The sequence below is a fragment of the Canis aureus genome, chromosome 23 (assembly GCF_053574225.1).
Source record: "Canis aureus isolate CA01 chromosome 23, VMU_Caureus_v.1.0, whole genome shotgun sequence".
Classification (NCBI taxonomy): domain Eukaryota; kingdom Metazoa; phylum Chordata; class Mammalia; order Carnivora; family Canidae; genus Canis; species Canis aureus.
The window spans coordinates 28205287-28345975 of NC_135633.1; the positions used below are offsets into that span (position 1 = coordinate 28205287).

At 51.1% G+C, this 140689-nt stretch overlaps 3 protein-coding genes, 1 long non-coding RNA gene and 1 pseudogene across 14 annotated transcripts in view; 3 read left to right on the forward strand and 2 right to left on the reverse strand.

The window, feature by feature from the left end:
- Positions 1-2572: 2572 nt before the first annotated feature.
- Positions 2573-47945, forward strand: SLCO2B1 (solute carrier organic anion transporter family member 2B1). Of its 4 annotated transcripts, none has more exons than XM_077867054.1 (14): positions 2573-2919; positions 15201-15331; positions 16451-16588; positions 17987-18149; positions 20826-21065; positions 21308-21406; positions 23663-23853; positions 31096-31198; positions 34718-35075; positions 38272-38437; positions 42748-42911; positions 44497-44561; positions 44896-45016; positions 46085-47945. In XM_077867054.1, the coding sequence occupies exons 1-14, from the start codon at positions 2904-2906 to the stop codon at positions 46263-46265; spliced, it is 2136 nt and encodes a 711-aa protein (XP_077723180.1). In that variant the 5' UTR covers positions 2573-2903; the 3' UTR covers positions 46266-47945. The 4 variants fall into 4 exon arrangements, with proteins under 4 accessions (XP_077723180.1, XP_077723179.1, XP_077723181.1 ...); XM_077867053.1 differs by lacking the exon at positions 2573-2919 and adding an exon at positions 10816-11074 and having other exon boundaries at positions 20829-21065; XM_077867055.1 differs by lacking the exon at positions 2573-2919 and adding an exon at positions 10817-11079.
- On the reverse strand, positions 23171-75294 carry LOC144294910 (uncharacterized). The gene is made up of 3 exons (XR_013362267.1): positions 71318-75294; positions 28627-28735; positions 23171-26116 (listed from the first exon to the last, which is right to left on the reverse strand). It is a non-coding gene; the product is annotated as an uncharacterized LOC144294910 (long non-coding RNA).
- A 764-nt stretch (positions 75295-76058) lies between these two features.
- Positions 76059-77133, forward strand: LOC144295182 (nucleoside diphosphate kinase, mitochondrial pseudogene; annotated as a pseudogene).
- A 2526-nt stretch (positions 77134-79659) lies between these two features.
- TPBGL (trophoblast glycoprotein like) lies at positions 79660-82978 on the forward strand. Its single transcript, XM_077867056.1, has one exon. It carries the CDS (start codon positions 80151-80153, stop codon positions 81357-81359), a length of 1209 nt encoding a protein of 402 aa, XP_077723182.1. The 5' UTR covers positions 79660-80150; the 3' UTR covers positions 81360-82978.
- Positions 82979-92800: 9822 nt separating this feature from the next.
- ARRB1 (arrestin beta 1) overlaps positions 92801-140689 on the reverse strand; it is a 76775-nt gene continuing 28886 nt past the window's right edge. Inside the window, exons 2-17 of one of the 8 annotated variants that reach the window (XM_077867058.1) lie at positions 136449-136540; positions 119647-119677; positions 117798-117858; positions 114741-114785; positions 113777-113973; positions 112217-112276; positions 111326-111393; positions 109050-109185; positions 108078-108162; positions 107552-107624; positions 106585-106722; positions 105332-105415; positions 104056-104079; positions 101224-101294; positions 100320-100371; positions 92801-98982 (exon numbers count right to left, since the gene is read on the reverse strand). In XM_077867058.1, the coding sequence (XP_077723184.1) occupies positions 98871-98982; positions 100320-100371; positions 101224-101294; positions 104056-104079; positions 105332-105415; positions 106585-106722; positions 107552-107624; positions 108078-108162; positions 109050-109185; positions 111326-111393; positions 112217-112276; positions 113777-113973; positions 114741-114785; positions 117798-117858; positions 119647-119677; positions 136449-136477 (1266 nt within the window). In that variant the 5' untranslated portion in view covers positions 136478-136540 and the 3' untranslated portion in view covers positions 92801-98870. Of the gene's footprint in view, positions 98983-99696; positions 100162-100319; positions 100372-101223; positions 101295-104055; positions 104080-105331; positions 105416-106584; positions 106723-107551; positions 107625-108077; positions 108163-109049; positions 109186-111325; positions 111394-112216; positions 112277-113776; positions 113974-114740; positions 114786-117797; positions 117859-119646; positions 119678-132763; positions 132796-133233; positions 133384-136448; positions 136541-140689 lie in introns of those variants that run through there. The other 7 variants (XM_077867062.1, XM_077867060.1, XM_077867063.1 and 4 more) reach the window with 7 other exon arrangements.

Here is a 140689-nt window from a genome sequence, read left to right on the forward strand (position 1 = left end):
GAGCCATGCATGGGAGCGTGTCTATGTAGCTTGGGTTCTGACCCCAGCAGTGGCTGGGGGTGGGGAAGGCTGAAACTCCGACTGAGGTCCTCACTTGTCTGCCCAGCCCAGGGCTCATTTATAGACATCCGCACCCTGGCTGCCAGGCTGAGGGGAAGTGGGAGTAGAGGTGCTGAGATGGCAGTTTGGAGCCTTTATCAGGAAAGAGCTTCTGACTACTCTTCCCCTTCCCACCCCATCCTCCCCATCTTCTGGGCATTCTCACAGTGATACTCATGACAGTCCCGAAGGTGGGTGGTTTGATGTCACAATCTCCATTTAATAGATGAGAAGACTGAGACCTAGAGAGGAGAAAGGACTTGCTGCAAATCCCATAGCTAGTTAGTGACAGACTGGGACCAGAACTGAGGTCTCTAGTCCTGAGCTCAGCACTATTCCGTTCCACCCAAATTCAGATAGTTCTATAAAATGAAGAGTGTCCTATTTTTCTTGGCTTGCAAACCCCCTACATGGGTTGACTTAAAGAAGAGAAGGCCTCGGGTTCTGCAAATAGCCCAGGGTTTTATGGACAGCATCAGACTTGACATGAGACACGGGACTGTGCACATGTCATGGGGCCTCAGAAACTCTGCAAACCATGCTGGGCTTTGCCAGCAGCGTGGGACTCAAAAAAAAGGCATCAAGTTTTGCAAACTGTGGGAATCCGCAGATGGTGTTGCAATCTACACACACGGTGGGGCTCTGTAAAATGCACAGGACTCGGCAAATGCCATGCTGCCAAGTGGTGAAGCTGGGGTGCAAACCAGGTTGGTTGAACAAGCTGGGGCTACCCACATTGGGACCTCACGGCAGCATTAGCCCAAGAGCCCCCACCCAAAGGCCTTGTTAGCCTAACTCCCAGAAGCTCCTGGGTAGCTGCCCCTGTTCCAATTCTATAGCTGGAGTTCCGGAATATTCTTGCACTGGGCTATCTCAGCCTAGGGAGGCTGAGGTGATAAATGAAGAGCATGTATATCTGAGATTATTGTATGTTCCATGCTTTGTGGGGTGTTAGGCATTGTTTCTCCCAAAGATTGATGAGATCAACTTAGCCAGCCAGGCTGGGCCCAGCGTATACTCAGGCCAATCCATGTATAGAATTTTTTAAGCCTCTGAACCCAAGATGGAGGCAACCGAGCTTCCAGAAAGCCTATAGGGACCTTCTCTCTCTTAACCATGCATCTACACTTAAGAGTCTGAAGGTTGCATCTCTGCCAGTCTCTATGAAGACTCACAGTGCTGACTTTAGTCTGAAGGATTTAGAGAAATAGAACCAATTTGGTTTTCTCAAGCAGGAATAGGACCTGGTCTTTATATCAATCGGAGCCAACTATTGACCTTTCCTAGTAGAGTGGCCATGCATTCACTTTTCTGGTTTCTCAAAGACAGGTCATGCAACAAGTATTTATTGAGTGCTACTATGTGCCAGGCTGCACATTGATTATTTCAAATGCTCCCCGCTTCCCACCAACATCCTCATATGGCCCCTGGGAGCCAAGTGGGGTCGATGTGTATTCCTCTTATCATTGAACCTTAAAAGTTGGATTCCAAACCCACAGCCCCATTTCAGCAAAGACCCTGTTCCTAGAATTGGGTCAAGTTTACTTCTGGATCCATTTTGGATTTGGGGAAACCCAAAGATCTTCCTCAGAAAGTACAGCCTGGGTAGAGGAAAAAGCCTGGTTCTAGCACCAGAGGTTCAAGGCATGGCCCCACCACCTACTAGCTGGGTGATCTCTGGGTGGTTACTGAGATTCAAGACCTCATCCGTAAAATAGAGGAATAAATACCTGGACTACAGGGCTGATAGGAAGACACAGTGGGGCCATACGTGTGAGAGAGCTGAGGCAAGCTGGCAAAGGCAAGCTGATAGGTTTCCTCTTGCTGCTCTGTTCTGAGCCCTGCCACAGTGGCTCCCTTCTCTGAGCTCCAGGCATTCAGGCTTGGCCTTTTGCTTGCTGAACCTGCACAGCAGCCCTACAAGTGAGGGGCCCTCTGTCCCTTCTTTATGGATGAGAGAAATGACACTGAGAGGTGCAGAAACCTGTTTGAAACCACGTGGCCAGTGAATGACAAGGCTGAGATGAGTCCCTCAAGGGGGCCGGCCATCGTGCTTCCTGGTGAATGGACTGACTCCTTGCTCCAGATCCTCAGTGCTCAGAGAGGAGATGGGGGTTTAGTGAGAGGGGGTGAGATCTTGAGAGGACCTGGGTTCTGGGAAGGGGCACACTGGGGGAACAGAGGCTCTCTGCAGGGCTCATGGAGGGCGACAACATTTCTGTGATGGGGGACGAGAGGGTGGTGGGAGACAGATTGAGATCAAGAGCGCAAGAGGAAACTGGAGAATCCAGACTCACTGAGATGAGAGCTTGGAAACCATCAACATTCCCTCTGCCCACCAGCCCTCTACTGCTAACAGAGGAACAGAAAGTATCCAGGGGAATGCTGAGGCCAGAGGATGTGAAGGAACAGCTGAGGGGAGGTGACACAGCAGCCTCCTCCCAGCAGCGGGGCTGGATCGAAACAAACCCAGCCTCCTGCACCAGTCTGGCCCTGGGCTGTCCCAGCCAAAGATCAGAGGAATTCAGAGAGAAAGAGAAGGGACAAGTGTCAGGCTGAGGCAGGCCCTTGGGGAGTGGGGTCAAGTTTTTGGGAATTCCTAACTCCTCTCAGAAGAGGTGGCTGCTGTCCAGTGTGGCCTGAGCAGCATCGGCTAAGTGCCTGGAGTCTCCACATTGCTGCCTCCCTTCTGTGGCTTGCAGCTGCTGTCTCCAGGGGCCCCGGACAAGGTCTCACTCCTTCTCCAGCTCAGCCCCACTCCTGAAATTGAAATCGGGGGTGGAACTCACTGCACCCCAAAAACCATGGGACCCAGGATAGGTAAGTGCGGATGAAATTAAAAAGGGGCACTGGGAGAGGGTCTGGGGGCTACCTTTCCAGTGCAGAGGGTGAGGAGCCAATATGGGTGCACTGGGTGGGGTGGGGGCCTTGAAGTTCCCCACACGGAGCCCGCCAGAAGACCAGACCTAGCGAAAGTGTGCTGAATGAATGAGTGAATGACTGAAGGGGCAGGAAGGGACGCTGTTTACTCAGCTGGAGGCAGGGAACCCAGCCTATCTGCCCTGAGGAGACAGAGACCCGGAGAGGACAATGGAAATTCAGGCCAATCGAGCTCCTCCTCACCGAGCCCTGTTCCCTCTTTGAATCGAGCAGAGATAAAGACAGACAAAGCCGAGAAATATGGGGATACAAGCGTAGTCAGAGACACAGCAAGTCTAGAGATACGCAATCAGACAAAGGCTGGGACAGAGGAGAAGGCAAAGACCAACAGGTGTCTGCAGGAGCGTGCAGGGACAGGCGAGGAGGTCAGCCCCAGAGAGAGAAAGCCGCAAGAAGACCCCGGGAGAAAGGGGAGAAGCAAAGGAGCGCGTGCGAGAGAACCAGACAGAGACAGACAGGCACACCTGCCTCAGAGAATTGGAAAGATCGGCACAGAAGAGACGCGGATTCAGAGAGAGACTTGCAGAGCCCGGCCTGGAGTGTGACAAGCGCCACGTGGAGAGGGTGGAGAGGGCGGCTGCGGTGGCTCTGGGAACGGAGCGCCCCGCTGGGCATTTCTTGTGCTGGCGGGCGGCAGGCGAGGGAGGTAGAGGAAACAAAAGATCTTCAGACCGGGTGCCCTGTGGGGTGCCCTGCGGTGATCACCTCTGGCCTCCTTCCAGCTGCCTGTGTGAGCCTCACACCCACTCAGGCAGGACTGAACCTGCTCCCTGGCTCGTGTGTGCGGCAGTGAGGACTTTGCGGGCAGGGCTGGGGACCATGGCACAGCAGGAAGGGTGGGGTGGATGCATCCTCTGGGGGCCTCACCGGAGAGATGACAATGAGGTCAGATTTGGGTGGGTTGGTTTAGAGATGGGCCACTGACAAAACAAATTCCCCATCAGCTCTGGCTTGCTACAGGATGGGAGGGTTGGTGACCCTACAGGTATGGGAAGAAACTAGAGACTGGCTGTTTTGTGCAGAATAACAGCCCACTGTTATTCTGACCCCTGTAGGGCTCTGGAATATTCTCTAGCTGTCCTCACTTCCTGCACAGACAGCAGGAGGCTGACCCCACTGCCCACATGGCCACCAGAAGCCACCTCTGGCCTTGCTTCCTAAGCCCCACCCTGAGCTGAGGCCAGGCTTCCCCCATGCTCTTTCTGGTCTGAGGGCACTCTGAGGGATGTGGTGATGCAGGTGGGGCAGGGTATAGAGATTGGAGCCTGGGAAGAGCAGGGGCCAGCTCACCTGAGGGAGCGGGGTCAGCTGTCCTGGCCAGGGGTAGACACCAGAGAGAGGAGTCAGGCTCAGATCTGGCTCTCAGCCCAGCCCTACCACCAGCTCACCACGTGCCCTTAGGCAAGAGGCACAGCTTTCCCTGTCTGTGGGGGAGGAGTTGGAGAAAATGATCTCCCAAGGCCATTCCCCTTTTATGATTTCAGAGAGGCCCCTTTCCTACCTCTGCCTCTTTGCTCGAAGCTTTTACCTCTACCAGAAAGGTATCTGTCTACGTTTCTTCAGCCATTCTGGTGAAATTTGTCATTTGCCAACTCCTCCAAACATCAAGTCCTCCAGGAAGCCTTCCAGACTGATTCTCCCAACTAGAAGTAACCTCTCTCACATATGCTGCTTGACTTCCCTTTTTTGAGGTTCATCTTTTCTTGTTCCTCATATCATTTCTGTTGCTCTCCAGCTGTCCTGGGTTCAAAGTATGTCACTCCAGCGCAGATAAGTAGGGGAAAGGAAAGAACCAGCAGCCCTGGGTTAAAATTTGAGGTCTGCGTCACTGGCTTTATGAGAATGCAGTGACATACTCTCACCCTTTTTAATAGTTGAGGAAACAAATGCTCAGGGAGGGCAAGTGGCTTACCAAGGTCACCCAGCAAGGAAGCAGCAGAGTGGGGGCCAGAACCCAGATTGTCCTGATGTCAGAGCTCTTTCCTCTCTCTACCATTACCCTTGGGGATCCCTCCTGTTTTCCATAGACCCCACACTAGTGAGATTCTACCCACTTGGGCACTTCACTGGTTCCAGACAAAGTAAACTATTCTCTAGGTGCTAGTGACTGGGGAGTGAGCAGGGTTGGGGATAGTTATTTCCTCCTAGGCTAGGCCTTGCCTACTGGGCCAGATATCGGGCAGCTGTGAACCAGATGGCAAGCTTGCCTAGACCCTACAGTCAGGGGCCAGGCATTCAACACCCAGTCTGCTTTTGTCCCTTTCTGGGACTCACTTTATCTGGGCAGTAGATGGAGGGGGTTGTCCAAGGTGGTCATCTGGTCTCTTCCTGCACTGAGAAGCTCAGTCTTCTGTCTCTGGAAGGAGCAGTGCAGCAGAAGCCTCTGTAGGGAAGGGTCAGGTCTCCCCATCGGTGTTAGAGGGGCTTGGCTATCCCCAGGGTGCCAGCCTGAACTTCAGCTGCACCCTGGGGTCAGGAAGAAGTAAAGAAGTAAACTTTGTCCCTGCCATCCCTCATGGGCTGCAGACCAGAGCCCTAAGCACCAATGCTTGAAATGATGGAGAACAATGCCTGCCTCACCAGAAAGGGAGCTCCATGGGGGTGGGGCCAGATTCGATCCATCCTTGGGGCCCCAGATCTCAGCAAAGGCTGGGCAGACACGAGGCATTGGGAAAGTCTCAGTACCTAAGCTGTCCTCCCTCCACTTCATGCCTCCCCCCAAGACATTCCTTCCTTCCCTCCAACCTGTTTTGAAAACCTGCCCTAGTTGAGGACAGGAGACTCATGATGTGGATGGAGTGCAGCTGGGTATAATAGGGCCCTAGGGAGGACATGTAAGCACATAGAGAGATGAGCCGGGACTCATGGTTGGGAGGCAGCATGGCCAAAGCCAATGGCCATCTCTCTCTGAACCTCAATCTCCATGTTTTAGGCCAAAGGAGACTGGCCTGAATTCCCTATGGGCTCAGGGCTCACCCTCCCCCCAGACTTTCTTCACTGTTTTTAAGATCATCATGGGTCTAGATGGGATAGCCAGGGCTGGAACTGGGAACAGAAAGTCCCAGTACAGGGTGCCTGACCCAGCTTGGAAACCACCAGAAAGTGCTTGGCCTCCTCCCCCACCCTGCATGGATCTTCCTCAAGAAGCAACAGCTGGGACGCCTGCAAGAGCTAGACCTCAAGCATGCTAATATCCTCCCAACAGACCCCCCAAAGTCCTGCCAGGAGGAATTTCTCAAAGATGACAACCAAGCTTTTCGTGCTTCTGAGTCTCCCTCTCCAGAAGCTCACTCGGCCACACTGGGAACCGGAGCACCCCCACCCAACCTGGGCCCCTCCTCTCACATTCCCATGCTCCAGCCCTGTCTTCTCCCTCACTCAGCTTAGCTCAATTCAACAGTCATGTTTTTAAGCTGAACCAGGCCTTGAAAGATGAGAAGTGGTCCGCTGGGGAGGAAGGACACTCCAGGCTGAGAGTACAGTGCGTGCAAAGGCAGAGGGGTGAAAGGAATAGGATGATTTTGAGGAATGGCAATCATCTACGGGGCCAAAGAATAATGTTCGCTAGGGGTGGATGAGACAGGAGCTGTTCCTAGGGGCCTTGACCTTTTCTTTTCTTTTTTTTTTAAGATTTTATTTATTTATTCATGAGAGACACAGAGAGAGAAGCAGAGACATAGGCAGAGGGAGAAGCAGGCTCCCTGCAGAGAACCGATGCCTCACTGGATCCCAGAACTCTGGGATCACACCCAGAGCCGAAGGCAGATGCTCAACCACTGAGCCACCCAGGTGCCCCAAGCCTTGACCTTTAGAGGCTTGGTGGCTGAACTCACATGTTGCAGATGAGGTGGGAAAGGAGGGGGCCAACTGTTGTTGAGGACTACACTGTACCGGGCATGGCATTTTCTTTCAATTCCACAAAACCCCATGAGATGGGGCCTCTTCTCTCACTTCCAGGGAAGGAAACTGAAACTTACGTTGACTGACTAAGCTGCCCAAGGTCACATAATCTGATGTGGCAAAGCAAATATTTGAATCCAAAGTCTTCTGACCCAGAGGGTTTCAGTGGGACTGGATATGGTCCATTAGGACACAGGATGGGACAGGTTCTGCGCTGGGGAGTTGACTGCTTCATCGGGGGACATAAGCAATACAGGAGACTGACGAGCACTGCAACTCGGAGGAGAGTCTGAGGGAACTGGCCAGGAAAGGGTTTTACAGAAGGAAAGACAGCTGGCATGGGCCGCAGGAGCTAGGCAGGAGAGAGCAGCAAGCCGAGGACATACAGAGCCATCTAGGAGGTAGGAAGAGCTCAAGGAGCAGGTTGGCCATGCTGGCCTCCTTCTACTCCAACACTTCTGGAGAGGTATCTGTAGAGGTATGTCATTGTTATGAGGAACAGATTGCCCAATATCTGCTTCTGGGAGTATTTCCCTTCCCAGGCTCGGGCTGTGGGTGTGTCAGTGCTGGAAGCTATTAGGTTTTCCAAAAACATCTTGGCGCCTTTGTGACTCTGTCCCCCACCCCCCACCTTGGCACCTGAACACAATTCCAGTGTAGGTTTCTCTTTTCGCTCTGTTCTCTTCAGATGGGGCACATGGCGGAGGCGTCTCACTCTCACTGGGCAAGTTGCCCACTTGTGGCTACTGTTACCTTCTTTCCACTCTTGTGTCCAGACAGCCAGGGAGCTGACGCTAGCCCATATTCTTGCATGAGCTCTCCTGGAGCCCACAGCCTCCTAGACATCTCTCCCTTGGTGCCCCCTTGCCACCCCAAACTCAACCATGGCCATGGCCAAGGCTGAACTCACCACCCCCTTGCAATCCTGACCCTCAATGGTGACAAACCCAGATGCAGAGCTACGCTCCTCCCCACTCCACCCTTGCCCCTAGGACTCCTCGGCCTCCTGCCCCCTCTCCCCACAGCTGATCTTCCATCACGTCCTGCCCATCCTCCCTCCCCACTGTGGTACCTCAGCTCATTATTCTCCTTTTCCACTGCCATGACCTAGCCCAGGTCCCATGGTCACTCGCAGCCCTGGACCCCACTCCTGCCCTCTCCCTTGTCCCTGCCTATCACCTGACTCTTCCACTCTTCCCACACAGGCATGGAGGTCTTCCTAGGTGGCCAAATCAGACCTCATCTCTGCCTGGGATCAGAACAAAGTCCAGCCCTTCGACCTGTTATTCAGGCTCATCATAGCCTGGCTCCTCCAACCACTCCAGCCTCACCCATCTACCCCCACCTTGGCCCCAGTGCTCCAACCTCGCCAGACCATTTGTTCCCTGAACATTCTTTGTACTTTGATACTTCTGCTGTTTTATCTGATGTTTCTTCCTTTAGGAAGCCTTCCAAAACCTCATAATCTAGGCTAGGGCCTCTGCTGGGTTTCCATAGTCTTGAAACTCCTTGTATTACATCAGTGAATGCATATCCCTGGGATTCTGCATTAGATGTCTGCCTCTCACCCCCACCATGTACACTGGGAGCTCCCTGGGGGCAAGGACTGGAGCTGCTGGCCTCTGAGACCCCAGCAGGTGCAGAATGAATCTTCACTGTCACTTCTAGAACCAGCAGAGACCAGTTCTTTCTGTGTGGTGACCCTGGGCAAGTCATGGTCTTCTCTGGCCCTGTTTATTCACCCCGCAAAGGGTTAACCCAGCCCTGGCTTCCTGTCCAATGGACTCCTCAGGCCCAATGTTGCTGTGGAGTCACAGTCAGAAGAAGTGGGTCCCTGAAAACACGCCAAGCAGGCACCCCTCACCTCCACCACCACCACCACCACAAAGAAACCCTAACAGGGCAAATTGTCACGTGCAGGCCCAGCATCTCAGATCAGCTGAATGTTGCCATATGAGAATGTGGGCCTAGTATTGCCAGATCTGTGACTATTTCAGGAAAAAAGCAAAAATCTGAAGTTTTATGTGAAATTTCCTGTTTTTAAATTCTGGCAATTAACTTAAAAAACACTCAGAGAGCAAGCATTGTGCAAGCCCCCCAAAACATCTAGAAGCCAGATGTGCCACCAGGCAGGACTGCCTGTGCGCTGCACGACTCCAGATAGCACCCTTCACTTTGTGGTGCACAGCCCACACCACTGCACATGGGGCTTTTGGCCAGGGCCTCCCTGTTGTAACCTCTACCTTATAGTCTATCTCTGCTAGTTCTTTTAATGGCCTTGGCAAAGGGTGTGGGGGAGAGGCCTTTCGTTTTCTTGTACAGGGAAGTTATTGGGAGGGGGGAGAGACCTTGGAATGCAGCTGGTGGGATAGGGTAGGGGTGGGAAGAGGACAAGAAGTGGCAGAGGGAGGCATCCATGGGTGTCTGTGTTGCTTCAGGAATCAGGAAGAGGTGAGTGAGTGATGCCAGGGCTGAGTCTCCACAGGTAGGAATATAGTTTTTCTGGGGCCCAGACATGGAAATAGATTCCTTGGTGAGTTTGGAGCAAAGGCTGACAAAATTGCACCTTGCAGGATATCCTGGTGTTGACAACGGACATTATCTTGTGTGACCCTCACACAGGCTTGAGAGGCAAGTCTTAATATTCCTATCTCACAGAGATTCAGAGAAGTCTCACTGCTGGCCCAAGGCCATACTGGGTCTAAATGATCTTTGATTTTGCTCTCTCTGCTGAAGACAGGCTGGAATGTTCTGGAGAGAAAGTGCCACTGTCTTGTCCCTCCTTGGTCCTCAGGATGTGAGAACCCTCACAGGCTTTCTTGGCATTTCCCAGCAAGTCTCTCCTGAAAGCTCAAATCTGGGTCTTGTCTATGAGTCCTCAACTCCCACCATACTCCAGTCCCCGGGGTATGGGACTCATGTTGCCACATATCTTTCTTGCCTTATTTCCCTCTCCAGCCTTGCCCTGACAGCACTCTCTGAGGCCATTAGAAGAGGCTGTTGACTTACCAGCGAATGATTGGCTCTCCAAAGCATTAGCTGGTGGAATGGCCAACTCTTCCCCTATAAAACTACCTTTGACAATGCACAGAAGGGAAGCCAGGCTGGAACAAGAAATGGCTATGTGGGGATTATTTTTCATTTGTTCTAAGGCCATCTTTGCAACCAACCTTCTCGTGGTTGTTCCCGGGGGCCCAGGAGTCAGACAGACCTGGGTTCCAGTCCAGGCTTTGCCATTTATCGGCCCCAGGACCCCGGGTAAGTTGCTTTCCCTCTCTCTATGCCTGTTTTCTTCTCTGCATCATGGAATCACAGCAGCTATTTCTACGGGTTGCTAGGAGGTTGGGTGACGAAGTTCAGCCCAGCCCAGCCTAGCATGTAGTATTGTTTGGTCTATGGTAGCCCCTCAGATGATCACCTAGGACAAGCTCCCCCATGACACTTCCTGTAGGGGATTAGGGTGAGCCAGAGAGCTGGGTCTCCCAACCTCCCACCTTGCAGCCCTCTTGGGTTGAAGTTCCTCTGGATTCTCAAATACAAGATGTGGCAATGCTCTTTGCAGTCATAAAGCAAGTATGGAAGCCAGTGGGGGAGTTTGCAGCAGAATAGACAGCTGACAGAAAGACTGGCTGCCTGATGGGGAATAAACAACATTTACTGCACACCTGCTGTGCATGATGTCTGCACTGGCTCCCCACATATGACCAACAGAACCCACTGATAAGACAAAGCCCATTGTTTACTGTGATGAGGGATAATACGGCTCTCAAAGCTCTGGCAGTGGTTCAGAGTGGGGAGGTAAGGTCAATATTTGTCGAGAACTGAAAGTTTGTTTGAAGGCTAGTCCGTAAGCGTGGGGAGGAAGGCAGGGGAGGGAGGCTCGACTGAGATTGGGTAAGAATCATGATACAACAGTTTGTTGGTAGAAATAACAAGGTAAGGATTTTTGTGGGGAGACATTCAAAGAATCAGAGGCGCACACTCTGTGGATGATTTCCCGTGAAGAGTTGATGGGTCTTTAAGAAGGTAACGAGCAATGAAGCCGTTTGTTTGAGCTGGTCAGTCTGGGAAGAAAGAGGAAGAAGAAAAATGCTAATGAAGACAGTGGACCTGCAAGGCCAAGTTAATACAGACGGTAAGGTATGATTTCAGGCTTTTAGTGTTCAGGCTGAATGTTGGGTGGAAGGATCTGGTTCTCAGTGGGCGCTTTCTGTCCTGGGATGTGGGGATTACAATCCCTGCACTGCAGATGAGGAAGCAAAGGGGCCACTGGTCTCAGGCCACACAGCAAGATTGTAGCCGGCGGGGATCCAAACCTGGGCAATTGCTTCTAAAGATAGGGAGTGTGCATGGAGGGCAGGTGTCCCAGGTCCCCAAGTCTGGTGGTAAATTGGGGCTTGGATGAGAAGCAGAGAAAATCTAGGGCTGGAAGAATGATGCTCTTAGAAGAAGGCGTTAACCTGGAGAGGCTAAGGACCTGCGGAAGGGAGTGGGTTCGGTTGGGCCCTGTGGCCTTGGAGGCACTTGAAAGCTATCAGGAGAGGGGAGGGTAATTATCTTCAGTGGGGCCTACTGTGTCTCAGGGCTGGGCAGGTGCTAGATGGCTCACCTCCTTGAGGTAGATGCTATCTTTTCATCTTTCAGATGAAGCAATGGCTTAGAAAATGAAAGGGCATGTCCAGATTCACACAGCTTCTGGCAGAGTTGGGGTTCAGACCCAGGTGTGAGGACTTTGAAACCCAATGCTCAGTCCCACATCCGCCTGGATTTTCTGTTTGCAGCTGGGAGGTAGCTGGAGGAGGTAGGACTTTTGAGACTTTCCAGCAAAGAACAGGCAGAGAAATCTAGCCTTCCCCGTCAGGCTGCTCTCAGAAACCTTGGTCCTCATCACCCTGGATTCAGCTGGTATGAGGAATGCTGATTCTTGCTTCTGGAGGGGGCAGCTAGAGGCAGAGCCTCTGCCTTACAGACATTCAGAGTCTTTGAGTGAACTGAAGATCTCAGGCTGACAGACGTTCAGGGTAACTGTCTGACTGGTCAGCTAGTTAGTTCAGCCTGCCTGAACAGACAAGTTTCCTAAGAGACAGCCAGACCAATGACTTACCAGCTGATGGACATGAGTGGGCCTGAGTGAAAAGCCAGCCATGTCCCCAACTGATAGGCACACAGACCCCTTGCCTCCCAGCTCTGGGAATACAGGCTCCAGCCCTAGGATACACCTGGCCTACCTGGAGCCTCCAAACCTGGTTGCCCACCTGGGAGAGAAACAAGCTGGGATTTTTTTTCCTAGGGTCTAGCTCCCTGCCTCTCCCCTCATGCCCACCTGCCCCCTCATCTGTGAGGGGGTGACCCCTGACAAAATCTTCACAGGATGGGAGGGTCCTCAGAGATGTCACAGGAGGAGAATGTACCTTCCTGAACTCAAGATTCTCCTTCTGAGGGGCGCTTTGTTCTTATTCAGAGCCAGACTATTTGTTGCTGGTCTACTCAGAGGCCTCAGCCCACAAGAAGAGCTTGAAGAGGCCTGGCTACCTGCCTGACCAACCCCATTCTGTGACCACCTGACCACCCAATGGCTGCTCTCAGCTCCCAGGGGCCATGGCTTCCCTCCTTCATCAGGAGGCTCAAGCTAAAGACTAGCCCACAGGAAGGCAGAAGATTCTATGTTGGTCCACCGATCTTCTGTCCCCCTGTCTTATCTATATCCTGGACTTCTTTCAGAGCTGGGCCTCCTGGCCCATGACTTCTGCCCTCCCAGATTCAGCCTCATCATCTGGTTGACCTGGCCCCCTGGTGGGTTGGCACTGTCACCTTTCAGGTGGCCTGGTTAGGTTTGGTTAGGCCACAATAGAGAAGAGTGCTGTGCTTCTTCCCCTCATCAAACCTGTGCAAGGAGCATGGCGTGATGTTGAGGCTAACACCTGGGCTTGAGTCCCTACACTGGCGCTAACCGGCAGAGCTTGTTACCTCTGGGCCTCAGTGTCCTCCTCAGGTGCAAGAGATAATGAAAGTGCTAAGGCCCAGAGGTGTGGAGAGCCTTCAGGAACACGGAGAGCCTGCACATGAAGGCGTAGCTGTATGTCAAGCAGGTAACACAGCCTCCGTGCTATAGTAGGGGATTCGTTTATGCCGGTGAGAGAAACCAGGGCTTGGAAATGGGCCTACCAATCTCCTCTGGGCAAGTTCGCTTGGGACCCTCCCCCCCACACCTCCTTTTCTCCTTCTAAGTGACCTCCACAGAGCCTGTCCCTTCGCTATGCCAACCCCTTATCTCCTCCCTGTCAGGTGGATTTTGTTTCAATATCTCCTTGTTTTCCCTACATACTAATGTCCCCCAAAGACACTCTTCCCCAGCCACACACACTTCCATTTCTAAGCTTTTTGAATAGACATTTCTCCAAAGAAGGTACACAAACGGCCAATAAGTACACGAAAAACGCTCAACATCATTAGTCATTAGGAAAATGCTAATCAAAACTGCATGAGATACCACTTCACACCCACTAGGGTGGCTATAATCAAAAAAGACACGATACTAAGTATCAGCAAGGATGTGGAGAGATTAGAACCATCATACACTGCCGGCAGGAGTATAAAACAGCACAGCCACTTTGGAAAACAGTTTGGCAGTTTCTTAAAAAGTTGAACAGAGTTGCCATATGACCCAGGAATTCCACTCCTGGCTGTATACCCAAGCGAACTGAGAACATATGTCAACACAAAAATGTGTACAACATGTGAACATTCACAATCCCCAAAACAAACAAAACGTGATTTATGTCCGTACCGTGGAATATCATCCAGCCATAAAAAGGAATGACATACTGATGTGCTCTGTAACACTGGGCTACGTGAAAGCAGCGAGACAAAAACTTACGTATTTTACTATTTCGTTTGTATGAATTTATGTTAAATATCCAGAATAGGCAAACCCAGAAAATAGATCCACGGTTACCAGGAACTGGGAGGAGGAGGGAGGATTGCTACCAGGTGTGGGGTTCCTTATTGAGACGATGGAAATGTTCTGGAATTAGCAGTGATGATGTATGCCTTTTATAATATAACAAAACCACTTAATTGTGTCCTTTAAAAGGATGGAGTTTATGATGAATTAACCTCAACTGAAAACAATTCCTCAGGCTCCCAGTTATCTTGTGTGAGGAATGCAAACCCTTCGCTGGGTGGTTCCAGGCCTCTATGGCTCCTTTCTGAGTTTGCCTTCAGGATCTGGAGATGGAGAATCCCCACATTCCTGCCTGGGTCAAGGGTGGCCTTGAGTCGGTTTCCAGACCCCAGAAGGAGCTTGTTGAATGAAGGGAAACTCCTGCCAGGTTAAGAAGCATATGAAACAATGGGGAAGGCTTCCTCGGGAAGTGGACCGGAGGAAGGCTAAGGGGGCCCGGTTTCCATTTAGGTGGAAGGGTGGAGCCTCCCAAGGCTGGACTTCCGAGCTCCTCACTGAGATCAAATGTCAGGAGACTCTAGGAGATGCCCCTGAGGGAGTTCAGCTTTCCTCTCACTGCAGTGAGTGGGATACTGGCATGGTTACCATGGTTACCAGGGAGCAACCCAGACATGCCTAATGGGGCCAAGGATCCAGGTTCTAACCACACCTCTGCCTCCTGAGTCATCTCCACCCTTGGGGAGTTCATTTTGTCCAGGGTGAGGGAGGTGGTTACATGGGATGATCTTTCTGCACGCATCAGCAACATGGTTTGATGTACGAGTTGGAACTGGGCTAGGTAGCTCTGGGTTCCGGGGAGGGTGCTGGTGTCTGCCCTGAACTACGCCCAGGAAAAGCCGTTATGCCCTGACTAGGGACTGAGCCTTGACCCTGTACCTGATCCTAAAGCTGTGAACCTATACTGAGCCAGACAGACCTACAGCCAGACTCAGCCTCCAGGAGCACCGGTGTCTCACAACTACAGGCCCAAGTGGGGCTAAGCCTGCGTGTTCTTACTGCCGGAGTCCCTGCTTGAAGGCTACACAGTGTGGCCAGCAGCTTCTCCCTAGAAGGAAGGTTATGCTGGGATTGGAATGAAGATGTGAGGCAGGTGGTCCCAGCTGGGATCCGGCTAGTGTGGCTACATGGGCCACATACCCTCTTAGGAAGGATCCTCCCATCGCTGGGCCTCAGGAAGCCTGAAGGTGCTCAGACTCTCAGATTGTCGCCAACCCGCGGAACACCTTGGGTGACCTGGGTCAGGGCCATTCTCTGAGACCCCATCTCCACTCTCCCCTCCTTGCTGTCTGTCCCACAGGGCCAGTGGGTGAGGAGGCCCAGATGCCAGACAAGGACACCAAGGCCATGATGAGTGTGGAAGACACACCTGGAGGCAAAGCCTGCCCAAACCCTCAGGACTTGCGGCCAAGTGTGTTCTACAGCATCAAGGTATCACTCGGGGCCTGCCGGGAGTGGGGCCATCTGAACCCCGTAGGGAAGGCTGTGTAACTCCAAGCAAGCTGCTGCCTTTCTCCGAGCCTCAGTTTTCTCATCTGCAGAATGGGCGGCTGTGAGAACCACAGGGATAATCTACCAAAGCATTTAGCTTGATGTGGGGCACCTGTTCCCTCCTTCCAGCGAAGAAAGAAGGGCTGCTCTGTGTCAGTGGAGGACCAGGCTCCTTGCCTCCCATTGCCTCAGAGGGAAAGAAAAGGACCTCAGGAGTCCTGAGTCCGTATGACTGCTGGGGAGCTCTGTCCTCCCGGGGCAGCCCTGAACATCCAAGCATCCCTGGGTGCCCGGGTCTGTGCCACGTGCTGTCTTACTCAGTTCTCACAGTAGCCCTGAGTGGTGCGGATGTGGTCCTTGCTCTATCCAAGAGGAAACCAAGACTCAGAAAAACAGTGAATATTTTTAAGCTCCGGCACCAGCCCCCTTCTTTGAAGCTAGGGTTTCTTCTCCTGGGAATTTTGCCAGCTTGCCGGGAGGCAGGCAGGGATGTTCGGGGCAGGGCTAGGTGGGGTGGGAAACTTGAGGATTCTGTGTCTGCAAGTGCTCTCCCAGGGGAGCGCTGGGGGAGGAATGGGTGGGCTGGGGTGGAGGGGAGCTTCCCAGGGAGAGGGGCGGGTGGCGAAATAGGGAGGGGGTCCAGTCCAGCCCAGGGGAGCTCTGAGGGTCAGAGTAGCTCCCATCATTCTTGGCCTCAGGAAGACCCAACTCCCCATCATGTGGGAATCAGGTGGCGCCGTGACCCCCTGGATATACCTAGGACAGCTTGTATCATTTTTAGGCCTGTAGGAGAAGCCATGGGCTACTCCAATAACACTGTGTGTGTGTGTGTGTGTCTGTGTGTCTGTGTCTCTGTCTCTTGTCTCTCTCCACCTCTTATTCTTACCTCTCCCTCTCTTTCTCTCCTGTGTGTCTGTCTCCTCTGACTCTGTTTCCCCATCTCTGTTCCTTGCTCCTCCTTTTCCCCAACTCTGTCTCCTAACCCCCACTCCCTCTGGCTGAACCCCCACCCATCTCCCTGCTCCCCTGCCGGCTGCCACCGCCCTGGCCCCCCGGCAGTTCTTCGTCCTGTGCCACAGCCTGCTGCAGCTCGCACAGCTCATGATCTCCGGCTACCTCAAGAGCTCCATCTCCACGGTGGAGAAGCGCTTCGGTCTCTCCAGTCAGACCTCAGGGCTGCTGGCTGCCTTCAATGAGGTACTGGCCCTGGTGCAGCCACAGGGGTGGGTGTTGAGGGAGACCCTCACCCCCAGCTCCTCACCCTCCTCTCTCACTACCCTGACATGAACCCTTCCCTTCCTAGTGCCCACAGGCAACCCCATCACAGCTTCCTCCCCAAATCTCCTTAGCCAGCTCCTCTTCATCCTGGTAGAGAAACTGACCTCTGCCTCCTTGTAATGTCAGAGTACTGGCGGTGGTCCTGCCCTTGGGGGCATGCGAATGGTTGGGCTGTGGGAATTCCCCTACCACCCACTCTCCCTTTGGAGCCTTTACCTGGCTATTGCCTGTCCCAGGAAGAAATCAGAGGAAGTCACTTCAATAGCAGTAAGATTTAAGTTAGATCAAAGGCAGGACTCTGGGACCACTGGTGGTGCGGGGAGGGAGCAATACCATGGCATGAGTGTCTCCTCAGAGTTGCCCAGAGATCCCTAAGTCTGGGGCCAACAGCCAAGCAGGGAGGAGTGGACAAGCTGCTTTGGGGGGCTTTAGAGATCAGGATCCAGCTATGGCCCCTACCTCCTCCACCAGATGTTTTCCATCTCAGAGAAGGCCACTGTCCAGAGAAGTCTCTTCCTCCCTACTCCACACCAGATTTCTGTGTGAGTCTCTCCCCTTGGGATGATATGTCACATTTCTTCCAAGCCAAGGCCTGAAAACTACACAGCATCCCCAGATATTCCTCAGACCTCACCCCCAGATGTCAGAGGTGGGAAGGAAACGTCATTACCTAGCTATGGGACCTGGGGGAAGTCATCCCCCACCTCTGGGCCTCAGTGTTCCCCTATAAAATGGAGAGTGGCCACCCTTCTCAGAGTTGGCCCTCCTACCAACTGTCTTGTGAATACTGCCCCCCTCCAGTAGTAAGGAGCCTGGGGCTGGGAGTGAGTATAACAGCCAAGAAGCAGTGGTGTGGGCAGCACCCCCCAGCTTCTGGCGATAGAGCCTGCCCCTGCCCTGCAAGTTCTCAAGGCCCCTCCAGTGCCCACATCCTCAGTTTTTTATTCTAAGGCTTGAAATTCCAAGCCTTAGTCCTCTGGCTTCGGATCTTACTTATTTGTCTCAGTCATGATACCCCAGAAATTTAAAAACCCTTTCCTTGACTCTTCCTTGTTCCAACATGGGCTCTAGCCTGTTTTCCAGCATGAAATCGAACTTCTAGCCTTGTCCACCCTGCCCTCATTTCTCTCCCCTAATGGGACATTGGGGCCCCTCCTAGGAGAACCCAGAATCCATATAAGAGGTGCCCAAATGATTCTCATTCAGCTAGCTAGTCCTTTATACTGATGGGAACACCAGACTGGTGACAGAAGCTGGGGTGGTCCTGGCCTCTGGTGGCTCTGCTCCACTTGAATGGGTCCCCTCATCCCTTGGCAGGTGGGGAACACAGCCTTGATTGTGTTTGTGAGCTACTTTGGCAGCCGGGTACACCGGCCCCGACTGATCGGCTATGGGGCTGTCGTTGTGGCCCTGGCAGGCCTGCTCATGAGTCTCCCACACTTCATCTCGGAGCCATACCGCTACGACCATACTAGCCCCGGTAAGAGCAGGAAGGGCTGGGCTGGAGATGGACGTGAGGAGCCTGGTACTATGCACCAGGGCCCATTGGTCAGGATGGGCCCAGCTTCCTGGGGCACTTGCTGGTCCTCCCCACTCCCTCGGTCCCATTCTGGGTGGGTCCCTCTGGAAGTCCTGGGAGTGGGGTTGTTCTGGGGCAAACGAGTGAAACCCTCCGGGTCCCTCTTAGTAAGGGCCTGCTTGTGTGTCACTGTGTTTTTGAGGTGGGGTAAACTTACAACACAGCCTACCTTAGGACCTGGCATGCAGTAGATCCTCAGGAAATGTGTGTGGAATAATAATAGTATCACATACCACTCATGCTGTACCAGACACTGTTCTTCCAAGTACTTTATGTGTATTAGTGTATTTAATCCTCACAAGTAGCCAAGACATTAATGTGAAAGAATGAATGAGTGCATAAACAAATTTAAAAAATGAAAGAATTTTAGATAGGAAGCCCAGTGAGATTTTGTTGAGGGTCAACTGGACAGGTAGATGCCTGTCTCTTGGAGAATAACCCAAGCAGCCCGAGCTTCATTCCTTCAATATTCCATCCACCCAATCCAGCTACCCACCCATCTATCCACCCTTCCATCCATCCATCCATCCATCCATCCATCCATCCATCCATCCATCTAGTGGTCCACCTAACAAACCCTCAGTATAGCCTACTTTGTGTCAGACCCCCTCAAGGAACTCAGTCTTGCTTCCAGAGAGCTCCCAGAAGAGGAGATAGAGGCAAAAAAAAAAAAAAAAAAAAAGCCTGCAGTGTGTCACTTGTGTGAGGAAGGAAGCACAGGGACTGGCCTAGCGTGGAAGCCTTCCCAGGGGAAGAGGGCTGTCTGAGAGTATGGCCTCCTTTGCCTTCCCATCAGTTCACACGCCAGAGCTCTCACTCTGTGCCAGGCCCAGGAGTGGTAATGTGGAGTATTATGACCAGCCCCAAGAAGCTCCCAGGGAGGCACAGGTCAGAGGCATGGGCAGCTCTGCTTTGGGGTGGAGACAGAGCTAGCAGAGTCCTGAGTGTAAGGAGAAGGTGGGTGTTTCAAGTGCAGGAAGCCACAAGAGCAATGGCCATGAAGTGGGAAAGTAGAGAGTGTACGTGAGCAATTCAGAGTGGTCCTCAAGGCCTGAGTGGAGAGCTGTCAAAGCCCTGATTGGAATGCTGGGGAAAAATCCCCACATTTCTGGGTTCAGAATTTTCACTTTGACAGAGTTTTCACTTTGGCAGAATTTTCACTTTAACAGAGCTTTTCCTGTGCAGGGTCATGCACTTCTTCACCCTCCCCATCACACAACATCCCTCTGCCCTGAGCACCCTGTGAAAGCCTGAGCCTGTCTCAGGTGAGCAGGTGAGGCTCGGTAACGTCCAAGCACCCAGCCTGCTCTGGCATCCCAGACTATTTCATTCATTCATTCTTCATCCAATAATGGATTCGTGTCTTTATCGCTAATACTTCTGCACCAGGCCACCTGCGAGGTACTTCACAGGGGTGCAAAAAGAAGCCAGAGCCCCATAACAATCATGACCTCTAACGTCTAGTAGGTGCTGTGCATGGGTGGCACTCGGCACTCTTCATGTTTACGGCCCTGCAGCCGTAGGTGTTATCAGCATCCTATTTTACAGGTGAGGAAACCGCTGTTCACAGAGAGGGGGATCCCCTCAAGGCCCACAGCTAGTGATGCCATGACATGTCCAGGTAGCTTGGCCCCCGAGGTCCCACTCCGGATCACTGAATTATTCTGTTTCTGAATTCTGGATTTCCGTAGAACTTCTTATTCTAGGAAACTTTTGAAAGATGATGAAACTGAGGCCCAGATGGGCTCAGGGCCTCTGTCAAAGTCTCCCAGTCTTCAACTCACACACCTTGTTTGAAGGTCCAGGTCCTTGACCCTGGTTCATGTGGCTTTTTCTCAGAGTCCTGGCTGCCAGAAAAGGCGGGGCAGGCCACAGAGAGAAGGCCACCCATATTTGGAATAATAATAGCACGAGGGTCTCTTTAAGTTTGCTCACCAAATATTGGTGAGCTCCAGGGAGCAACTGTCTGCTACTAAATTAAGAAATTCTCCTTTACTGAACTCTGCATCTGTGTCCTGAGCTGACACTGAGCCCACCCAAAATGAAGGCCAAGCACACTAGAGCCTTCCACCGTCCAGCCCCAGCATCCCTCCCCGGCCTGGCTGTGCCTTCGGTCCTGTTGCTCACATTCTGTGAGTCAGCCATGCTTAACTTCTCAAGCCCCTGGGTTTCACTGTGCTGTGACCTCTCCCTGGAACACCCCTCCCACCTTCTCTCTCTTGAAAAATCTGTTTGTTCTTGGTCCCATTCAAACCCAATCTCCTTTGACAGCCCCACCCCACCCAAAATCCACAGTTGCCATGGGACTTCCCCATATCTCTGCTCAGAGAGGTGGCATGAGGTAGTTTAAGAGTATGGACTTGAAGCTGAGCTGCCTGGGTTCCGATCCTGGCTCTGCCTTTCCTAGCATCAGTTTCCTCATCTGTGCAATGGGGTAATGAGAGCATCAATCCCCTAAGTTTGTCAGGAGGGAGGGAGTCAAATGGTTTGTGTACATAGCACCTAAAATGGTACCTTGCATCCAGTGCATGCTGTATAAGGGTCTTAGCTATCGTTATATTTTTTATCATCTCTTAGTAGACATGCCACAGGATTATGAGGCTTCTCTGTGCCAGCCCACAACCTTGGTCCCAGCCCCAACCCCAGCCCCCTCCAACAGCAGCTGCTCAAGCAACACGGAGGCCCAGCATCTGGCTGTGGTGGGGATCATGTTCATGGCACAGACCCTGCTTGGTGTGGGCAGTGTGCCCATTCAGCCCTTTGGCATCTCCTACATCGATGACTTTGCCCACAACAGCAACTCGCCTCTCTACCTTGGTAAGAACCGGGCTCGGAGGGAGGTCCAGGCTCGGGAATAGGAGGATGCGAGGACCAGGTAGGGGCTGGGCATGAGTTCCTGACCTCTGCCTTGTCTGGTCAGTAAAGCCTGGAGAAGCCCTGGAGCTTCCTGGGCCTGACCAGGGAAGATGGGCTGCTCTTGCCTATTGGAGACTGGGCAGGCACTGATCTGCTGAGGGAAGCCAGGGCCAGAGGGGCCTAATGCAGGCTTCGTGTTGCAGGGATCCTATTTGCAATAACCATGATGGGCCCAGGCATGGCCTATGGACTGGGCGGCCTCATGCTGCGCCTTTATGTAGACATCGACCGGATGCCAGAAGGTGAGCCTCAAAGAGCACACAGTTGTTCCCAGGGGCACACAGATGCTAGCTCACTGAGCACTGGCCTCATAGGAGACACTGAGCCAGGGGGCTCATGTTCAAATCCCAGCAATCCCACTGACCTTGGACATGCCTCTTAACCTCTGAGCCTCAGCTTCTTCATTTTTTAAAAAATATTTTATTTATTTATTTGAGAGAGGCAGAGACATAAGCTCCCTGTGGGAAGCCCACTGTGGGACTTGATCCCAGGACCCCGGGATCACATCCTGAGCCGAAGCAGATGCTCAACCACTGAGCCCCCCAGGCGTCCTGCAGCTTCCTCATTTTTGAGACACTCTCCCTCCTGTCCCCCTCCCAAAGCTGTGATCAGAATCCAGTAAGAGATGAAGAGAGGCTGTAGAACACCATCAGATGGGCAGTCGTGTTATCACTATTATTACACCTCTTCACCTAGTCCCATCCCTGAGCTCCCCCAGACCCCAGCCCATGCTCAGATACACTGCAGGGCAGACAGGGGCACATACTTTCTTGGGCTGTAGGGAGCTCCCATCTTTAGGGGGAACAAGACCCAGGTGAAACAGAGAAGCCTGCAGGAGAGAACGTCTGGAGCAGGATTTGGTGAGCTTGGGCCTACCTCAACTGGGAAATTTACTGGGTGACCTCGAAGGACCCTTCCAGTCCTGACCACGTCAGAGTCTGGGAACCTGTGCCGAGGGCACCACTTAAGGAACAGCAGTCCCTGATCCAGGCAGTGGTTGGGGTGGTCCAAGGAGTGGGACTGAAGCTTGGTGTGAAGGCAACCAGGAGTGGGAGGGGGAAGGGTCCCCAAGCTCTGGCGCCCTGCAAGGAGTAGGAGAGGATTCCTCTCACCTGGAGATTTTCAGCAAGCCCTAGAAACCTCAGGGGACACACATATGAATGGATGGACACGCAGATTCAGCTTCTTGCTCTCTAGCTTTTGCACAAGGGTGCCTCCTGGGCAGCTCTGAACAAGATACACTAAGCATAGCCCTGTCCCACCCTCCTTCCTTCTAGAAAACTGGTACCATGAGCCAAGTGTGAGTTCTGGTTGTCTTCCTTGGTTTTCCCAGACATGCCCCACCCAGCTTCAGGGAAGGTGGGGTATTTTCTGGCTCTGTTGACATCATCTGGCAGATGGGGCTCCTCCACTGGCAGATGTGGTATTCCTGTAGATTGATCTCCCTACCCTTTCCCTATGGGGGATTTCATGGGGTGGGCAGATCACAGGCACAGATGGGTGTGTAAGAAGCAGAGGAGTCAGGGAGATGCCTGTGTTCGTACTCACCAGGCTGGCAGGGGGAATAATAGGTGGAGGAGGAATTAGTGCAAAAGCCAACTTCATCCCCAGCTTTACAGATTCATTTTCTGGGTGCCAATTGTGTACTCTGGACCCTGGCCAGGAGAGCTCAGGACCAAGCACCTGGGAACCAGCCCTACTCATGGAGTTGGTGTCATTATGCACTGGTGCTGCTATAAAGTTGTTTGCGGATGCTATGGCAATTGAGGGAGGAGGTATCTAACTCAGCCTTGATTGAGCTCAAGGGCTTGGGTGGGAGATGTGGGCACTCCAGCCAGGAGACACATCTGGAATAATTTAGTCCCAATTACACCTGGGGAACCTGTTAAAGGTCAGACTCCTCGGTCACCTTCCCAATCCACCCCATGGTAGTTTTAAGTTGGTCTTGGATATTTTTGACAAGCACCCTGGTGATCTTAATGATGCAGGTCTGAGATGCACAAGAATAGTCCTAAGCATCAATTTAATAATAATAATAATAATCACAACAGTAATGGTAAGATGAGGAAGAAGAATGAATATCTATATCGCACATACCATGTGCTTTACATGCATTGGTTTCTATGATTCTCACACGATCCTGTGATGTAGGTACTCCTATTGTCTGTATTTTACAGAGGAAGAAACTGAGACAAAAAGAGGTTAAATGATTTGCCCAAGGTTATGTTAGTAATGGAATTCAGACTCAGCAGTCCATTTCCAAAGTCCATAACCTTGACCACTAAACACAATGCCTCAGTAGTTGAAAAGCTGAGGTCCAGGAAGGATCAAAGCCTTGTCTAAGGTCACACAGGACGTAACTGGCAAAAGCCACAACTGGAGCCTCGGTCTCCTGACTCCTGGCCCAGGCCACCCCATGTCTCCAAAGGCCAGTCCCAGGGTGGTGGCCAAGAAATGACGGCCCATCCTGACCCTAACACCATGGTCTTCTCTTCCAGGTGGTATCAGGCTGACCTCAAAGGACCCCCGATGGGTGGGTGCCTGGTGGCTGGGCTTCCTCATCTCTGCTGCTGCAGTGGCCCTGGCCGCCATCCCCTACTTCTTCTTCCCCAAGGAGATGCCCAAGGAGAAGCATGAGCTCCGCTTTCGGCGAAGGGTCTTGGCAGCCTCAGCCTCAACGGTCAGCAAGGTAAGCCCCCTCCAAGTCCTCACCCTGGTCCCAGCTCCAGCCCCCACCCACTTGTCCTCCCTTGTGACTTTAAACATCATCCTTCCTGGGCACTACAATTCATGGCTTACAAAGTCATTCTGTCCAAGCTCCACAGCATCCCCCAACAGCCCCACACGTGAATACGGCCTGCCCCTTCCACAGCTGACATCAGGGGCCAGAGGAGGAAGTGACCTAGCCAAGATCACAGGCCAGCAAGGACAGCACTGGGATGAGAATCCCAGCCGGGCTGAGCCCATGCCCTCTGTCTAGCCATCACACCGTCCGCCTCTCTGCTCGTCACTTCACGGTTTTTGTGAGTTCTAAACATGTCATGCTGGAGCAATATTGAGAAGTAGGAGGAGGTGAGAATGTAGTGGGGGGGGAGATTGGTCTGACAAGACTTCTCTGAAGGGGCAGGATTTGAGCTGGACTTTGAAGGATGGTAGAAGCCTGGGGAGGGGGCATTCTAGGTGCAGACACAGCATGGACAGAGGAGTCAGCTGTAGAAATGAATCCAACCTTTTCAGAAGCAGTTAGGGGACAAATGCATATTGAGTGCAAGCTCTGGGCCAGGTGCCAGGCCGACACTGGAGCTCAGCACATGGTCTCTACCCTTAAGACAGGTGCGGCCTAGGCAGCCTAGTGGGGACCAAGATTCATTGATAAGGAGCAAACCGTGCAGTGCTCGAGGGTATCTTGCTGAAACCTTCCCATTCGGCTGAGGGCCAGGTGTCCTTTCCTCAGAGGAGATCCACTGGGCAGGAGAGATGATTTGGGGGTTTTCCAGAGGCTCACCAGAACATGCGGCCTTAAAAACAATCAATTGGCTCCAAAGTACAAAAAAAAATGACAAAACAGAAAGGTTGGATAAAAGTTCAATGTGTCATTAATGTTGACCGTGTCAGGTTTTCTTGAGCACTTACACACATTTTATTACATTCTGAAACTTTGCACGTTCGATATTCTCTTTTCCCAAGTACTCATCCACAACATTTCTGTGACCAAGCGTGTGGGGTGATCTTATTTCACAGGGAAATAATGGTTGAGAAACCACCATCATAAATTATTTGCTGCTAAGTAATTCTAATTTCAAAGGGACGATTTGTAAAAAGCCTGTCGAATATTTTGCAGCAAGAATAATTCTATTTAATGAGGCATGTTGGTGCATTTGAATATGCTTGCTGTGATGTGAGACAGGACTTCCAACTTAGAGCAAGAAAGTTTGGGCCTGGGAGAGAGGGCTAAAAATGTCTTTGTCTAGAAAAGCTAGAATTTGAGCCCCAGTCTGTCCAACCCCAAACCTGGCTGCTCTATGAACCTCACTACCCATCCCCCACCTCTGCTGGAGCATAAGTTTTATATGTGGGAGACTAATGAAAATTGATGTTAGAACAGCCAATAAGGGCCAGAATAGGAAAGGTCTTGCCTGCCAGCTTCAAGAGCAGCTGGTAGCCCTGGAAGGAGGAGAAATGGGAGTCCCATGGCTCTATCACCAGGTTCTAAGCAGAGAAAGGGACCAAGGGGGTATGTGGGGAGCAGTGGAGGCAGGGAGGCTGATGCAGGAGCTCTGGCTGTGGTCTAGGTAGGAAGCAGTGCGCTGGCAGTGAGCAGGGACAAAGAGATGAGTCCAAGAGCCACCCAGGAGGGAGAATGCTCAGGCCCGGGTACTGCTCTGCTATGGGACATCCCTGGACAGCACAGGGCTGGGCTGGTGCCCGGCTCAGAGGCAAAGGGAGGCAGGCCCTGCAGAGGGACCATTTTCAGGGGAAGAAGACAGCTTGAAACCACAGATGGCCCTTACTGGTTCTGCCTAGCTCAGGCCAGAATTTGAATGAAGTAAGAATTCCTAGAACTTGAGGGAAGAGTTCTTAGAAGTCAGGGTGGTGATAGAGGAAGCAAGGAGTTTCTGGTTATGGGCAATCTCCAGGTTGGGCCTTAGATCTGAACAGAGAACATCCAGTTGAGCCATGGGGTGAAGAAGCAAGGCTGAGGCATGTCCGGGCTGAGTCATGTGCCAGTTGTGTGACCTTGAGCGAGACACTTCCCCACTTGGTTCTGTCTCGGAAGATGCCAAGGGTCGATTCCTGGAGCAATATTCTGTGTGCCTTGAAGTCTAAGAAAGCACAGTTTCTGGAGGTGACGCTGCTGTGGTGCAGGCTCCGGGTTTGAAGAGCTGCCGCTCTGTGATGCTTGGAAACCCTGGCTCCCCGGCTGTGAACCTGTCTGGCTGTCTGGATTCATTCTGTCAGCACATTGGGGATGGGGAGTGAGGAAGGAAGGGGGTGAGAGGTTCTTAAAAAAGAATCGAAGGCTGAGAACATGATGATCTGCTTCCAGCAGCTCTCAGGCAATAAATATTGATGTGGGAGGACTTGTTCTCCCGCCTCCCCGAGGCAGCCTTGGCCAGCTCTGCTTGCAGTTACTCGGGCTGGCCCAGCCCACTCAGGCCACAGGCCATGGAAGGGGAGGTAGATGGACCAGGAGGAAGGGCCCAGTTAGGCAGAACTGGCAGCCAGGAAGCCCAGGCCCATGGACATGGGAGGTGTAGCTTCTGTAAAGAGTGGGAAGAGGCGGGGCGGGGGGGGGGGGGTGTGGAGAGTGAAGGGGAGAATGTTTCTGAAATCCCTTTGAGTAGCTTCTCCCAGGCTCAGGGGTCTCCTAAATACCCTCCTATAGGGAAATGCAGTTTTTAATGGTGGTGTGTAATATAAGGGTTTTATGACCCAGCGAAGCTCTCTGACCTCAGTCTCCTGATCTGTACGATGGGCAGAGGTTTGGAGCAGGGTCTACCCGCTCTGACAGGTTCAATGATGTCTTCTCCAAATGGAGCAGTACATAAAGCCCTTTCACTGTGGGAGAAAAGGGTGCAGCCCACAGCCTCGGTCCCAAGAAGCTCTCAGGCAGCAAAGGAGGCCAGAAGCCGAGAGAGGGATGACTGATGGACAGCTCAGGTTTCTCCCACCACCCGTGCTTGGAGTTCTCTGCCTGGGGGGAAGGGAGCCTGAATGGTCTCCACAGGGAAGATTATGAGATGGTAGATGGGGGAGGCCATACAGGACAGGGAAGGCCAGGAGCTCTGCTTTCCTGCCTTTGATTCCGCCCATGTATCTGTGACCTCATGGTGGCTACTTGACAGCCTTCTAGGAGGGAACCAGGGCAGGCCTTGGCTCTCTGGAAGCCTCAGTCTCCCTCTCTATGATTGGCCAGTCTTTAAGGTCCTGTCAGGCCCCAGGACTCCTGGCACATGGCTCTGTCGAGCCTGTGGAGTAGAGATGGCCTCTTCGGGGCTCCCCAGCTGGTCATCCGGCCCTGTCTGTCCTTGTGGTTGCAGGATGCCACTCAGTCAGCGGCCCTCCTGTGTCCTCCATACCCGCAGGTCCCTCTGAGTGGCCGTCCTTGGGGCTGGGCCAGGGACTAAGAAAGGCCTCATCCATCGAGAGCCCCCATCCCCACCCAGCCTCTGAGCACTACTGGCCTCTGTCACCTCTCTTGGTTCCTATCACCCAGGAGTCTCCATGTCTGTTATTCTAGGCCATCTCCCAGAGTCTGGGATCCTAACATACAGTTTTAAAGTTCTGTGTTTCTGGTCAAGATTCTCAAGTGCCTGTGTTCTACTATTCTATGATTCTGTGCAAAGTCTGTCTTGGGGGTTTGCCTCCCCAAATTCATGTTTCTATGTGGCTGTAATTTTGGCCTATGAGTCTAGGAGTTTATGAAATCTGTTTTCTCCCAATCATGAACCTGATGTGCTTCTGTGGAAGAATGGTCAAGGACAGGGACAGGAATGGGCAGTGGCAGCAACGTTGAGAACTCAGGCCTTAGGGCCAGCTGAGAGGTTTCGGTTCCCATGGGATTCTGTGCTCCTTCTGCAGCCCCTGAGAGGTCCAAGGTGACTCGGGTTTCCCTTGTGCCTGGGTACCTCTCCCCCCACAGGCACTGCCTCCAGATCCCGCCCAACCAGCCTGGGAGCCCTGTCATGTGTCCTTCCGTATCCCCGGCAACCCAGGCCTTGTGACTCCACTCCTTGTGGTCGGCCTATGAAGTAGGTTCATTTATTCCCATTTTACACCTGAGAAGGTGGAGTTACAGAGAGATCAGATAACCTGACTGCAGGGCTAGTGAATGGTGGAGCTGAGATTCAGACCCGGGAAGAGCATCACGGGACCTCACTCAAGACCAAGAGGCAGGAAAATAGAAACAGCAGCAAAAGGGTATCAGAGAGGGAGGAACATAGGAGCATGGACCACACAGATGAACTCAGTTGATATAACCGCTTATTTGGTTCTGAGCCGTGCTGCTCTTCTGAGAAGAGCAGCACGGCCAGTTGCACAGACTCAATGTGAGAAACCCGAGCATGTCGCAATCCTCAGTGAAGCTCTGATCACTCCGATCTCCAGGCACACTGCTAGAAACAGTCTCCCTCCCTCCCACAGCGGGTGGGAAGTCTAGCAGCTAACCCCACTCCCGGGGCTGCTTGCCGTGGCCACGTGTGAGGGAAGCTGAGGGCTGGCAGAGAGCACCCTATCACCTGCCAGGGTCAGCGTGGCTCTGTGGGGCTGGGGTCACAGCCTCACAGCTTTCTAGGGACACAGCTTCCCCTGAGGGCAGCTCCTGGGGCCCCCGAGGCAGACCGAGGGCCCTTGCATGCACCAGACCACACACAGCATCCTGCATCCCACAGGCCTGCAGCAGTCAGCACATGGCCCCGAGAGGGGAAGTTCTAACCAGTCCCCTCAGCACAGGCCTGCTGACCTGGGCAAACCGCAGCCAGATGCGTCTGACTCCAAGCCCTGCTCGGAGCAGAGCCACAATGCTTCTGGTTCCTGGAGCCGGCTCTTGGTCAGGAGTCCTCAAAACAGATCTGGGGAGAGAGGCACAAACCTGTAAAGAGCACAGGACAGGAGCGCCCAGTGCCCACCTGAAAAAGCTCGAGTCCCTTTGCACGGCCCTCCAAACTGCCCAGCTGCTACCCCTGCTCCCACCCCAGCCCCTGCTCCCACGGTGGCTTCCCGGTCATCTCCCGCACACAGGCCTTTCCCCCGACCGTGCTTCCGCTCTAGCATGCCTCACCCTTCCTGTCCACCCAAATCCCAAACCTCACTTCTCCTGGAGGCCTTCCCTGAGCACCCCACAGCTCTGGAAGATCCACCCCACCCCTGCTATCTCCAAACCCCGTGCTCTTTTTCCCAGCATGAGATAGGGGTGAGACGGTGGTACTGGAGGACCTACATTCGAGAACCTCCTCTGCTTATTGCTCCTGGGGCCTCTTCTAAGGCCTCAGTTTCCTCTTCTGTGAAAGAGGTGCCATAATGACCTCTTCACCAGGCTGCTGTAGGAATCAGCTGACACGGTGGATGTGAAGGTACTGGGTAGACCACAGGGGACTGGACGTGCAGACCCTGTGGTTGTCTTCACTGTTTACATGAGAACAAGGAACTCAACAAGATCTTGCCTGTCCAAAGGCAGAGCCTGATTGTCGGTCCTGATAAGAACACTGGGAGGGGGACGCCTGCGTGGCTCAGTGCTCAGTGGTTGAGCATCTGCCTTTGGCTCAGGCTGTGGTCCTGGGGTCCTGGGATCGAGTCCTGCATCAGGATTCCCACAGGGAGCCTGCTTCTCTCTCTGCCTATGTCTCTGCCTCTCTCTCTCTCTCTCTGTGTCTCTCATGAATAAATAAAATCTTAAAAAAAAAAAAAAAGCCACACACTGGGAGATTCTTAGTTTACCTCAGTACCTCCTGCCTCCATTCCTGGGCCGTACCCCAGCTCTAGCACCCCTCCCTTGGGTCCCAGGGCCCTTCCCCCACCACTCTCCGTGCCTTGGCTAGGACAGAGAAAGGTACGAGCAGATTCTGATTCTCTTGAAGGCAACATGTCCCAAAGAAATATTACGTGAGCCACATATGTAATTCTAATATTAACTGGTAGCACATTTCAAAAGTAAAAGACATTAATTTTAATAATATGTTTAAATTAACCCACCATATCTAAAATACTCTCATTTCAGCCTATCATAAATTTCAAAAATTAAGAATGAGGTATTTTCCTTTTTTTAAAGATTTTATTTATCTTTTATCAAGCCGGTGCTTGATACTCAATGGCACGATCTCAGTGTGGACTGGCTATATTTCCAGTGCTCAGCCCCCACATGTGCCTGGTGGCTGCTGCATCAGACAGCACAAATCTAAGGAGTAAATGAATAACAGAGCCACAGCGCCTCACCCAGTGACTTAGACTGTGGGCTTTCAGGCCCCTTCAGAGTACTCCACAAAGGTGCCTCCATGTCTGCCTGTTTTGCACCACGGGCCTCTGACTCACAGGGCGTCGTGGGTAAAGGTCTCCACTCAGGCAGGCTTGAGCTCAGATCACAGTTCTGGGCAATGTTGAGCAAGCTACCCAAACTCACAGCTACTTTGCTCCTGTGTGGAGTGTACGTCTCCTTCCTTTGCAGGTCCCTGTGAGGAGGAGAAATGTGCATCCGGAGCCACCAGGCCACATACCGGTGGCCTGGCATACCTGGAATCTCCATTCTGCTAGGCCCCTGGGGTACTCGGTGCAGACCCTCTGCTCCATTCTGAACCAGAAGCAGTGTAGGAGCTTGCTTGCATTGCAATAGTCTCTCTTGTTGATCTCATTTTTCTTCAAGAGCCTGACATTGGCCACACCCATTGCCTATCTCAGCCATCTCTTGCATTCCTTCTGTTCATAGATATTTATCAGATACCCACTATTCCACCCCAGGCCCCTACGCTAGGCACCAGAGTTTCAACAGAGAATAAGATAAACACGATCCCTGCTCTTGCAAAGCTCGGAGCCCAGTGGGTGAGAGACACTGAGCAAGGTTTGACTCAGACCTAAGTGGGTATGTAAGATAGTAATTTTTCCTGAAAATCAACTTTTCTACTCTGAATGCCCATCCTGCTGGTTTAACATGACACTCAACCTCAGCCTTTCTCAGGGATCTCCCACCAAGGTGAAGCAAAGGTCCTTCTAGGGTGTTCAGGCACCAGAGAGGTCTCACCCCCACCCAGCAGGCATCAGGATCAATCCATCCACACCCATTCGGGACCAAGAACAAATGGAACACACTGACCCTACTGCTTCTGATGAGGTGATAGCCCCGTACCCTCTTCTTTCCCAAAGTATTTCCCCAGCCCAGGGGCATCTTGGGGCAGAACTGTCTGGCCATCTAGCTGACTGCCTTGGTTGTGTGTCTTCCCAGGGTGAAGATTCTCCCTCTGAGAAGAGCCCGGGGGCATCCCAAGAGAAGCACGATGGCCTTGCCCAGATTGCACCAGACCTCACAGTGATCCAATTCATCAAAGGTAAGTGAGCTCAGGCCAGGATATAGAGAAGTGGGAGCAGAGGTGTATTGGAGGCTGTACAGGGTCCAGCCCCTTCATCCCCTTCTTTATTTATCTTTCACACCTATGGACCCCTCAGGAGCACCATATACTCCTATAAGTCTTTGCTTATATGATCCCCTCTGCCTGGAACATGAGTTTTTATTGCTATCTAGCAAAATCTTTCTTGTCCCTGTAGGTCAAGCTCAAGTGCTATTCCTCTGCTTCCCCTAACAAGCCTGGCTCTCCCTCCTCTCAGCTCTCTAAACTCTCAGGGCCAATAATCTTTGCTCTGCTTCTCTCAAGGACTATTAGGGGAATCAAATGGAGTGATGAATGGAAAGCCTTTTGTACACTATTAAAAAAAATTTTACTTATATAAAGTACAATTATTTTTTTTTTTCAATGATCACCCCTGCCCTATTGCTATTATTCTGACAATGTCCTGGGACAGTAAGTTGTGCTGCCTGTGGTTTAGGAGGGTAATGAACATGGGGTTTGCTTCAGCACCCACCCCTACCCCCACTGAGGACTTTTGAAACAGGAAGTTAGGCTCAATTCTTGGAAGTGTGATGTTGGGATACCAGTAATCCAGCCCCCAGTTCTTTAGCCTCCCCAGGGTAAGGGGGGTGGGTGGGTGCTGGACTACATGGGGGCTGGGCTTAGGGGCAGGAAGGGCTTAGATTCCCTAACCTTAGATCACCCCCAGCTGCTGGAAGGCCCCAGCAGGCTGCTTCATGGGAGAGTTTATTAATCACTGCTTTGGCTTCTGCCCAGAGGGAAGCTGGGGCCAATCACTGAAATTGGATCCTGCAGTGGGTGTCCTGGGCAGATTGTCTCTGGTTGTTTCAGCTTCTCCGTGAGCCTAGAGGAGACTGAGGCAGGGCTAGCCATCGGTCTTTTAGTTGGTCAGCAAGCCTGGCTTCAGGGCTTTCTGCTGAGTTCCAGAGGGATCAGCATGACCTGAGGCTTGGCCTTGACCACATGCGACCACGGGGGGAATCCAAAGGGAGGAGGAACAATGGCCCTGCAGCTAGAAGAGGCCTAAATTCTTGGGAGAAGACAGTCCCTGAGTTAGAGAAGGCCCCTGTCTGATAGAGGAGACAACATCCTTGAGTTAAGGGAGGCCCCTGACACAGGGAAGAAACATTATTCCCAAAGTGAGGGAGGACCTAGTCCCTGAGCTGTGGGAGGCTCCGATCTGATAGAGAAGACATAGTCTCTGAATGGAGAGAAGTCCTAGCCTGCCTGATGGAGGAGGCACTGCTAAGCTAAGGGAAACAGCTATCTAAAGGAGGTGCCCCTGGAGTTCCCCTTCAGGTATTCCTATCTAAGTGAAAGGCATAGCCCCACCCTCCAGGAATTTTCCAGCTGTTCTAGGGATAGGCTGCAGATGCTGAAGAGCCAGAGGATGGGTATGAAGTGCACCTGAGATGATTAACACAGGAGAAGAGGAGAGAAACAAGTAACGAGCTAGAGCCCTCCCACAGCCAGAGGCACAGGAAGTGGGTGGGGTGGGGTATCCTAGGCCGAATGGCCTTTACACTAGGACTCAGGAAACCCCTGGCAACTGCTGGCCTTGCCCCAGCCTCTCCAGATGAATTTGGATAGGTCCCTGCCCCGCTACGAGCCCCCCTGTACCATGAGGGCACCAATACAGCCTGGGCAAGTCCTGGCCAGGGCAGCTCAAGGATGGAGGGAGGCTGGCACAGGTACCTGGAGTGAAGGCCACCTGTCATACCTTCTCACTCCACCGGCTGGCTGAATGTGCTGTGTGTAGGCCAAGGGACTCAGGACAGGAGGCAGGCCTGGGACACAGAGGAAGGGGAATTCCATGGCCCCAGCTCTTACCCACCCATCCTAGACTATTTGTCTTTATTTTTTGGCCTCTAAGGAAACAGTTCCTGGCCTGGCCCAGGGGGCTAGGGAACTAGCTGACAGGGCTCTGGTCATGGTCTGAGGACAGACAGAGATTTCCAGCAACAGAGAAATCCTGCTACTGCAGGAACAGAAGGGACCTCCCACTTGGTGCAGAGGAGCCCCAGGACCAACTTTCCGCACAAGTCCCGACTGCCAAGAGGTTTGCTCCTCCAATGTGTCTTCTTAGAAGGGCAGAGAGAAGAAATGGGTAGGAAATATCAGAAAGGGAGACAGAACATGGAAGACTCCTAACTCTGGGAAACGAACTAGGGGTGGTGGAAGGGGAGGAGGGCGGGGGGCGGGGGTGAATGGGTGATGGGCACGAAGCGGGGCACTTGACGGGATGAGCACTGGGTGTTATTCTGTATGTTGGCAAATTGAACACCAATTAAAAATAAATTTATTATTTAACAAAAAAAAGCAGGGCCTTTTCTTCTCCCTCCCCCACACCTCACGTTAGCTTCCATCTCGCCTCCGGCAGGCAGAAACACGTCTTTCTCTTTTGCTGTTAGTGGAGGGAGAATTGCATGTGTCAGAAGAGAAAGCATTCTTGGTCATCACACTGGCCACCCAGGGCGCAGATGAACGCTTTGGAAGCTTTTTCGAAACTTACCCCATGTTACGTGCCTTTCAGGGTAGCAGATTTGCCCGCACGCAAAGCACCGGTTTAGGAGCTAACGGGAGTGGGGAGGTTGTCAAAGCCAGACCTATCGCTTCCAGGCCTCTCTCTGTGCTGCTGTCCCTGCTGTGTCCCTAACTCTACAGGAATTCCTTTTCCAAAAGATCCATTCTTCGGGCCCTACTGAAGAGAAGCCACCCAGCACCTGTTCAGGTTTCACCTTCTCTAGAGATCGTACTTCTGCCCCAACATTTTGATACTTGATCATGTATTGGCCTGCATGTCCATTCATTCATTCCCTCATTTATTCCATAAATATTTACTGAGTGCCCTGCTATACCCCAGGCTCTGCAGATTTAGCAATGAACAGAGCAAACAAAAAGCCCTGCTCTAAATGAAGCTGATATGCTGGTGGGGTGACAGTAAAATAGCTAAGTAAGCAAAACATGTGGGTAAAGCACCGTGGAGAGGAGAAATTAGGGATGGAAGATCAGACGAGGGGCTGCTGTCCTATGCTGGGGACAACGGAGGGAAGACAAAAGCCTGGGTTGGCTTGGAAAGAGCGAGAGCAGGACAGGATGAAAAGGACGTGGGCGGTGGGGGGGGGGGATAAGATGAGTAAGTGGAACAGAAGACATGGAACGAGGTGGGATGAGATGAATAGAATCTGATAGGAGGTATGGAAAAGAAATAGATGGAATCAAATTTTGGATAGAATCAAAGGGAAAGAGGCACAATCGAATAGCGTGCAATCTCACTCAATGGAATAGAATGAAACTGAGCTTCAAGAGCAGAGGAGAATTAAATGGGAACGAGTCAAACGCAATGGGATAGAATTGGGTGCAGTAGAATTAAATGAGACAGGATGGAAGGAGTGGACCAGTTTGAACAGGGTGAGACAGGACAGAAACGAAAACATGCCTGGCCTGCCCACCTGACCTCCTCCCTGCTCACCCCAACAGTGTTCCCCAGGGTGCTGCTGCGGACCCTGCGCCACCCCATCTTCCTGCTGGTGGTCCTGTCCCAGGTGTGCACGTCGTCCATGGTGGCAGGCATGGCCACTTTCCTGCCCAAGTTCCTGGAGCGCCAGTTTTCCGTCACAGCGTCCTACGCCAACCTGCTCATAGGCTCCCTCACCATCCCTTCGGCCATCATGGGCATCGTGCTGGGGGGCGTCCTGGTCAAGCGCCTCCACCTGGGCCCCATGCGGTGTGGCATCCTTTGCCTGCTGGGGGCGCTGTCCTGCCTACTTCTCAGCCTGCCCCTCTTCTTCATGGGCTGCCCTACCCACCAGATCGCAGGCATCACCCGGCAGCCTGGGTGAGTGTGTGCTCAGAGCATGTAAGAAGCAGGTGGGGAAGGTGTCGGGGAGGGGGTGCAGACAGGGCCAGGGGAGTGGGGTACCCACCCACCTCAAATCTCACCTTCTATCAGCACCTTCGCCTCCCCTCTCCTCCTGGCTGCAGAGCCATGGGACTGCTCCCTCCAAGCCTCCAGGGAAAGGGTCAGGCATCACTAAGAGGGGCGAGGAGGGGATTTCACAGACAGGACAGCTCAGGCCTGGGGAGAGGTGGAAGCCAAGGCGCGGCAAAGCCACTGGTGTGGACGGCATCTCCCGAGGGGCCCCACCCCGTGGGCCAAGCGGAGGTAAGGCACGTCGAGAGCAGGACCCCGCTCAGCGTGACGGAGGCTCCACTCCTGGGCAGGGGAGAGGCCTGCCTGGGAGCCTGCAGGCCTCCATCCCTGGAGGGTGGGGATGTGGAGAGAAGGGGCGAGCAGGGGCTGGAAGGCATCTGTCATGGACAAGGCAGAAAGGACTGAAGCCCTAGGGAGGAGTTGGCCTAGAGGCTTTAAAGACTAGGGGTTCTGAGAGCTCGGCAGCTAAAATTCTGTTGTCCCATGACCCTAAAACTCCTCTTTTCCTCCATCGGAAGCAGCACCGGGAGGAAAGCCTCGAAGCCTATCTCCCTTCTCCGTCTCTCTGTCCTCCCACCCTGCCTCAGACATACACCCTCTCCCACTGGGGACCGTCTTCCAGACAGTGTTGGAACTTACATTGCTGCCTCTTCTCCAGAATGATTTCACTTCTCCTGGGAGCTGTTCCAGGCTTAGGCTGGCCCAAGACCCAGCTAGAATTCCCCAACTGCCTCTGCTCCCACCTTTCCTGGGCGTCTCCTCCCTCTACCACAGGCTGGCTCTCCCCACCTGAGGGAGGCACGGCCCTTCTCTCTGGCCCAGGCCCCACAGCACACCCTCTCCCTCATCATCCTTTCCCTTCCCCTCCTTCCTTGTCCCTTCTTCTCCCAGACAGTAAGGCAATTCTGCTGCCTCCTGGCTGCAGAGTCCGTGTTCTAGGCACAGCAGGTGGAGCTTTAGCCAGGCCCTCTGAAGTCCCTGGTCTGAGAAGTGAGCCACGGCCTTTACTATTTTTGTTGTTGTTAATATTTTTAAAGATTTATTTATTTATTTTAGAGCAGAGGTGGGGGGGTGGGTGGGGAGAGAAAACATGTGCCTGGCGGTGAGGGGCAGAGGGACATAGAGAATCTCTAGCCAACTCCCCACTGAACACGGAGCCTGGCATGGGGCTCAATCCCAGGACCCCGAGATCATGACCTGAGCTGAAATCAAGAGTTGGCTGCTTCACTGACTGAGCCACCTGGGCGTCCCAAGCCAGGGCCTTTAAATGACTTTTTTTTTTTTTCATAAAGTAAATGGAAAAAAAGTCAGCCTAGCACACATGCCTATTTCCCTTTCCTTTTGCCTCTCACCTTGACCCTGACATCTCATCTCATTGTGTTCTCATCTTTGTTCTTGCTATTTACTCCCTGAGATTTGGGTTCTAATTCATTGAAGAAGCTTTTTAGGACCAACTGAGCAAATTCAGGAGACTTCTTTCATATTCTAGCCCAACTAGTGATACTGACAGCTGCCAAGAACTGAGGGTCTCCCATGTACCCAGCGTCCTGCCCAGCTCTTCCCATAGTCTGTGTCATTGAACCTTCACAACATCTCTGAGATGGGTCCTACCGTTATCCCCATTTCACAGATGAGGATGGTGAGGCTCCAAGAGGTGAAGTCGCCCAGCCAGGGCTATCCGGCTGGGAGGGACAGAGCCTGAAGGCAGGGGTCTCCCCACGGGAGCAAGGGGCTGAGGAAGAGCCCCCAGCTCTCATCCAGTCACCTTCCTGCTGCCTGCAGGGGCAACCTGAGGAGTGCCTGCCCCTGGGCAGAAACCCCTGGTGCAGCCTCAGCTCAGGCAGTGCCTTGCCCGTTCCCCCTCCTGCCTGCCAGAGAAGCAGGAAGAGATGACCCCCCACCACTGTGAGAAGGAGACCCCTACCTGAGGGAAGGAGTGAAACTCCCCACTTGCTCCATGCCCCCTCCTCACTCTGGTTACCTCTGGCTGACTCAGCAGTTATCCTACCCACATCCCCAGCCCCCTGTGGAGCTGAGCCTCTTCTCCAGGAAACTGAGATCTCACTAAGCTAGCCAGGCCTGCCCCTCTGCCTGTGCCTCTGCCCATACCCACCCTAAGCCCACAGGACCCTCAGCCACCCACTCCAGCCTCCTCCTCCTCTGTAGCCTGGCCGTAGGCTCCCTGGCAGGTTTTATCCCTCCTAGCCATGAAGTCAGGTCATACTCTGAGCCCCAGGGGCCACCTGCAAATGGCACCCCCCCAGGGTGACCTACGCTCTTGGACTCAGCCTCTCTCCTGATCTCCTGCCCCTATCTACCCCATCCTGCCCCAGCTGACTAGAATGGGGGTATTCCTGGGACTTGGGGGCAGGCCCTCCAAAGGGAGTTACTGGGACTAAGTCATGCGGTGGCCACTGGGAACAGTGTTGTGACAGTGAGCTGAGAGGTCATGAGGCTGCATGATGGTGACGGGAGGGGATCCCCAGCTGCGCTGACAGGCAGGGATGCTGAGGTCCAGAGAGAGGCAGGGATAGGTCAGTGATCCCACAGCTAGTCAGGTATCCTGACTGGTCCAACATACACAACTCAAATTTTCTAAGAAAAGAAAGCAAATCCAGCCCATCAAGAAAAAGGCACTTTTCATCTAAGACTAAATCCCAGGATGAGTTTATCTTGTGTTTCCTAAAGAGAGGCCATTAAGGGATGGAGATATTTGCCAAAGTTCAAAGGCTCATAGGATCCCAGGGCTGGAAGGGGTCTCGGAGGCCTCCATCAGACTCTACTTCCACTCTGCCCATCGGGAGGCTTCCTGCAGCTTCTAGCCCATCTCCCTGCTTGCTCACCTCCATGACAAGGAGCTCCTCATGGCACCATCACAGGGCAGCCTTGATAGTAAAAAAAAAAAAACAAAAAAAAAACAAAAAAAAACCCAAACAAACAAAAACAAAAACAAAAAAAAACAAAAACACCTCTGTGTGGAGCTAAATCTCTGGCCACTGTTCTCAGGGTGGAGAGCTGGGCTGCAGGGTGGAGGTGGCCCCGGTTCATGGTCTGGGAGGGGGAAAGCCAGGCTAACCCTGCCCACCTTCTCTCCCACCAGCAACCTGCCTGGACCGGAGCTGTTTCCAGCCTGCTCAGAGCCTTGCTCCTGCCCATTGGATGACTTTAATCCTGTCTGTGACCCTAGAGCCCATGTGGAATACCTCACACCCTGCCAGGCAGGCTGCACAAGTCCGGTGGCCCAGGAAACTCTGGACAAAAGCCAGGTTGGTCAGGCCTCTGACTGCTTCCTCTGCCCCCGCCCCGGGCTCCACCCTCCCTGTCTCTGTAGGCCTTTCATGCTCCCCCATCTTTGAAAATTCTCATTCAGTGGCTCTTTGTCTGTCTGTCTATCTATCTGTTGGCCAGTCTGTCTCCTTCTGTTGGCCGGTGTAGAATATGATTCTCACAATAAATGTTATTGCCCATCTGGGCCCAGCCACGTGCCAGGCCTCAGAGCACAGGCGTGCACCAGATCTGGCTCCAGCTGTCTGTGCAGTGGAGAGGCAGAAGGAAACAAGTCAGGAATTCTGGGGGTGGTGATAGGCAGGAGACATGGTCCCCACAGCTACAGACAAAGATGAAAGAAGATGCATCCTGCCTAGTAGGCTTCCTGGGATGTGGCATCTGTGCTGGATCCTCCAGGATAAGTGAGCAAACTAGAAAAGGGCCTTCCAGGCAGGGGAAAGAGCAGAAGCAGAGTCTGGAAGCAAGCACATGCACGTGGCATGTGCACACATGCACGCAGTGTTTCAAAAAACTGCAAAGAATCTGTTGGAGCAGAAGCCTAAGGTTTCAAAAAGGGAAAGTGAGGCTCAGGCAAAGAAGGGCCTTGAATGCCGGGCCACCATCAGGGATTTTATTAAGGGAGTGATGGGAAGCATTGGCTAGGCTATGATAGGGTCAGAGCCATGTTGGATCATACCTGAGGCCACAGTATGGAGGAAGATGAGCAGAGGGCAGGCTAGGAGATGGGGAGACAGCAGGGAGCCTGGCACAGTGAGCCCCATCAGTTATTCATTCAGTCAACAAACCTTCACAGAGCCCTCCTCTGGGCCAGGCCCTGGATTGGGGACAGAGGACCCAGAGCCAAGGGGTCCTACCCTCAAGGAACTCCCAGAGGGGAAGAGAGTGGAATAAGTAGCAGCAGCTACTCCTCTTCCCCTTTTTCCTCAGTGCCCCAGATGACAAATGAGGATAACACCTGCCTTCCTCAGACCCCCAGGCTGTAGAAGAGCATGCGTGGGGCTGTGTGGTATCAGGCTGGCCATCATGACAGCACGTCCCTCTCTCCAGAGGTCCCCACCTTTGTCATGTGGAACTCCTGCCTTTGCATCCTGCTGGGCATCAGTGTCCAAGCCCAAGGCTCCTCCAGGTAGAGACCTAAGCCCCAGGGGCTGGTGCAGAGGGAACCACCTGATTTATGGGGCTTCAAGCCAACAGGTGCCACCTGGGCTGTGCAAACTGTTTGCATTTGCAATAATCGCAATCCCAGCCTTTGGGCCTCCTTAGCACTCACTGTCTTTGCCTGGTTTCATCTCCCTGAGACCCTTCCAGAGAACCCCAGATCTTGTCAGCTGGGGCAAGATCCCCAAGGGAATAGTCAACTTTTTGTGGATATGGGCCCCTGAGCCCGAGGCCAGGCCCTCAGTTCGAATCCCTGTTCTACTTGTAATTGGCTCTGTTACGTCAGGCAAATTATTTAATCTGTGCCTCAGTTTCCTAGTCTATAAAACAGAGGTGATTGTACTGAGTACCTACTGTATACCAGCTACTGTGCTAAATGCTTTCCTCAGGTGAATTGATTGGAGAGAAAGGAGCCACGTGACAAAATCCATGAAAAGCACTTAGCACAGTGGCTGGGAAATTTCAAGCACTTGGTAGTACACACTCCTGTTAGTCCACATACACATGAGAAATTGAGGCTCGGGAAAGGACCGGGCATTGCCCAAAGTCTTAATGCCAGAGCTGGGACTATAACCCAGGGTTCTGGCCTCCCAGCCCAGCCACCTCCCCAGAGCATCCTCAGAGGTTGTGTCTGGACATAGTATTTGGAGGAGGGTGCAGCTGGGTCTCGGCCAGCCCTCAGGAACTGTCCCTCTGGCCTGGAGTAGTCTTGCAGCAAGCCAGCCTCCTCAGGTGGACTGTGAGCGAGCTGTCGGGCCCAGGGCTGGGTGGCTTATTGCCCAGGGTGGCTCAGAGGCCAGGGTGGCTGTGCTCAGTAACTGTGAATGAGTAAATGACCAGGGGGATGATGGGGAGGGGTGGGCAGCTGGTGGGATCTGAGGCTCAGAGGGTGAGGCTGAACCCCCTGGGGAGTGAGAATCAGAGGCAGCTGGAGAGACTGAAGTCATCCATAGGAAGCACTTCCTGCCGAAATTAGACGAATGTGAACGAGAGCTGGGAAAACTCTAAGAGCAGGGCCTCTAGCTTTGTGTCCACCCCAAATCTTCTGCTACTCTGAAAGGGCGTGCGGGCAGGGTATTTCTCTGCTAGCAACCTTGCCTGGAATGTTTCTCCCCTTACCTGTCCCTCCATTGTATCTCCAAGCCAGTAGGTTGTCAGCCTGCAGGCAACGCTCCAAATGGCATATGCTCAGCAAGCTGCACACATGTGGCACCTTAGCCATGCATAGGCACCCTGCAGCCACAGAAGAGCACCCAGTTACCCAAGCCTGAATCCCAGGTCTCTCTCTCTCTCTCACCTTGCCCTAATTCTACCTCCAAAGTATCTCTCAAATCAAAACCTTTTCTCCATCCTCCTTCGCCTCTGACCACTCTTTCTATGTTGGGCCTCTTGGCCTGCCTCCACTGTCTGGCCCGTCCTCTTGCAGGGGCCAGAGTGGCTTTTGTACTGTCAGCCTCATCCCTCCCATGCTTAAATTCTTCCCAAGGCTCCCAGACTCCACCTCAGGGACTCCTAACCCTTTTCACAATGGGAAGTATCTGAGGCTGCCATGGCTAGAGGTGAGAGGCTGCCCCAGGCCGACCAGGCCACCTCAAGGGCTGATGGCACCCATCCCTGCACACCCATGTCCCAGCAGAGGCTGAGGCTCCCTGGGACACACTGGTGAGAAACTGTTGTACGGAAAAGAAAAGCCTGTGCTTCCTGGCTTGCTTTGCTCCTGCAAGACACCCGAAGGCACTGGCAATCGAGACCATTTCTGAAAGAATCCGAAGCTGGAAGGTGTCTAGGCCACATGGGGGTGGGAATGCGGGTGCAATCAAACACGCCCCTGGACCAGCCTGGGGGCCATTCCCTGCAGTTTGAAAAGGGGTCAGCTTTTACACATTCTTCAGCCTTTGGAGGGGTCCCAGTTTGTGAAGGGGGAGGAGCCTCCTATTAGACTTCACCATGGCACCATGGGAGGGCTAGGATTTGTCCTCGGGCCCTCGAGTCCCCAGGCCTCAAAGAGCTCTAAGTCCCTGTCTAGTACAGGTTCTGTAAACATGCTGTGTTTCAGGACTCTGCTCACCAATCTGGGTGCCAGCCTCTCTCAGTACTAACCCTGAACATCTTTCAGTTTCTGCCAGCTTGTGGATGCACTCAGGACACTGTTTCCAATACTTGACCCAGCATTTTGTGTCAGTGGGATGACTGGCAGGGTCCCCAGTCCACTGTGTTTCTGGACACAGAAGTCCAGGTTTCTCTTTCCAGTCCCAAGCTCTTCACAATGCCCTCCCAGCACAGCCCTCGAGCGCCTCCCCTCTGCCCATCCCTGCCTGCACTCTCCACACCAGGCAGACAGAAAGATTTTGTTGGGTTCTTTCCTGCCACTTTTATGTGATTTTACATTTGTCCTTCCCTCTACTCATTTCAGTTTTCCTCTTGGCAAACTCCTATTCATTCCTCAAGACCCAAATCCAACAGCCCTCTCTGGTGAAACCTTCCTTGCCCTCATCTGCTGCAGCAGGGTTCCCACTATGCTGTCTGCCTGTCTCTCCTGGGCTTGATTCTCTCCTGGGGAGTCTCCTCTGCAACCGGGTGCCCCAAAAGACGTCAGTAGAGTAGAAAGGGGCGGGGGAACACTGAGCTGGAACATCAGAGTTCCTTCCCCAAAACACTCTCGGTTACTTTGATTTCTGGCACAGTCAGGAATTTGGAACATTCTGACATCTCTAGGTGAACGAATGAGAGAGTTTGTGTGCACGTGTGTGTGTGTGTGTGTGTGTGTGTGTAGGTGTGTGGGTGTGTGCTGTGGGACTGTGGCGTGTGTGTGTGAATGCCAGACGTATGTGAGCATGTGTGAATGTGCATGTGTGTGGGTGTGGTGTGATGAGGGGTGATGCTCTCCCAGCCCCTCTTCCTTTCCTGTTCTCCGCTTGCCTCTCCCCACGGCCTCAGCCCACGTGTGCATGAAGCAGGGGTTCGGGCACCTGCCTGGCTGCAGGGGTCAGAAACGCCAGCTTCCGGCCGGCTCTACCCCAGCTGGTTAGTGCCCACGGGTCTCGCAAGCCTTCTGGGACCTCGGGCGCTTGGCCAGCTGCTGGCCCTTGGGGGCTCCTGAAGGCTTTTCTCCACCCCCTTCCCACTCCAGGTTTTCTACACCAATTGCAGCTGCGTAGCGGGGGGCGGACCCGTGTCAGCGGGCTCCTGTGACTCAGCCTGCAGCCACCTGGTGCTGCCCTTCATGTTCCTGGTCAGCCTGGGTGCCGCCCTGGCCAGTCTCACCCACACACCTTCCTTCATGCTTATCCTAAGGTGAAAGCAGGCGTGGGCCCTACCTGGTGGAGATCAAGAAGTCCTTAACCCCAGACGGAATAAGGGATCCCGAAGGCAGGGTTTGAAGGAGGCCACCTGGGTGTCCTGCTCCCCCACCACCGCGAACAGACCAGATTCTCACTGCCCTGCCTTCGTCCTCATGGCATCCTACTAAAGTGAAGCCCCACCCCGCCACACCCATTTATAGATTAGAAAACCGAGGCTCAGAGAAATTCAAAAGCCAGACCCAAGTGTTGTGGCCAGTGTTGGGTAGAGTAGTACTGAGAGCCAGGCCCCTATTTGCCCCAGGGGAGTGGAGGCCACACTGAAGGTCCTGACCCAGCTACCCAGTCACAGGGAAGAAAAAGTGGAGTGTCACCTGACTGCCCACCTCGACCCTGCCTATAGTTACAGGGTGGGCCACAGGAGGCACATGGAGAAAACCAAGCCCTGGCAGTGTGGTTCATGATTCTTCAAGCCAATGAGCCTGATATACGTCCACGGTGGGCCCAGCCCACGAAGAGCAGTGCCTCTTTGTCTAAGATATTTTTGTTTTTAATTATTCATTTATTCATGAGAGACACAGGCAGAGACAGAAGCAAGTTCCATGCAGGGAGCCCGACATGGGACTCGATCCCGGTCTCCAGGATCATGCCCTGGGCTGAAGGTGGTGCTAAACCCCTGAGCCACCCGGGCCGCCCTGTCCAAGATCTTTCTGGCCATTGTCCTGAGGTAGCCTGCTGGGACTAACAAATTGTTACCTGAGGCCAGAGTCAGCATTTCTAGGGTGGGGACAGGAATAAGGGGACCTCAGAGCAGAATAATCCCAAGTTTTCCTTATGCTAGAGTTACTTTTATTCCCTATCTGCTTTCTGGAAAAGTAAAAAGGGGATGGCACTTCCTTACAAATATGGAAAGACACGTAGATCTATAAAACTTACGGCCACACGAGAGAAGGTAAAGGAGTCAGGTGTCCCGGCAGACAGCCCGGGTAAGAGGAGTTAATGCCAGCAGTGTGCCACAGATTCTGACTCTCGACACCCACCATCTGTGGGATCTTAACCAAGTCACTTAACCTGTCTAAACATTCATCAGTCTCCCAATCTATAAAATGGGGCTACCGGTATAACCTACCTCATGGGGGTGATGAAAGGGTTGCAGTATAGAATGAGCCCTTAGCAAGCACTCTGCAAACACCAAGTGCTGGTATCACTAAGGAGGAGCCAGTGATTGCCTGGGCACCCTAGGCCAGGGCCTCACAGTGCTTGGGTCAGTTAGAAAGCATATTTAGCTACCTAGCTTCAGGTTGTACCAAGTGTAGGAGGAAGGGGTGAGGAGGGGGGGGTGTGACCAAGAACACAGGGAGGCCTGCCCAGGGTCCTGATGGCTAGTGAGAGTGCCTGGAATGGGGCCTGGGCTCCACAGGTTGAAGGGAAATGGGGAGCCTGAGCCCATCCCCACCCCCACCCCTAGGACCCTCAGACTGGGGGACGGCTGGCCCTGGGTGTGAGAGAGAAGGGGATGATGAGAGTCTCCGTGAGGCTGGGACCTCTTAATCCTCATGTCGCTGTGTTTCTGCTTTTAGGGGAGTAAAAAAAGAAGACAAGACACTGGCTGTGGGGATCCAGTTCATGCTCCTGAGAGTTTTGGGTAAAGAACCTTCCTGGGACCCTTAATTCACACACTCATGGTGTGCCGGGCCTGGGGACACAGGGATGAGCAGGACCTAGTTCCTGACCTTAGGGTTCACAAGCCCATGGGACAAGAGATTGGACCTGGTACCCTGGAGGTGAGTGTGCAAACAGCTAGAGAGCCCTCCAGAGAAGCAGCATCTCACACCAGGATAAGGGATGGGCTCGAGGGTCAAAGACTTATGGGAAAAGAGGCCCCAGTGGGTCTGGGGGTTGTGTCTCCCAGGGAGTAGGGGGGCTGGGTAAGGCAAGAATGCCAGGCCCCATTGTCCCCTGACCACCTTCTCCTTCAGCCTGGATGCCCAGCCCTGTGATCCACGGCAGTGCCATTGACACGACCTGTGTGCACTGGGCCCAGAGCTGTGGGCGTCGGGCCGTTTGCCGCTACTATGACCACGACTTGCTCCGAAACCGGTGAGACCTGGGGTGGGAGCTGCCAGGGCCCTGCGGGAAGGCTGCTGGAAATACTCTTGGGGTCCCAGGTAGGACAGCAGGGATGAGAGGCCCATTCATATCGCCCCGCCAGGTAGCAGGTGCTACATCCTGCACTGAGCTTACCAGTCCTATGAGCTAACCACAATCCCCCACTCTTATGGATGAAGAAAGTGAGACTTAAAGCAGCCCAAGGCACACGGCTGACAACTGGCAAAGCTGGGCCTTGAACCCAAATGATCTAACCATGGTCCGTGAGCATTTGTCATCATGGTTGAGTGTGGGGAGAATCAGGGGAGCAGCCCAGCTGTGAGAGAGACAAAGGGTTGGGGTTGGGAGAAGGCCTATCTAGGACACAGGAGGCCTGAGTTCAGCCCAGCTCTGTCTCTTTCGTTGGAAGACCTGCCTTTTCTGGAACGGAGTCTTCCCATCTGTGCAATGGGGAGCCTAAACAAACCCAAAGGCAAAGAGGCTGCTGGGATGGAATAGGAGGTGGGAAGGGACTTCCTAACAGGGCTGGAAGCAGGGAGCTGGTCCCTGCCAGCTCTGAGGAAGGCATGGATCCTGTGGGCTGGGACTCGCCAGGGACCTTCCTAGAGGAAGGAAAATCAAATAAAATAAGAGCCTTGGTGAGTTAGGCAAACAGGGGAGAGCGAATCCTCCTTGTGGGAGGTAGGGTGAGCTCAAGTTGCATCTGTCGGGCCCCCTGAGCCCTTAGACAGCCAGAGAGAGGCAGGGCTGACCCAGGCTACAAGCCAGCCAGGGATGGGACACAGAGGCTCCTACTGCAGAGCCTCTCCCCCTCTACCAGGGAAGGACCCCCAGAGGAGTCAACCCCAGGGGCTTCCTCATCTCCCTAACTAAGGCCATGGTGACGGTCCATTGCCCTAGGCTGGCTGCACGCCTCTTTCCAACTCACCCCTAACCAGGCCTCTATGTCTCTGACCACATGATGGGTGATGGCTGCTGACCCCACTCTGCCCCACCCCAAGGACACCCAAGCCCTGGACAGGGAGAGCTTGAGTTCACAGGTCCCTTTCTCTTTTCCAGATTTGTTGGCCTCCAGTTCTTCTTCAAGACAGGATCCCTGGCCTGCTTTGCCTTGATTTTGGCCATCCTAAGGCAGCAGGTCAAAGAGGAGGGGACCCAGGTGACCGTATCCACCTCTGGCCCACAGCAGCAGCTGTTAGCGTCAGGGTCAGGAAAGAAGCCTGAAGAATCCAGTGTGTGAGCCGGCCCTAGAGCAGCAGTCATAGAGAGTACCTCCTCTGGGCCCTTTGCCCAATTTTGGGTGTCAGGAACCCTGTTTTCCAATTCTGACGCCTCTGCTAACTTGTTATGTGACTTCAGGCAACACTGACCCTCTCTGGGCCTTTGTTACTCATCTGAACCAAAGAGTTATCTAGGGGTTTGGTGTGTTTGGTCACTTCCAAAGCACGATGGCCTTCCCCCTTCCTCCCCCAGCCAGACAGGCTGACCTGAGCCAGACTTTCCTGATGGAAGGACTGTATATCACTCCCCCAGGCCCCAGGATAGAGAATAGACAACAGTAGGCCAGGCTGCCCTACACACCTGGTTCTAGCCCAGCTCTGCTGTTTATGTGGAGCACCCTACACTCTCTGGGCGTCAGCCACCATCTCTGACAGGTGGAAATGGACTTGCCAGCTTTCAGGCCCTTTCCAGCTATGGCCAGCTGTGTGGTCAGGATGGACTCAGGTCTCCTCCCCAGCCCCAGGCAGTCTGGAGGTGGGGCCAGGACAGCCTGTCAAGAAATGTCCACTTGGCGCCCCCTGGAGGCAGAGTGCTGAGGTGAGGGGGAGGCCCCCACTAGGAGGAAACTGGCCTCTCTGAGTATCCAGGCTGGTCAGGGCCTTCTGCAAGCCTGGTGTGAGGGGCCCCTGGGGGACTTAGCTGAGGGGGAAGGCTCACTCTGTAGACTCAGGAAATCCCAGTCCTTGCCCTCAGAGAGCCACAGTCTGGATGAGGCCTGGTCTCTGTGTTAGGAAATCCAGTGGGGAGGTGGATCCAGGCCCCACACTTGGGTATTTTCTGACTTCAAAGACCACACACACTTAGCGCACATCCACTGATACTTATGCATTGCCAAGACTTCCCACATTTGACCAGGGCCGCTAAAACCATCATGATCCTCATTGACTAGACTCCTAATTTCACCATTTCCTTCCAGGTGCCTGAATCTATGTCACCTAGCACTATGTAGATAATGTCTGGTTCTGTCATAACCATGTTTTAGGGATAACATCTGGTTCTCTGTGATGCCTGGGTTGGTGTAAGGACCTGTTCTTTGTAAGGCTGAGGCCTGTAACGTCCAGTTCTCTGTAATGAGTGGATCTGTAGAATGCTTGGGTCTGACCAACTGGTCCTTGTCTTGTTTTATTCGGCCTGGTTATCACCCCCAGGAAGGAGGAGGGAGTTTCCTGATCTACTCCAGCCCATTTTGTTGCCACTACACATCTGACCTGACCAGGACCTACTGCTTGGTAGGAAGGAGACAGAGCTGTGAGCAGCAGCTTCCCAAGCCCTGTGTCCAACCCTGTGCTGGAAGCAGGGGAGAAGTCGAGGGCCGATGGGGGTAGTGGGGGCACATGTGGTTCTAGCCCTCTGAGCAGCTCCTGTAGCAGGGCCTTGAGGTTCTCCTTGAGGTGAAAGAAGAAGAAGAGGAGGGTACAAAAGTTCTAACTCCCATTTTGATTCTACTGGTTGATACCTTTAAATGTTTTATAAATATCTGAGCCTGTATTTATCAATGCCAAGAATTTCAAAATTTCCTCCAACAAGATGAAGCAGTTCCTATGTTAATATTCCTTCTCATTACCTCCTGTTTCCCAGGTTTTGCAGAAATAATCTGGAATTATAAACACAGCTTATTATTAAATTTGTTCTTGCATAATGTCTCTTATATTACAAAATTCCTTTCTTACCAACTGCCTTAGAGTTTGCAACAACCACATTATTTCCAGTTATTTATATTTAAGTTTTACTGGATTCATTGCTATTATTTCTTGTATATGTCATCTTTCCCTATCTGTATATTCTGGTCTAATTTTCATTTGACTGGGCTACTTCCTCTAGTAATGGTTTCAGAAATGGAATAAGGTCATGAAGCTTTCCGAGTCCTCACCTGTGCAGACTGTCATTCACATTTTACAGAAGAGGAAATAGTTTAGAAAGAATAAGCAACTTTCCCAAGATCATAAGAACATAAATAGCAGAGCCAGGATTTTGTGGGAAATGAAGCTTATATACTTTGTGGAGCCCTTTTTAAGAAAAAGAACACAAAATTAGGTAAGTATAAGAAAGTGAATATCTAGAACAAGAAAAGTCAAGGCAAATACATGACACAATTTTTTAAAAATAACTTATTTTTTACAAACTGTTGTGCACACATCTAAAATACATTTCCCCTCTTGATGATTGGAAGGATTTTCTGCAGCCTAGCTTCTGGTTCCATCATTGCAAACCTGTTTTTCCTCCGTTGTCCATGTGCTGCCAGGGCCAGACTGCACAGTATATGTGCTGCCGAAGCAAGCACTGGGCCAGACTGCATAAGGCACGTTCATGGCACAAGATGACCTCTGGATATGACACTTTGATGTCACAATGCCGAGTTGGACAGTGGGTAGGAAGGTTCCTAGAGGCCATTCTCCACATGCAAGTGGCTAGCAATGAGTTATCTAGATACAGAGGCGACTGAGAACCATATAAATATAGCCCAATGAACCAAAATTAAGTTGATTCCCAACTCAGCTGCCCCTTAGCCAGATCCCAGAAATGCCCACGGCCCCTCCAACCACCTCACATAAAGAGAAACTGTGCACAAGCAGTTGGAGTAGAAAGAACTAGCAACCTTAACTGCTCGTGTTCAAGTATCTTACCTTTGCAAATTTCTCAAGAACACGACAACCTGAACACATTGCAGGGGCCCCATCCTGGGCCTGGGGAGAGAACCTGATACTCAAGCAGCATTAGCTTCATGTTGAGTCCACCTCTGGGTCGAGGTGAGATTTGAAGGAGAAAGTGAGGTCTTTATGCTTAAAACGTCCCAGGCTGGTCAGGGCGAGGAGACTCCAGGAGTCAAAACAAGAGAGACACCTGGCTGAGAGCCAGGGGTAGAGCAGGTCAGGCAAGGGAGTCCAGGGAGCAGCCCTCTTATGGCTTCTGGCCAATGAGGAGCTGCAAGCAATTGCATCTATGAGCTCACTTTTTTTTTCACCCAGCGTCCAAAGGCTGGAAGATGGCATTGTCCCCATGCTAGAGCTGACTGGTGATAAAATCCAACAGTTTCTCCTGGGACCAGAACAGACATCCCAATGCCTGGCCTGGAGGCCCTTTGGCCCACAGACCCATACTGGAAAGTTGCAGCAGGCAGATGCCGCTCCAGAGCCAGGAGCCAAGAGCCATGACTGGAGTGCAAATAAGTGAAGAGCAAGAACCCACAGCACTTCACCATTCTTTGGCCCTGTTGAATTCCTACTCCCTAACAGACCCCAATATGTGCTCTTCCTTCTACCTTCTTCATCCCCACCCTACTGCTTGCCTCTCTGTCCCACTTCATGAATCAAACCCAATCTTCCAGGCCAGACTCAGAGGCCACCACCTCTAGGGAGACAGCCTGGTACAGGTAATGGAGAGTGGATGACAACCACCTTAGAGAATGATAAAAGATGTTTCTCCAATAAAATTGCACACAATCATATACACACCTGTGCCTCTGATTTCAGAGGTTGGGGATCATCTGAAGTCTGGCTATAGACTTCCAGTGGACTGGACGGAAGAGAGGTTTAGAGTCAGTGAGATTTGGGTTCAAATCCTGACTGCTTCTTACTCTCAGTGTGACCCTGAACAAGTGATTTAACTTCCACGCATCTGTTTCTTCACTTGCACAGTAAGGCTGATCATTCCTATCGCCTGTCTCCCAAAAGTTGTAAAGACCAAATAATGACATATTTGCTCACAGGCAGTGCACCGGATGATCAATATTTGTAAGTTTCCTTCCCCCGTCCCTGAAATAATTTAAGGAGTACAAAGAGCATGGGGGCAGGATTGAGGGTGAAGATAGAGGGAGGAGGCCCCAGTGAGGGGAGACACACCCCCTTCTCTGCCCTGGCTGCAGCTTTGCTTGTCCCCTAATCTCCCTTCCACTGTCAGCCAGGACTCAGCCTGCCCAGTCTTATCTCTCCCCACAGCCAGCCCTGGACAGCTTTTCTCAACTAGATTTACATTTTTATTGATTTTCTTTCTCACTTCCAGAGCGTCCCTTCCTCTGCTTCCCCTTTTGCTATAAAATGGGCTTACCCCGGGAAACAGCAGTTCTGGGGCTGGCCAAGAAGTGATAGATCAAGGCTGGATTCATCCACCAATCTCTCATTCATTCAACCACCCACCCAACTGATAAATCCTACACTGGCACTGATGGGGACACAGCCAGTGTCAGATACAGCAAACTCCCAGTGTAAGCAGACAAACTGACAAACAGGAACAAAAGCATGAGTTGTCTATCAGAGAAGGAAAAAGAGGAAGCCATGAACTCTTCCTGGGGCCACCAGGAAAGGCTTCCAGAAGAGGTCAAATCAGAGCTGGCTCAGGAGCTAAGGCAGGAAGTACCCAGGTGGAGAAGATGGGAATGGGCACGTGAAACAACAGGATGAGCAAAGACAGGGAGGCACGAGAAAGTAAGGTGTGTCTGAGATAGGATACAAGAGCAACATGGCAGGGGTGTACCATGTGTATAGGGCAATTGGGAGAGACAGGAGAGCTGAGGCTGGACACATAGCGGGGACCAAGCCTTGAGTTCCAGCTGAAGGCTTTGGATATCTTCCTGAGGGCAAGGAGAAGCCCTTGAAGCATTGATTGATGGATTATTCCATTGACTGGTTATTTTAGGCAGGGAGTGACAGGACAAGATTTGTGTTTTAGAAAGCCTGCTGGCTGCACCATGGGGGCTTTGAGTGGAAAAGGAAAGCTGGAGGCCAAGAGCTCAGGCAGGAGGCTGGGGCATTAATCAAGGGGAGAGAAGTAGGAGGCCTTGACCAGGTCAAGAGAGGCATCCTCGAAGTGGGGGCATCTAAGCCGAGTCTTGTAAGATGAGTAGGAATACACCGGGTAGAGAAGTTGGGAAGGGTGTCCAGGGAGAAGAAATGGCACAGATGAAGTCTCAGCATACAGAAAGCTCCCGGCAGGCTTGGGGAATTTCCACTAGCTCAGCAGGGCTGCAGTGTGGCCTAACAGAGAGGTCATGGTGAGGGATGAGGCTGGAAAAGTGGGTTGGGGCCTTCAATTTCTCTCAGTATTCTCTGTCTCTTGAAGCTAGACTCAGGTGGAAGAGAAGAGTGAGCACCTGCCACTTGTGCAGAGGCAGCTGTGTGGGGCTGCCTTCCCTACAGATAGGAGAGCCCTGGGTCACCGGTGCTCCAGACTCAGAGCAGACCTTTCCATAATCACAACCCTTCACATTTTACAAAAATCCCCTCACGCCTGAAATTCATGGTTTCCTGGTGAGGCATGTGGAATGAAGATTATATTCCCCATATGGCAGACAAAGAAACCACGGCCTAGAAAAGTGCAGGAAGTTGTCCAAGGTCACTCAAAAGCCTTTCAAAACTCTGCTGTTTTTTTTCTAATAAAACTTCTTATTCCAGAATCACATATACACACTAGATGATGTAGTGGCTGCTAAACACATCAGAGAAAGAGACCTCCTCCTTCTGTTCCCAGTTCCTTAACCTTCACCCTACGACACTCCAGCTGAGAAAACAGAACCAGGTTCCCTCTGCCCTGGAAGCCAACAGGCATGAGAGCAAATCCCAGCTCTGCCACTTTCCAGGCGTGAAAAGTCACTGCCCTCATCTCAGTGTTGTTTTTCTCATCCTAAAAATGAGAGAAATAAACTCCACCTTTTCTGGGTTGTTGTGAGGATTCAATGTGACAATACAGCACCACAGGAGTTAACTACTGCTGAGTGACAAACTACCCCCAAAACTTAGTGGCTTAAACAACACATTTATTATCTCACAGAATTTCTGACGATTGAGAACCCAGAAGTGGATTAACTGGGAGATTGTGGTTCAGGATCTTTCATGAGGTTTCAGTCAAGTGTCAGTCAGGGCTGAAGTCATCGGAAGGCTCAACTGGGATCTACTTCCAGGCTCACTCTGTGGTTGTTGTCAGGACTCTGTTCTTTGCTGGCAGTTGGCCAAAGGGTTTGATTTTTATGTAAGCCTCTCCACAAGGGTACTCTTGTCATGGTGGCTAACTTCCCCTAGAATGAATGATCCAAGAAAGAGAATGTGTCCTATTGAGATGGAAGCCATGGTGCCTTTTATAATGTAATCGTAGAATTGATATATCATAACTTTTGCCACATTCTATTGGTCACACAGTTATACCACAACTCTGGTATAATGTGGGAAGGGAATACAAAAGGGTGCGAATACCAGGAGATGTGGATCATTGGAATCCATTTGGAAGCTGCTTACAAGTGGCCAGAGCAGTGTCTGGCACACAAATAGGTACTTATTCATTTGGTAGCTGCTATTATTCTCCCAATGCTCATAGACTGCCTGGGACAAGATCTGAACATGAAAAGATGAGTTTGGCAAAGTAGACTTGAATTGGGTGATGCTCAATTATATGGTAGAAGAGGATGTGCTGGACAAGGGTGGAAATCAGGGCGGGCTCTCTGGCAGATGTGAAGAGCACAGGGAAGGCCATCCAGAGAGGAAATAGAGTAAGCATGGCAAGCACTATTGGTTGCCTTCCCACAGCCAATTCCCTCTTCCTTGTTCTGGTAGCAAGATGCCTGGCCACAGGGATAAGCCAAACATTTATGGAAACACCTTTCTCTTCACCAGTGAGTGGTCTAAGAGTGGACATGTGACCTCATTTTGGTCAATAAGATACAAGAAGATGGTTTGCATGGAAAAATCTCCTGGAAAAGACAGAGGCATGAGAGGAGAAGACCCTTTATGTTCTCATGGCCTTTCTTCCTGCTTGAAAGGACATGGTGCTTATTGCCATAGCCATTTTGTGAGGCAGAGAAGTCTCTCTCAAAGCTTAGAATGGGAAAAGCCTAGGTCATTAAATATGGTTGAGTCACCAGACAAACCTGGATCCACCTTCCTTTGGTCTCCTTGTTAAAGAAATAAAAGGTTTAAGCCTCTTAATCCTGTATGCTCTTACTTGCATTCTAACTGATTCAATGAGCAAAGTATTCCAGTTCCCTCTGGGGTTGTTGCTTTTTCCCAAGGAAGAAAGAGCGGAAATGTAAACAGGAAAGTGACTTGTCCTGGGAGGCAGGAGTCCTTGATCTAACCCCAGTGCTGCCTGTGAGTTGTTCTGTGATCTTGAGCAAGTCCCTGCCCCTATGGACCTCCAATAATTATAGCTAATATTTATTGACTGCTTACTGTGTGCCAAGCACTCCTCTAAGAGCTTCCCTTGCATTATCTCATTCCATCCTCACATCAACTATTATTCTCTTTATTTTATGGACAAAGAGACTGAGGCCCAGATATATTAGGTAATTTGCTCAAGGTTACACATGAAGTTAGTGCTTAGTGCTGGGTCTCTGGATTCTGAATTCAGGCTCATCTCTCTCTAAAACCAAGGCTCCTGACCATAGGGCTGTACTGCCTGGCAGTAAAAGAGGTGTCTGGACAAAATGACCTCTAAGGGCCTCTCTAGCTCAAATATACTTTGATTTGCTGTCCCATTTCTAGCTACATGATGAACAAACCAGCTTATCTTAGGCAAGAAAGAAAGAAAGACTGTCTTTAGCCATATGAAAAGCTGTCATGTGAGTGGGAGATTAGACTTACTCAGTATAACTCAGAGAACATGAAATGGACCAGTGTGGGGATACTACAGGAAGAGAGTGCAGCTTACATAAGACAGAACTTTCTATTTGCCATTCAGCAGGGTAGAGGTATGCACAGAGATAATCACTCCCTGTCATGAAGCTTATGCAAGCCTATGTTTGATAAACCTCTAACAAAAGTACTCCATTGAGTAGAGATGGGACTAAATGGCTTAAACTTTGTGGAAGAAATTAAATGGACTAAAATACTAGAATAATCCAAGCACCATAATTGACAGAAATAGTAGAAGTCAATCAATAGTTTCTTTTCCTTTTTTGACACTCAGATTCTTAGATTCAAGATTCTCTAATATGGACTTCTGGCTCTTTGGCACTAGAATTCTACAGTTCTATGATTTTAACACACTGTGTTCTGCCCGGCTAAGATGCTATGGTTTTAATATTCTAACTATCCATGGTTGTGTGGCCTAGAAACTGGGAAGTCTACGATTTTGTGACTTAAGAGTCTCTAGCTTTAACAATCCAAGATTCAATAAAGTATATATCACCAGCTCCAGAAACATGAGGGAGTCGTCTCCAATGCTGTGCTTCAGTGACCTGGACATACATTTGGCTACTCCCTCTACCCATCTTATCTCTCCACCATATCCCCACCCCCACCCCAGCCTCAGGCTCTCCATTCCAACCAACCCTTCTCCTTGATCTCTACACCATCCCCACTCTGCTACCTCCCCACACATCAAGTAAGTACATTCACTCTCTATCTGCTGGTGATTATTCAGATTCTTATTCAGTCCTTGAATAAGGACTTTCTCTGTGCCTGGCTTGTGCTTACTCCAAAGGAGATACAGGGAATGAGAAGGCATGGTCATGATTCTCAGAAGGCCTAAGATCTAGGGACCCAAGTCTCTTGTTTTCCTTTAAGCTCTCAGCTCAAGCTCACCCCTACCAGAAAATTTTCCTTGATTCACAATATCTAGCACCAATAACCTCGATTGCAAGTATGATGACCTGAGCTCTTTGGTGGGTTGTTATGCACATTTTAACTTATCTGTCCATCCTGTCTCCCTGATTATAATTGAGGTTTCCCCCTAAATCAAGAGCATGTCTCCTTAGCCAGACAGATTTTTCCAGAGGAAGACCATGTCTTCCTCATCAGACTGGAGGCTCCATTTAGACATGGGCCATGCCTACCTTTTATCATACTTAAGAGTTAAAAACAGAGTGATATTCCTCCACCAGACTAATAAATTCTCAAGGGCAGTTCATGACTCTATCATTAGACTGAGGATTTATTTTTATTTTTATTTTTAGACTGAGGATTTTATAAAAGCAGAAGTCACATCTCCCTTTAAGATGGGGAAGTCCCCAAGGCCAAGAACTGGACTTCTACCCTCATACTGGGGTTCATCTCCCTGAAAGCAAAGGGTCTAAGGCTTTTCCTTCTCTCCCTATTTCTCCAATCCCAGCTGAGGACTCTGGCCATAAGAAGGGAAATTTTCCCTAAAGAAGATAAACAAATGAATGGAAAAGAGAAGATTCAGAAGTCAGAGTAGGAACTCAATCATCTCCCCAACATGTCCAGACCTTTTCTTTATTTTTTATTTTTATTTTTTATTTATTTTTTTTAATGGACCTTTTCTTGCTATTCCTGGGCCATCTCCTAAAAGCTGCCCTCCCTCTGCTAAGAGTGGGCCCCTCCCAGCTCCTCCCAGCAACTCAGAACAGTAAGTGAAGATGTCAGCACCTTGGACAGCGCCCAACCCATTACAGTTCTCCGAGCTAGCGGAAGCCAAGCTCTCCAACTCTCTTAGCCCCTGGGTGATGGATTTCCTCGTTTCTCAATTTGATTAAAGCCCAGTAGATAACCAGAGCGCCTTGTTCCTTTCTTTTCTCTCTTCCTGATGAACATAATTAACTCCGTCAGGCTGGGAATACTTGTTCTTAAATACTGCCTGCCCAGCCCCCACCCAGTAACACACAGTCAAAACATTTGGAAGACACATGTTCCTTCCTGGGGAATGAAAGTGGGAAAGGAAGCTCTTCCCGAGATATAAAGGGGCTGTGACTGGAGACTGAAAAAATGGAGGTTCGGTAAAGAAAATTTTGAGCTGAAAGTCAGGAAATCTGAAGTTTAGTTCTGGCTTTGCCACTCATCTAGGTATGATCTAGAACAAGTCACATGCCCTTTATGGGCCTATTTTCCCATCTATACGATGAAGATATTGGCCTAGAGGATCTCAAATGCTATGCGGAGGTAGGGGGAGTTTTAAAACAGAGAGGGAAAGAGACTTGCCTGAGGTCACATAGCAAGCTCATGGCAGTGCTGGTTTTGAATTCATGGCTTCTGGCTTCTACTTCAGTGCTATTCCCCTTGCACAGCCCCCTTCATGCATATTACATAATTTCTTGCCTAGGGATGAGGCTGAGGAAAGTGAAGACAGCTGGGATTGAGTTTATCGGTGCCAACAAAAGAAAATAAAATTTAAAATATGTGGAAATGCAATGTTTCTGAAGACAGCAGAGAATATAGTAGAAATACTTAAAATTAAGGGAAAAGGACCACCTGAGAGAGACAGAAATTCAGCCCCAAACTCAGAGAAGCTCAGAAAGGTTTTGTTACTTCTCCAAGGCCACCCAACAATGCAACTGTAGAATCTTCCTAAAGAGAAGGAGTAAACTCTTATCTTGATTAAGTGTTGGAGGTATCCTTGTCAGAGAAGAGAAGGGAAAATATTAATCACCAAGTATGTATTAGGTTACTAAAATGTGCCCAGTTGTGTATGAGGTACTTTAGTGGGGGTAAAAAGAATAAGACATGACATCTATCCTCTAGCAGATATGCCACTTCTTCTACTTGGAATTATATCCAATGCATTTTATGTATGTCCAAATATGGTTGTTCTATTAAGGCCCGAACCAAAAGTTTCCTCTGGTGGAAAGCCATTCATAGCCTTATCCAGATACTACATCTGTCTCCTCTGAATCCCTAAAGCATTTTCTCTGTTCCTGTTTTACAGTACTCAGCATCACCCGCTTAGTCTGCTCCCAAAGAGTGAGCACCTGTATTTTATTCAATTTTTAATCACTCAGAATACCCAACACAGATTTGAAATGTAATAGAATCCCAGTAAGTACTGGATGAATGGATGGATGATGAATATAGATGTGTGGATGACTGGGAGAGGGAATATATGAAGAGACGGTGTATGAATGGGTGGGTGGTTATATCACTAGATGATGGATGGATGGACAGTTAAGTACATGCTCAAATAGGTGGATAGAAATGAATAAATGGATAAATGGTTTGGGAGGTAGGTAGGTAGATGGATAGGTGATTGAGTGCATGAATGAACCTGTGGGCAGCTGAGTGGAATGGTATATAGGCAGATAGTGGTGTTGGTGATTGGATGGACTAATATATAGTAAGACAGTTGTGTGGGTGGATGAGTGGATAGATAATTACGTGATTGTATGAGAAGATAAATGTCATGGTAGATGGAAAGAAGAATTACAGGAAAGAAACATGGAAATGTTCCTAATATCACAAAGATCATTTTCATGGAGACTTTCCATTGCTAATGTCAGAAAAATGACAATGGGGATTTGCTGACTCTATGCATAAGCTGAGTCAAAAGTGTGCTAAGGCCTCAAAAGATCTCAGGCAATTTCAGGCTATATCAATGGAACTCTAATATCAAGATCAGAAAAGGTGACAGTCCTGCCCTGACCCAAGCTGTTCACACTGTCCTGGAGTCTGTGTTCTGCTCTATGCATCTGGAGAGATGATCTCCATGACTTTCCATATAAGAGAGACAGTGAGGAGGAATATGTAAAGTCTACCAAATGAGGGACTGATGAAAGAGCCAAGTGCTCAGCCTGAAGAAGAGCAATCACCATGTCTCAGGATCTGGCTAGCTGTCATGGAACATGCCCTGTGGTCCCAGAAGCAAAGCTGGATCCCAGTAGAAGTCACAAGGTTGATGTCTCAGCCCCATGTGAGAAAAGCCATCATACAAGAGAAGGAGTATTTTAGGGGAGTAAGCTTTCAATCTGGGGGGGGGGGGTGTTACAGAAGATCTGGACATCCTCTATCAGAGAAGTTACAAAGTGGAGATTTGCTTGGTGTGGAAAGTAAATAAAGACAGCTCCAAGGTCTCTTCCTACCCCCAAATTATATCATCTGTTCATCTCTTCATTTCTCAATAAATTATATTTAGCTATGCCCTGTGCTCAGATTGGAATGCAGGGAATTTCTGTCCAGAGCTGAGGGTTTGAGGAGATTTGAGATAGGTAAGGTTTTACTTTCTCTCCAAGTAAGACTCAGGTTTGAGAAATGAGGAGGAGGTGAAAATGTCCTTTCAGAGACACAAATGACTGGGGAGGGGGAGAATCAGAGCCATTCAGAGCCAATCCATGACCTAGATTCCCTGTAATTAATGAGCCTACGTCACTGACGTGCTGGCTTCTGATCAATGCTATCTCCCCAACCCCGCCCAGCTCTCTGGTATGAGAAGATTAAATCAATTAGGAGGAGGAGATCTGGCTGGCGCTGGTTGGGAACAGAGGATAATTCACTTACATAACAGGGGATTGAGATTTGGACTTGGTCCCTGGGTAGTGGAAGTAGATCCTAAACCCCAGGCCTCCAGGGACAGACTTCAGGATTTAGGAGTGAATGCAGAAAGGGCAAGGGAGCCTAGGGGAAGGGGAAGTGATGACCCCAGGCAGAGGCCCATCTTCCATCTCCCTGCTGAGAACTAACCCCCTGTTCTCTGGCATGGGGAGCCAAATTGAAAAACCATTCTTCCTACCGCAAGTGAGAGGGGTCTCAGCCACTAGGATCATTCAACAATGAAAATCAGACCAAGCCTCTCTGCTTAGCCTAGCATTTACAGCCCTGCAACCTCTCCCACAACATCTCCTGCCTCCAAGAGGTGGGGGTGGGTAGAGAGGAAACTGACATGTTCTGTTTTTCTCCTCTGAGCCAGAAGCTGGCCAGGCACTAGAGGTACACAGAGAAACAGGTCCAGAACCCTCTGAAGTGTTGCCTTGTGTAGGAGGACACGCACCTGCAACACTCTATGCCAAGTGGTGTAAGAGGACTGCACGGGCAGGGTCCAGAGGGGGCACAGTGAGGGAGGCCTCCCAGGGTCAGTTCCAGAAGGCTCCCTAGAGGAGGCAGTACTTGCACTCAGTGAGCCTTAAAATAAGAATGGATTAGTGGGAGTTCTCCAGGCTGACCTGGCTGAGGGAGGGCCTTGAGTAGAGGGAACAACATGTACAAAGGCATGGCAGTGAGACAGCTTGGCACACATTCAGGGAACTAGTTGGTGTGGATGGAGCCTACAGCATTAGGTAGGAATGGGGGAGATGAGGCAGGAGATGTAGCCAGGTCCAGGTCTCACTTCTGACAGCATGCCAAGAAAAGACTGAAGCAATAATCTCAGAGTCTCTGATCAATCCATGCCTCCTGAGCACTGACATTATGCCAGGCCCTATGCCCGAATTGGGAGCAGGTGGAAGTGGGGAAAACAGATATGAACAAAACTTGGGCACTATCCTCCAGAAGTTCTAGAAGGTCACACAAATATTCCCCTTTACCAAGCTGGATAGTCCCTGCTTGGCTTCAGCTGGGATTCAGACCTGGCTAGTCTTTCTGGAGTTCTACTTATTGCCTGGGCCTGCCTGTAGCCCCCTGCCTAAGGTACCCAGACAAGCAGTCTTACTGGACAAAATTGGGCTGACCTGACACCTAACTGGCCTCCTGAAGACCAGTCCTATGGTGAGCAAGGTGGGCTGAGATGATATCCTGGGGATGGAGGCAAGTTATAGATTAAGAAATGTTTAGAAGGTAGACTGCAAAGACAGCCAGGGTTTTTATCTTGGGCCATGCCATCCTATGGAAAACCCAAGTCAGGAGGGAAGAAATTAGCTGCCAAGAAATGAGCTTTCAGGCTGCTCAAGTCACAGGATTCACCACGTGGAGGTCCAAGGAGCCTTAGGAATTCAAGTGAACCATACACAAGTTGCCTGTAGGAAGCAGACATACAGAAATTCCTCCCTTACCCACTCTCTCCCTTCATTCTTTCCTTCAGCAGCTCTGAATAATCCTCTCTCTAGTCAGGCTCTGGGCTAGCAGTGAGGCACAGATCTAGCTAGGATCACCCTGTTCTTTGTCCAAAGGGCCAGCAATATGCACACCACTTCTAGCTTCATATCCAGGACTCGTCTGCACTAAAATTTTGGCTGGTAATTAAAGCTAGTGCCTGAAATTTATTTTACTGTTGAAAGATTTAGAATCTAACCTTTGTGGTTGCAAACAACAGAAATGGACTCAAGCTAAGCAAAACAGAAAAAAAAATATTAGCAGCTCCACTGGGCAGCTCAGAACAGATAAGAAAGCTGGAGAATCAAATGAGTGGGCACCTGAATTCACAGCCAAGGTCATACCATAGGAAGAGCTAGTCCCAACACGTCTACCAGGATGGCCTTTGAACATCCCCACAGTACTACACATCCAGATGTGGCACTGCTGCAGGACATAAGCACACATAAATTCTAATGAATCTTCCTCCCAGCCTCACTAACTGTCATGTCAAAGTCCTGAGCCAGAACAGCTGGCCAAATTGCCGGGGGGTGACAATGGGAGAGTATCTGACCCCTTTTGGCTTTGAAGTGTAAGATGGGGTCCCAGCTCTCATAAGGACTCAACTAGTGGGAGATTCATTAAAAAAAAAAATATATATATATATATATATATATATATGGATTCATTTTTAAGCACCGAGAAATGTAACAAATGTCCACTACATTTTTATTGAGGACTCACTAAGTGCTGGATGCATTGACAGGTGTTTTATATATACACAGATCTGTGAAGCAATTCTCTAACCAGATAATGGCTGATCTCATTATACAGTTGAGGAAACTGAGGTTTTAGAGGTGAAAGTAACTTTCCCAAAGTCACTCAGCTAGTAAGTGACAGAAAACAGGTTTTTGTTTGTTTGTTTGCTTAAGTAGGCTCCATGCCCAGTGTGGAGCCCAGTGTGGGGCTTGAACTCAACCCTTAGAGTGAAGACCTGAGCTGAGATCCAGAGTCAGATGCTTAACCGACCAAACCACGCATGCACCCTCAGGTGGGTTTTTGTTGTTGTTGTTACAGATACATAATGCTGTCTCCCAAATTGTAAACACAGCACTTGTACTTATGGTTCCTAACATGTTTAAAAAACAACAACAACAACAACAACACATAGGGGCAGAGAAAAATGACTAAATGTAAATATTCCAATGTCTCTACACAATGATGGGATAATGGGATTATGAGTAATTTTTCCTACTTTTAAAAATACTTTCCTGTACTTTCTTCTTTTAAAACTAAGAGCATGCTCTACCTTAAAAATCGTAAGAAAAAAAATAAAACAGTTTTAAAGATTAGAGCAGTGTTAACACAACTGTGGAGAATATCTGCGTAGAAAAAAGACTGAAAAGAAAAAGACTGGAAGGAAATTTGTCAAAAATGTCTCTACATAGTGGGATTATGGGTGTGTTTATCTTCCTTTCAACTTCCATTTTTCAAATTTTCTCTAGTGAGCACACTCTGAAAAAAAAAAGCAAAATGACCTTCTAAAAACATGCATAAAATGATATTAAAGAGATGGTGCTGCTGTGTTTGGGTCCTTTAAAGCTCCTATCGTCACGTGTATAGTGATTTGGAAGTCTAGGTAGTTCGGGTTTCCTGGGGCAGCCTGGCAGTCCCCCGCAGCATGTGCTGCCAGAGCTGGCCCAGCTGGCATGGAGCACGGCCACCACAGTCATCTCAGGCCGAGCACTCTGAACCAACATCCCCACCTCTTGCAACAATGTGCATGTTATCAGACCCTGCTGCGCTGTGAGGAGTCAGCCCCTGAAGCTGGAACCCTCCTCTGTGTTGGTTTTCTCTCTCATTTCACAGGCTTCAAGGTTCACCTTCCCCTCTGTGAACGGAGCAGGACTGGCCAGTCATGTCAAGGTTTAGACCCCTCTAAGGCACCAGCCCCGGGCCCCTCTCCTGCCTGCACTGCCCTGGCCCCCAGTGCTATGGATAGACAGAGGATGGAGGTTCAGTTCTGGCCTGGCCCCAATCTGGGGAGACTCCAGACTATTCCCTGCCTTAGGAATGGTCTCAATCAGATGGAAGAGGTGGTCCCTATTTTCCAGGAGTTCCAGTGTGACAGGGAGAAAAGAGAAGAGCGTGGGGATGATTCAGTCTCGGCCAACCTTGACTCCAGAACCTTCTGTTCCAGGACTACCATTCCTCCCCAACCCCTCCTCTAGGTGGGCCAGTCAATTGCCAAGTCAATTGACTTGGCAATTGACCTGGCCTCCAGGCCCTCTGCTCCCTCCTCTTCTCCACCTCCCCAATTACAGGGAGAGGGGATCCTTATGCCCTGTGTATCCTCTAGCAAGTCACACTCCAATCCCCACCCCCAGATTCCCCCACCCTTCCTCCTCAGTTTCTCTGTGGCCAAAGCAAGGGAGCCAGATACTCTTGACAGTCCTCCAATCCACTGGAGACCTTCTGCGTCTCCTTAGCCCCTTCCCAGACCTCTCCTCTTCCCTCTCCCTTCCCACCTTTTTATCTAATCTGCTCCCCTTTCTCCTCCTTCCAGGTATGCCCCCTTCCTGCAAAGCCCCCCTGAATCTCCAGGCTAATACCCACTTTGGCTCTTACAATGGCCAAACTGCTGCAGTAAAGGATGCAGTGGGCTAGAATAGAGGGGGCGGGGGGCGAGGGAAGAGGGCTCAGGCCAAGGCTGAGGTCGAGGAGGCTGGGCAGGGCAGGTGGCCAGCCCCAGCAGTCCCGGCCAAAGCTACCTCAGCAGCTTCTGCAAACCCTAGCAAGGAAACTACGCTTGGGTGGATCTCCAGAGTGGAGAGGCTTGAGGGGGAAGGGCGTGCCTGCTGAGGTCAGCACAGCCTCCAGAAACCTCTCCAGAGGAGGAGGAAACCACAGAGTCCCAGTCCAAACTCTGGACTCCCTAGGGGAAATGACTCAGGTCTGGAAAACTAGAATCCAGAGCTGAGAGGGTCCCAAAGGACACCTGTTGGGAATAGGAATTTCCCCACAGAACCCCTGCTCATGTGCCTTCTGGAGCAGGAAGCTCATTCCTTTCTATGGCAGCCCCTTCCTCTGAGAGTTGGTTCATGCATCAATTATCAAACTGCCACCCAAGCCTCCTCTGTGCCAGGATCCGTGCCAGACTCTGGGGATGCAGAAATGCATGTGGTCCCTACCCTCATGGAACTTACCATTGAAGGAGGGCGGCAGACACTGACCACACTCTGCGGTGAGAAAGCTGCAGAAGCCCAGAGAGGGCCCTGCACCAGCTTTGGGGCAGGCTGGGAGAGTCAGAACTGCCTCAGAGCAGGTAATGGACCCAAGGGGGCCTCAGTAAGCACGCAGCTTCAGTTGGCACCTAAATACTGACAAATCTAGCTCTGCACCTTCAGCCCTTACACAGATCCCGAACTCCATGTCTTAAATACCCAATCGCCCATTCAACATCTCTGCTTGGATGCCTCAGTGTCTCTAATGCAGCAGCAATGGGCCAAGCTCACCCTCTCTGCCCAACCCATCCCTGGTCTTCCCTCTCACAATGAATGGCGCCATCATCCACAAGCTAGACACCCAGAGCCATCCCTCCCTTGCCCCACTATCAGGGCTCCAGGTCCCTGTGACAAGCCCACCACCCCTCCCACCTCCACACCACCATGGGCCCCAGAGCCATTGTCTCCCACCTATACCACAAGCGCCTCATTTGTCTTCTCACACTTGGGCCCCTTCAATCACACAGTGACAGTGATCTTTCTGAAAAGCAAAGAAAATTGTCACCTCTCTGCTTAAAAGCCTTCAGTGGCTTCTCCTTGCCTTTGGGATAAAGGTTAAAATCTTGAACAAGACATGCAAGGCCTGGCTTTTGCAGACCTCACCAATTGTATCTCTACAACCCCCCTCTCCTCCATCTCCGGGCCCCTTATCTCTGGCCCACCAAGCCTGTCCCCTGACCTCAGACCTCTGCACATGCTATTCCCACTGATGCCCATGGATCCAAAGATTTGGGTTGCCCTCCTTTCCTCTTCCAAATGATTCCCAGGACATGGGTTGTTTGCATGTTCCCTGGCCCTGAGCACCAATCTCTGGCCCTTGAAGGAACAGCTGTGGGCGCAGCCGGTGGTTACAAAGTAACGGGCATGTTTGGAGTCCAAGGTCCCAGAACCTCCCAGCGTTCCCAGAGGAAAATTCCTGACTCCAGCTCCTGGATGCCTTCCAGATCTCCCACTCCCCTCCTGCTCACTTTTACGATTCCTTGGTGGGGAGCTGGGGATGGAGAATGGGCAAGCCTCCCCATCTCCTCAGCACAGTCTCTTCCTGGGCCTTACAGTGGGGCCCAGGGCTGAAGAGTGAAAGAAATGAAGTTCCTAGGCTGGTGCACTCCACCTGGACCCGCAAGCCATGTGCATCCTGGGCTCCCTGACAAGCCAGCCATCCTCAGGCCTCAGGCCAGGTTCTGCCTCCTCTTGCAGTTTGCCAGGACTCCCTGAAGCAGGAGACCCAGTTTTCCCTGGGATCTCATGGTATTTGTACACCCAGCACTATCAAATTTGCCTTTTGTGTTGGTTTCTCTCGCCAAACAATTCAGCTTGCTTAGGGGCCACATGTTTCCATCCCTGCATCCCAAGCCTGGCTCCAGATTGGTTCCCAAAAGAGAGGCTCAGGAAAGGCTCAGCATTACAATTTGGGACGAACATCACATAAATGTGTGTTTTTCTCTTTTCACATAATTGCTGTTAAGCTCTGTCTCCTTTGTCTTAGACATTTTGTGAAAAGGGGGACCTGGGAGTCTGACCAGCCTCAATTTTGAGCTCAGTTCCACCCTTTACTAGCTGTGACCTCAAGCAAACGCTCAGCTTCTCAGGGACTCAGTTCCTTTCCCTATAAAATGAGAACAATGTCCTCCTTCCTCTGAGGGTTTTCTTTTCGTCTTTTCTTTTTTTAGGATTTTATTTATTTATTTATTTATTTATTTATTTATTTATTTAAAAAAATTTTTTTTATTTATGATAGTCACAGAGAGAGAGAGAGAGAGAGAGAGAGGCAGAGACACAGGCAGAGGGAGAAGCAGGCTCCATGCACCGAGAGCCCGACATGGGATTCGATCCCGGGTCTCTAGGATCGCGCCCTGGGCCAAAGGCAGGCGCCAGACCGCTGGGCCACCCAGGGACCCCCTAGGATTTTATTTATTTACTTGACAGAGAGAAAGAGGGCTCACAAGCAGGGGGAGTGGCACGCAGAGGGAGAGGGAGAAGCAGGCTCCCCATGGAGCAAGGAGCCAGATGTGGGACTCATTCCCAGGTCCCTGGCATCATGACTTGAGCTGACAGCAGATGCTTAACCAACTGAGCCACCCAGGTGCCCCTCTCTGAGGGTTCTCATAACTAAGTGAGCTCTCTTATGCAAGTCATGGCACACAGCATGTGCTCAAAAATTCCTTTCCTTCTTCCCACCCCAACCTTTGAGCCTCAATAGGAACTTGACATATACTTCCATGAACTTGAGCCTATGGTTGTCACCTGTATATCAAGTCAATCTAAATCATTTTGAAACACAGTCCTGCCTCCTAACACAGTCTGCAGATATGATATACATGTTTTATTTGGCTTCATCCAAGTCCTTCAAAAATACATCAGCCTGAGCATGTCCTCGTGGAAGACTGAGCCCTGAGCAGAGCTGTAGTTTGCCCTCCAGACTGCCATTGATCCACTAATCAATTTTCCTCTACCAGCTGTCCAGGCAGCTAGGGATTCCCCTAGAGTATCACTATTTGATCCTGCCCCTTGTCTTGCTGTAAAAATACCCTGGGAGATGTTCCAAATGCCTTTCTAAAATTAAGATTCTCAGGACAGTGACAGACCCCTGATCTATCACTCAGTTTCTCCCAAAAGGAGGAGAGAGGGGAGATTAGCCTGACTTCCTTTAAGTAAGCCTCTGCTGGGTCCTGTAAGTATTACCTTTTTTTCTTTTTTCAAGGATACAAATCACTCTTTCTCTACCATCTTTGCTGGTGCTGTTAACTCTGAAGAATCTTTCATCTTTGGTGAAAAGTCTCACTTAGAAATGATCAAATTAACACAGGCAACTTGCCTACAACAGTTGGCTGTTGGCTAAAACAGTTCAAAACACTTAAATGAGAACCTCCCGCTACCACAGGAAATCTGCTTTCCAAATGAATGAGGGTTTCTATAGGCAGGTAAATTTCCATCCTGTTCTTCTCATTATAAATGTGGAATCGGTTAAATTCAAATAATCGCTGTCTTCTTGTAATATTGAGTCAAACATTCACTCGTTAAAAATATAACAACATTGTGTCTTAATAAAAGCATAGCTGCATATTTTAAGACCAAGAACACAAGCTCGGCCAACTATGATTTTCAAAGTTTTGTAAGATTGAGAACACAAAAAGCCAGACAAGAGGGAGCATAATGAAATCCAGCAGGAATAATTTGTAATTAGAAAACCCCACGCAATTCTTCAGCCAAGGATAATGGTGATCTATCTTAAAAACACATGTGTCCCATGCTGGGCACTGATGAGTCTAATCAGACACACTCCGCTGACATTCTTCACAATACCGAGGGGCCCCTAATTGCTGGTGGGTGCAGACAGGCAAGCTTCTGCCGCTCCTCTCAGAAGATGATGATGATTAAGAGCAGGCCTGGAGCCAAAGAATCAGGGGTGGAATCCCAACCCTCCTCCTACTCACTCTGTGGCCTCAGACAAGTTACTTAGCCCATCTGTGCTTCAGTTTCCTCATCTTTAAAATCAGGACTGAGACTACCTTTGAGGGTGGTAATTATAAAGACAGCTGCTACGTGATGTCTACTTGACCCAAAAGGTGTTCTCTCCTATTCCCCAGTTGCTACTGGGGTGCTCACAGACAGGGCCAAAGTGGGGGAGTGGCTCTTTCCCTCTCCCCATCCTGCTGTTAGGGATGCTCAGCACCTGCCAGAAGATCCAGCCTGTGTGGAGGAGCACTGTGCCCACAGCAGCCCTGCCCTGAGGCCCAGTGTATTTCTCCTCAACGCCCCCGACCCTGCTCTGGACCATAGCCTGGCCCTGGCCCAGCTGGCCCATTGGTGATCTGCCCAGGCTAAGCAGAGGTGGCTTGGCTCCAGCAAAGGCTAAAGGTTCTTCATTTTGTTTTCTGCTTTGGCTTAACCATTTGTGGTGGGTGGGAGAGTAGGAGGAATGGCAAAAGGGGAGAAGAAATGCACTGTTCCTGCACTTCTTCCTCCCCTGCCTCCCCCACTGCCAGGCACAAGCTATGTTCAGTCCAGTACTGTCCTCCGCCCCAGGAAAGCTGCCCCAGGGCTCCCCTGCATGATGTCCCAGGGGATAGAGTGATCTATCTCGGTAGTACCTCCATCATCGCTCCATTCTCCTCTTTTTATGTCCTTCCCTGGTTCAGCCTGTCCTGGCTCTTGAGTACAATAGCTCTTCTCTGCACTAGCCACATGCCTGCGCCTCCCCAGGCTGAGCACCAGGGCATAAGCGATGATGCAGGCAAGGGCTCTGCCCTCCAAGCGCTCATTTTATAGCACCAAGAGGACAGGTTGCCAAGCACACAGCCTAAGCTGGACTCTCCTCCACTCGGTCCCTTTTAAGCTGTGTGATCTTGGGTCAACTACTTAACCTGAGTGCCCACTTCTTTATTTAAAAATTGGGGCTAAAGTACCTCCATTTCAAGACCACTGTGAAAATTAAATACAGTCATGTATGGAAACCTCTAAACTCAGCACACTGCATACAGTGGATGTTCACTCAAGTCTGTCTCCCCTCCCTCCCTCCCTCCCTCCTTCCCTCCCTCCCTCCTTCCCTCCCTCCCTCTTTCCCCATAGCCAGCTGCCTCTTCCAGAGGAGAGAGCCAGGGCAGTTCTCTGGGTAGATGTAGAGCTCTCCCCAAGCTGGGGGTCCTAAGAACCAGGGTCAGATGGGCTTTTGTAGGGCCAAACCCTGTGCTGGGTAGTGTGAGGGTGCAGACCAGCCATGGCTCTGCCTGCCAGGTGCTTTCTTTCAAAAGTAGACTCAGGCCTCTGACCTCCTTTTCTCTCTCCCAGTGGCTAATTAGGGCCGATTGTGGGCTCCTTTTTAGCCTTTCCTTTTCTGAACTTCCAACTGGCTTCTTTTTTCCTTTCCCAGGGCAGGGCTGGGGACATACTGGCAGGGCCAAGCTGAAGCCCCTGCCGTAAGTAGGCAATGCACTAAGACAGGAAGAAGGGGGTAGCTGTTTATGCTGGGTGTGCCACAGGAGCTACCAAGACACAGACTTTGGGGTTGGCCCAACAGGGAACTGCTCAGGTAGCTGTTCATGCTTCTGTCTTGAGATTCCTGTCCTAAGTCCAGGAATATGCGGGGACATTCAATAATCAATGTCCTAGTTAGCCTTCAAGATCTTGCTGCCTACCCAGAGTGATGAGCTGCTAGAAATCCCCAGAGATATCATACCCTTACAGAGTTGGGGGAAGATACCCCAACACACTTAAAATGGAATGCTTTCTCTATCATTTAGGGACACAGCTGGGGAAATCTAGGGACTTGGAACCTGGCCTACTGGATGAAACCAGCACTAGATCATCCTGGCCAATGTAAGGCTAGAAAGGCAGAAGTAGCTTTAGGGTGGCAAGAACCTCTAGTTCTTGAGGCTAGTTCTTGAGGCCTAGCCTGGTGGCAATAGATGATCTAAATACAAAGATCAGGGCTTTCTGCTGGCTCCTTCATAAGCTGGGAGCTCCAGCACTCCAGAGATGGGAAATGAGTCAGTCATGAATCTCAGGGCCAAGGATTAGCAGCAAAGGGGGCTGAGAACCAAGGTGGGACCCAAACATCTTCAATCACTAAGAAAGGACTAAAACCACAGTGAAATAAAGTTGCTGTAGGTAGACAGAGAGGAGGACCACAGTGGCCAGAAACAGAAAGGGCTGCCACTTACAAAGAAGCACTGATCAATGGAAAGAGTTGACAGCTAAGGGTGATGTTATATAGGAGCTTTGAGAAGAAGCAGAAAAAGAAAGACAAAGGAGAGCAGAGGAGTCATCAGGAAGGCTTCCTGGTAGTATCATTGTGAAGGTCAAGAAATCTAGTGTCAAAGGTTCAGGAGGTGAACCAAAGGCAGGCTCACCAACCATCTTGAGCACCAAGGTCTGTAGTTATCTTTGCATAGTACGTGGGTGCCAGGGGAGTGATGCTGGAATTACTCAGCCAAGGTGTCCTCCACCCTCCAGCTCCAGTGAGCAGGAGGCTGCCACATGTTCTCATCACGCCTTCTCACCTGGAGCCAGAGCCTGCTGCCTGATGGCTCCTCTGCTAATGGTTTCCAGGTGTGTCCTTGGGCCCCTGGGGGTAGACATCCTGGAGGACACACTCCATCCAACCCAGGTTCCACCCCTCTGGTAACCTTCAGCTGTAGAACCTGGGCTGGCCTGGGGCAGGCCATGGAGCATGGGTGCAACCTCACTCCAGGTGAGAGGCGTATCAGAGGTCACACGGTTTCCTTCTCCAATTGGCTGCTGAGCTCTGAGCCCCTCAGCAGTGTTATTTCTGGTCCTTGGTACCTTTAGGACATGAGCCCCAGGGGTAATATGAAAGTTATCCTGTGGAATAAGATGGCTGCATGGCTTGTGTCTCTGGAGAGAGAGGTTGGCCTGTTGCCGCCTTATGAGACGAAGTGTGTCTGTGCATCTCCAGGACTATGTGGCTGTTTCTATGTATCTGTAATTCTCTCTGTATGTCTGTCTTTGAATCCATTTATCTCTATTTCTGAGACTATGTGTCTATGTGTTTCTCTGTATACTTCACAGGAAAGCCTTCTTTGATTGCAACAACAAACTCCTCACTGTTTATTATCTAATAAATGGAAATCCAGGGGCACCTGGATGACTCAGTGGTTGACCATCTGCCTTCAGCTCAGATCATGATCCCAGGGTCCTGGGATCGAGTTCCACATCAGGCAAGGAGCCTGCTTTTCCCTCTGCCTATGTCTCTGCCTCTCTCTGTGTGTCTCTGATGAATAAATAAAATCTTTTTTTAAAAAATGGAAGTCCAGGGATCCCTGGGTGGTGCAGCGGTTTGGGGCCTGCCTTTGGCCCAGGGTGCAATCCTGGAGACCCGGGATCGAATCCCACGTCGGGCTCCCAGTGCATGGAGCCTGCTTCTCCCTCTGCCTATGTCTCTGCCTCTCTCTTTCTCTCTCTCTGTGTGACTATCATAAATAAATAAAAATTTTTAAAAAAGGAAGTCCAATATGAACCTTGCTGCTTCACCTCCCTAATGCTGTAAGTTTTCATCCCAGAGTGATTTCCAGCCTAAATGGGAGGAATCTGATTCATGTTCTCCTGTGGGTGACTTGGATTCAATGTGAAAGGCTCAAGGCTGATGAACTGTAAGGCTGCAGGGCCCCTGTGGCTCAGAGCAGGCCCCATGTTCCAAACACTTTATAGTCACTGAGACCATCTTCTGGTATTCTCCTGGTTCAGGCTGATGCTTGAGTGAGTCTCTATTCCTGGACCAGAGCTTATACTGACCACCAGCTTTATCATCACCATCCTTACCACTATCTTCTTTAACATCATCATCGCTGCTATCATCACCACCATTACCGTTTTCATCCCCTCTACTACCACCACTACCACCATTACCACTGCTGTCCCATCAGCACCACAGTTAGTACAGCACAGTCACTGTCACCATCACTGCCACTGTTCTATTACTAACGTCAGAGATTTCTAGTTACTTTTCAATAGCTATTTCTCCTTAATTCTCAATAATAAGGACTACAACTTTTTGCTGGGCACCTTGCCTCCCACTTCAGACTATTATTTACCATGCTCTTTGAAGCCAATAAGATATATAAGTGAAAGTGCTGAATAAAATTATGGGAAGTGGCACCCTTATTTATCTTTTGTCTCCATCTCCTACCTGATGTGATGGCTGGCACTCTAGAAGCCATTTTGTTCCAAAGAATGAGGACTAGACCCTAGGGAAGGCAGAGCGGGAGGCAGAAAGGACTACTGGTTTCTCATGACTATGGAGAAACGATTCAGACTCAAATGGACATTTTTTTTGTGAAAAAATGAACTTTTATTTTGTATAATTTAAGAGACTGTTGCTTAGGGCATTCTGATGCATACCACCAAACATTATCCTAATTAGTATATATCACCAGATATTAGTTTCATTAAATATTCCACGCTAATAAGTATGAGTGATGGAGGGACAGTAAAGAAGAAATAGGAGACAGGGATAGAGGTAGGGAAGGAGAGGAAGACAGAGAAGAAGAGAGAGGGAGGGAAGGAGTGGGGGGCATTGATTGAGAGATTTAATTGCAGGACATAGAAATGATTCCTACCGTTTAGAAGTAGCCATTCTTAGGCAGACAATGACGAGAAGGATAAACACATTCAGCACCACGGACAGATCCAGGAACACTGCAGTAAGGGGACAGCAGGAAAAAGTGAGTAGTTGGTGGTGGCGGCAGTTTTCTCCAGGATATGTTCATTAACCCACTCTGTGCCAGGCACTGGGATAAATATCAAGACGTGTTATCATCACATCCACATTTAGTTCCCAAGATCAAAACAAGCAGATTGACATGGGAAGGCTTCCTAAAGTGGACGGAAGGGACTGAGAAACCAACTGAGGAGTGGGGCAAGAAGACTTTGTGACAGAATGGACAAAATGCCAAAGAAAGAAAAACGCTGTGGGTGGGGGAGGGCTCCAGGTTGGGAGAGGGAGAGTGGATCAACTAGTCAGGAAAGGAGCATGTTGCCCTGAGTGGGAGTTAAAGAAGTGAGTTCTCAGGGCCCTTCAGATACTACATCAAAGATTCCAGTCTTTGGTCCCAGGAACAAAGGTTCATGCTTGTAGGGGTATATGAAATCTATGACTAAGATTCCACAATTCTAAGCTTCTGAATCAGTTACCTATGTGTAACAAATCACCCCTCTCCCCAAATTTAATGACTTAAGACAGCAACCATTTTATTTGTTCACAATTCTGTGAGTCAGCAATTTTGGGCTTGGGTCAGCTGGATAGTTCTGGTCTTTTCTGGGGTCACAGAAGCAGCTGATGTCAGCTAGAAGATCACCTGGGAGCTGGCTGGTCTAGAGGGCTTCAGCTGGGATGGCTCATTTCTGGTTTCTGCCTCTAAGAAGCTTGCCTGGATTTCTACACATGGAGATCTCTGGGGAACAGAGAGGGAAGCCCCAACAACAAGCACTTTCAAATCTTCTGCTTACATCACGTTTGCGGATATCTCAATAGCCAAAGGAATTCATTTGGCTAAACTAGTCAGTGTGGGAAGGGACAGTATAAAAGTATAGATACAAATACGCAGGATTCATTGGGGGAACATTAATATAACACTCTTCCACAAGTTCTAAGTGTTTCGTTTACCACCATAAGAGTCTTATGTTCTGTTTCAAACAGAACATAGTTCTAGGAGTTCTACAGTCTTCCAACTCTGTGGTTCTTATAATTCAATTTTTTGATTCCAAGATTCTGTAATTCTAGAAGTAGAAGGCTTGGTATAGCTAAGGTGGAACATGAGGACCCAACAAGAATATACTAAGGAAGTCAAGCAAACTAAGGTCACTCTCAGATCTAAGCAAGAACCCACTTGCCTCTCCCATTCTCATCCCTTAGCCCCCTACTTCCTGTATGCAACAGGACAGTGGCATGAGCATCACATTGGGAATCAGAAAACCTGTAATATAGGCCCTGTGCCATCATTGATTTAGAGCAGCCCCAAGCACCACTCTTAACTTGCCAGTGTGGGGTGTTTTTTTTGTTTGTTTGTTTGTTTTGTTTTCTTTGTTTTTTTAATGATTTTATTTACTCATTTGGGAGAGAGAGTGAGAGTCTGCATGTACAAATGAGGGGGAAGGGCAGAGGGAGGGGGAGAAGCAGACTCCCCGCTGAGCAGAGAGCCTGATGCTGGGCTCCATCCCAGGACCCTGAGATCATGACCCAAGCTGAAGGCAGACACTTAACCGAGAGTGCCACTAAGGGGCTTTGTTCTCCATGTTCTTCTACGACCAACAGAGATACCAATTCCTATTTTCTGAATGACACAGAACAGTGGTAAAGCCAGGAGAACTGGGCCCAACTTCCATTATCAGGAGCCTGAACCCGGTGCAGCTTAGAGTTTTGTTCCCACCTCTCTCCTATAGTGCAGACCCTGAGTTTTAAGAAAACCATGATTTAAATAAGTTACTGCCCTTGATCTGTCCTGACCTCTACTTGCAAAAGAAAGGAAGGAGAGGAAAGGGAAGGACTTGGGAAGTGAGGGGAGGGGAGGAGAGGAAAATCCTCCAACTCTGCTCCCTCTCCTTTTCCCCACCAACTCCAGTCCCAGACTCAACTGGTTCAACACTGGAGCCCTGGGGCCAAACCCTGCCTGGCCTTGAGCTTGTCTGCTGTGCCTTTCAACTTCCCCAAGAAGAAGAGTATGCAAGCAAAAAGCAGCTCCATGAGAGACCTAGATCGGGGCAGCAACTCAAGAAAACTTTACAGATGGAGGGAACCACCTTCTATCACAGGTAAGGAATTAGAAGCCCAGACTGGGACATGAACCTGCTCACAGTCACACAGCTAGCCACTAGCAGACCAACACCAAGAACGAGATGGGGTCACTCCCCTTTCCTAAACTTCAGTTTCCAATTCTAACCTGGGGATAAAAGACCCAGCTTGGGACACCACTCAGAAACTGTAAAGCACAGTGCAAAGCTAATAAAGAATCAGGTTTTTCCCAATGGCTTGGGAGCCTGGGTGGGGGAGGATGTGTTGAGGTGGAGGCAGGAGCACTTACGACTTTGAGAGGACTCATCCAGCTCATTTATTCTAGCCTTTCCCCAGAGGCCCAGGCTGCAGAGTGGAGGAGAAGGGTATTAAATATCAGAGAGAGTTATTTAAAAGCCAGTTGCTGGCCCCTCAGAAGCAGAGTGTGGCCTCTGCTGACTCAATGGAGAAGATGAATCTTGGGTCTATGGATTTTCCTGTGTCTCGTGGTCGGTGGAGGGGTGGGAGGGGCAGTGAGAAATGAGAACAGTAAAAGCTGTGGTGGAGTTTCCCCCTCCCTGCCAGTGCAGAAGTTACGCTAGAGAGAATCTGGGGCCTCCCCCACTACCTAATGACTGAGCTTTATCACATCAGCCCTGTCCAGCTGCTCTTCCACTTGCCTCAGAGGAAGGGGGAGCAGAGGGAAAGGGAATCAGCCAAGGTAAAGGGACTCTGGATATCACAGGCTGCTACAGACTTAGGAGGACCCTCCTCCCCTGCCAGACTATGCTACCACCACAATAGTTGGGGTGGGGCCAAGTTCAAAGTCATACATTGAGGTGAGGGCACCAATTGGGCAAATTACAGTATTATCTTCCCCTCCATGGCCTCCACCCCTAAAAGGGCAAGGGGCACAGGACTAAAAGCCCTCTAAGATCATCCTGTCTAGACACACTCCTTCTTTGCAGAGAGGAAACAGATCTGGAAAAGCAGACTTGCCTAAGGACTTTAGGAACACTGAGACACTTCTGACAGACAAGATGGGAGCTGGAGGCAGACAGGAATGGGGCTCCCTGATAGATGACCTCAGGAAAGTTGCCAAACCTCTGTAGGCTCCTTACCACGGCTCAGTTGACCTTATAGAGAGCAGGGCCTTTGTGGAGAGAAAAGTGAAAGAGCTGGAGTTAGGAGAGGGAGAGTACCTTGGAAGGCTTCGAGAGGGGCTCTGGAGCCTAGGGGGGTAATAAATTCAAGAATTGGGGTTCAGGGGTGCCTGGGTGGTTTGGTCAGTTAAGTGCTCGACTCTTGATTTTGGCTCAGGTCATGGTCTCAGGGTCATGAGATAGAGCTCCTGCTGAGCATGGAGCTTGCTTAGGATTCTCGCTCTCTCTGTCTTTCCCCATCCTGCTCATGAACATGTGCTCTCTCTCTCTCTCTCTCTCTCTCTCTAAAAAATAAAAATAAAAAATATTGGGGTCTAGAGTAGTTGACATGTGGATGATTCTCAATCCAGCAAAGGGCAATCACTCTGCTTGGGCAGGTTGGGGTGACTTCACTTGCTGAATCCTAAGAAAACCCTGAAGCTCTGCGCCCACAGGATCCCCTGGGATCTGACCCAGTCACACTCTCCAGAGAGAGCCTAGAATGGGGAGGGCTGCAGCAGAGATGAGCAGGAAACCTGAGCTCTTGTCAGGCTTGGGGTTCAGTCAGCTGTGCGACCTTGAAGAAAGTACCTCACCTTTCTGGAAGGCTGTCTCCTGGTGGAAAGTGTAGATGGGAGCTCCTCAGCTAGCCTGCCTCGCAGAGATGAGACGATCAAGCCAGAGATTTTTATTTATTTTTTTTTTAAATTTTTATTTATTTATGATAGTAACAGAGGGAGAGAGAGAGGCAGAGACACAGGCAGAGGGAGAAGCAGGCTCCATGCACCGAGAGCCCGACATGGGATTCGATCCGGGGTCTCCAGGATCGCGCCCTGGGCCAAAGGCAGGCGCCAAACCGCGGCGCCACCTAGGGATCCCAAGCCAGAGATTTTTAAATCATCATTTCATCCAGTAAATATTCCCCAGTGCCTTCTCATGCTGAGCTCTGCGCTGATAACACAGGAGACCAGACCCAGTCCTGAGCCCCAGCTGCAGACGGTAAGGGGGCTCAGAGTTGCTCCAACCTTCTGATTGCTAAGTGAAATTCAAAGGAGATAAGGAAGCCAGGAAGGCTTCTTGGAGGGGACAGAACCCAAACTGAGCCCTGAGGATCAGTGGCCTGGGCCTGAAGAAACAGTCAAGGGGAGGGAAGAATCCAAGTGGGGCAAACAATCTGAGCAAAGATACTTCCACGGAATGCATCAGAGAATGAGCACAGCCCCAGACACAGCTAGACATACATTTATTGAACACCTACTGCATGTGGAATACTGACAAAATGGAGAGGGAAGTTCTTCTAGAGAACAGAGACCCCCCAAATGGCTCACAGTCCAGAGGAACCTGAACAGAGGAGAACACCTGCATGAAGAAGGGAGGGCAGGGAGGAGGCTGGGTAGAGGCTTTCACAGGGACAGCAAGTGGAGACTCATTCCTTGTACCATCTACATGAACTTGCTATGCTGGGGGAGGGAGGAAGATGGAACAAGACAAAATGACATGGGAGCTAATTAGTCCCAGAAAAGGGCAATGCATCATCCAGTCACATAATAAAGGCCCCCAGGCCCGAGGTGTTATGGCTTTTCCTGTTTCAAAGCACTTCCTGTTCACTTTGTCACAACAGCCCTGAGAAGACTACGAAGGATAGGAATCCAGAAGCCCATCTACTTTCCAGAAGTAGAAGCTGACAGACCAGAGGCAGAAAGACATTCAAGGTCATATCACATCCAGCTTGGCATCTGTTGCTAACTTCAGCTTCCAGGGGTCAGGATGAGATTCCCTGTCGTACTGGTCCTTCTCAGATACAGCCACTACCTTGGACAAAGCCCTAGGCAAGGAGCCTGGGCCAGGTTTAGGCTAAGCCCTGACAGCCACTAGCTTTGAGGCAAGTCCCTGGCCCTATGGCCTCAGACTCCCCAGTTATAAACCATAGTCACATATGGATGTCTGAGTGGCTCAGTCCATAAAGCATCTTGTCTTCAGCTCGGGTCATGATCCCAAGGTCCTGGGATTGAGCCCCATATCGGGCTCCCTGCTCAGTGGTATCTTGCTTCTCCTGTCTCTGCTGCTTCCCCTACTTGTGTTCTCTCACTCACTCTCTCTCTAATAAATAAATAAAACCTTAAAAATTTTTTTAAAAATAGTTTTCTGCACTCAGCCAGCAGCCCATTGGCCGAGGGTCATGGGCGGCTTTTTGGAGCGTGTAGCGCTGCTGGGGTTGTTGAGCGGCCTGCAGGCCCCTGACCCAACCCTGCTCACATGCCCCAACTCCAGTGGGTCCTCCTGGACCTGGGAGCAGACCCTGGTTGCAGTGCAGCCAGATGGGGTGCAGTGGCGGCTTGCTGGGGATGTGATCCAGCGCTTTGAGAGGAGGGACTTCAAGGTGGTGGGGATGAAGACACTGCAGGAACATCATCCATGCAGTGACTCTGTGGAGGGGGCCGGAGAGAGACAGCTATGGCTTCAGAGCAGTGAGCCGGTAGACTGGGCAGACAAAACCCACCAGAGCAGCATCCACCCAACCTGAGCACTCAGGCTGCCCTCAGCCACCCAAGCAGCCAACCAGGATCAACTAACTACTTCTGTCATCCAGAACCTGAGCCTACACAGATGGTCTGCCCTTCCATCCCAGACCACCTCTCTGTCTACCTTCTCCCCCACCCCACCTCACCCCAGAGGGATTGAGCAACCAACTTTACATGCCTTTTAGTATTGTAAACCAGTAAGAAATTGGACCAAATTCTTTCTATACCAAAGTGCCAGACAACCTTTGGGATATCTCCAAAAGTGTGTAGTATAACCATCCTTCCCCAAAGGGGGGTGGGACATTAAAATTCACTACGTTGTGTAAATAAGCAAATAAATAAATATTAAAAAAAAAACTATAGTCACATAGTCACTGCCTTCTCCTCTGGTACATGATGGTTCTAAGTTCTCTCTGGGCCTCCTTTCTTCAATTGAGATGTCTAGTACCCCCCAATCAAGGCTGCCTGCTGCCCTGCAGCCCTTTCCTAAGGAGGCCATTAGCCCACCAAGACCCAGCACCAAGGGGCCCTAGAGAAGGGGCTCTGGCCTTGGCAGGCGGTCTGTGATTCCGCAGAGGCTGGAGGCAGAAGGGGCTCTCTGTAGTAGTGGGACAGGAAAGCAGAGACCTTTCCATTCATCCATCCATCCATCCACCCATCTACAAACGTTTACTGCACTCTCTCGTGCTAGCCCCTGTACTGCAAGTCCAATAGGGAAGAAGAGCCAGTGCCTCTCACCATGGAGATGTCAGAGCTGGGGCTTGCAGTTGATGTGGGCCAGGGCTTGGGGGAGTTCAACAGCTGAGTGCACAGCCCTAATGGCTGAGCACCTGTGCCCAGAGCAAAGGGATCTCAGCCTGTTATTTATACAGACCAAGGGCAGTGGAGATCAGAAATGGGCTAAGAGTATGTTGTCCAATCTCTGGATGCATGTGCTTGCATGCATGCACCTGTAAGCTTCCCCTCTGAGAATGTACCCGGAAACCTACGTGGTCCCAGAAATATGAATGCTCAAATATCTATGCGCTTATGGATGTATGAACACATACGAGGATGTACTCAAATCTATGTTAACACGTGCACATGTATGAATGAGCCTGAATATACTTGCACGAGGCATACCTGAGCCTACCTGCAACCATGTACAGGCTTGTACACAACATCCTAGGCATGTGTATGCACATCCAAGGAAGCACGAGTCTGTGTTTCCTCACATGTGGATGCACCTTGAGCTGTTCATGTGTCCAACTTGACTCCACATGTACACCTGCATAGACATGTCCAATCCTGCATGTGCAAGTTACAGTTCTCATCTGCCAATACCCAGGAGTGATGATGGGGAAAAAGGAGGAAGGGAGAGGGGAGCCCCAGCCCCAGCATCAACAGACCTCGTCCATGATGTTGGTCTTGGCCTGGGACCCAGGCCACGCAGGGTCTGTTTCTCCTCCTTAAGGGATATCAATCTGTTGGTCAATCTGTTAAACATAACCTCAGGGAAGAAGTCAACCCAACAACTGTCCCTAATTCAGGAGAAAGACTGACTAATTCTTATGGGGGAAGGGGGCAGCCTCTATCCCAACCAGCTTTGCTGATACCAGAATGGCCTGTGGATCAAGTGTCAGCCTCTCCAGCCTGAATAATTCATGCCAAGGCCAGGAGTGCTCCCTTCTCAGGAGCCTATCTCTTTAAATCATGTCGGGAGCTTCCCCAGTTCTGAAAAAAGAAAAAAAAAATCCAGAACAAAACAAACCTATAAACAGCTCAGCCCCGGCCCCCTCTGAGACCACCCCTACCTGACCCCCCATCATTCAATGCTGCAAAATCTGCTCCCTTCTCCAAATCTCTAGAGCTCCAAACCCTCCCACCCTTTCAACATTTACAGGTGGGATACCCTGGAGGGTAGGAGGGGCAGTCAATGGTGTATAACAACCCCAGGGTCCCGAGACCCAGTAGAACAATGTAATAGGGTGCCCAGGTGCGGGAGCAGGGAGGGGAGAGCAAAGAGCTGAATCACCACACCCACCAGGTCCTAGGGCCTAGGAGAGTGCTTGGGGGAGGAGTCCAGCCTGGTGGAGGAAACCAGATGGAAGAACTCCCGGCAGAGCAGCCAGTGAGTTGAAGGGGAGGTGGGGGGGAGGAGAGGAGGAGGAGGGGTTGTCGCTGACTTCCCTGGGTGGGGGTCGGATGGGGTCGAGAAAACGTTGGTCTCCCAGGACCTGCAAGCGTGGTGACCCCAGCCAGCCTGATGTAACTGGGGTTTTGCTGAGGGGGTAAACCAAGGCTGGGGATTTTCCAGTCTCTCCTAGCACAGCCCTCTCCTGGGTCACACGCGGGGAAGAGGCTGAAAGATGAGTAACTTTCTCAGCCCACCCCTCATCCTCGCCTGTGCATGGAGGGGGAGCTCTAAGGTCCTCCCCCCAGATTCTCGCTCCGTGGTGCCGACCCACCTGCCAGCTCTCCCCCGCCCGGCCCCGCCTCACACGTGCGGTAGAGGGAGGAGGAAGGAACCAGCTTAACCGTGGGGGGGGAGGGGGGACGAGGGGAAGCAAGTCAGAGCCTCGGAGAGCCAAACTTCTCAGCAGCCCCGGAGCCGGAGTGGGAGTGGGGGAAGCGCAGCAGCCGAAAGCCCTGATTCCCGGGAGCCTCCCACCCCGCCCCTCGGCGAGGAGGGCGCGGAGACTCCGTTGGGGGAGGAGGAGGAGGAGGCCGGGAGGCTGCGAGGGGGGAGACAAACCCTGCCCACTCGGCTCGGAGCCCGGAGCGGCCGCGGAAGTCGGAGGCCGGCGCGCAGGGCGAGGAGGGCACCGGGGGCGGGGGGCTCCGCTCCCCGCCTGACCCCTCTCCCCCCGGCCAGGAAAAGTGACGGCTCCGGGGACTCTAGAGCCAGCGGACGGACCGACCGCGATCGCCAGCCGCGCGGGGTCAAGGACTTGCCCCGGCCGCCCCCTCCCCGCCCCCAGGCGCTCCGAACTCACTGCTGAGCGCGGCGGCCCGGGCGCTGTATGCGGGGGCAGCAGCGATGGCAGCAGCGATGGCCCCGCGCGCCGCACAGCCGGAGCAAAGGGGGCCGCTCCTGCCGGGGCTGCTGCTGGTGGCGGCGGCGCTGAGCCGGCCCGCCGCGCCCTGCCCCTTCCAGTGCTACTGCTTCGGCGGCCCCAAGCTGCTGTTGCGCTGCGCGTCGGGCGCCGAGCTCCGGCAGCCGCCGCGGGACGTGCCGCCCGACGCGCGCAACCTCACCATCGTGGGCGCCAACCTGACGGTGCTGCGCGCGGCCGCCTTCGCCGGCGGGGACGCGGACCCCGGGGAGGCGGCGGCGGGGGAGGCGGCGGCGGAGGCGGGGGCGGGCGGCGTGCGCCTGCCGCTGCTGAGCGCGCTGCGCCTCACGCACAACAACATCGAGGTGGTGGAGGACGGCGCCTTCGACGGGCTGCCCAGCCTGACGGCGCTCGACCTGAGCCACAACCCGCTGCGCGCCCTGGGCGGCGGCGCCTTCCGCGGGCTGCCCGCGCTGCGCTCGCTGCAGCTCAACCACGCGCTGGCGCGGGGCGGCCCCACGCTGCTGGCCGCGCTGGACACGGCGCTCGCCCCGCTGGACGAGCTGCGCCTCCTGGGCCTGGCGGGCAACGCGCTGAGCCGCCTGCCGCCCGCCGCGCTGCGCCGGCCGCGCCTGGAGCAGCTGGACGCGCGCCTCAACGCGCTGGCGGGCCTGGGCCCCGACGAGCTGCGCGCGCTCGAGCGCGATGGCGGCCTCCCCGCGCCGCGCCTGCTGCTCGCCGACAACCCCCTGCGCTGCGGCTGTGCCGCGCGCCCCCTGCTGGCCTGGCTGCGCAACGCCACGGAGCGCGTACCCGACGCGCGGCGGCTGCGCTGCGCCTCCCCGCGGGCGCTGCAGGACCGGCCTTTCCTGGACCTGGACGAGGCGCGGCTGCGCTGCGCCCACGGCGACGCCGAGGGTCGCGGAGACCAAGTGGAGCTCGCCGGCCCGGAGCTGGAAGCCTCCTACGTCTTCTTCGGGCTGGTGCTGGCGCTCATCGGCCTCATCTTCCTCATGGTGCTCTACCTAAACCGCCGCGGCATCCAGCGCTGGATGCGCAACTTGCGCGAGGCCTGCCGGGACCAGATGGAGGGCTACCACTACCGCTACGAGCAGGACGCCGACCCGCGCCGCGCGCCCGCCCCGGCCGCCCCCGCCGGCTCCCGCGCCACCTCCCCGGGCTCGGGGCTCTGAGTGGTGCCCCTTGGGGCTTGGCGGCTGACCCTGCCGGTTGAGGACTTTCCTGCCGTTACCCGGCCTGAAGCCATGGGTATGAGACACCCGCCAGTTGGGGGCTTCGAGACTTGCCCCTGACCGGCCTGAGACCTCTGGATTATGGCCATCCCCGCCCCCCCGCCCCCCACGCCGACCCGGAGGCCCCAAGCTGGTACCCTCCTCTCCCCAGCCTCTGAGAGCCCTGGCCAGGCCATCCAAGACCAAGAGACACCCCTTATTGATTCCAGACACCGTACCTGCCCATCCCAGGCTCTGACACATCTCTCCCCGAACCACCCCCAAAGCACCGCCCCCCTTTCGAGGCTTGCCAGGAAACTTTGTCCTTCAGTGCGAAAGCCCTGAGACTGCTTCCACCCCCCTGTGCTTTGAGGCTTGATCTCTCAGTGGGAAACGTCACCCTAGACATCACTGGCTCCCAACTCCAGCCTGGAGACCTCAACTCCCTTCCCAGGGCTCAGGGACCCTCATATCCTATTCTGATCTCAAGCAGAGCACCCCTCTGTAGGCTTTTGTGGACTTTGAGCCTTTTTTCTCATCCCAGGGCTCTGAGCTCTCCCACCCTGCAGACACCCACATCCTAGGGCTCTGAGGGTTGTGCACCCTCCCCCCATTTGGGGGTGGGTGTATTTCATACTGCCCACCACCCCAGCTCTGGCTCAGGCTCTTCCCTTCCTTGGCCCAGGCTTGGGGCTCAGCTCCATCAGTCTCCCATCCCAGGGACAGTCACACCCTGTTATAGCCTTAGTATGGAACCGATCCTCAGCCTTTTTCACCGGGGCTCTGATCCCCCAGTACTCAGTGCTTGTCCCTAATCTCAAGACTCTCACCTCTTCACCCTGATCGGACTTTAATCCACCTGCCCAAGTCTTAGGCTCTCTATCCCCACCACACCCATCGCTTGCACTCACTTGGTCAGGATCCAGTGAGAAATCCACTCCTGGGGTGTGCCCACCCACCCCCCTTTTCTCCTAGGATGAGCTCCCCAGCCCTGCAAGACAGGTGCAGGTGCCAAGCATCCCCCAACCATATTGGCAGATCCCCAGGGGGAAGGAGAGAGCCCTAGGGGTTCAGAGTAGTTGGTTGGGCCTCAGAACCAGGGTCACCTGTACATGGTGGCCTCAGAGAGGAGTAAGGGAGGAGGCTCTGAAGGGCTGGGAGCTGCAGCCCCCAAGCTCTTTTCCACCCATGTGACTCTTCTCCCCTGGGGATCCCTTGTCCCCACGTCCCCCTCCACCAGGCCTTTTGGCCTCAAAAGGGAGGCCAAAGATGAGGGGCCTCATCTCTTGTCTCAGGCACAAGCCATCCTGTTTAGGGTCAGAGCCTCAGTGCCCTGCCTTCTGCATGATCCCAAAGCACAATTGGTGAGTGGGGAGGGGGCTGCCTCTCCCTGACTCCCATCCCCTAGGTCAAGCAGAATGGCTGGCCTGTGCTGCCTCTGCACACAGGAAGTCCCATAACCCGCTCCCCCCAACCCCAACTCCTTCAACACATTGGCTTGAGGTCTGCCTTCCCGCCCCCACCCAAGACATCTGGATCTCCCTTGGGCAGTTTTCTATAAAGTCTGCAATAATCTCAAATACTCTGCTCTTGTAAGTGGTGCCGTGTCGTTCCTGCTGACCTTGGGGCATTGAAAGTGGTGGGAGGGGACACTTGGGAGGGTGTTTTGGACCTCCCTGAGTGAGGCAGCGACTTTTGATGTCTTCTTCTGGCGGCCTATGGGAGAAGAAATAGGCTCTGACTACGTGTGGCAGGTTTGAGGTGAGACATATGGAAGGACTTTCTGCTGGGATTGCCTCGCTCTCCAAACCGGCCTGCCTTTAATCCTCTGAGAGGGGGCTATCCATAGCCAGGCTGCAATCTATACGCACTCTACATCCTCTTACCTTGTCATTCCTCATCGCTGAGGTAGGATGGGGGCTCTGGGGGAGGTGCACTGGGGAAGAAATCCAGCTCCAGAGACTCAGAGGCAGTTAATTCGGGCAGGAAAGGAGGGATCATTATTTGCCGCTTTGGCATCCTCCCCTGTGATGAATTACCTGCCACTCCCTTATAACCTGTGTCATGCGATGCTGTCCTGGAGTGAGGACTAAGCAAGCGTGGGTAGGGAGAGGCTGAGAGAAGCAGCAGCCTAGGAGTGGATGCGGGTGGACATGGATAAAATGATCCCTGCAATATGTGGAGCAAGGAGACAGGTGAGTTCTGGGCCAGCAGGACCTGGGTAAGAGGCTTATCTCCTACCTCAAGGTCCCCAGACTAGATTATTTCGCATTCAGGTTCTCAGAGCCCTAGAACTACCAGGCAGAAGGCTAGAATTCTGGCATTTTAAATCGTAGGGCCACGTTATTCTAGAACCTGTGCCCTTTAGACACTGAAAAGGATCTCAGAGGTAATGTGGGAAGTGTCCTAGGCCCTCTCAACCAGGAGCACCCTCTCTCAATGGGGGGCTCACTCCCTCCCATCCTGGGAGCATCCCCCTCATTGCCTGGGGATTCCCACCTGGAACTCCCTGACGGTCCCAGCTTTGCCTTGGGGCCAGGAGTGCCCCTCCCCTGGCACAGGTCTTCACAGAGTTGGGCATAGTGTAGGAGTGTCTGTTTCCAGCAAATTCCCAGTCATTCCTCGTGAGAAGGGATCAAATTCTCTAGAACTGTTCCCATCTGTGAATGACCTTCGGAGGGTGCCCTCCCAGTACTCCAGGATGAGATAGGAACGATATCTCTAACACAGGTTAGAGACCTGTGCCTAACAGGTCACCTCCCCACTTCCAAAGACATGCCCTCGTAATGTAGCCTAAGACTGCAGTAGGTCCTGGCAAATAAATCATGCTGTTAGCTGTGGGTTCATCATCAGCAAAAATCTTTGAACGTTTTATATGAGAGCTGCCACTAAGCTAAGTACCAAATCAATAGTTGTCAAAAATCAACTAATTGAGTGCCCAGTATATGCCAGTTGATATTTAATCTTAGTGCCATTCACCGATTCCCATTAGATGTCATTTCTGGGTTCCCACCCTCCTTGCAGCCTGTCAGTGGCCTTTGGCCTTATGTGACTATCAACAGGTCCCTAAGGCCTGCCTCCTCTGCAAATCCAGCCAGCCATTCGGCCTCAACTGAATACAATTTTGCCAATTCTAGAGAAGCTAATGATCCAGGGAGGATCATATTTAATCATGGTCTAGAGAAAAGAAGTCTTGGGATACAGAGCTTAGAGTAAGGGCCCCTGACCCAGCTTAGAGAGACTTCTACTTAGAGGAAGTCACATTTGAGTGGAGTTTTGAAAGATGAGCAGGATTTGGAAGAGCGGAAGGAAGGATCAGCAGTATCGGCTTTGTGCAAAGCACTGGAGGCAGGAAGATCTGGGTTGAGAAGCAGAGACCACTAATTGCTGTGTGCATGAGATGGATCTGTGATCCCCACGTCTTCACTGGGAGGCTCTAGAGGGACATCTACCCTTAGAAGGGAACTCGGGGAAGTGGAGAGATGGGTATGGGAAGCAGGAGAGCAGCGCAGTGCCTCTTATTTGTTGCTTCCTTCTGTCCAGCCTTTTTGTGCCAGACCTCACACTGGGCTGGGCACTGGAGACAGAGGAACCAGACCTACGTCATGCCCATGGGAGCCCAGATGGGCAGGGGGACAAGAGCAGTGGGCCCTTTAGGATCCCAGAAGAGACCTTGCAGAAAAGGATGACATGGAGAGGTCTGGCTGGCCTGCCCTGATACCCTGATGCCCTGATGCCACCCACCACTCCGGACACTCTGAGCAGTGCCCAAGCCTCACTGAATGACCAGCCTCCCTCTATAATCATAATGCTGCTAATGCTGCTGGAAGTCTGAGGTGGACAGTGGGGGGGAGGGTCAGGGCCAAGTGCCAGGGGGGAAGAACTCCATCTGGGATGTCCCCTTAAAGAGCAGAAGAGGGAGAGAGAAAAGGCCTGCGACTGTCAGAAATGTGATAGACACGAAACTACACACTTGGAGAAACATGTCAGACTTCCCAGGCTTTCTGGCCCTGTAAAAGCTGAAATTGCCTCTCAGAAACAAAGGGAAGCCATGAGCACCATCTCCTTGGGAAAACTTTTACTTCTGCAGCCCCCTTTCCTACCCACGCCCCCACGGGTCTGGTGTGGGAACTGGTGAGGGCCCAGCTAGAGTCCAAGAGGACTGGGTCTCAGTCCAAGTTGAGCATGACTGGCCACACCATTTGGTCTTCAGTCAGAAATAGGTGTTGAGACCCTACTGTGTGCTGGGTGATGGGGCGATTGAGCAGTGAAGGTGGCAGAGCCGGCTCCTGCCTTCCTCGCCCAGTCCAGGGTGTCCATGGACACCCTTTGCCCCTCTCTGATTCAAGATTCCTTTTGTCCAGGCTGGGGCTGGACTTGTGACCTCCAGAGGGACTTCCTGCTCTCAATAAAGTTCATCTCGTTCTTCATTAAGTCTCTGCCTGGCAGACTCACGGCCCTAATTTATGGATGTGGCCTTTGCCAGACTGGGAGAAGTGATGGGGCAGTTAATGTTTCTGTGGTAATGCGCTTGGCAGCCTTTGGAGTCCCCTCTCCCATTCCCCTGCCCCCCCACTCCTCCCTCACCACCCCTCCTCCCTCAGTGCTGCCTCAAGCCAATTTGCCTGAGGCTGGCTGGTCCCTTACAGACCACCCAAACTAACCCTTCATAGTACTGATGGGGAAACTGAGGCCCAGGGAGTGCAGGAGCCCATCCAGAATCAGAGCAGATCCAGAACCCAGGATGTCCCCAGAGCCATCCCTGTCCTGCTCTGGGTCTGACAGGACTGTCCTGTCTCTTCACCCTGTATCTCCACCCCTCTGGTCATTGCTTCCTGCAGCCATACCCACACCTGTGGTGGCCTGGAGATGGGGGGCGGTGGGAAGTGGAAGCCAACACCAAAGGGGTGGGGAGGACTTGTCAGCTTCCATCAGCAGCTTCCAGCAGGCCTCAGAAACCTGCCTCAACCTCCTGCAGGCAGAAATCCTGCTGGGGATCCTCCCCCATGGTAAGGGGTATCTCTGCCCTCCCTGAGAGGGGAGAGGGGTTTGCTCTGGAACCCCAAGCTCTGTGGTTCAAGATATAAAACTCATCCTTCCTGAGCCTCTACTTTCTGCTGAGTGTACCTGACAAGATGACAAGATGGACTAGATCTTGGAGCTGTCCTCCGTGAAGAGAAGGTCTCTAATGATGGAAGCACATGGGGGTCCCTAAATAAGGGGCCAACCAAACCAGGAAACTTTGGAGAGTGAAAAAGGCCACTATTAATAATTATATTGGGACAAGAATAATTTAGGACTGTACCAGGCTGGTGGGCCCTGGACTCCAGCGACTTTTGACAAGACCTGGAGGGGAAAAGAAAAAGTGCTAGACTGCTAGACTAGTCTAACAACACGAATAATAATACACTCCCCACCCTTGACCTCGTCCTCCAGCCATGCTAGACACCTTCTTGAACACTATTCCCCAGGTATGCTGAACTACTTAGATTTTAATACCTGAGCCCAGCAATTCCAGTCCCTGTACCTCTCTGTTCACGTAGTACTCTCTGCCTGAGACGCCTTCCCAATGCAGAGAGCATCAGGACGGCTTGAGTCCCCTCTGCCGTCCTAACCTCACCTCTTCTTCCCATCACTGCACTCCCCCAGACCTTTATTCGTATGGATTGGTTTTCTGGCCCATTGTCCACACCAGATCAAAAGTTCCCCTGAGGGGCTGGGCCCAGTTCCCTTTTGGGTTCCCAGTCCTAGAGCAAGGAAGATTTATGAGCACTCTCCCTGCTCCACAGAAATGCACAGCACCAGGGAAGAAACATCACACAGGGCTCATGACCTCCCTCCGCTGCTCTCAGATGCCCACTCCCTTTGACTTTCATAACCTCTCACCCCACTGATTGTGGTTGTGGTTATATAAGATGCCTGCTCCTTGTTGCTATTCAATGCACGTGAGAAAACAGAAAATGCAGCTGTAGAATATTTAATCGTGTAAAACATAAGGTAGCCTTAGCTTCTCCACTTTGGCCTTTTAGTACAATCATGACTTTCTGGCCCTCCATTTGGAACACTTGTCCAGCATCCTATCTGGGTATCCTTGGCTACCGGCTCAGCCAGCCTGCCCACCCGTCTTGTGTCTTTACCCAGGGAGCTCCAGCGACATCTGATGGCCAATTTGTATCAGAGCAGAACCAGTTTTAATTTTTTTGCATTCTTGTGCTATCTGCTGGTGAGCATGGGAAAGTTCCTTCATTCATTTAGTCACAATCTGTTCAACAAGTACTTTATAAAGATGCCTACTAGTGCTGAGCACTGTGCTAGGAAGAAGTTGGGAGTTGTTCTAGGCGCTTTATATATAATAACCCATTTTAACCTGATGACAACTCTACGAAGTAGTTACTATTATTCCTACCAAGGCACATATGGGACGCCGGGGTGGTTCAGTGGTTGAGCATCTGCCTTCCGCTCAGGGCGTGATCCTGGGGTCCTGGGATCGAGTCCCTCATCAGGCTCCCTGCATGGACCTGCTTCTCCCTCTGCCTGTGTCTCTGCCTCTCTCTGTGTGTCTCTCATGAATAAATAAATAAAATCTTAAAGAAAAAAAAGAAACCAAGGCACAAGGCAGCCCAGGTGGCTCCGCGGTTTAGCGCCGCCTTCAACCCAAAACCTGATCCTGGAGTCCCGGGATCGAGTCCCACATCGAGCCCCCTGCGTGGAGCCTGCTTCTCCCTCTGCCTGTGTCTCTGCCTCTCTATCTCTCTGTGTCTCTCATGAATAAACAAAATAAAATCTTAAAAAAAGAAAGAAAGAAAGAAACTAAGGCACATAAATGTGAGTGATTTGCTCAAGGTCACACTAAGGGACCAAATTGGGCTTAGAACCCAGAGCCCATGCGCTTATACCATAAACAAGCAAGATCCTTCTTAGGAGGGAAATAAACAGAGTGAAGAGCGATGGGGAAGGATGTCTTTGACCAGGGTAGTCAGGCAGACCCCTCTGAGAAGAGTCTTACCCTGGAAGGATGGGAAGCTCTGAAAGATCTAACAGTCCAAGCAGAAGAAGCAGCAGGTGCAAAGGTGCTGAGACTGAATATTCAAATACCAGATGGGAGGTCAGTTCTGGCCAATGTCCATAGCCTCTCCTCACCTGCCTAGCTCCATTTCATCCTTCAAAATTCAGTGGAAGTGATTCCTCCTCTAAGAGGCCTGCCTTATTCCCCACCTCACCCACCCCAGCTAAACATGATGACCCCCCCCACCCAGTGCTCTCATGGCATGCCATGAGTACATGTTAGTCCCATTTCCAGTATCCCTCAACAACAATTCCAAACCTTTGTGGTCATGCCTTATGCTCCTATGAATCTGTGAGCTCCTTAAAGGGATTATCTTATTTATCTTTGTGTCTTCAGAGTCCAGAATAAACTCTAGCAAATGGCACGTGCCCAGTAAGTATTGTCTGCAGTCTGCGATGTAAATTGTTTACTTTCTTTTTTTAAAAGATTTTATTTATTCATTTATGAGAGACACAGAGAGAGAGAGAGAGAGAAGCAGAGACATAGGCAGAGGGAGAAGCACACTCCATGCAGGAAGCCCGATGTGGGACTCGACCCCAGGACTCCAGAATCACACCCTGAGCCAAAAACAGATGCTCAATCGCTGAGCCACCCTGGCGTACCAATTGTTTACTTTCTTTTTTCCTTTTTTGCTTTTTCTTTTTTATTGAGATACATATTTGCAAAAATTCACTCTTTGGGCTTACAGTTGATTTTGAAAAGCAAGATACAGAATAGTTCCATCATTGCCAAAATCCCTCCTGTGGTACCTTTATAGCCAACTCTCAACTCTCCCTCAATCCCAGCCCCTGGCAACTAGTTTTCTGTGCCCATAGTTTTGCCTCTTCCAGATGTCATATAAATAGAATCATACATATTTGTCCTTTTAAGTCTGTCTTCTTTTACTTAGCATAATGTATTTAAGATTCATGTTGTTGTAGGTATCACTAGTTTGTTCATTTTTATTGCAGAGTAGAATTCCATCATATGGCAGTGTAATAGTTCATCCATTCACTCTAGTTGAAGAATATTTGGGTTGTTTGCAGGTGTTTTTTTAAAGATTTTATTTATCGGAGAGAGAGAGAGCACAAGCAGGGGGAAGAACAGAGGGAGAGGGAGAAACAGACTCCCCACTGAGCAAGGAGCCCGACGTGGGGCTCGATCCCAAGACTCCAGGATCATGACCTAAGCAGAAGGCTAATGCTTAACTGAGCCACCCAGATGTCCCACCAGTTTTTTACAATAAAGCCATTATTAGTGTTTACATACAGGTTTTTGTGAGAACATAACTTTTCATTTCTTTGGGGGAATAGAACATCTAAGTCATAGGTAAGTATGTTTAAATTTGTAAGAAACTGCCAGACTGTTTTCCAAAGTGTCCGTACAATTTGTATTCCCACCAGCAGTGTATTAGTGTTCCAGTCTCCACATCCTCACCAGCACTATTTATTGGAAAGACAATGATTAAGGCCACCATCAATTGGCAGTACATAATGCAGGTCTCTTTCTGCATTTCTTTACCTCTCCATATAAATTTTAGAATCAGCTTGTCTATATCGGCAAAAAAAAAAAAAAAAAAAAAAAAAAATCTTGCAGGGATCCTGATTTGGATTGGAGAGAATTCTATCTTAACAAGTGTTGAATCTTCCAATCCACGAACATGGTAAATGTCTCAATTTTTTTAGGTCTTCTTTGATTTCTTTCATCGATATTTTGTGCTTTAGAGATGTGCATAGAGATTATGCACATATTTTGTTATATTTATACCTAAGTATTTCCATTTTTGTGTTGTTGTAAATGGTGTTATCTTTTTATTTGGTGTTATTTTTTATTTGGGTCTGTCTTCATTTCAATATGATGTTACTATTCATAAGTACAATTGATTTTTGTGTATTGATCATGTATCTTGCAACCTATATAGACTCATTCATTAGTTCTAGTACCTTTTCAGGGTAGATTTCTTGGGATTTTTCTATGTAAATAATCATGTTGTCTGTGAATAGAGACCATTTTCTTTCTTTCTTTACAATCACTAGGACTTTTATATCTTTTTCTTGCCTCATTATACTGGCTAGGACTTTTAGTAGGATGTTAAATAGGAGGGGTGGGAACAGTCATCCTGGTCTTGTTCCCAATCTTAGAAGAAAATGATTCACCACTACCATACCATTTCACCATTTAGTATGTGTTAACTGTAGTTTTTTTTTTTTTGTAGATGCCCAATATTAGATTAACAAAGAAAGTTCACTAAGGCTTTGGGTTTTTTTTTCTTTTTAATCAAGAATAAATATTGAATTTTGTCAAATGCTACTTCTGAATCTATTGAAATAATTTAGCAGCATCCCATAAATTTACCTATTTTTTTTTCATTTTTATTTAATTCAGAATATTTTATAATTTTCTACATGGTTTTCTTTTTGATTTATGTATGAGGTTGCTTAATTTCCAAGTACATAGGAGCAGCCTGGGTGGCTCAGTGGTTTAGCGCCGCCTTCAGCCCAAGGCCTGATCCTGGAGACCCGGGATTGAGTCCCATGTCGGGCTCCCTGCATGGAGCCTGCTTCTCCCTCTGCCTGTGTCTGTGTCTCTTTCTGTGTGTCTCTCATGAATGAATAAATTAATAAATAAAATATTTTTTAAAATTTCCAAGTACATACATTTTCCAGATACTTTTCTATTATTAATTTCTAGTTGAATTGTTATGGTCTGAAAACATATTTTTTATTATTTAAATTCTTTTAAATTTGTTAAGGCATTTTTTAGGCCCAGAAAATGGTCTTTCTTGATGAATCTTCCATGTGTACTTGAAAATAATGCACATTTTATTGTTTTGAGGTGAAATATTTTATTAATATCAATTAAGTCAAGTTAATTGATAATGTTCAGGTCTTCTATATCCTTACTAATTTTCTGTCTTCTTGCTCTACTGATCACTGAGAGAGGAGTGTTGTGGATTTGTATATTTCTCTGTTCAGTTCTATCAGATTTTGCTTCAAAAACAAATACTTCCCCCACATTTATGGTCCCGTTTAGACATCAGGGCACTCCTCAATTGTGGTATCCAGGCCAATGTGATTATTTTTATTTTTTGGATGAAAAGATTGAGGAAGAGCTGGTGATTTGTCTGTTTGGTCTCAGATCTAATCCTTTGACCTTCTGCTCTGTATTGCAGGGCACCAACCCTTGCAAACCACATTTCCCAAGATTCCTTGAAAAATGGCTTTTAATTAGATTCTGCTAAGGGTAGGCATAGGCATGAAGTCAGGGGGCAAAGGGGAGGGCAGGAAGAGAGGAGAAACCAGTGTTTCTACCACTCTCTGCTTTGGGTAGCATCGCCAGCAACAGATGTGTTTCTCCTGTGGTCTGAATTCCTCAGATACCCTCTTCCTCTGTGTTGCTAGTTCCTCAGCTTGGTAACTCCTCTCCCTGTCCTTCCACCCTACAGGTGGTAGTGGTTTCTGGTTGCACCTAATCTCTGGGTTGCCTCACATCCCACTTCCCCTTTTAACTCTTGCGACATTATAACCAGCTTCATCAATAAAATCCCTGATATTGAAATATGAGCATAGGCCATTTCTCTGAACCCAGACTGACACAGACCACGCAGGAAGGCAGAATGAAAGCCCTAGCTGATGTCTCCTAATTCAGATGTCAGTGTCTTCCCACTACCTTCTGTGGCCTAAAGGGAGCATCAGAGGAAAGAGACCACCTTCTGGTCAACCAGGAGGGCAATGCTTTGATCTAAGTTACACATTATTTTAAAGGAATGTAAAAAAATTATTTTTCATACATAATCAATTTTCTAGAAAAGTCATCTTACATTCATTGGAATGTCCCTTTTGTTAATACAGAATATTATCATTTAGAACTTTGAATCTTCCTCACATATATCCCCACTCCTTCCATGTGTTTTTTTGGAACAGGCAGTGCGTAAATTATGGAAAAGTGAAGTGACTTCAGGGAGACCCAGCAGAGCAGGAGATGAGAACTGAATAAGACCAGGGGCTGGGACTGGGGCAGGATTCTGGCTGAAGTGGTTGGTGGTGCCAAAGAGAAGATAGGATGGCTTTACCTGAGGAGCAAACCAGGGGTCATGGGATCCAGTGATGCCTGAGAGGTCTGGCGACTTCTCCAAGGCCAGAAGACTGGTAAATGGCAGAGGGAGGAAGAGAAAGCTCTTTGGCAGTTTCCAGAAGGGGGTGCGGGAACCAGGTTGGAGTTGGGGCCAGGGAGAAGGAAGAAAACACCTGACCCATCCACAGGTCCTGCCCAACATTCCAAGGCAGTAGGGAGAGGATTTGCTGATCTATGTCTTGCTGTGAGCTAATGAGACAGAAATGATTGCACATCCAGCATCTGTCACAAAAGACCTTTAATGGTCTCCTATTTATGGTTCTCTTGTTCATTTGTCCTGTTAGAGTTGAATAAACTGTAATAACTTATCTGACATAATAAGGAATGCCACAGGTACAACAGATAAACCTGGCAGGTGGCCCAGGAAAGAGGGTGTCACAAAATAATCACTTAACAGAAGGGCTACGGACCTGGAGACCTGTCCCAGACACCTGTCACTCCCTGCGTCCAGGATCCATAGTCACTGTGCCAAGCTGAATGCTGGCTCCCATTGGGTAGCAAGAGACCGGTCTCCCATAGCATCTGTGTGGCTAGACCTTAACTCTGAGCAGAGATGCCCCAGGAAGATGGCACCTCCCGTACTCATTCTCCCAAGTACTTGCTGATCTACCGTGCAGGCCATGTCTACACCCCAAGTTTGTGTGACTCCCACTTCATTCATCATTCATGTATGATACCACCTATCATACTTCCCATGACCTCCCCTTGCAGTAACCTGTGAGGTGAGCAGGGCCTGGCACAAGCCCCATCTTACACATGGGGAAATTGAGTTCAGTGGAGGTTCCCAGGGGCATACTCAGACTGCACTTAGGACTCTTTCTCCCATGCCACATAGTCTGCTGTGCCCTGAGCCTCGTATTTCCACCTAGAATGCCCTCAGTGGGAAGAGGCCAAGCAGGATCCCCTGTCAAAGGCTAGTCCAGGTCTCCCCAATGTGCCACCCCTTGGTCAGCTCTTGTGGGGAACTCGTGCAGAGGGGCAAGTTGGCAGAGAATGCGGGAGACTGTGAGTGGGAGACCGTAGCATCTCTTCAGGCACCTTTCTGTTGCCCCCAAACTTGCTTGTCCACTGATGTGGGAATAGAATCCTATTAGAATTGCTCAAAGGAAACTTTCCACTTAAAAGTCTCTAGAGGGACTATGTCCTTATGGAGGGACCTCTGGCATAAAGTCCTCCCTCAACATTTCTTTTGGAAAAACCCAGACGTCCATCCATCTGGCTACACGTAAAGAAGAACCTGAGTCTAGTTTCTCCTTCTCCCATGTGTCCCTTAGGCCTGGGCCAGGGGAGTGGGGTGCAGACACAAGCTGTGGGGTAGGGGCTGGGCCTATTTCCTTATTCCACAGTCCCCTACACTGCATGGGCTGATATCAAGGCAAGACCCATCCTCACTGAGCACCAGGCCCTTGCCCAAATCAAAACCCAGGCCAGAGCTTCAGGGTGGGTATGTCACAAAACCATCGTGTTTGTGTGTGTGTGTGTGTGTGTGTGTGTGTGTGTGTGTGTGTAAGCAAGTGCTTGGGCCTGGGTTGCAACCCAAGTTCCAATACAAAGACACTTTGTATTGGAATGCTAGAGCCATTCCAACATGAAAAGCAAGAAGAGAACCTGTGCTTGCTGGTTGAAGATCAAACCTCAGAATGGTGGTTTGATGAAGCTTTTCTTCCAAAGTTTGAAGGTGTAACCTCAATAGGCAAGACAGATGAAAGCAGAGTTGTCCTGGTGGAAGTGGGGATGGGGGAGAGCTGGAGACCTCGCCTTTGCCTCCACCCCCATCTTCCCACTTTAGCAGCCCCTGGTGAAGCTCTGTGAAACCCAGGAGTTCCACAGCACCTGGTTTGAAAACCACTATATCAGAGTGTCTGTAGGTCATGGGTCCTGGGGACCTGTGCTTTGACTCCCCTTTCAGAGTGAAGAGTTGGAGGAGATTGCTGGGGGACAGAGGTGCCCCTCCTTCGATGGGCCTCTCTTTGAAGCCACAGTGCAGGAACTCTGCAGGGGAGTGGAAGAGGTGGGGATCCTGCCCCACAGGTAGGCCATCTCAGTCCTGGAGGGAGGACAGAAGCAGTAGACCTGCCTGGACAAAGATGGCAAGATGCCATCAAACTGCTCGATGCAGGCTTATGCATGTAGGTCAAGATAGAGTGTGTTTTGGTCCTTGTCGACTTTAAAAAGAAAAACAGAAGAGATATAGGCCTATGCCTGTAAGACCCTATAATAGTTCAAGATTGGGGCCAATGCCTTCCTCTGGGATGGGTGAAGAATGTCCCGTCCCCAGTCACTGGTAGGAGAAGCTGTCTTTGTGGGACACTGGAACCACTGGGGAACGGGTCAGCAGGGTAAGGGGCCTGGGTTTTCCCTGGGCCCAAATGCCTCCCAAGTGTCATCAAGGTGTATTGGTAGCTGTGATGGAGGAGGCCTTCCACTATAAAGGGCAATTTCTATTCCACCTCACCCTTGGGGTTCTTTGATGGAATAGTGGTTTGGCCCTCCCTGGGCCTGGAGGCTAGTGGCTCTCCCTAATCTGGGATCAGAGCCAAGGCTTCCTGGCCTCTGTGGGATCAAAAAACTGGGAGATGGGAGTGGCACCAGGACTGGGAGGGTCCAGGATGCCCACCAGCCCAATCCCTGGCAATCTCCATGGCTTGTCTCTCTGTCATGATTGCTGGGACCACTCTCTATGGGTAAGGCATTCCTGAATAGTGTCTGCATTTTTCTCTCAGCTGTGTCACCAAACCCAAACTGACTGCATCTCCTTCTGGTTGACATCTGCCTAAGAGAGAAGGGGGCAAGAGATGAAGACTGGTGGGAGGAGGACTCAGCCCGCAGTGATCTTCCTGTGTGACCCTGGGCTACTGCCCTGCAGTGGTAGGACCACAGTCTGTGCAGCCATCTGCAGCTTACAGAGCTGACTTTCATCTCATCTGGTCTTCAAGCGCCTTGAGTCAGGTGGAGAAGGGATTACTGTCCCATTTTATAGTTAGGGAAATTGAGCCCAAGAGGTTGAGTGACTTGCTCAAGGCTACTCAGCTGGTTGGTGACAACTAGACCGGAGGCAGTGTGGACTTCCAGGCCAGCGTGCTTTTCACGGCACCACGTGGGAACCAGCTTTTCAGCAATGAGCCGAGCTAAAACCAGCCCCCAGTGTGCCCACTCTCACCCTCTGTGCTTTGAGGCTGAGACAGCCCATGGAGTCCAACTGAATAATTCAGTTCTTCTCTTCATGGGGCCTAACCCTTCTCATGGGTGAAATGCTGAGAAAGTCCAGCCGGCCTCTGCCTGTAGGTTTTCACCCTGGACCATGCTCTTCCTTCCTGCCCAGACTGCTCTCTATATGCCACCTACATGGCCCACTGGAAGGTACCAGTGTGGTCAGCACAGAGCCAAAACTATGGGCTGGTGCCTGGGGCCCAGTGGGGCTCCTTCACCCCCAATCTCACTCCAAGGTCTCACCTGACTCTAGACAGGCTGACTCCAGTCCTTCTATCCAGGGACCCTGCATAGAAGGACTTGGTCATAGTTGTGGGCTGCAGGCAGAGTGGGGTCTGGAACCAATCAGAAGCTCTGAAAGATGCTCTGGGTCCTTCTCCCAGGAAGAGGCCCAAGGAAACACTCCAGCTTGTGTTGCACTGGCTAGGGTAAGTGGGGCTAAACTCCAGCCCGTGCACCATTCACAAAGCTGTGCATTCCAACATGGGCCGGTCCACCTGGAAGGTGCACTGCTTCTAACTCACATCAAGGCACTATATGGACTAGCAGCAGCCAAGGAGCCCTGAATGCAGTGGCCCCCATGACTTCCCCCTATAACTTTCACCTGACCATGAGCTTCCTGAGGTCAAGGGCTGCCCTTCTGCAGCCCTGGGCCCCAAAGGTAAAAGTCTAGGTGGGGCTCTAATACTTCCTGCAGGTGGAGAAATTTCAGCCAAACACTGGGACAAACCCAGAAGGGTGAGTGTGATATTGAGGTGAAGAAGCTTAAGAAAACAGGCTGACAAATCTATCACGTGCATGGGTGAGGCATGAAGGGATGGAAGGGAGTGATCACCTCAAATCCTAAAGGGTCTCATCCCAGCCTCAAAGGTTCCAGAGGAAGCCACTGGAGAGCAGTGCTCGGCATGTGCTGTTCCAGCCCTTTGTCAACTCTTCAGCCATCCGATGAGGTGTAACTGCAAGCAAGCTCTGGTAGGGGCTGGATGCCTGGGGCACCCAGAGCTGGCCAGGATAATATATGGCTGCCCCAAGCTGCCTTGGGCCTGACATGGGGTAGGGCTCCCTAGAATCGAGTTTTCATGAGATTCAGGAGGGGAAGGGCTGGGGTGCAGTGCCAGGCTTGTGAACTGGGTATTCTCACCATGGATAATGGTGACACTGCCCACCCCGGGAGGGGCTGGACTGAAGAGGGCTGAGTCCCAACTTGCATAATAAAATTTTGTTGTCTTCTTTATCAGGCAAGTATGGGACAGAGATAAATGGGAGCAGAGATGGAGGAAAGACCCCCACCCCCACCCTGCTAAGCAATATATTCACTTGGGTATAAGGTAAACCTCAGGGAGTCTGCATCCACAGGGAGCTGTGAGGTACCCAAGGGCCCTGTCAAAGCAAATGCAAGCTTGGTCTTCTAGAATATTCAGGCCCTAGGGCCAAATAGCTCATGCTAGCTATGGCCACAGCTTGACATCAGAGGACCTTCCAGGGGCCCAAGAAGGGCCTGGGAAGGGGTGGGCTAGGAGCTCCCCATGGCCCTGCTACCTCTAGGGCCCAATAAATCACCCCTGGAAGCAGACAGACCATTGTCAATGGTCTGTATCTGGCTCTACCAGTCATACCAGAAACTTTGAGGTTTACATATTCTTGGAGGCCAGAGCTGGGAGGTCCCTTTGTGATCATCTGGTCAAACCCTTTGGTCTTCTAGGTGAAGAACTGAGGCCCAGAAGGAGAAAGGAACTTGTCCAAGGTCACACAGTAAGTGGGTGTCAAAGGCCAAACAAGAACAAATACCTTTTATCAATTTCTACCTCATCATCTGCCTGCCTTATTGCCTAAAAATGCCTCAGGTCCCAATCAAGCAACACCAGTTAATGGGTACTGGGTATCCATGGCACTGGGAGCTACTGGTGGTGGGTGGCGGGGGGATGGACGGTGTGTGGGGGAATCATCAACTCCCCAAGGAAATGAAGGGTTCCTGGATACCCAGCAGCCCCCTTCCTTTTAGGTGAGGGATATCAATGGACCATGCTGCCTCCTGGGGGAGGAGGCCCTGACTGTGGGCATGGTGGCCTCGAGCACTCTCTCCCAGCCTGCAGGGCCAGCCCAGCCCAGCTGTGGAAAACTGCAAGGGGAGGTAGTAGGATATGGGTGCCCCTAGCCCCATCTGGACCTCCAGCCTTACTTCCCATGGGATCACTGTTTGCTCTTACATCTGCAAAGGAGAGAAGAGCAGATCCTCACCTTCTTGCCCCTAACCCCAGCTTTCAGAGCCACCTTTCCGGAAACCTCCTCAGGAGTGTGGACTCACTATGCCACCAGGTAGTGCTTTGTGAAGACCCCTCCCTTGTCTCTCTATGCATGTGTACAGATAGGACACACACAGAAGCTACAAGGTAGCTAGGACGTTCCATCCTGATAGTACTGAATTAGACGGGCTAGTTCACACAGCTTGCCTTAGACTGGGTAACTGCTGGTAAGAATGGCAGTCCAGTAGCTTTTCTCTACTCCTGAGGTCCGTGAACCTTACCAATGTCACTGGCAGACACAGAGGGACACAGGATGGGGACAGAGGGGTGGAAGGGGAGAGGCGTTTGGTAGATCCAAATGCCAAAAAGGTATTGAGACCCTATCCACAGGTGTGCCCCTCCTAGCCAGAAGAGGGTAGCCCTTGGCACGGTCATCTTTTAGCTGCCAGAGATGCGCCAGCCACCTGGGACCGTGGCCATCTCCTCACATGTCTTGAGCTCTCTGCCCCACCCTCCCCATTCTGCTCCCCATCCCAAGTCAAATCCCAAGGCCAAAGCCAGGATGGCCTTTCTGGAGTCAGCAGGAAAAGGGGGGAGGCCTGGAGGGGTGACCCATGAGAGGGGTGAGAGGGTTGAAGGTGGCCCATGTGGCCCTGACAGCACGGTGATGGGCCAATCCTGAGGCCGGAGGTTCACCACCGTAACCCGGGAGACCATTGGGCCCCCTGGTAGAAACTAGAAGAACAAGGGGAGAGGGAATGAGGACAGGAAGAAGACGAGTAAGCATCCTAGTGCATGAGAGCGGCCGTGGAGCTGCCCAGAGGGAGGGCAGGCCCCAGTCTATCTGTCGTTGAGCTGTGGTGAGCCAGTACCATCCTCCTCTTCCTCCTTGTCGTCCTTCACGCCTTTCAGCCTCTGGCGGGCAAAGTCCTCAAACACAATGTCGTCATCGCTGGTGGGAAAGACAAGGAAAATGGGGTGTGTTTGCAAGGCAGGGAGAGTAGGCCTCTCCAGAAGGTCAGATAGGACTTAGAGGCTGGCCCCTGGGGTTGACCTTGGGCAGAAAGGCCTGCCAGGCTGGCACATCAGTGACCAACGGACCGGTTGCGTCTGGACTCCAGCTAGTTGTGGAAATACCAGAGGGATGCATGAGTTTGACTTTCATGCCTAAGGGCTGGCAAGTGACCCAGTTCTTAAGGATTTGGGGGTGGAGGAGATATCAAATGGGGGTGGAGGCCAGTGTGGCCAGGCTGGGAACAGAGGAAGAATTTATGCCTGCTGTAAGAGGCCAGGCCACCAATAGTTTCATAGCCTATTCTGAATCCTGTAGAAGAGGCCCAAGAAACCCTACCACCCACCCAAAGAACTACCCTCAGGGAGCACAGGAAGGCTTGGGCTCATCTTAGTGGGAGAGAAAACCATGAAATGTCCTTTCTCCAGGGAGCGGTCAGCTCATACTCTATCCTGAAGGATGTTGGATAGGAGGGGGCCTGGGGGTAGCAAATCTAAATAGTGAGGCAGAGGAAGGGTGGGTGAGGAAAGGGGGTGCCTGAATGGGGTTTCAGGACTCAGGACTGCTTCTAAGAACAGTGAGTTCTGTTCTATCACATAACATGTATGCTTAGGCCCACCCAAGCCCCAGCCCCACAGAATTCAGCCAGCCACATGAGGGGTCCTCACGGCATGACTTGAGATCCCCATATCCCAAATTTCTCCTGGGGGACAAGGAAAGGGTGGATTTGGAGCTGCAGAGAGAAAGCTGCTTGGTTCTGGAGGTGGTTCATGATGTCGGCCTAGGTCCTCCAGCCTCTGGCAACTGTCCGGTGAGGCGATGGCCTTTGACGGCAGGGAAATCCGGATCAGTCCTCAGGAGTCAGAAGCAGCAAGAGCCCCCAGAACCATCCCCACCCCCACAGCCTGATTCCACTGGCTGGGCGCGGGCAGCGCAGGAGAGCCCAGCCCAGGGCCCGAACCAAACCAGCCCTGTGAGAGCCGAGCAGGCGCTGTGGATGGACGAACGGACTGACGGACGGACGTGCAAGGACGAGGGAGGAAGACAGACCCCGCCAAGGCAGGAGGAAGAGGAACAGGCACGGAGGGTCCTTCAAATCACATGCAGGCAAGCAGGTTGCTGAAGAGGCGAGCAGAGGCAGCTCTCAGCAGACCGGGTTAGACCAGCTGTTCCTCAGGGGTTAATAAGTATATATGCAAATGACCCCGTCGCCCCGCCCACCGCCCCAGGCACCCCACCCCCAAGCCCCAGACCTCTGCAGGCAGGGTTTGGCTTACTTTGTGTCAAGTTCTATGAGATTGGTATCTACTGGAGCCTCGTTCTCTGGAACTAAACACAGGGTGGGCAGACGGCCACGTGTTAGTGGGGCATGGGGGCAGGTGGGCACTGGCCCCCACCCTAGGGTAACCAGGCTAAGATGGGGGGCCCTAAGTGGGGAAGAAGGGTTGGTCCCTGGTCTCGAAAACACCCTCAAACCATCCCGTCCAGGGAAGGTCCAAGGAACCCCCGCCCCCGCCCCGGGGTGGGGGTGGGGGCCCTAGCAGCTCCAGAAGAACAGAAAAACCTCTGGACCCTGCTCCTTTGGCATGTCTCCTGCATGACTTAGATTCTTTTCTTAAATACATGACTTTCATTTAGTGTTAAGACAACTGTTTTGTTTTGTTTTTTTCTTCACATTTCACCTCTCCGAACTTTGGGTATGTTTTAGAATCAATGGCATTCCATTGTTTAATTGTGAGAACACTTTTCCTTCTTTGTAGTACATACTATAGAGTTGTCTCTTTCAACTCAAACAGTCTTAGACATAAGGAAATGTGGCCAATCTGGTATCACTTGAAAGAATCATTAAGGTGTGTCCAGGGGCCATCTTATCTGTGCAGCTCCTTTCCCTATGCCTGGATGCAAGACAAGAGCTCCAAGTATGGCCAGTGAGCCCCCTCCACTCCCAACTTCCATCCCCAAGGAGGAAGGAGTCAGACCTCTCTATCTTTGGGGGGAGTCAGATGCAAACAGAAGAGTGTGGGCTTCACAAAAGATCCTGGGGAGCTGAGGAAAAAGGGTGACCCTGGGCTGATGGCTAACCCAGAGTGAGATGGGGTGATGGGGAGAGACAGCAGCTGGTGGAGAATGGGGTGGGCAATTCGGAAACTCCCACTTCAGTGACCCACAGATCCTGCCTACCTTCACGATGTGGAGGTTCCTCTTTGGGCTTGGGGTGCATTAGGGTGAAGGGCAGTTCCACAGCCACGTCACTGAAACAAAGACCCAGACCCGGTAAGCCTCTAGCTCAGTCTCAGGCTAGAAAACGCAATGCCCCATCAGTTTGAGGACTGGGGTTTTATGGTCAGAGGAGCGAGCTCTCAGTGGAGGCAGGAAATCTGGACTGAGGCTCCAGTTCTGCCACTGTCGGAACCTTACTCTCTCTAGGCGTGAATTAGAAGACCTTTCCTGCTGGCTCCAAAAAGAAATGGAAATCTCCCTTTTCCTGATTAGGATCCCTGGATTCTCATGAGTGGAGAGGAGGCCTAGGGGTGGGAAAAGGATTGCCTAGGGCAGTGTGTCCTTTGGTCCCTCAGTGGCTCCAGAGGTGCCCTGGGACTCTGCAAGCCTCAAATTGTCACAGCCAGTCCAGCCCTCCCTAACACTGCCCTTCCCAACCTCCTGTCTGGAACACGTCCCTCCCTCCTCCCCCCTCCTCAGTCCCACCTTCTAACATCTCCTTGAGGCTCTTCTAAAGTGCTCCAGGGGCCTTAGCCCCCTGCCACCTGGATGATGCACTGCTGAGGTTAGTTTAATTAAGTTCAAGTTATATGGGCCTGGGCCCCAGGGCTCTCTACACTGTGCATTAAGCCTTCCTTGAAGCCCTGTAGGGATGGAGGGTCGGGTGATGGGGAATAGGAGAGGTGCTGACGCCACCAGGTGCTTCTGACCGGGACTTCCCTCCCCTTGGCCCTGAGGAGCAAAATAATAACAGGAGCAGACACATGGTGCAGACTCTGTGCTAAGGATTATTACAGAGTAGCTCATTTAATCTCCACAACAATCCCATTATACCAAATGTACAGATAAGGAAACTGAGGCACAGGAGGAGAAATATATTACATAAGGTCACAGAACTTTTTTTTCAAGGCCACATAACTATTAATGGAAACTGAAAGATGGGATTCTTTTCTTTCCCTTTTTTTTGGAAGTGAGAGATAGGATTCTGACTCCATAAGTCACATCCTCAGCCACGGAGTGATAACAGCTCTGAATTGAGGAGGTGATTCCTACCCATCCTCTGCTCTCTACTCCTCCAGAAGCAGCTATGCAAGCTCCTCCTCTCAGCTTGGGGTGTTGTCACCTAGGAGGCCCTGCCAACTGCAAGCACCTTCCGGCACAGCCTCATTTTACTGGCATTGCTGCCCAGGGCCCCGCTGGCAGGGAGGAAGGGAGAGGGGAACAGAGCAGGCAGGGGCAGAAGCTGTGCGACCAGAAAGGTCCATTCTCAGGCCCAGCACTGTTGGGGTGGGGGTGGGGGGTACTTTGACATCTTCAAGTCTCCTACTGAGCTCATCTGGAAAACAGGAGAAAACAACGCTTACCTTCTTAGAACCACTAGAACTTCTTGGAGATGAGGTAGATAAAAGGTTTGATTGAACTGTGAAATTTGCACCTGCCAGAATCAATCATTACTTCCCCTCAATAGGGACAAGGAAGATCCATAGGCTACTGAAATGATCTGGCTTTTTTTTCTTTTTGCTTCCTAAGGGGATTGCTTTTCCAGGTTCACTTGGAAAGGTGAGCTAACAGAATGGAAGAGTGAGCATGCCAGCCTTCATGAAAGCCATACGGAATATGGACGGAAGATCTGGACATTAACCTTCCAAAGGGCCATGAGTGATGAAGGGCAGGGGGTAGGCCTGAGTCCTCCCTGGAACCTCAGCATGTAGCACAAGGCTAGGCACAAATCTGGGTTCAGGAAATCTTTATTGGATTATACTGAACTGAACTAAATTGAATTAATTTCACCTCTCCAAATAGACTGATTTTTTGGGATGAACAATACTGCCATCTTGTGACAGGAGGAGGCAAAACACCACTGCGTGTGCGGCACAAGCCTTTTTTGGAATGTGCCTGGATCTAGCTGGCTACAAGGAGTCTTGTCTACAGGAGCACATCTCCACAGGACCTCTCCTTAGCAACACATGGCCAGCAGTTAATTTTCATTAGTGTACAAGTTTGGAAGCCATGAAGCCAGCATTTCTCCAAAACATTAGACTTTGGGGGGGGGGGGGACTATCCCCCTCCCCCCCACGCTCAATGAAGCTGACTTTGCTGTTGGCAAAGGTTCCTGTCACTTGCGTGGGATGAAAAAACAGGGCAAGGTTTTTTAAAGGAAACACTGGGGACACCTGGGTGGCTCAGTGGTTGAGTGTCTGACTTTGGTCAGGTTGTCCTCCCAGGGTCCTGAGATCGAGTCCCCCATCAGGCTCCTCGCGGGGAGACTGCTTCTCCCTCTGCCTCTCTCTGTGTCTCTCATGAATAAATATGTAAAATATTAAAAAAAAAATAATAAAGGAGAAACTGCATCTCCCTCATGATTTTGGAGAGGATACTAGTCCCAGCACATGCCTGAGCCTGGCAATCAAAAGTGACTGCTGGGACGCCTGGGTGGCTCAGTGGTTGAGAGTCTGCCTTAGGCTCAGGGCATGATCCCAGGGTCCAGGGATTGAGTCCTGTGTTGTGCTCCCTGCAGAGAACCTGCTTCTCCCTCTGCCTGTGTCTCTGCCTCTCTCTGTGTATGTCTCACAAATAAATTAAAAAAATAATAATAAATAAAATAAATAAATAAATAAATAAATAAATAAATAAATAAATAAATAAATAAATAAATAAAATCTTAAAAAAAAAAAAGTGACTGCTAAGATTCTTTCCAACCCAGTGCCCTACAGTTCTGGACAGTCAGTGAGCCCAGTGGTCTCTGGACCCTCCGGGAAGGTGGATGAATCAGGTTGAAGGCAGGGACTTTACCTGGATGCAAGGTCTCCCAACAGGCTGGGTGGGTCAGAGGAGGCGGGAGAGGTGGTCAGGAGAGAGTTCAGAAAGGAAGAAAACAGAAAGCAGGTTCATTCACCACCTTGCTGCCTGCACAGGTAGGGGACACCCTGAGACGCACTCCCACCCACCACTGCATGGCTGTGACCTCTCATTCAGAGATATACAGAAATGGCATTAGTCTTGCCTGAGGGACTGAAATGCAGGCCCTGTTCAGCCAAAACCCCTCACAGGAGGCCGTGCTGAGACCCGAGGATCCTCCTCTGCAAAGGAAACATGAAAACCAACCCCTGTGCTTCCTGCCCCCAGTGGAGGTGGGCGGGGGGGGCAGGGGTCCTCTCTGATGACCCGAGAAATCAATTTGGAATTCACCGAGGATTCCTCAAGGAAGAGCCTGAGGCAGACTGGGGGCCCTGCAGACTCACAGGACATGAGATTTGGGGTTTGCAATTCTGAGACATCCTTATAGTATGTGGTATTAGCTACTGCCACCTACACAAGGCATTATTCTAATGTCTAATATTATTAGCTTGCAAACCTTTTCATAGCAATTTATGAATCAGACAAAAAGCCCTGTGACAAATTAGAGATCCTCATTCTAGGTTTATAAGAACATACAGGCCCGACCTGTGGGGAAAAGTTGTTCTATTAGAGCCTCCACCTTCGGGGGTGGAGCAGAGACTGTGCTCCAGGGCAAAGAATAAGTCCGGTTCACTGCAGTGACTCCAGCACCCAGCCTACGACCTGATGTTAAGGGAGGAGATTTCAGGAAATGTTTGGAAAACAGTTTGGGCCTCTACTTCCCCATCTGTAAAATGGGAGAGTCAGAACACTCCCAATCCACCTCTGGGATTCTGAGCCCCTTTAGCCATTTCCTCAGCAGATCAGCATGGGCATGAGCAGGGGTGGGTACTGTGCCCCAAGATGCAATGAGGGGAAAGAACCATTTGGAGACCCCACAGCATAGACTCTGAGGAAGCGTCCCCCACCCCCTCAACAACCCCATGGGCCCAGAAAGGGATAGGAAAGAGGAGGAGGGGGAGGAGTAAAAGAGAAACATGGAAAGAGGGCAGAGGAGGAGGAAAGGAGCATGAAGGAAGAAGACGGAACCGGAAGTCTTCAAGCTTGGTTTACCCTCTTGGTGGATGCAGCTAAAAGGTCCAGCAAACAGGTAGACTGGGGCAGTGGGCTGCGGGTGGTCTGGGACACCCCTTCTGCACTTAGGAGTCTTGAGCTGGGCTAGAACACTCACCCGCCCCGAGATACCACCAGCTTCACTTTCACTTTGTAGGAAACAATGATGCCCAGGATCTCCCGGTTGGCTCCTTCCCTCAACCTGCAAGGTAACAGAGGGAAGGTTCATGGACGATCGCTGGGTGGAAGAGACATGGCAGGGGTTGGGTGCAGTGGGGGCGGTAGCCAACCGTCCCTCTCCTTGGCCACTCTGCCACCAGGTGCAAACAGAACCCAGTATATGAGAAAGGTAGGCTTTGCCCTGAGTGGGTGGGAACTGGAGCCCTGGGTCCCATGTCCAGCTGTCAAACTCCCTCTCTGTGCACACCTGATAGCTCCCTTCCTCCCTGGGCCTGAGTCCCAGCAGCATGGTGAGGGCTGGGCTCTTTCTACCCCTGGTTGGATGGACTCTGCTTCTTTTGCTGCCCAGCAATCTGTGTGGCACAAAGGGCCAGACAGCGGGTTCAGGGAGAGAGAGGGAGGTTGGCAAGGCAGAGGAGGAGGTATTGGGGAAGACATGCAGGAGGTGGCCCCTCCACCAAGTCTTGAAGACAGGATTTGAGCCAGGGTGGAAGAAGAGGGCAAAGGCTTGGAGGCAAGTGGTCAGCATGTCCATGTGGACAACTGTGCGTCTGGAGCAGAGGATCGATGTTGGAAGTCAGGGGTAGGGTGTTGCAGAGGCAGGCCAAAGCCCCACTGGAGGGCCAGGCCTCAATGGCCAGGGTAAGGCGAGTTCCCCACATGCCAAGCCTTCACCAGAGCAGGGTAGCCTCAGAGTCAGTGATGACCGTGAGGCAGGAGTGATCATACGGCCCAGGGATCCCTGCCTTTGAGGGGCACACTGACATCTGGTCTAGCCCTGCTCACTGTCCACATCTCCCCAGACGCCCCACTCCGACTCCTGATTCATCCTCTTGTGCTGGAGTCACTCCTTTCCTTCCAGCCTTGCTCTGTCTCAGGGACGCACCCCGTCTGATTGAAGACACGAGGTCAGGGCTGCTGCCTTCTGCAAGAAGCCTCTCCAGGTTGCCCTCCCCTGGGCAAGCCAGCAGAGCCCAGCACTTACAAAGGAAGCAGGGTCTAGGGGCCCGTCTTGCTCTCTGTGTCACCCCTGGATAGGGGTGGGAGTAAGAGGACAATTCAAGCTCCTAAGATGGATCAGGGACAACGCCTGGGGAGAGGGTAACCATACCATGTACTGGCACTAGTGGGAAAAAGGAAAGGTGGGTGTGGGCCCCCTGGAGTCAGGGGGTGGGGCAAGCAGGTCCTCACAAGGTGCTGGAGGCCAGGTTCGTGTCTTCATGCTTGAGCTTCCCGTCCAGGGCGAGGCCCCGCTTCTCTCGGTTGTTGGCCAGGAAGGGGGTCAGGGTGTAGACCTTGCAGAATGTTGAACTGGGCGCCACTGTGTCACTGGGAAGAAGGGAGGCAGGTGTGGACACAGCCCCCAGGGCCAACCCCCAGCCCAGTCAGAACATATCAAAGACCATATAGTAACATTTAAAACATGTTTTTAACTTTCCAAAATACATTGCCATTAAAAAAAAATACATTGCCATTATATGTAAAGAAACACACACATACGTGAAAAATTATATGAAATGCACTTGCCTCCCCAGAGGAGGCAGGGCCAGGAAAAAAAACCAAAAAACACACAGATGTGTCTTCCAATGAGAGTAACTACTTCCTTTAGGTAAGAAAAGATGTTTCATCTGAGATCTCTTGCCTTAGCCGCTAACAAACTTGAGACAAAATTCCATGCTCAACCAGAGTAGCTGTCCTCAAGCCTAGATTTTTAAAATATAATTATTCTCTACCCTCCCACATACAACCCCTTTTACCTAGTAAGTTGGATTATTCTCTTATCAGACAAGAAATACTGTGTACCTAGTACCTTGCCCTCTTTGTCTTGGCTGCTAGGAAGCTCAGAGCAAAGTATGTCCTTCAACCTAGGTTTCTGGTACAGTGTAATTACAACCCCAGTTCCCTTTGATTCATTAGGTCTCATTTGGTCATTCTAGTTTTAATGGGTCTGTCCCTTGACTGTGGCATGTATTTTCTTGTAGCTAAACCAAGCAGGTGTTTTCTTAAAAGGCTATTTGGGATGATCTACTCTGAGCGACAAGGAAGTCTGAGATCCAGCCTTCTGTCAGGTGGAAAAGAACCATCTGCATCTGTAACTACAGCCAGGGCTTCTCATTTCCCCACCCACACATCCAAGGATGGGCTTGTGCTCACTTACTCAGCCTCTTCCATGGCCACAGGGCACTTGTACTGGGCTGTGTTAAAAAGGCAGATGTCCGCATACTGGCGCACTGAGAGGGAGAGGGAGACAAGGTGGTGTGAGCCAGGACTGCAGCTCCCGGGCATCCCAGGCTCCCTTGAGTTGGGGATGTTCAGCCCCAAGAATGGCCAGAGTGCACTGGGAGATTGTTCAAGAGACCACCCTCATCTTCCACACAAAGGGTAGCCCGAACACACCTGTTCCCTTCCATCACCAAAGGTCTCCCTCAGGGACAGCTTTGCCCAGAACCCAGGGAACTTAGAGGGTAGGTGACTTAAACAGTAAACTCATTACTTGGCCAATGAGTAGCCTGTGTTACTAGCCTCAAAAGCCTTTCCCTTTGGCCTAGAGTAGGCCCTGGGCTTTCCTGCGGGCCAATAGTTATCTACAAGGCTGTTAACAAGGGGAGAACCTTCAGCCACCCCCAACCCTTGGGAGAGTTCCCTCTTGCTGGCCCCATGGGGTGGCCTTCCACCCGGGGTACCCGAGATCTTGATCTTCTTCACTGTCTTGTTGGTGTTGTTGGTGACGTGGACATTAACGCTGATGGGTTCTCCATGGTAATAGATCTGGGAGGCAGAAGAAGAGAGAAGGGTTGGACCAGAGGATACTAAAGCTCCAGAAAGATGGAGGGAGAAGAGGCCCCATCATATATCCTAGGGTTCCCCAGACTTTGGCCACTCTGACGTTGGCCTCAAGTTCATCAGCCACTTCCCACTGATGCTAAGTCACTGGGCATGTTAGACCAGTTTTTTGTCAGGATTTTGAAAGATAATTGAATGAGGAGGTGATATTCCTGGGCTCTAGTCTGGACTTGGTGACCAGAAATAATGAGAACACTAATTATAATAATGATAAAGAGGATGAACTCGGTGTGACCTTGGACAGGTTGGCTAAGCCTCGGCTTCCCCCCATCTGGAGGACTTGGACTAGGTGATGTATCAAGTCCCTGCTGGCTTGGGATGCCAGGAATTCTAGACACAGGAGGGCCTAGAAGAAGCAGGAGAGAGAGGTGGGGAAAGACGGGCCTGCTCACCAAGGGAACTGGCTCTGAATCCTTACTGAAGGACCTCAACTCAAATCTGTGGCCAACACTTGCCCTCAGCTATCCACAGAGAGAGAGAGAGAGAGAGAGAGAGGCAGTGCCCACACATTAAGAGGGGGACGGGGTGCAGGAAGACGGCCGAGACTCAGGTCCCTTCAGGAGGCACGCTGACTTCTAAAGTCGATTGTATCCCTCAGGCTCATGCCCCACTCTGCCATTCCTTTAGGCCCCCAGAGGCTTCCCCACAGCCCCCTAAGGGATGTCTCAGATTCCCTGAACCCTATGGTCTTAGGACTGGGGGCAGAAGCTCTTACCTACCCCAGGAGCCCTGGTGACCATGAGAGAACTGGGATGGGATGTCCCAGCCCCAGGAGAACAGCCCCCACCCCCTGCCAAGTCCAAGCCTCCTACCTCCTTATCCAGGGAAGCTTCTAGATGCAAGGGCTTGTCCGACATGAGGAACTGCCTGGTGGTCTCAGCTGTGGGCTGGGGGCCAGGCCTCTCCGGGGCATACTGAACCTTCCTGATCACCAGGCGCACAGAATTCCTAATGGAGATGGGCAGAGCAAAAGATAGCCAGAGTCACCTGCCTCCATCCTCCTTCCTCGTAACCCTCCCTTTCCTCCTCAGGAGACTGCCATGGCTCCCCCGGCGTTACAATCCAGACCAAACTGCAGAGGTGGACACAGAGGCCTTGTCACCACCTGGCCCCACTCCATCCTCCCCCATTGTGTACACAGCCACCCCCACTTCCTCACTATCATCCTCAGTGGTTCATCTCGTCCTGTCTCTGCAGCTTTGCTTACACCGGACCCCCGCCTGCAATACTCTCCTCCTGCTTCTACCCTCATTTATTTCCTTCTTCAGGACCCAGCTAAATACCTCCTCTTCCAGGAAACCTTCCTGGATCAGCTCACTTGATCTTGTCCCGGTCTTAACTCCCACACCAGTGGAGCTGAACCACCCCATGGCAGTCCCTCATGTGGATCTGTGCCTTGGCAGCCAGCAGGATGGCGAGAAAGGAACTATGTTTCACTTCCCACATCCCTTACGTTACTTAATAGTGTAAGCTCCTTAAGGAGCAAAATTTTTATCTCAATTGTTCACTCCTGTGTTTTCAACATCTATGACAGTGCCTGCCATATAACAAATGCCTTCCAAATATCTATTAAATCAAAATCTGCAGAGGGACCCCATGAAAAGGTGGGGGCTCAGAGAGGTGACGGGGTTCAGTGAGGGGGTGTGGATTCAATCAGGGGGATGTAGGCCAGTGACAAGGATGGGGACCCAGTGAATAGATGGAGGCCCAGAGATGAGATGGGACTCAGTGAAAGGGACAGGGGCTTAGGGAAGAAACGAGGATACAAGGATTGGGAGGGGATGGGATCTGGTGAGGCAGTGCCTGCGATGTGCTGGGTGTGCCAGCATCCCCATTTCTCACCTGCACCCCCTAGAACTGGACAGCCAGGCTGAAGGTCTGAGCTTGCCCCTTACTAACTATATGCCCTTGAGAAAATTCACCCCTGGATCTCAGTTTCCTCATCTGTAAAATGGCAACAGTAGCAACACCTACCTCCCAGGGTTGCTGAGAGGATTAAATTAGTTCCTACATGTTCACCACCCTGAATAGTGTCTGGTCCTTAATAGGCCCTTCATAAACGATAGCTGCTATATCATTATCAGCAGTATCTCTGATGTGGACTTAAAATGTCACACTGGCATAGGGTGAAGGCAGTGGCCCTCAGTGTTGTTCCTCTTCCTTGCTCCGGTCAGGCCCCCTTCAAAAACCCACGACCCCCTATCTTTCCCCTGGTCTCAGGTCTGAAGAAGAAAAGGAAGACAGAGAAGCCAGGGAGAAGGGTCCCATCTCCCCACACCTTGGAGTTGCCTGGGCTGGAGATGGAGATGCTCAATACGCTCTTCAGCCGCCAGGTGGCAAACTCAGCCCACACCCTAAGAAGCCGCAGTGCCCTCCCTCAGCCACCCTCGGCCAGGCTCGCCTGGGGAGGCAGGGTGCATCAGAGTGGGGGGCTGAGGCCAGCCTCGCCTCCTCGCCAGAAGACAGGGCAGGGCCTGCCTTGAGGAGGAACAGGCACGAGAGCAGGGCTGGGCAGTCTATCTCAGAAGTCAGGTCCAGCTGTTTCCAGCTGCCAGTCTGGACTGTCTGCCCAGGGCTGTGCCTCTCTGGAGAACACTACCTCTTCTGACACGTGGGCTGACCCATCCCACACCCCACCGCCGCCCCCACTACCACCTGCTGCTGATGGCTTCCCAGGAGAAGTAGGAAGTAGGGGTCCAGGGTGGCTGGAAAAAACTCTTGCTCACTCTTTAAAATGATCCAAATTTTGTGTTTCTTTCCAAAATAAAATAAAAACATGCCGTCTCATGGGGCAAGACTTGAAGCAGGGTGATGGAGGAGGCAGGTTCAGCATTGTAAAGGGAGAAATCCTGAGGCCTGAGGCCTGAGCCCTAAGCCCCAGACAGTCGAGCCACTTCCTCCAGGAACCCCTCCAGGACTTGCCAGCCTTCCAGAGGGCCCTTCTTGGAGTTTCTGGGGCTGGAATATGCGGCCCCTCCTCACACACTTCCAGGTATTGTTACTTATCTCTTCTCTGACTTTGCTGGTCTTGTCTCTCTCCCTCTGCCAGTAGGCAGCCCACACCCAGCGGAAGCTGTGCCCTTCTCACCGCTTGTGGATCTTTTCCTCCAGGTTCTCGGCACAGAAGGCTTTGACCTCGTAGTCCACACCACAGGCCTGAGGAGAAGGGGCTGCTGACCACAGGGTCCCGACAGCACAGCCATCCCACCCTCTTATTTTACAAACCAGGACCCTGGAGGGGAATAGCAAACTTCACAGGCCAACCGCCCCTCAGCCTGATTCAGGACCCTGTGATCGGCCTCAGCCCCAGTGCTGTGCTGCACCCCAACCCCACCTGGCCTTCCCACAGAGCTCCCCTAGCTCCCCCAACACTGGGTGTCCCAAACTGCCCTAACTGGGCTCCACCCTGCAGACACCTGCCTGGTCTGGGCAGCTGTCCTCATTAAGGCAGCCACTCGGCAATAACAATGGGGGTGCTCAGCAGTCCTAGGAGGGGAGCACAGACTATGTGCAGACCCAACAGTGCTCTGGTGGCTCACTCCACCCTCTAAACTGCAGGAGGAGGCATAGCCTCTCATCTCCATTTTGCAGGTGAAGACAAGGGGGCTCAGAGATCTGGGGCCTGTGACACTAGTAGTGTCACTTCTCTTGGAGCCTCCATTTCTCCACTTGTGAGACCACAGTGAATGGACCCCCATGCAAGGTTGTGAGGCCAAGAGGTAGTCTAGAGAACATTTTGGTTCTGCTGCAGCCAACAGTAAGCCCAGGAGAGACTGCATGTAATGGAATGCGGGGGTGAGGATGACACCCTATCTGCCTGCTGCCCTGTATGAAAAGAGCCGGCTTCTCTGAGGCAGTGTTGAAGTGGCTTCCACACAGGGAGGCTTCCACACAGAGTTCCGATGCCTCTCAGAAAGCCAGGGCCCCGGGGATACAAATGTCCTTTACCCGGAGAGAGGCTTCCAGAGACGTGACCCACCTTCCCCGTGTCTTCAGGCCCTGGCTGCAATGTCACAGAGCACGGGAGGTTTGGAGGGATCTGTTAAGAGGACAGACAGGTCTCCTGTCACATTGACCGTTGAGCTCCTCATGTTGCCCACCCACCACCCCCACACACATTTATCAGACCAGGGGGCCCTAGCAACAGGCCATGTCTCCCCCATCAGACCATGCCAAGGATGCCCACACTGGGCCAGAAGCCCTCCAGTAAAGCCAAGGATTTCAGTGCTTTTCTTTATCTAAAGGATTTTGCCTAGGGGCACCTGGGTGGCTCAGTGGTTGACTGTCTGCCTTCGGCTAAGGTTGGGATTCTGGGGTCTGGGGATCGAGTCCCGCATTGGGCTCCCTGCATGGAGCCTGCTTCTCCCTCTGCTGTGTCTCTGCCTCTGTGTGTCTGTCATGAATAAATAAAATCTTTAAAAAAATTTAAAATAAAGTGTTCTGCCTAGATTGTAGTAGGCAGAACAAGCCCCCCCACCCCCTCAAAGGTGCCCACCTTCTAATCCCCAGAACCTTCAACTGCTACCTTACTTGGCAAAGGGGATTTTACAGGTGTGATTAAGTTAAAACTCTTGAGATGGGGAGAGTAGCCCGAGTTATCCAGGTGTGCCCGATGTAATCACAATGGACCTTAGCAGGGAAAGCAGGAAACAGAAGAGTCGGTGTCAAAGTGGTGGGCTGCAAGAAAGACTGACCAGCCATTGCTGGCTTTGAAGACAGAGGGGTAGGCTTCAAGCCAGGGAACACAAGCAGTTTCTAGAAGCTGGAAAAGGCAAGGCCTAGAGCCTCCAGAAAGAATACAGCCCTGCTGACACTTTGATTTTAGCCCAGTGCAACCTGTTTTTTTTTTTTGTTTGTTTGTTTGTTTGTTTGTTTGTTTTGACTTGTAACCTCCAAAACTGTAAGGTCAGAAACTTGTGTTTTAATGGTCACATTTAATTCCCACCAGGTTGGCAGCAGCTTGTTTGTTACAGCAGCCACAGGAAACCAATACATCTGCCATGGACAGGATGACTGTAATGTCTCTCCTCTGGTTTCCCAGAAAGCCAGGGGATTTCACTGAATCACAGAATCAGAGTCTGAGAAACAGGAAGTTTTAAAATCCAGAATCTGGGAGTCTTTCCATTTGGAAAAGTGGCAGAGCAGGGAAATCACTACATGCCATCCCTCATTAATGAGCTGCGCTGGAGCTCAGCTGGAGCTGGGCCGAAGCCGGGCATGCGGGCAGCTGGTCTGAGGGAGGAGACAGTCCTGTAGTAATTCGGAGGTGAGAAAGGCCTCCTTCTTTCTCTGCAGCCTCTGCCCACCCGGCTCTCTCCCGCCACGAGCTGGACTCGGGAGGGTCCAAGGAGTAGCTCAGAGGTAAGGTGACACCCCTGGCAGTGGCCAGAGAAGAGACACTTACCAGGCAGTATAAGTGACAGTGCCCCAGGTCCCAATGTACACTGAGAAATTGAGTGACATGGAGCTGCTGCCCCAGCTGTCCCCATGTGCTTGCCCACAGGGCTTCCTACTGGTGGTGCAGTTGGCAGTCCCTAACCTCAAAGGTGAAAGGATAGGCATGCTCGCCCAGCTTCTTGATGAGGCGCTCCTGCAGCCGTGTCAGGGGCTTCTTGTCCTCAGGGGCTGGCGGGAAGGACTGCACGTTGGCCACAAACAGATCCTTGCGAAACGTCAGGCCCAGGACATCCAGGTCCTCCCGGCCATAGCGGAAGGCGCAGGTCAGTGTCACGTAGACTGTGGGAGCAGGGGGCATGGAGGATGAGCCCAAGAGGGCAGCAAACAAGCCCCCAAGAGCACCAGCTGAGCCCTGGGATTGGCCCAACTGGAGCTCAAAGGTCTGTCCCAAAGCTCCTGTGTGGGAAGGCTGTGCAGCCCTCGGGATGGGGGTACTGGGTACCCAGGAGAACCACTCAGACCTGGCCCCTAGGGGGAGGTGAGGGCTGACTGCTGGATCAGTTCTGTCCTTTCCCATGCCCCACTCTGGCCAGTGTGGGGAGCACAGGAGATGGTCTGACAGGGTTGGTGAGGGCTGGAGAAGGCTGGTAGGACCGGGGTGGAGGGCAGGTGGGGCTGGGGAAGTGATGTGGCTGGAGAGAGCAGAGGGAGAGGGAAACAAGTGCTGGGTGGTGTCTAGAAGGTGTGGGGTCCTCTCCTAGCCCAACCCCCACCCCACATCTTCCTGCTGACCTTGGACAAGCCCTTCACCTCCCTGGGATTCAATTTTCTCTCCTATAATGAGACTCTAATTCCTGCCCTAATGGGCATCCCCGGCCTTGCGAAAGTCATGATATATTGATGTGAGTGCTCAGGGAATTGAAAAGGTTCTCCTATAATAGGCATAGGTGGGCTGCCCAGGCGAAGGGAAGAGCCAGTGGGGCTGGGCAGGGAAAGGCCTTAAAATTAGTTGGTGTCATGTCTGGGACTCATGGAGGCCCTGGGCTAGAGGTCAGTAGGGAATAGGAGGCCCCCTCACAGCCCAGAGGTGGGGACCACTTCCTCACCTCTCCTCTCCTTGAGATACTCAGGATCCACCAGGACCACGCCATCTGGAAGAAGGACAAGAGAGTAAGCAGACCCTCCCAACTTGACCTCTCAAATTCTTGAGCCCCAAACACCAAGCCAGGCCTGACCTCACCATCTGTCTGTGGACAAGCCTCATGAGAGAAATAGGGGAGGCCAGCACCCGTAGGAAGGCACTGCCATGCCCCAGCCCCTACCCTCAGGTGGCCCTACAGACCCAGCTGGCAACTGGTCTGTTTCTTCCCTGTTAATAAAAACACCAATATGGGTCCCAAACCCCTATGAGCCGGTGTACTTTAGAATTTCGAGATTCTGAAAGGCCATGTGGTACATCTTCCATATATTCTGTAACACCCTCTGAAGGATCTGGGGCAGTGCCCCATGATCAAACCCATTAACACCTCAGCAGGGAAACATGAATCTTTTCACAAAGAGGCTAAAGTATAAAGAGCTTCCTATAGTTCAGGTCAGGTTTTGTCACTAAATGAATCCTACATCAAACTTACCAGTAAGTTTAGACTTCTAGAGTTTCTTGGATTTGGGATTTGCCATCAGGAGTTGGTTTCGTACAGAACCGACCTCCCAGGCCTCCCGTGAAGACCAACTGAGTTAATATGTTTAAAGCTGAGATGGTGCCCGGTTCATGGGACTCTACAGAGAATGTCCCCGGGCCTGGCCGTGGCAGTGCGGAGTCCAGCTAGACACAAAGGACATTTTCTCCCTGTGGGATCCCAGGAAACTGGAAATACAGGCTCCTTGCCTTGACATCCCCTGTCACCTCTGGCCATACTTCACCCAGCCATACCCACTGAACAAGCAAAATTCTCTCCTCAACTCTCACCCACTGCCACCCTCCCCCTACATCCATGCTGCCCCCATAGCAATCTCTCAGGGAATCTCAGAGGCTGCCCCTGGAAGGGAGTGTTAGAGGGCTCCTGGTCCCATCCAGTCCTGGGCAGGCCCAAGGGATACTCGGCCAGGGGTGTCTGCCCCACCGCAGAACGTGCCCATCTTCCCTCTTTCTTCTGTGGGTGTTTCCTCTGTGCCTGAGCACCCAAGGTCTCTGTACAAAGTAGGGGGAAAAGGGCAATTCCCCAACCGGAGATGTCAGGGAAGGCTTCCTGGGGGACAGAAGCAGTGGGCAGGTCTTAAAGGAGAAGTACGGGTCACCGGTTAGATGACCAAGGGACAGCGCAAGCGGACAGGGGGAAGCGTGTAGATCCTGGGGGTGGTAGAGGAAGCAGGGCCAGGCCTGACTCACAGTGTCCTGTCTGCAAGACTGGGGGCGTGCGCTTGCCCCGGAGCCCAAAAGGGAACCATGGCAGATAGTTAAGCATTGGGAATTCACAATCAGCTCACTGTTGTGATGGGCAAGGTGTTTCTCTCTGTGTCATTTGATCAACTCTCGACAGTGACCTGAGAGCTCCCTGGGATCCCCAGGGCCTGGCTCAAAGTAGGTGCTCTGTGAACACTGACTAAACAGCTCTCAGGGTGCCGGTGTGTGGTGGAGGAGCTGATTCCCTCCTGCTCCCGCCCCCAGCCTCTGTGTCACCCCCACTGCTGTCCTTGATAGGCCAATGGATAGGGACAGAGCCTGACCCCAGATAGTCTGCAGGAAACTGTGCCTTGTAGCAGGTCGTAGGCAAACCAGGCAAACTGGTGTTCCTCCCAGACAGCACAGGGGAGGAAAGGTGGGGTTGTCCTACTCCAGGCCAGGAAGGGAGGGCCTAATGGGCAGCTGATGCTCTGCAGCCCGCAGCTCTACACATACCCCTTCAGCAGAAGGACCCCGGGGACTCCCCAGTTCTCCTGTTCCCACTGTCACAAAGGTCTCCCCCTCCCAGTGACCCCAAACCTGCCAGCTGTGCTCTCTGCTCCCACCTCGGCTCCGGAACCACACATTCACTTCTGCTTTCTGGCCCTAGGACAGCTCCCGGGGATACATGACAGAGGCCACATTCTCTGTGAATGTTCCCCATGCAACACATCTAGTTTCTTCACCTGGACTTGGCCTCAGGCAGTTTCCAGTGTCCATCCTCCCAACCTGCCACCTCCTTTGGCCTCACTTTCATCTGTTCTTGTTCCTTTGGGATCATTTAACTTCTCTGGGCCTCACTTTCCCCATATGTGAAATAGGGATGATTCTGGGCCTCCCTCCCTCCCTCCAAGAGCTGTGGGAAGAGACAGTGAGGTCAGACTCTTCTAACGAGAGCTATGGTTCTTAGCATCCTAACCATGGGTGACTATGCCTCTCAGAGGGATATCTGGCAATGTCCAAAAACATTTCTGATTGTCCTACTGGGTGGCGATAGTCCTGGTGTCTAACAGATAGAGCCCAGGGATACTGGTCACCATCCTACAACACACAGGATGGTCCCACCAACAAAGAATTATCCAGTCCAAAATGTCAAGAGTGCTGAGGCTGAGAAATCTTCAACAAGAGTAAGGCTTTGAAAAGTGCCTTTAGCCATAGCCCAGCCTCTGACAAGACCCCCTTGTGGGTGAGTACAGCCCCCATCTCATAAGCCCCAAGGTTTTCTTCCCATGTCCCATCTTTGCCATCAGGATGCAGCAGAACAAAGGTTCTGTGGAGCTAGGCTGCCCCGGTTTGGATCCAGGCTCCTCAACCTACTAGTTCTGTGACCTGGAGCAAGTCACTTAACCTCTCTGTGCCTCATTCTCCTCAGCTGCAAAGCAGAGATAATAATGGATAATAATGGAGCTACCCTTGGTGTCTGGTATGTACTAAGCCTTACACCTGGCTGCTCACCCTCCTTACTGTCAGGCCACCCTCCCTGTTTCTTCCCTCCATCCACCTGCCCTTTCCCCTCACATGGTCCTTGCTGAGGGAAAAGGAGCTGCTTGGTAAAAGTGGTAAATGTTTGCTGACTGCCATGGGAAGCCACTCACACCCTGTTCTGGGGACCAGGCCCCGAGGAGAGCCCTCAGCTGTGGGTGGCTTTAACACATCCTTCTCTAGAAGGGGCCGGGTCAGCCCCACCTTTCCCCACCTTCCTCCTCGGCCTCCTGGGACTCACCCACAGGATCCACGAGGTCGATGTGATCCACAAAGTCCCGCTTTCCCAGATAGACAGTGAGCTGGGAAGAGAGGCACAGGGGGGTGTTAGCAGCTGTGGGCCTGGAGGGCATGTCCCAGAAAAGCCACTGGCCCTCACTCTGGAGGAAACCCTGGGAGCTGCCTCTGAAATGGCTAAACCCAACCCGAACCCACATCAGAGTCCTAGCTGGACTTGGACCTGAGCTCCAGCCCCAATACTAATAAACTCTTGTACAATTCTGAAAGCACCTATTTATTCTAAACCCCTGTGAAGCAGTTGTCCTTGTTCCCATTTTACAGACGAGGATACTGAGGCCTGAGATCTTCACGCTGAGCACTGCTGACAGCAGAGCAGCAGCAGCAAAGAAATCAGCTGCCCGGGAGCGCTGGGCACATCTCTGAGACAGCAAGGGCAACCCAGGGCAGGGCCAGCGGTGCTAAGGGTTGCCAGTGCTCTAAACCCTGAGCTCTGTGCTTCTCACTGCCCCTCACCCCTGTGCAGTCTGCGAGGGTCCACTCATACCAGCACTGCTTTTCAAAGCAATGAGGAACTGGGAGCCAGTGTCCTGCTGGGTAGCCAGCCTGCAGGGAAGAACCTCCTGAGCTAGAATCCAGAATGTCATCCAAGACACTTCCTGCATCCTGCCGAGCACCCCCTCCATCCTCGCTCTCAGTCCACCCCTCCTCCTCCCCACAGCCACTGTTGCCTGGACGACACACCAGACTCACAGCCCCCTCTGTGGCCTGCTGCCCGCAGCCTCACATGCTCTCGGCCTTTCTCCCCTCCTTAGCCAGACTGGTTATACTAAAACGCAAATCTAATGATGCAACCCCCATCTGAAAACCCTCTAATGGTTCTTATGCCCAGAGGTAAGATAACAAATGGGTTTCATTCCAAATGCCAACTCTGATAGATTGGGGGCTGCCTGAGGCTCTGGGTTGAGAAGGAATCTAAGATGGAATCCTGGCTCAGCAGGACAGGGTGAACAGTGATTGCTGATGTCTGCTATGGGCACAGAAGGCAGACGTGGGACCACTGTGGTGTATTGGCTAGCTCAGGCCAGAAATCCAAGCTCTCAGATTCAACTGCTGTTGATGCCCCTACACTCCCTGTGAGTTATGATCATGCCTAGAATGCCCCTTTCACCCTGCCTTGCTTGGATATGCATCCCTTTCAGAGAAGCCGTCCTGACTATCCAGGCTGGGTCCTGCAGCCCCTGGGCATCCCTTTATCTCACCCTTGCCACTTTAGGTGGAAATGATCCGTTTCTGTGTCTGCCTCCCCCATCTGGCTGTGAGTGGCATGGGCTGTGCTTTATTTGTCTTGGTATTCCCTGTCCCAGTCCCCGCCGGCTTGGCCTGTACCCGACAAGGAATGATGTCAGTAATATCTATTTACTGAACTGAAAAGAAAGCAGGATGGAGCCTGGGGCCTGTGGAAAGAAAGAAAGCAGGACAGGCCCTGGGAACTGCCCTGGATAAGTAGGTGATGCCAGGGTTCAGCAGAGAGGCTCTAGGGGCCTCTCACACCAGGGGAATCAGTGCCCCAGAGGCCCTTAGCACTTAGTCTAATTATCACACTCACACTGAAGTCTCTCTAGGACAGGCTGTGTCTCAAACCAGAGCAGCGGCTCCCTAAAGTCCAGGGAGTTATACCTCCCTCTGGGACAGAGTTTCCTGAGAGGCCCCCCACCCTGTCAGCTCCTTGGACAGCTCCTAAGGATAGATGGGGGGTAGGCAGAGGGTCCTGCATGGGCAGTAGAAATGTCCAAGAGAGGACAAGCATCTAGGGCCAAGGAGGAGCTGGGTTGTGGTTGCTACAGACTCACCTTTCCATTCGGGCTTGCCTTCTTGAACACCCTGCAAATAGAAAGAGAAAGCCAGGATTAACGCATCCCGCCAGGGGAAGGCTCCTGCAGGCCGTCCCTTGGCAGGACAGAGGACAAACACCTCGAGTGATTTCCAGGCACCATCCAAGACTTGAGAGCCACAACAGTGTCTGGTATAACCGGATCTCACCATCTCCAGCGCTACCCCCCACCCTCCACCCAAGCCTCCATTATTGCCATTATAGCTCTTGTGGGATCTGGCCATGGCCCCCTCAGCCTCCTCTTCACACAGTAGGCCAAGGGAGGCTCTAAAGATAGGTCAAGCCATGCTGCTCATTTGCTCAAAGTCCTCCCAGCTCATGTAGAAGAAAAGCCCTGTGTGTGTGGTCTGTCCTGCCTCCTTTACCCCTGGGCATCACCTCCCACTCTCCCTCACCCTTCCAGTCACAGTACTTCCTTGCTGTTCCTCCAACACACCAGGTTGGGTGGGTTCTGCCTCAGGGCCTTTGCTCAAGCAGCACCCTCCCCTGGGATGCTCTCCACCCCCACCCCCACCCCAGATCTGCCCCCAGCCCCAAGCCTTCTGTGATGGGGTTTCACTGTGGCTTCACCCTGCATCTCCTCCTCTGGCTCTATTTTCTTTCCCACAGTACTCACTTGCTAACCTACTATACAAGCGACTTGCTAATTTATGCCTGTCTGCTCTGCTAACATGCCAGCTCCGCAAGGCAGAGAGCTTTGTCTTTCTTCTTCTTGATGTATCCTGAGTACCTAGGATGGCATCCCTAGTAGGCATTTAATAAATCTGTGTTAATGTGTGCCAGGTAGCAAGCACTCAACAAATATTAGTTGAGTGGGTGCATGAATGAATCAGTGAATGAATCAACTGAGAAACTGAGGCCCAGGATAGACAGGGGATGTGCCCATGGCCACACAACAGAGCACTGGATGCCAAGTCAGGCAGACATGTGGCCCCCAACTCCTGCCAAGTGCTTCTAGAGCACCCTGCAGCCTCCACCAGCACCCCCATCCCTTTCCCTCAGCAGGGTCTGGGAGCCTGAGACCCCCATCATCTAGCTCCAGAATTGCTCAGAATAATGTTGGGAGAGAAGAATAAGGAAAGAGGCAGAGACTAGAGAAGGTGCTGGAGAAGGGGAAGAGGCAGAGGAGGAGAGAGGGCTGCTGCCATGTAGGTGTGGGATGAGAGATAAAACAAACAAACAATAAAACACAGGAGATGGGCACCCCAGGGGGGGGGGCGGGGGGGGGGGGGGGGGTTGGGCTCAGGGATTTAGCGCTGCCTTCAGCCTGGGGCATGATCCTGGAGACCTGGGATCAAGTCCCACATCAGGCTCCCTGCACGGAGCCTGCTTCTTCCTCTGCCTGTGTCTCTGCCTCTCTCTCTCTCTCTCTGTCTCTCATGAATAAATTAATAAAATCTTAAAAAAAAAAAAACAGGAGAGATGGAGCAGGCCAAGCCAGGCCCAGAGGATTCCAGGCAACCCAAATGCTTACCCAGGGGCAGGAGGTGCAGTGGGCAATGCAGGGTGAGGCCTGCAGCACCACAGTGATAGTCGCTCCTCACAGAAGGGGTGTGGGGGGGTGGCCTCCTTGGCCTCCTCAGCCCCCTCCCCTAACTTCTGGGGCCCACAGGGACCACTGAGAAGTTTGAGCTTGGCTTGCCAAGAAGGACCCGGCACATGTCTCTCCCATCTCCCCTAGTTCTGGGCTTTTCTTCTCCTCATAAATATTTATCAGTGTTTGGAGTGTGAAAATGCCACAGTCAGCTGAGGTGTAATGATCACTAAAGTGAGAAAAAATACAGATCACACAGTTTGAACCAGCAGTTCCCAAGCTAGAGCTGGACTTGCATAGGAGACCAGAGAAGTGCCATGGGCCAAAGAGACCCTCCAGTTCCTTCCAGAAACCTCGGCTCACCTCTCAGGAGCCCGGGGCCTGAGAGAAAGGAGAGATCACAAATGCCTGAGTTATAACTGAGTCAGGGAGAGCTGCTCTAGCGATCCTGGAGAGGAACAGGGGCACTGTCACCACAGGAGGGGGCTGGGGGCGAGAGTCCAGAGGGAGGGGGGAAGGAGGATGGGGAGTAAGAGGGCTGCAACAGTGCTTGTCGAGTGCCTAATTCTTTCTCGTAACACACTGTGAAATGGGCATAACTCCCGTTTTACAGATGATGATCTTACAGAGAGATGTAGTAATTTGTCCAGGAACACACAGCAAGCCTGAGGCTAAGTCAGGACTCAGACCCAATTCTGTCTGCCTCCAGAGGCTGAGTACTTTAAATCCACCCCTGCTGCTTTCCTAAAGCAGGTGTTTTTTGTTTTTGTTTTTGTTTTTGTTTTATCAACTTTGGGGCCGAGGAGTAGGGAGCAGAAAAGAGGGGAAATGAGTCTGGAGAGGGGAGGGGAGGGCAAAGAGATGAAAGGGCGAGTAGGGCGAGAAGGAGAACAGGGCAACACAAGGGCAGGAAGCAAGGCCAGAGTGTTGGGGAATGTCCTGTGCTAACTCCATCAGCCCCTGGGGCCACCTCCTCAGGAAGCCGGGACTCTGATGGCTTCCTCAAACAACAACAGCGGCTTCCCATGCCCTGGGCGCATGTTCTGCTCTAGTTGTGCCTCTCACTATTTGCCCCAGAACGCTGCCAAGCCTTCAGTAGTCCCATTTCAGAGATGAGGAAACTGAGGCTCTGGGAGGTGAACTCTGGCTGTCTGTCTCCAGAGCCCATGTCCTTTCCACTCTGCTGCCCTCCCTGAAGTGACCCCACTGGCTTCCGGACGCCAACACTGTCAGGAAAACAGCCCCCTGGGGCGGCGGCGGCAGGTGCTTCCAGTCACCTGGGCCTGCACTTGTGCAGCACCACCCAGAAGGCCTCTGCCTGTCTGCCGTGAAGAGCAAGCACAAACATGCAAGACTGTGGTCGAAGCCAGACCTCCAGACTGTGGGATGGCTGGGTTTGGTTCGCCCTGCCTCCCCCGAGAACCCCCGGGGCCCACCAGCCTGACTCCCAGAGTCAAAGCTGAGTCCCCGAGAGAAACAGCGGTGGTGTTCTAGCGGATCAAAGCTCACTGGACGCAAGCAACAGAAACCCAGCAAGGGTGGCTCGGGAAAAGGAGAATAAGGAGACAAAAATGTCACGGAAGGATGCGCAGGCAGGAGGCAGGAGTGCTGGAGCCCCGGGCGGGGAAGCCATCAGCCTCTCGGGCGGTTGCTGTCTCTCCACCTGTCCCCCTGGGGCTGCATGTTCTCGGGCCTGTACTGCTCTCCGGGCCGCCGCTCCATCGTCCCCGGAGACCAACTGTCTCTGCTTACTCAGGGCTTTTCTGCTCCTCCATCGTTTTGGCTTGCAAGCGGCTCTCTCACTCCGACCCTGTTTCTACTCTGCCTCTCGCTCCGCTTCTCACTGTTAACTGGCTGAATGGCCCAAATCCAAATTCCCAGGAGAGGAATGTGATTGATCAGCTCCGCTCAGGTGCCCCATGCCTGGCCCAATCAGCTATGTGGAGGGTGTGTCATGTGACCCCCGAGGCTTGGGCAGAGGAGGGTCTACACAGCAGCACTGTACTAATGGGGTGGGGGACATAACCCATTAGTCAGTAATGAAACCAACTTCAAGAGTTGCCACCAGTGCTTCGTTGTTCTGTTTGGTTTTACTGGAATAGAAGATCTAAGCGTGACATATGACAGCAAAGGTATAGCAGATATCATTATATTCATCAATATTCCATTTCTCTCTAAGGCTGGGCAAATTTTTCCAATCCTATTAAGTTAGGCATGCCTGTGTGGCTTGCTCTGGCCAATGAGATGGAAGTGTCACATTTCACTTCCGGGAAGAAGCATTTAAGGGCTAGCACATGTTTTAGTTTCCTAAGGAGCCTGTAACAAATGACAACAAACATAGCGGCCTTAAACAACACAAACTTATCTTACAGTTTTGTAGGTCAGAAGTTCAAAAGGTACCCCATCGAGTTAAAATCAAGATGTTGGCTGTGGGCTACATTCTTTTCTGAAGGCTCCAGGGTGAATCTGTTTCCTCACCCTTCCCTGCTTCTAGAAGCCACCCATATTTGTCTCATGGCCTCTTCCTCCATCTCCAAGGCCAACAACAGCAGGTTCTTATTACATTGCATCATTCAGACCTCTCCTGCACCCCTCTTCTATTTTTATAGATCTCAAAAAATACATTCAGCCCCCTAATTTAAAGTCAACTGATTAGCAACCTTAATTTCATCTGCAACTGCAATTCCCCTTTGCCATGTAGTATAACATGCTCAAAGGTTCCAAGCATTAGTACATAGTCATCTTTGGAGAGCTATTCTTCTACTATCCCATCCTCCTTCCTCTGCCACTGAAACCAGCAATGATCCGTATGAAGAAGACTCCCGTAAACTAAGTGCCAGGGCTCTCCTGCTATATGACAGATGCGCAGCATGACAGAAAAGGAAAGCTCTTACACCACTAAGATTTGGGGGTTGTTACTGCAATGAATCAGCTTCTTCTGGCTAATACAAAAACATTATACTTGGTCAAACCTTCATTTTAGGATAACTAAGTTACAAGGCTAAAGGAATATGCTACAAATTTTTAAATTTTTAAACCCACCGTTCTAAAGAAACATGCCTAAAATGAGCATGTTCTATCAATGTCTGTGCAGTGCAGTCAGTTAGATCATGTTTCCTGATTTGATTCCATCAGGGTGGTACTCCCAGGCATGCAGGCAGGCAGATCAGCTCTCCAATAACCAGAACGTTGTCTTTCCAGTGAGTCTCATTCCCTACCTGGAGCATAGGATACCTTTAATACTCTGCTGCCCTTCTGTGAGCCACCTATCCTCTCAGTGTCCATTTGTGCCTGCACCAGGAGGGACCCATGACAGATCAGTCAAAAACCAAAAGTTTATGATTTTGTGTGGTACAGCCAAACAATGGAATATTACATAGCACTGAAATTATTTTTGCATCTCTTAAAATAAGGAAATGCCTATGATGAATATTAAGCAGAAAAGTCAGGATTCAAAACAATATATTTGGCATGAGCTCAACTTTATAATCAATAAATGCCAAAAGAAAAAATGAGAAGATTTAATGTTAAGATGGCAATACTTCCCATATTGGTCTATAGATTGAGTACAATCCCTATCAAAATCCCAGCTGGCCTTTTTTTGCCCAAATGAACAGGCTGGCCCTAAAATTCATATGGAAATGCAAAGGCCCAGAATAGCCAAAACAATCTTGAAAAAAAAAGAGAATAAAGGATTTTTGGAGGACTTACACTCCTAAACTCAAAACTTACTACAAAGCTACAGTAATTAAGATTATGATGCTGGCATAAGGATAGACACAGAGATCAATGGAACAGAATTGGAAATCCAGAAATAAACCCATATATTTATGGTTAATTAATTTTTGACAGAGGAGCCAAGATAAGTCAATGGGGGGAAAACACAAAACAGTCTTTTCAACAAATGCTGGAACAACTGGATATCCGCATGCAAAAAAATAAAGTTAGACTCCCTACCTCACACCATATACAAATATGAATGGACTAAGGACCTTAATGGAAGAGTTATAACTACACAGCTCTTAGAAGAAAACCTAAGTGTAAATCAACATGACCTTGGATCAGGCAATGGTTACCTTAGATATGACACCAAAAGCATAGGCAACTTAAAACAAAAAAGAGATAAATTTGCCTTTTGTCAAAATTTAAAACTTTTGAGCTTCAAAGGTCATGATCAAGAACGTGAAAAGAGAACCCACAGAATAGAGAAAATATTCTCAAATCATCTGATAAGGGTTTAGTATCCAGGATATATAAAAACTCTATTACAGTTCAACAATAAACAGGCAAGTAACCCAATTAAAAATGAGCAATGGAGGAGTGCCTGGGTGGCTCAGCAGTTGAGATCTGCCTTTGGCCCAGGGCATGATCCTGGGGTTCAGGGATTGAGTCCTGCATCAGGCTCCTTGTGGGGGGCCTGCTTCTCCCTCTGCCTGTGTTTCTGCCTTCTCTTTGTGTCTCTCATGAATAAATGAATAAAGTCTTCAAAAAAATTTTTTTAGATGAGCAATGGATTTGAATAGACATTTCTCCAAGAAGATATACAAGTGGCCAATAAGCACATGAAAAGATGTTCAACGGTATCAGTCTTTGGAGAAATGTAAATCAAAGCCACAATAAGATACTTCACACCAACTAGGATACCTACAATCAAAAAAAGACAATAACAAGTGTTGTCAAGGATGTGTAGATACTGGAACCCTCCTCATACATTGTTGGTGGGAACATAATGTGATGGGATCACTCTGAAAACCAGTTTGGCAGTTCCTCTGAAAGTGAAATGTAGGGTTATCATATGACCCAGTAATTCTATCCCTACACACATACCTGAGGGAATTGAAAACAGATGCCCACACAAAAACATGTACATAAATGTCCATAACATACATTATTCATAAGTCATAAAGGGTGAGAAAAAACCAAATGCCTATCAACTGCATGCAAAGAAATATCATTTAGCTATAAAAAGAGATGGCATACTGATTCCTACTACAATATGGATGAACCTTGAAAATATGTTACATGGAAGAAACCAGACAAAAAAGGCCACCTGTTGTTTGATTCCACTTACACAAAATGTCCAGAATAAGCAAGCACGTAGAGGCAGAAAGTAGGTTAGTGGTTGTCAAGGGCTGGCGTGAGGGGAAATGAGGAATGACTGCTAATGGGTATGAGGTTTCTCTCTGGGAAGATGAGAATGTCCTGGAATTAGACACTGGTGATGGTTACCCAACCTTGTGAATATACTGAAAAACACTACATTTTACACAAAAATTCTATTATGATGTGTAAATTATGTCCATTAAAAAATACTAAAAACAAACCCCACAAAAATAAATGAAAGGAAGAGTACCTAAATATTAACAGGAGTTGAAGGAGAGCCTCTCCACTTACCAACCCACTTCCTTATATATCTTATTTTTCTATGTTGCACAACAGAAACAAATTACAAAGATACCAAGGCTTTCTTTTTTTTTTTTTTTTTTTTTTTTTACCAGGGCTTTCCTAACAAGATATGTCTCAGGTGCTGGTGAAAGAAGAGTCTGGAAAAAAAATATTGTTAGTAAAGTAAGGAAATGTGGATCCTATTACTCTGAATCCTTTGATGTTAGAGCCTGATTGTGCGATTTTACAATGCAGTGTCCAGATCTCTGTGATTGCCCAGATCCCTCCCAAGCCTGCTGTGCCAGCTATTAGAACTGCTGTGCTGTCTTCTGTTCAGCTATTTCTTTCTCCAGGAAGCCTTCCCTGACTCTTCTAAGTCCCACACCCAGTGGGGAGTCACAGCATTTCCCACACTTTGTGGTGGTTTGTTTACTTACTTTCTGCTTCACTTACATAAGTGAGAGCACAGATCTTATTTGTGTTATCGATCCCTGGGGCATAGCATGGTTCCTGGGGCACAGTAGGGGCTCAGTAAATAACTACTGGGTTGAATGTTGTTGAATGAACAATGCTCTAAGAAAGAAGTGTCAAGAATGAGGATGGATGAAGTTTAAAAAGATGGTAGGCTGATGGTGATCCTTTTCTCTGGGTTAGCAGACTCCAAAGATTTCTTCTTTTATTATGGCTTCTCTTTGGCTGTCAGGATCCGTGAACATCAAGCTTAGAAAGTGCTTCATAGGGGCAGGATCCCAACTACCATCAGGCTAACTCAGGAATACAACTGACATCCCAAATGGGCCTCTGCTCAGCTTTGATAAAGCTCTCTTATTTATCACTCACCTACACACGTTCACATAGCCCCTACACTGCCAGGCTCTGGGGTCACAAAGGCGAACAATTTGGTCCCTGCTGACAAGCGACCATGGTATAGCCAAGTTAGAGAAACCCACCAAATACAAAGGCTACCATGCGTTACGCTCTCCCTAGGAGTCAGGTGCTGTGCTAAGCACTCCACATACATTAAGATAATTATGAAAAAAAAAAAAGATAATTATGTTATTCCATCTAAATATGTCCAGTTTTTCAGAGGAGAAACCTAAGACCCAAAATAAACAGCTTATCCAAAATCATGAAGTCAGTATCAGAAAACTTACACAGGAGAGAAACCCAGTGAATGGGCTGCATAGGAGAAACATTTAGACAAAACATGTCTTACTTGACATCAGGAACCTCATCCTGGAGAGACTATCCATGAACGTGGATTCACTACCAGTGAATTGAGAGAGTGCTGGTAACAATTCATTCCTCTATGAGTATCACAAAATTCATGGTGGAGAAAAATGCTATGAATACAGTGAATGTCGGAAAATCTTCAAACATTACTCAATCTTCAGTCAACATCAGAAAGCTTATCCCAGAGAGAAACCAAGTGCCAATCACTGCTCTGAGTGTGTCATAAATATTAACTCATTTGTTCCTCCAATAACCTTATAAGGAGGTACTACTCCATCCCTGCTTCAGAGATGAGGAAACTGAGTCACAGAGAGAGAGTCTAATCTTCCCACGGTCACACAGCTAGTAGGGGGCATAGCTAGATACTAGGTCCCAGGCAGTCTGGCCCCAGGGATCACACTTTTAATCATTCACAATAATACCTTCTAAGTGGGATAGTGTGGTTCTGTGTGGCGGTTTAGGAAAGGCTTCAAGGAAGGAGGTAGCAATGAGGAAGACGTTGGAAGGACAGAGATGAAGAGGTGACAGCTCTGCAGGCCAACATCTGGAGAAGGCAACTGAGTCCAGGGGTGCTCAGGAGGGAACAGGCAGCCTGGTGTGGCTGAACTGTGTCCTGTGTGCCTGGGAAGAGCACCAGGGAGGAGGACAGGCCAGAGAAGAGTCTAGTCACTGCATGGAGCACCTCCATGCTCCAGGCTCTGGGCTACGTGTGAAGGGTCTTGCATGCCAAGCTAAGGAACTTGGACCATAACCAGAGGCATTAAGGAGCCATGGGCATTCGGGGGAGGGAGGATGACTGGCCAGGACTGTATTTTGGACACAGAGGTGCCCCTGGCCCCATAAGTTTCCCCTCTCTCTGCCCCGATAGCAATCATGACTCAGTTGGGTAGGGTGGGGACCATGCAAAGGGGCATTCCTCCTGCCCTACATTCTGACCCACTTTCTGGGTGTGAGAGCAGCCATCAGGGAGCAGGGAGGCATGAAGAGCAGGTGGCTAAGGCAGCAAAGAGGTTTCTAGGGCCCTTATCACACGCTCCCTGGTAGCAGAGTTATTTGTGTACAAGCTCGTCTGCTCTGCCAGAATTGAACAGCCCGCCCTGTGTCAGAACATTGCCTGCCTGTTTACCCACCATTCATGCACCTGCTTCTCAGGACAGCCCAGGAGGGGGAGAGGAGCAGGAAGACAGGAAATGTCACCCTCATTTCACAAATTTGGGGAGCCTGAGGGAACACACTGCAGCCTGCTTCGTTTCCCAGGTGGAGAAATCACAACCCAAGGGTGAGAAGAGTCTTGTGCTGGGGCCAGGAAATAAGCTCAGAGAGACTTGCTGATGTGCACAGAGTCCCAGGCAGAGAAGAGAACCTCGGGTTTCTGGTGCTCTTATAACGCAGCTCAAAACCGGGCTTGGCTCCTTTAGGCCTCTGCATGGCTCTCTGGGCACAGGGTGGCATATCTGGCAGGGCTGTGGGGCGAGGGGTGGTGGATGGAGTCTCTGATCAAATCAAGCTCCCAGCCTCTAGACTTCCCATAGGCTTCTAGGCACAGAGCAATTCCTTCGCCTTCTGCCTGCATTCACATGTTGACTTTTCTGGCCATGATCCATACTTGTGGAAAGATTTCTATGGGGTGCAGAGTCAGGAAGGAGGGGAGCCACCAGGTGGCCGTGAATAGAGTGGAGAGTTTCTTAAAGAAGCAGAGTCCATTTGCCGGTAACCTAAGAAACTGGAGATCTGAAAGTCAAAGGCTAATAAACATTTCAACACGTGGGCTGGCAGCTGGATCCCAAAGAGCCCACAGACCGCACCTGAACACTCTCCAGGCTTCTCTCGGGTTGAGAGGCAGGAAGGGAGGGCTGCTGGCGGGAGAATCCGCACAGACCTAAAAGCAAGCAGACCCTGCCAGAATCCTGTGTGTCCTCAGGTGAGTCTAGCACCTCTCTGAGGCATACCTCCCCTTGTCTGGAATATGGGGGTGGTGTCTAGCTCACTGGTTGAAGGCGCACATCAAGACTTGGTACGCAGTAGGGAAGTGATAAAAGGAAGCCAACATTATTGGTAATAGCATTATTACTGTTATCCCCATTCCCCTGGCCAACACTCTGCCTCCCCTCCAGTGCCCAGGGGAGAGTTCTTGCCCAAATGTCCCTCAAGTGAGAAGGCCTTGGGGTGGGAAGAGAGATAGTTATGTTACCCTCACTGGAGACAGGGAAGTTTTTTTAGTTGTCTGTCTTCCTCCCAGTCTCAGGTGAAAAACAATAGTTTATAATGTTCTCTTCCCAGTTTAGACCCTCACATTTCAGAAATCTCTGGAGACATCCCCTATCTTTTCTTTCTATCTTCTATCTACCTTTCCATCAGTTCTCCCAACTGCAATCCTTTCTTCCTGACCACCTCATCCAAGAAGCCTTTCCTGACTTCGCTCACCTCCAGGAGGACTGTGCTTGCTCTTTTCACCTTTCCTTCCCTTCTCTCTTCTTTCCATCCATCCATCCATCCATCCATCCATCCATCCTCCTTCCTTCCTTTATTTTCTTCCTTTTATTTTCCAATCTCTGGGCCTGACACAGTGCTGATGTCCAGGAGATACAGGCCCTTGTGCCCTGTCCTCAGGGCACCTACACTCTGGAGCAGGGAGACAGATGCTCCACAAATAAATAAACACTCCCTCCAAAGCACAGTGGGAGGGTAGAATGAGATGATGTATGACATCCGGCTCAGTTCCAGGCACAAAACAGCCACCCACACACATGAGCACCTCTCCCTCCCACTCCATCCAGTGCCCGAGTCCCCTCAGCATCTACACAGGCCTGCACCTCTCCTCTCCCTGGTGACAGCCACAGAACACTGAAAAACTGCAGAGACCAGGAGCCTCTTCCTCTAGTCATTTACTTTCCTTGGTACATAGTCAGTGCTAAATAAATATTTTGTACTAATGAATACAGGAATGAAGGAGAGCCAAACCCTGAGCAAAGCTGGGGACAAAGAGGACCTGGGCCAAGTGGCGAATTAGAGGTGGGCAGTCCTGCCAGCAGGATGAGAGGTGGCGCGTGGGCCTCAGCGGGAGCCCGGGACACACAGAGCAGCCCCAGACACAAGGCAGGCAAATTTTCCCAGAGGAAGACTTTATTTAAAGTTTCATTTGTTTGGGTTTGGAGTTTTGTTTTGTTTTGCCCATTTGAACATACCAACTTTTAGGGTTACAGAATAACACAGTAAAATGAGAGATGAATTCAGAAGCATGACCTCTTTCCTCTGCTCACATTTCATAAACCATTAGGACAGGTCACTATGCAGTGCACCTCCAATTCTGTGTCAACCACCCCAGGGGTTGGGTCAGAGGCTGAGAGCCCTCTGTGGTCAGCGGCTCTGTCCGGACTGAAAGGTCTAGCCTCAGGGGGCAGTTCTTTCTGGAGAAAGAATCCTAAGAGGAGAAACCCATGCCTCATATTTGGCTAGAGAAGAGGCTCGGATAAGCTCCTAAGGGCCAACTGCCACATCTGTAGAGGTTTTGTGAGCTAGAGGTTCAACACAGCCATTGCCAAGGCTTGCTACTGTGGGGTCAATGCGCCCCCCCCCCCACACACACACACACAGGCAGACATTTGGCAGCATCTGGAGACATTTTGGGTGGTCAAAGCTTGGAGGAGGGGTGCTACTGGCATCCAGTATGTGGATACGCAGGCTGACCCCCTTCACACCTCCAACAAAGAATCTGCAGCCCAAATGTTAACAGTACTGATGGTGAGAAATCCTGATCCAAACTTACAGTTAAATAAGTTCTATTAGGGGCACCTGGGTGGCTCAGTGGTTGAGCCTCTGCCTTTAGCTCAGGTCATGATCTCAGGGTCCTGGGATCGAGTACTGTATCAGGCTCCCTGCAAGGAGCCTACTTCTCCCTCTGCCTACTTCTCTGCCTCTCTCTGTATGTCTCTCATGAGTAAATAAATAAAATATTTTAAAAAATAAAATAAATAAGTTATATTAAAAACAAAGGGAATAATACTCTAGATATATCATTACTTCACGACATTTCTCTAGGATGCTCTTGAGGCTATTTATGCCCCCTAGATCTGTAGAGTGGGAACACTGTATGATGGTGTCCTACCATGCATTCCCCCCAACTCCATGCCCCGGGGACATCACTTTAGCAGCGTGACATCCTTGCTGGGGGAATTACGTCACAGAGATTGGCAAGTACTACACCACCACCTCTGTTTTTTTTTCTGGACAGCCAGTTGTTACCAGTACACCATTGGGTGTAGCCCTAAGTAAAGAAGGGAAGTCACAAGCCTGGTAGATGCTTCTAAGATTCCAGCCTAGAGAGATGGCCCAGCACCAGCCTGCTAGACACACTGTGGAATAAGGATCTAAACGTGGCAACACATACAAATTCTCCACATCTCATATGTACACGTACCATGCATGCCATACACATACGCAGATGCATGCACCCCACGCATAGCCTCAGAGGCCACACAAACACCTCACACCCTCCACATATACCTACAGACACCACACACACCATACCACACGCACACTGTGTACACTTGCCACATACACCTACACCACACGCATATCATGTATGCACACGTACCCCACAGACACTTAAACGTACCATGCACAGACCACTCACACAAATACAAGCATGCATAAACCAGCAACATCCATCTCACAGACAACAGCCCCACACAGAGGCCATACACACACCACATAAAAACACTCATAAGCAGCCTTCTAGCCAGCAGAGAGTAACTTAAATAATGAGAACAGTAAAAGAATACCAATCTGGCTGACCATATTCTTTGATATCTCAGTACCTCTGTGGCCCATCCTTCCACACACACCACCTCCCTACCAGGTTGCTAAGGTGAAGGTCTCAACAACCCCCCCACACCTCTCCCTCCGAGGAATACCATCCAGTGACCGTGTCTCAGTGCCCATTCCTCCTGGCCACCAGAGCCCCGGCTGAGTGGATCCCTGCTCTGTGTCCAGCTCTCTGTATGCTGAGCCCAGCTGGCTGTGGCCTCCAGGGTCTGGCCCTCCACCCCTTCCCAGAGCACATGACAAGCAGTTCCCTGGGTGACTCCACCCACCCAGCCACTTGGCTGCCACTAGATGCTGGTAAGTCCAAACCTCTATCTCTAGCCAGATCCTCTCTGACCCCACACCCACAGCTTTGTGACATCTCCACTCAGATGTCCCCCAACTCCCCAGACAAGCTGCAAATACACTTCCTGTCTGCCCACACTTGTTCCTTGCCTGTGTTCTTCGCCCCTGCCCATTCCAAAGGTCAGAGGGGCTTGATGCATCTCATGAATAAAGGAATAAATTATGTAAATCCTACAAAAAGAGGAAGAAAACAAACTTCCACGTGAGACACATAGGAAGTCTTACCCCATTTTACAGATGAGAGTCCTGAGTTGTGGTGAAGTCAAGGGACTGGCCCAGAAGCAGCAGCCAAGGGGTGGGTAAGGCTGTGTAAGTCCCAGAGCTGGGGGCTGCAGGCAACAGCAGGCAGGCCAGGACAGGCCCTTCAGGATCAGCTCTCCCCAGCCCCAAGTGAGGGGGTTAGTTACAAAGAAAAGGAAAAGGCGTTCCTGATACGCGTCCTGTTTCCTCTCCTCCTCTGGGCTTCTCAGGCCTGGAGGGCGGATGTCTCTGGGCTGGCAGCACTCAGCCTGTGCACAGGCAGTCAGAGGGTAAGGGTCTCCCCAGGACCCTTCCACCCCAGTAGGTGGGCCTGCATGAAGACAGGGGCTCCCTGGAGTGACCTCTCAATTGTTCCTTCCCAGCCTAGGGGAGCCTCCACCCTATATCCCCAATGGATACTCATCACAGCCAGCACCTCTTATCCATCAGACTGTCCCGTAAAGCCACCTCCACTGGGAAGCCTTCCATGTCATCCTCACTCGCTTTGGAGTCTCTCTGTAGTCCCTCTTCTTCTCTTCCTCCCTGTCCCACAGCAGCCAACGCCCACTCTGCCCAGCCTTCTGTGGCTATTGCCTGTAGATCTGGGCTCCCCATAAATCAGGCAGGGGGTAGGAAGCAGGGAGGAGGGAGACAAAGGCAGAGGCCATCAAATGGTGTTTCCTGAAAGGACAAGATGAACCTCCCCCATCAGACAGGGGACCTTCCTGAGGGCAAAGTCATGTCTCTTCTATCAGACAAAGATTTCCCTGAAATGACTTGTGGGCCAAAGTGGCTATGACTTTCCATCACAGGAGATTCTTCCACGACACAGGTCATGCCTCCTTCCTTAAACAAGGAGCTGCCAGAAGACAAGAGAGCTATGTCCCCTCTATTAAATAGGGAGCTCTGGAAATAGGAGCCACATTGCCCCCATCAGACAAGAGTCATTCTTCTGGAGAATGGGGCTGTGACTCCTCCATTAGACCAATAGCTCCCAGAGGGCACACTCCCCAACTGCTGGCCCCCATGACAGTCCTCAGAACAGATTTCAGTTCAGTCTAAGAAGAGAGGAGCTTCCTTCTGGGGCAGGACTGGGGGAGTCATGCCCAATCATCCCATGCACAGGGTCCCATGCCCCCATTCATGCCCTCAATTGACCCAAAGCCGCTTTGCTATACCTAAGACAGCTGCAGATCTGTATGGAGGTCCGTGGCCATCTCTCCCAGCCCAGGAAGGCTGACTTCTCAAGAGATTTTGAAGGGGGCACCTTGGAGAGGATGCCCAGGATAGGCTGTGCACCCAGCTCTGGCCTAGATATGACAAGATGCAGGGGCTTGATGGGTCTCTGCACCTGGCTCTGCTACGGGACAGGCAAATCCCTTCCCCCTGTGGCCACTAACAGCCCTCCCACCCCCAGACTGTCAGCATCCCCCTCAGGCTAAAGTGGCAGGAGGTACAGGTGAGGAAGGACAGCAGGGGCCCTTCCCAGGTCCCACCAGGAGTGCCAGGGGCCATCCCTGAGCCTGGTCCAAGCCGCCTTTACAATCCTCTTCCCTACAGTGTGTGCCAGCTCCAGGGAGCTGCTATTAGTTAGCATCGATCCACAAAGTGCTTTGCAGACACTTTTTATGAGCTTAGCCTCACCCAGGGCCCTGGGGGCCGGGAGCAAGATGTGGAAGTGGAGCTGGGGGACCAGACCACTGGGCAGAGCAAGGGAGCAATGGAGCTCCAAGAGCAAGGCCAAATAAGCCTCGGGCCAGCACCCAGTAAATGTTAGCTGCATACATGTTTGCTGAAAAACCACCTTAATCTGATAACTTAATCTGGGTATATTTTCTTACTAAGAATTATTATTATAAATTATGTTTATCATGTTTAATACAAGCCCAGCACTATTCTAAATACTATATTCACTCATTTAATCCTCACAAGAACCCTGTCAGGTGGATACTCTTCTTATTCCTACTCGACATAGGAAGAAACTTAGACACAGATAGGTTAAGAAATTTGCCCAAAGTCACAGAGCAGAAAAGAAGAAATAGAAGCAGCTCAAACCACCTGTTTGATAAATTAAGACGTAAAAACATAATTAAAATGCTTCTGAATTTGAAAAGAATCACATACTTTCAAAAGATACAATTTATTCTGTGTTCCAAACCAAGTACATTCATTATTGGACATACTGTGGTACTGTCGGGATATAAGAGGTTCTCTCAAAGAATAGTATTACAAATGTAAATCACAAACTTCTCAGTCATCTCAAAATACAGTTCTCTTTTTTTTAAAAATTTTATTTATTTATTTTGAGAGAGAGCATGTGTGTGCATCAGGAGAGGGGAGAGGGAAAAGGAGAGAGAATCTCAAACAGACTCTCTGCTGAGAGTCCGTTTGAGTCTCAAACAGACTCTAGAGCCAATGCAGGGCTCGATCTCACAACAGTAAATAGATATCAAGAGAGTCAGGTGCTTGGGGGACACCTGGGTGGTTCAGTGGTTGAGTATCTGTCTGCCTTTGGCTTAGGTTATGATCTCGGGGTTCTGGGATCAAGTCCCACATTAGGCTACCTGCAGGGAGCCTGCTTCTCCCTCTGCCTATGTCTCTGCCTTTCTCTGTGTGTCTCTCATGAATAAACAAATAAAAATTTTAAAATAAAAGAGAGAGAGAGAGAGTCAGGTGCTTAAGGACTGAGCCACCCAGGTCCCCCTATAGTTCTCCTTCTTTTGAAACTTTTAACTGAGTAGTTTTATTAAAACTTAGAAAACAAGAAAAACCCACAATAGCAATTATTTTAACATTTATCATGTATTCGTATATGCTAGGGACTTTGCATATTTATCATGTTTAATCTTGAGGCCCACTTAAGGAAGAAAAGGTGTTATTATTGTGCCCTTCACTCTGTCCCAGGGTGCCTATCTCATGTACCTCGGTGGTCATGGTGGTGGGATGGCCCATGGGTGTCTGTCCCGCCCTGGGTGGGAGCTGCTCTAGGGTGGAGGCTGTGCCTGGCACATAGAGAAGGCACATCACAAAAGGAGTTAAGGGCTTGGGGCCAGGGAGACCCATGGCTTCATTACCCCGCACTTCCACTGTCTGGAGTGTTAAATGAGGCCCTGGCATACAGTTAGAGTTCTGTAGGTGGTGAAAATGCTAGCCACCACCACCACCACCACCACCAGCACCAGCACAATAAACAAACTCACTGGGTGGTCTTGAGCAGGTTCCTGGCCATCTTGGCCTCAACTGGCTTGCCAGCTCTCAACGGGGGTCACATTACTTTGATGGGTCTAGGCGGCTAAGAGGAGATAATGGGTATGAGGAGTTCCTAGGAGGCCTCAGACAAAGGTCTGTTATGAGAACAAGGCTGAATTATCAAGCATTTTTAAGAAATGCATTTCCATTACTTCCAAGAACACAGAAGCCTACAGATGAGGTAGGCACAGCAAGGCCAGCCAAGAGCAGGTGTCCTCGGGGAGGCAGCAAGCAGGAGGGAGCACTAGGGGCATCTCCAAACCTCTCCCCAAACCACACCCTGGGGCTTGGTAATCAACACCTCCATAACCACCCCAAACCCTCCACCTGTTCCTCATGCTGGTTCCCCTTCTCTGTCCAGGGAAGTGTAAGAAGCCTCCTGCCGGGAGGAACAGTGCTGGCCCCTTCTTTAGCCATCCATCTGTCTGGAGTGACAACTTCAGAACCTAGATGCTCATAAATCCAATTGAGTTGGTCATGGGGACCTGCTCGATTCTGAGGACAAAACTGCCATGTGGGGACCTTGCCCAGGCCACACCCCAGGAGGCCAGCTTCCCCAGCCTTTGCCATCCTGCCTCTATTTTACCACAACTCTGGGGACTTTGAGAAGCAAAGGGGTCTGGGGTGAATGCACTGCCCACATATGGTAGGGAGACAGACGCACAAACCAAAAACTATCCTGCAAAAGGCACTATGAGAGAGAGTTATAAAGATGGTGACAGTAACTCCAGGGAGGGAATGGCTTGGAAGTTACAGAGAACAGGTGACACGTGAGATGGGACTCAAAGGATGATGAAGAGTTTGCCAGGTCACTGAGGGGAAGAGAGAATATTAGAGCGATGTGCGTACGCATGGAATCACACATCCTTACATAGCAGAGTGTACGTTTCAAAATCATGACCTCATTTAACTCTCTCAAATCCCATAACAGTGTTATTACCTGCCCTTCCACTCCCCCTCACACACATGCAGTTAAGAAAAGGTCCAGTGAAGACAGATGATGAGCCCAAGGGCAAATGGTGACCAACTTCTGGGGAGAGGGTTGGAGTGAAGGATGGACACCGGCTGAGATGGCCCTCTCCTCATGAAGGGGGTGGTATTCATACTCCTGTCGAGCAATGGCCCCTCATTCCCTGCCCCTGCTGGTCTGTGATACCCTCCTCCCATCCCCAACATACGTGCATCCTCCTCCGAGAGCCCAGGGCCCCTCAGCAGGGCGGCCAGCAGAGGGACAAAGCAGCTTTCTAGGAGGCCAAGGAAGTGCTGAGCTTCTGTGAGGCCCAGCTTGGAGGCCGTGCCCCACCCCCTCCCACTCCTGAGCCTGAGTGCTGATAACCTCAACCTCTCCCACTGCAAATCTCCTCTCTGCTCCTCTCCCCTGCTCCCACAGCTGCCGCGGCCTCTCCCTCTCCTCCCTCCACCCCTTGCCTTCCCCAGGGAGCAGTGAGCTCAGCCTTTCCCATCAGCCATCCCTGGGAATGATGGGAAATGCACAGCAGGCCAGGAACCGGCAGAGGCCTGCCCCAGAGAGGGAGGAGGAGGAGAAGACGGGGCTTTGGGCTTTTCCGAGGGCCACCGAGGGAGTCCTGGGGGTAGGGCTCCATTCTGCTGCCTCCGAAGAAGCCCAGGCTTGACTAAAGGCACAGCCTGCCTGTCCTTACCACTTGGTCTAAATGAAGGTGGGATCCAACTGCTGGAGCTGGAATGGGCCTCTTTTTATGGAAGGGGTCACAGAGGCCCAGAGAGAGGAGGTAAAAGAAGTCTGTCTGGGGACTGACTGCCATGTCCTAGGCACTGTTTGAGCCTTTAGTATTTCTTCTCTCACCTAATCCTCACAACTACCGTGCAAGGTATGTGTGGCAAGCTGGTGAATGCGCCCCCCCCCCCCCCACAACAAGATGCCTGCATCTGAATCCCTGGAACTCTGGATATGGTACCTTATGTGGTAAAAGGGACTTAGCAGATATAAGTTAGTTAAGGATCTCGAGGTGGGGAGATTCCCCTGCATTACCTGGGTGGACCTAGTGTCATCACAAAGATTCTTATTAAGAGGGAGGCAGGAGGGTAAGAAAGAGAAAAGGCAATGTCGTGCTGAGAGAGGCATCAAGAAGGAAATTTAGAAAATGCTATGCTGCTGGCTTTAAGATGGAGGATGGAACCAGGAGCCAAAGAATGTAGGCAGCTTCTAGAAGCTAGGAAAGGCAAAGGAATGAGTTCTCTGCTAGAGCCTCCAGAAGGATTGCACCCCTACCCACCTGCTTTAAGACCTCTGACTTCTAGAACTGTAAGAGAATAAATACGTGCTATTTTAGGCCACCACATTTGTGGTCACTTGTTACAGAAGCAATAGGAGATGAATAAGGTGGGTATTCCCATTTCTGTTTTGCAGATTGAGGACACAGCCTCAAGGAAGGCACGTGACTACCCCGGGTCCTACATGCTCCCCTCCACACCACACTGGGCTTAGTGGGAATCTCCATGGGCTCTTAAGGCCAGGAGCCGGTTGGCCAGGGCTTCAAGGCTGGGGGAATGTCTTAGGAGGAGACAGGGGTCTGCCGACTGCAGGGTTGTCCGCAGTCCAAGGCTGCAGACACAGGAGGGTGGGATCTGAGGAGGACAGAGCTCTGCCTGCAAGTAACTGTATTATGGCTGGGGCCTCCTGGAGCCAGTGACGGATTTCTACCCTGCCCCAAACTGTAAATCAGGGAGTCGCGTAACAAGGAGGAAGAGCCCTGGCCGTGCAGATGGGCTCAATGGGCCAAGAAATTTGCAGGATTAACCAAGATTAGATGAAATCTCCCCATTATCTCTCTTTGTTCTTGATAAAAACCTGTGAGAGGAAAGCTCCTTATCCTTCCCATAGGACTGATGGGGAAAATGAGGCCCTGAGGGTTAGTGACTGGCCCAAGGTCTCACAGCTAATAAGAAGAGGAATCTGGGTGTTCGTGACCATCAACATAAAGAAACCACGACAAGTGGCTATTGAATTCCGTATACCTGACACTGTGTCTACTGTCGCTGGCATTTTCTTGGTCATTCTTTTTTTTTTTTTTTTTTTAAGATTTTACTTATTTATTCATGAGAGACAAAGAGAGGCAGAGACATAGGCAGAGGGAGAAGCAGGCTCCTCATGGGGAGCCCAATGTGGGACTCGATCCCAGGACCCCAGGATCACTCCCTGAGCCAAAGGCAGACGCTCAACCACTGAGCCACCCAGGCATCTGTTTCTTAATCATTCTTGATGCAGACTTTGAAGTCTCTCCTTGGCCTCACACCCCTTCATTGCTCCCCAGAAGTCCTTCACAATCTGGGCCCACCCACCCTCCTAATCTCCCCTTCCACCCCACTCCCCTGTCCCCCCACACCCTTCCACCACACTGACCTTGGTTGTTTCCCTGGAGACACCAAACTCTTTACAACTTTAGCCTCTCCTACAGAGTTCCCTTCTCACCAGCCCCAGGTCACAGGCACTCATGGTGGAAAAAACCATAAGGTCCTGGCCACACCTGTTCCTCCTTGTGGGTAAGAGAGAGGGAGCAGAACCAGAGGTCAGCCCTCCGTGGCAGGAGACCTGGCAGGCTGGGGCTGAGAGGGCCTGAGTGAGACAGTCATTTCCTACACAGTAAAGGAACAGTGGCCTAGATGCGGGGAACAGGGTGTGGTGGGTTAACTTCTCAGGGGCATGGGCCCTCCCAGAAATGCAGACCCCAGGGCAGTGGGGCTGAGGGGGCCTCCAAGAATGTTAGGTTCCACCCCTCAGGGCTCATGTAGTGGCATGAGGCCCAGAGAAGGACAGGACTCACCCCTGGCCCCACACTGAGTCACTGTGGGAGTTTTGTTTTGTTTTGTTTTTTTTTAAGATTTTATTTTATTATTTATTCATGAGAGACAGAGAGAGAGCGAGGCAGAGACACAGGCAGAGGAAGAAGCAGGCTCCATGCAGGGAGCCCGACGTGGGACTCGATCCCAGGTCTCCAGGATCAGGCCCTGGGCTGAAGGCGGCGCTAAACTGCTGAGCCACCAGGGCTTGCCCACTATGGGAGTTTGAGGTAATAGTTTGCGGTCTGCCACTCACTAGCCAGGGAATGATCGATCAGAACGGGTCATTCTGATCCCCATCTATAAAATGGAAATAACGGTGCCTTTTTTGATGAATGCACGGAGAAGACTGGTGCAGTGAAGCCTGCGCTAA

What these genes read in the sequence shown, in the direction of transcription:
- TPBGL (XM_077867056.1), top strand. Translation starts at nt 80,151, where the DNA reads ATGGCAGCAGCGATGGCCCCGCGCGCCGCACAGCCGGAGCAAAGGGGG.
- SLCO2B1 (XM_077867052.1), top strand. Translation starts at nt 11,029, where the DNA reads ATGCTAATGAAGACAGTGGACCTGCAAGGCCAAGTTAATACAGACG. An exon ending in CAACTCGCCTCTCTACCTTG is followed by an intron (nt 21,066 to 21,307) that starts GTAAGAACCGGG and finishes TTCGTGTTGCAG; the next exon opens with GGATCCTATTTGCAATAACC. An exon ending in AAACTCTGGACAAAAGCCAG is followed by an intron (nt 38,438 to 42,747) that starts GTTGGTCAGGCC and finishes TTCCCACTCCAG; the next exon opens with GTTTTCTACACCAATTGCAG.